General features: G+C 45.5%; 1 protein-coding gene across 1 annotated transcript; it reads right to left on the bottom strand.

Annotated features, from left to right (window-relative positions):
• Positions 1-3,951: 3,951 nt before the first annotated feature.
• Positions 3,952-58,451, bottom strand: TRIM67 (tripartite motif containing 67). Its single transcript, XM_019419025.2, is given in 12 exon segments — positions 3,952-4,407; positions 4,712-6,783; positions 7,925-8,087; positions 10,772-11,075; positions 12,407-12,545; positions 15,113-15,253; positions 15,255-15,259; positions 17,293-17,446; positions 19,023-19,133; positions 20,189-20,311; positions 21,464-21,559; positions 56,503-58,451. Coding segments are annotated over 11 exon segments (2,346 nt in total). The 5' UTR covers positions 57,547-58,451; the 3' UTR covers positions 3,952-4,407; positions 4,712-6,717.
• Between the last annotated feature and the right edge of the window lie 53,365 nt (positions 58,452-111,816).

Raw genomic sequence — 111,816 nt, 5'->3', positions numbered from 1 at the left:
CTGTGGCGCAGGGGAGTCGATGCCCGGATGTCTCCCTCAGATCCTCTTTCGGGTAGAAGAACTTACTGTTCTGAGCACTGAAGGCACAGCCTTCAGCCGTTGGCCCTCTTCAGGGATCACCTCACCTCCTTCCCGGGGTGGCCCACGTCTGTGCTGGATCGAGACGGGAGTATTGAACCCAGTGCCCCTCTCCCAACTCAGAGCGGCAGAGGCCTTTGCTGGGTCTGCGTCCCAACCCGATGTCTCCCTTGGCCGGCCCTGCTTCCTTCGCTCCCAAGGGGGTTGATCCGCAGAGCCCTTGCTCATAAATGCCCTGCTGCCTCATCTTGGAGTCTGCAACCGCCCCTCCCCAGGGAAGCCATTCAGGGATCCAGCAGCTAACCCGGCAGTGAGGCCGGGCCGAAGGGGCTGCTGGGGGAGGCGTGTTGAGATGGGTGTTTGTGAGGACCACAGTTTGAGGAAGGCTGAGAGGTTTCAGGTCGGACGCACCTGGGCTCAGACGGTGTGGTTGAAGGGGCCGGTCGGTCTCCCTGATGCTCCTAGGTTATTAGGAGGTCTCCCCCAAATCTCAGTTTCTTGTAACCCCTGACCAATGTTTTATTTACGAATGTACCTTAACCATGTGCTGTTACCAATGTCTAGCCCTGTCCCCTCTTGCGAGAATGAATTCATAAAGCCCCCCTTGTCTGAGATGCACCTTACTCAGAGCCATGGAACCGCTTCAAGATCTCGTGGGCACACGCAGCACAGCCCTATGGCGTCTCACAGGTGCAGGCCCTGTGGTGGAGAGACAGGGTGGCCTCCCTTCCGCCTCCCCTGTCCCAGCCGCCCGCCGCCACCCAGGGCCCGCGTGGCAAGAGGCGCGCCGTGCTTCTGGGCAGTAATCCAGACCGGGCCCTGCCTTTCGGTTGTTGGCAGTGTCCAAAGAATTTATTTCAAATCTGCTCAAGACTGTGATAAAACTCAGGTTTTCCAGAAGGCAATACACAAAGTTAACCAACCCCCCAAAGACCAGAAAACACAGTGTTTGCAATTCAAAAAATACAAACGCTCGTGGATACCAATACAAAAATTAGAAAAAAGTTGCTTTCCCCCCCCCTCCCCCCCTCCCCCCGTGTTTCCAGTGGAACACGAACACCAACGGGACCGAGAGCTGCCACCGTATACGGACAACTGTGACAGAAAGTGGATGCGATGGTGGGGGGGGGGGGGTGGCGCGGGGGTAAAGGAAGGCAGGGAAATGCGAGAACTGTGGACAGCCAAAACAAGGACACAGAGCTTGTTACTTTTTAAATTCCTTTGCCAACGTGAAACAAATCACTCATGCTGAATACAACAAAGTTAGTGGGAAAGCAGCACGTCTACATCATGCATTTAGTGTCTTCTGCTTGGCTCACTCCGCGCTTCCTCTTGGTGCCGAGGAAGTCAGGCTGGGGACGCCCAGCCACCGGGCGCGGGACGAGCTGGAAAGGTCTGCAGGCCCTCGCCGTGTTCCTGCTTCCACAGCCACTGGAGGCCGCTTTTCCGGATCTGAAGTCTGTGTTTGGAGTCTCCTCAGAGGCTGCCTGAGGGCCTGGCCTGGTGACTGGCGCCCACCTTGCGGGGGTCTTCCCCAGGACTAGGTTGGGCAGCCCGCGCCCTCCAGACAAGACTCCCCTGTGGGGTCTGGACTCCCAACTCCTGCCTGAAGCCAAGTCGTTCACAAGGAAAGCCGGGAACCACCCCCCACCCCCCTCCCCAACAGGTAGTGCGAGTGGAGTCCCAGGGCCGTGCAGACTCCCAGCTGCGGGGTCAGGTGCCTCTGGCCTTACTCTTAGACATTGGTTCTCAAAGCCACTCCCCTGCCGAGATCTTCGGAAACAATGGAGACACAGCATGGGTTGGGGGACACCTCAGATGTTAGAACTTAAGGTGACCGAGGAGACAGAGAGGCAGGTCAACCTCTTTCTATGTTTTATGGGGGCTTCTGCACACAGATGCCTTTGGGACTAACAATGACAATGCTGACGTGTGGCCTGCTTACAGCACGTTGCACCAAAGTACCGTTAAAACAGGCCTCGCTGGGAATGGGAACGTCTGGGGTGTTGCTTTGCATGGTCATGTGAAGCCTATTTCAAATGTCAATTTTCCCTCCTCAAGGCCAGGCAGCAGTGCTAATACATACATGCTCCTGGTCACAAGAGGCTGGGATGGAAGACACTGTCTTGTGGTGGGAGAACATTCTGGAAGGTCACCACACAGGCTTGATTCTTTGAAGGGGACCATTCGCCTAGACTCAATAGATGAGAGACTATATTCTTTTCTTTCAAAAGCATTCCCTCGGTGGGGATACCGAGGCACAGAAAGATTTAAGACGTGTGAACCAATATCAAAGCCAGGCTCAAAGACACGAGTGTCTGAGGGCTGAATGCGGTGCCTGAGCCACACATCCTACCCCACACCTACTCCTACCTATCGTACAGTCCATTTAAAGCGAAAGCCGCCAGGATCCCTTTCTCTTTAAGGAGGAACCTGCCAAGGAAAGTGATCCTTGAAAACAGCTTACTGGCTTACTTGCAAAACAAAAGTAGAGATTTCCCAGAATCAGCAGAGACCCTAAATATCTTCTAATGAGATCTGATTAGATTTTTAAAACCAGATAATAGGCCACAAATCCATTAAGTTCCTGTTGCCTCCAGGCCAAAGCGGCCAAGGAAACATTTGGTAACAAGTGTTGCCTTCTAGGAATGGGGGGGTGTCTTCTAGGAGTGGGGGGGGCGGGTGGGGGCATCTTCAGTAAATACAAAGTGAGACCTGACAGCTTGACCTCTGTTGGTGGCTCACCTCCATTTCCCCCTACCTGCCCCGGCTGGCAGAGCACTGCAGGCCTATGGAAGGACAATCCTGGTCTTGGGTAGGAAGGTCCATACATTGTGATACAGGCTTTCTGGGTAACGCTGAAGTGGATACCCCAGCATCACCCTGCATATCGACGCATGGACACATGACAAACCGTTAGTGGTTCTCAACCCAGGGTGTCCCCTAGGGGACATCTGGCAATGCCTGTAGACGCTTTGGGTCGTCACCCCTCACTTGGGGGGGTGCTACCGGCATCTAGTGTGGGGAGGCCATGGCCAGCCCACAAAAATAAGAGAACCCCGGGGGGTGCTGAGGTTGAGGAACCCTGGCATTAGCCATGGCCTGATGTGAGAGTGTTTTCCGGCACTCCTGTGCTGAGTGCCCCCCCCCGCCCCCACCTCGGAGTGTTACCTACCCTCCCTATCCTCCCCATCTCACCGCGTGTGGGTGGCCACAGGACAACTGTCTGCTCGTCTGTGCTGAAACATGCCTTCACAGGGGACCGAGCCTTTCACTTGCAACCAGAATTAAGGCTAAAATGCAAATGTCCCCGGAAGAAGGACACGTAGAACCTGCGTTGTGATCCCTTCCTGAGAATCTGTAGGCAGAGGGCACGGGCACCGCAAGGCTGGGCTTTCCCGGGCACCCAGCGCAGGAAGCACGAACCTGTTCCCAGCGTCCCTGGTGAACTCCGGTTCTTCCCAGGCTCACTCTGGAAAGCATGACCCTCCTCACTCTCGGTGGGCCACGAGGTGCCCGAGGGCGCTGTCACAACCACAGGGTTCACAGAGGGCTGAAGATTCAGCCCAGAGCTATATATAAAACTGTATACATAGTTTTTATGCCAGTTACTTTGTGGGTCAGGATTACTGATGTCCACTTTGATTAGAATCATTATTTTCCCCGACGGGGCAGAGAGGGCTGTGTGCAATGTTTTAGCTTTTGCTTTGAATTAGGAGCTAGGGTGCTTTGCGGTGAGTCGCCAGTGGACGCTTAAAAGGGATTCATTCTAAAAGGAAAGGCATATGCTTTGAGCAAACTTGCTCACGAGCAGAGCACGAACCGCGGAACGACGTCAAGGAGGCATTATTTACAATGCATTGGGACCTGACATTTAAGTTACTTTGAATTCTCTTCTCACTGAAACTGCTTGATAGACAAACACCAAGTGATTCCTCAGCAAGCCCAACAAAAGCATCATTCTGATACAATTCCAAGTACAAGAATGCCACCACATTGTAAGGGGACAGGGAATTCGATGGCCAATGAGACATTCACGACCTGTAGCCTCTGCTCCGAATCCCAGGGGCTTCCTGGGAGGGTGACGTAAGTCAGGCCACAGCCGTTGATGATTCCTTCTTTGTTTGGCCGATCCCTCGAAAACAAGTGTGGCACAGACCTGCCTTCTCTCCTAGGTTCGTTCTTGTCCCTGAAAGGTGTTTTGTGCTGAGGACAGGAGAGGTGGCTTCAGGACAGCCTGACACGGTGCTGCTGGGTTCCTGGAGGAGGAGCAAAGCCGGAAAGGTGCCTGCTGGGGACACTCACGGGGCCTCCTGGAGCTGCTGACCCCTGCAGGGAGGCGGCAAGTTCTGGCGGCTTCCCTCTGAAAAATTACCTTTTTCTTCCTAAAGAGACCCTCCCCGCCCCCGCCATTGTGGGACTGCTGCTTCTCCCTGTTCCACATTTCCCTCTGACCCCAGTGCTGGCTGTCCCGAGGGTGTCACCAAGTCCAGCTGAACTCCAGCAGCTCCTTTCCGGAGAGGCAGAGCCAGGGCTGCCTGGGGAGCCCAGCTTCGGGGATTCTGGAAGCTCCCAGCCTTTCATCCAGCCCCCACCACAGGAAGCCACTGCCACCTTCCCCAGCCACACTCACTCCTGGTGTCACTCCCGGCACGCTGGCCAGTCTTTTCCCAAAGCCGATGCATCTGGACCTGCCGGCCATGCTTCATCAGCCCCAGCAAGGCTGTGGCTCCTCTGTGTCCTCCAATCTTCAGGAAGCTTCCCCAGCTTCCAAGCTGAGTCCACCCGGAGCTATGGCTAAGGAGTGAAACGGAGAGGCAGGTGCAGGCGGGAGGACAGGCAGGAGCCTGCATCCCCCTCGGGGCTCTGGCGGGGGTCCGGGACAGGACGAGGAAGACCTCCGGGTGCCTGAGAAACCACGCCGCTGGTGGAGAACCAAGAGGCAAGACCTCAGCTCCACACGCAGGTGGTTGCCAGGACCCGAGCTCGGAGGCCGAAACAGCACCAAGCAGCTCCTGAAGACGCCGGGCAGGTGGCCTAGCCGGCCACGTCTGCCCACACGGCGGGGACGAGGCAGCCTCGAGGTCCGAGGGTGCGCGGGCTCTGAGGTAGGATTGTAGGATCTGCTGCTAGGGGGGCAGGATCTACACAGCGTTGGCCTTGGCCGCTCAGAAAACAAGGGCAGTGTCTACACAAGCAGGTAGAACCGAGTAAACACAGTTGCTGCCGGTTTATGGGCTAAGTTTTATAAAAATCCAATCCAGCAAATGGACAAGGTACTCCTCAACCTCAAAAATAAAATGCTTGATAAAATATATTCTTTTTAAAAAGGAGAAAGGTTCGCCACCAGATGGAAATGGAGGTGGCAGGTGACAAAGAGGAAGAGAAGGAGGGGACAGGAAGGTGCTCTGGGGACAGGACCGCGGCGGGCTCCGGGCTCAGACCCCCGATAGCGAGCTCTGTTTCTGAGGGATGCAAATGACTCTATGGGGACCTCCTGGGCCCATGAGGGCGCCCTGCTAGGGGGCTCGGCCTGGGCCTCTGGCACAGCCAGGCTCACCCCGGGAGGCTGGGGTGTAAGGGACATGCTGATATTGCTATTTCCTGCCTTCATTAGAGGACCTGCCCATCCCAAGGCAGAGGCACCACTGCCATGGGGGCCGTCTCCTACTTTGATGATGACAGTAGGGTAGGTCTGGAAGAAAAGGTAGGCAGACTCTAAGAGGCTTCCCCAGGGTCCCCCTGGGAGGACCAAAGCCTGAAAGAGAGCAACTCAGACAAGCTTGCAGTTCCAGAAGACAGCTGCCGGCCAGCAGACACGCTTCATGTGGTCACTCCAATTCCATTGTTTTCTTTTGTGTTTAAGGACGAAGAACTGAGTGAATGCATTTTCGCAGACGTGTGTGTGCGTGTGTGTGTGTGTGTGTGTGAGAGAGAGAGAGAGAGATGATTAATGAAGGACCAAAAGAAACCATTTTAAAGGTTCTCAATAGTTCAGTGGGAATGGTGAAGGTCAGTGGGAATGGTGAAGGTCAAGATTAATGCCCCTTTCTATTGACCTTGGATTAGGTCTGCAAGGGCATAATGTTGTGGAGACTCCAGGACCGAAAAAGCAAAAAGGAGAACCTTTCCTGGAGGAGATGTGAACCTGCAGCCTCGGGACAGAGAGGTGTCCCAGCAAAGGGTCAATCAACACTTGGGGAGTGGGATTCCGGAAGTGCCTTCCCGCCTCTGCTCTCAGGATGCCAGTCTCAAAGTCGGCCCTCCTCTTGCCCCCCCACCAGCAAAAAAGACAAGCTTTGAAAACAGATGGCAGGAAACATAATCATAAACCCCGGATGCCTTCTCCCTCCCTCGAGAAAGTTCCTTCTCTGTGAGCATTCGTAATGTCCAGGAGGAATGAGAGAAACACACACGCAGCTTCACCACCGACCAGTGGCCACTTATTAACCAGCTGCCTCAACAAGCGTGGCCTGCAGACCTATTCTCACCCCCCCAAAGAAAACACGTCTCTAAGATACTGAGCGGCTGCTGGGCTGCACCCCTCAAGGCGATCGTCCTGCCCTCGCGGGTCCTTCGACCTCAGCGAGGGATGGTGGGGCTTTTCCCAGACGCCGGTGAACAGCTGGGGCCGGGAGGCTAGTTGCCCGACAGCTTTGGCCGCCCCAGGTTTGTTGGTACTTCCAATCCTGTGTGCAGGGTGACCTGGAAAAGACGACCCAGTCAGTGAGGATGGGGGAGGCCACTACGAGAATCCTGAGTGCTCAGACAGCCCAGCGGCCGCGTGCGAGGCCCCCTGTTCACTGGGGTCGCCACAGGCAGCAGCCTGAGGGCCTCTCTGTCCTGCGGGGTATGCTGTTTATTGTCGCCCAGTCTCACTAACATAATGTCCCCGAGTTCATCCTGAGGAGCCGGTCTGGGCCTGGGTTTCCCACCTTGTCGCAGGAGCCCCGGCAAGGCTGATGCTCCATTACAGCAGGTGAACGGTTCTCATGGTTGTATATTTGTTTCTGCATTCTTCCCATGGCCTTTGTTCCTTTCTTACATCTGTTATATTTCAGGCTGCCTCAAAGCCCTTTCGTGAGTGAATGCAGGTACAAATCAATCAATCAGTGATTGATGTAGGCCTGTGAGTATTCACAGCCAGGACTCCCAGAGGGAGGAGGGCTCTGCTAGAAGCTAAGGGTAGTGCCCCCACATTTCTCTCCCACCCTCGCCCCCTCACTGAGCTCCCATTTTGTCTCTGTCCACTTGGGGCCTCCCGAGCCCTCGCCAGCCCCCCAGGACTGGCTCCAGCCCTGAGATCTAAAAGCACAACATTCCTGCCTGCTTCAGGTGGGAGCCAGAGGGGGCAGGGAGGGGTGAGAGGGGGCAGAAGGAGACTCAAAGCCCCTGGGACTGGTCTCTCCCAGCCCCCCTGTACTTCTCCTCTCTGGGGAAAGCCATACCTGAAAGGCCCCAGCGCATACCTGGCCATCGGCTCAAGCTGGGCAGGGGGCACTGACTTCCTCCTGATGGCTTAACGAATGCCTCCATCGCACCCGTCCCAGAAAATGGAACCCCCACCTGCCTCCCCCTCCATTCCCTTTTCCCCCCTCCCTCCCACTGTGGCTCCACAAGCTGGCAGCTTAGCGCCTCCACTTATCTCAAGCGAACAAGTACGAACTGATCATGCCACAGAGGACCGTCCCCGGGGAATGCCCAAGGGGAGCTGGTAGGTGGCTCTCTGCCTGGGCGGGCAGCAGTCAGCTTCTTTATAGCCCACATCGTCCAAGTGCACTTCGGAGGCCCCAGCACCCCGAGAGGAACAGCCAGAGGGGCTCCCGCCCGGAAGGGTAAGTGGTACCTGCACGTTGCGGTTGAGGCTGAGGGCTGGCATGAACACCCCATCCACATGGCTGAAGGCTGTGGGGCCCTGCTGCTGCCCGTTGATGAAGAAGGTCAGAGTGTGCTTATTCAGGTCCAGGAGCACGCCGACAGTGGCCCCCTTGCACACACCGCCTTCCGTCCTGGGAAGAGAAGCCCCAGGAAGCCCCATCACCACCACATCTAGCCTGGGATGTAGGTGGTGGTTCAGAAGATGCTAGGAATATCCTCACCTAAAACACAGCCCTCATGGAGGTGCAGGGAGCTGTTCTTCTGGGCTGTGAGACTTGCCTTGAAACGCACTCTCCAGTTAAGGGCCACACAGGAAGACCTTACCCTTCGTGTAAGTTTCCTTACCCCGGAGGGATCGGCCTGTTCAGTCCCTGGTTTCCTGGCAGTCCCTGAGACCTGGGCACCCAGGGAGTTAGGGTGTGGATGAGCGGGTCCCACCTGAACACCGGGAGCTTGGAGCCTGGGTAGGGAAGGCTCCTTTGCCCTCCAAGGGAAAGAACTAGCTTGGCACCCTTTATAGTTTTAACCAGCGAGAACGTTGAGATCCACAAAGAGGCAGAGAGCCAGCCCTTCGGGAGATCTCGAGGCCCACTTGACGTCAGCTGCTCTCCGAAACATCCCAGGGACTCTTGAACAGCCATGCGTGGCAGGGGACAGATGCTGAATCTGGAATCAAGTCCCCTGTCCCGAGTTGCCATCCCATGAGTGCCAGCGGTGGAGCCTTGAGACTAAATTGTGGAGCTCTTGATAAATGTCTGTGATCCCACATTCGGCAGTGGTGGGAATTCATATTGGCCCGCGAGAAGCATCTCTTCAGATGCTCTCCCCAGGCTCCCTGGCTGATCCACCTCCTGTCCGTGGAAGAAGAGGGTCCATCAGACTCCCTTCCCTTAGCTGAGGGCTGAGGGCTGAGGTCTCATCCTCCACCCCAGGTGCTCCGCTCTGATGAGAAAACCATTTTTAGCCTTTCCTGATGGGGCAGGTGCTGATTAGCGGGGGGGCTGATGGCCTGGCAGAGAGCACAGGAAAGTCGTGAGGAAAACTCGGTGCGCTGACGGGAAAGGCACTTCCCAGGAGGTCAAATTTCCCCAGGGCGGGAGGCGTGGGGTGGGGGTGGGGAGCGGTGTCAGGACCCCAGGACAGGATCCTGCAGGTGGGAAAAGGGAGCTACAACCGGGCTCCTGGTGCTATTCAGACACTGACCGCCGGGTGGCGGTAGAGACCGGCGTGAGGCGCAAACACGTGATTCCCACCCAAGCGCTGGCTGCCCCAGGTTCATGGGCTCCCCACCGCAGCCCCCTACCCGGGCTCCCTTGCCCCCCACCCCCCCCAGAACCGGAGGACTCTGAGCCAATTCCTGACAGCGCCGCTAAGTAGCCCTGTGACTTGGGACGCTTGTTTCACCTAAGCCCTTGGTCTAATCGGTAAAATGCCAATCATAATAGTACTTTTCGGAGGACTAAGGGAGATCATGGAAGTCAGGTGCTTCCTACAGCCTCAGGCACCAAGTAAGCTCAATAACGCTCCGTTATTACCCCCACCAGCCGTGTATCTGGGCACCATTTGGTTTAAGCAGGTAGAGATGGAGCTGGTAGGTCTAGACTCCACTCTTCTGTGGTTTGGGAATAGCGGCGGGGGGGGGGGGGGGGGGGGGGGTAGATCCAGTGCCGGGTCAGCCCGCAGCCCCTGGCAGCCTGCAACACCCAGTCAGCCTGCAGGGCCCAGGCAGAGGGGACAGAGGGACGAGGTGCTACCCTCCCGCAGGCCTCCAGAGCTAGAGGTCACTGCCAGAGAAATGGCAGGTGGGAGAGGTGCAGTCTGCTTCCCTGGGGACCCTCAGGCAAGTCCCTGCCCCAGATCAGGACTCCTGGGGCCAGTACACTGAGAGCCTCCAGGCTCACTGACATGGCCTAGAGCTGGGCCCCGTGAGGTTGGCTCCTCCTGGGGAGATGGCCCTGAGCAGGCCAGGAAGGAGATTGCGCGGGGAGAGGGCAGCTCCAGGTGACTACCATTCCTTATTTCTGGGCTCCTTGGCCAGTGCTGGCCTTAAAAGATTTTCCATCCCCCACCCCCACCCTGGACACACAGGCCGGGTGTGAACACGGAATCCCTGGGTGAGGAGAAAGTAAGCACTGAGCTATGATGGGGGGGGGGGGGGGGCACTGCCTTCTCTGAGGAGAGAGATCAAGGTGCCCACAAGTCCCTGAAGGAGCCCAGGTATCAGGGACATCTTCCCAGGGCGACCCCAAAGGGCCCATCTTCCTGTGTCCGCCCTGGTAACACCACTCCCAGGGCCGGCCTCAGAGTAAGGCAGCCCTGGCAGGGCCCTTGACAGAGTCCCCGGCAGTGAGCACCCAATAGTGCCTGCCACTCCCAGGCCTGCCCTTCTGGGGGCACTGTCTTGGGTCAAAGCCCACACAAGGCTGGGCGGGGTGGGGAGGGGGGGGTCACTGCCAGGGCAATGGCACCTGCTCCCTCTGTAGAGACATGGTCACAGCCACGAGGACACCGGCTGTGCCCCTGGCTGACAGTGTCTAAAGGGAAACGGAGCAGAAGTGGGAAGGGAGTGGCAGCCGAGGAACCTGGCAGGGCCTGGTCGTGTGGCTGGCCGGGTGACGTAAAGCCACATGCCCTGGGGCCACTCTAGTCTCTGTTGCATGCTGTCCCTTGGGCACACGCTCACTTCTCCCTGGAAATGGGACACCCAAGTGGCTGAAAGGCCTCCCCCACATTCCTGATGCCTAGCAGAAGGGATGCTGTCCCCCACAGGAGCCTCATTCCCCAACTGCCCCCCCCCCCACCACTGGCAACGCACCTGTTGGTGTGGGAGTTGCAGTGCATGAACCAGCTGCGGTTGTTGTCCACGTACATGGCCCAGGCCTTGTCGTCCTTGCCCAGCATCATGTCCTTGACCACGCTGGCCCTGGCCACCCCGAAGGCGGGGTCTGGGTGGTTGTCGTACCGGTCCACGTGCAGTTCCCAGTAGTGCACGCCCTTGGAGAACGCGGCTGTGCCCAGCACCACCCGGTCGTCATAGCTGCTGCAGGTGGCCGTCTGGTTGTCATTGGATAAGATGATGTCCCGGTGCCCAGAGTTGGGGTCAAAGGTGAACCAGGCCACTGGAAAGGAAGGAAGCAGAGGCAGGGATGGGACTCGCTAGCAGTCTCCGACCTGGGCTCGGAGACAGACTCACTCACCCACAGCTACCAGCAAGTTGGCATCCAGCATCACACACGCTCTTCCCTGTGTGATTCCCAGGCACACACAGGGACACACGCGCACACACGCGAACACACACACACGCACTCCCCGATCTCTGTTCATCCAAGCTCTCGGTCCCACGAACCCAGCCTTGCCAAGGAACGCAGACATTCGAGCCCCGGAGCCCCAAATCTAAATGCATTCTATGGAGTCTTGGTTTCTGACATCCTTCCGTTACGCTTCCTACGCCGTTGTAAGTTAAAGAGGAAGGAGGTAATCCCTGCCCCACTTTGTGGGTGTGGGATCCGAGACCCCGAGCGGTGAAGTGATATAACCAAAGTCCCCACGCTCCATCCTCCTGTTTCGCAGTCCTCCTTCTGTTCTCCGATATCCTCAGGCTGCGGGAAGTGAGGTCCTGACTCTAGAATCGTGACCACAGTGCTCAGGGCAAGAACTACTGTTCTGCAGGGCGGAGGGCACCTAAGGGCAGAAAGCTGGTGATCTTCAGAAAAGCGTCCCCAGCCGTGCCCTTGACAACAGCATCTGCCCCTGCCCTCTCTCCCCTGCGTCCTGGGGAGACAAGCCAGGCGTGTCACATCTTCCTCAGGGTGACCGCAGGATGTGCTGGGATACACGATGACAATAAACAGGATTGACACCATCCTGGGATGCCCGGGTTAGCAGGGCAGGCTCTTGTTGGGACATGTTTTTTATTTACATCATCTCTTGCTGCTAAGGACACAGATGACCAACATCCCACTGATGCTGATGTGCTCCTCTTGCCTGAAACCTGAAAGGACGCAGCTGGGTATGTGAGCCATCAGATCTGGGCTCTCGTGCCAGGTGTCCGAGGGATAGTTTCCCACTGGGGGGAAGGTCAAACCCAGGGACTAAGTGGTCTTTTCTCCAGGTCTGTCCTATGCAGTCTCAGTCCCTGGGTCTCCCTGAGCCTCTCACATCCTTGTCTCCTTTCCCACGCCAGCAAATGGGGTGAAGAAATGGCCTTTTTTTTTTTTTTTTTGTGGCTCATGAGTAGGGAGAAGTAGGCAAGGGGCCGTGGTGAGAAGGACAGGGACAGGGCTGGGAGGAGACACATACATTTCGCTGCTGCCGAATTTCCTCCATCCCTTCACTCCCCTGCCCTGCACAGCTGATAGTCTCCCCCCACCCCTCACCCCCTGCCATCCTCCTTTAGAAGCTCATCCACCCGTGGCTGAATCTGGTCCTCCCCCAGCACCCCAGTGCTCACCGTCAGATGTCTGCAGGACTACAGTTTTACTATAAGGCCCGACGCCGGAGGAGTTGAAAGCCTTGACCCTGGCATTGTAGGTACTGTTGAAGTGAAGACCATCGATGGTGCACAGGGTCTCCTTGCCCACATACACTTCCTAAAAGACGGCCAAGACTGCTCAGGAGGTGCCTCCGTTATTGGGAAAGTTTCTCTTAGCAACATGTTGACATTCAAAGTGCTAGCAGAGTTCTTGAACAAGGGACATTTGGAGGACTGGAGGCAGGGTCATAGACCGTGTCCAAGTTGGGCACAAACTCTACTCCTGGCCGGCCAGCCCCTCTGCCCGTGAGAATGTGAGGTGTGACGGGGTCTTAGGGAGGCGGGGAGGGATGGCCGGTGTGTAGCCAGCTAGGCAGCTGCCCGAGAATGTCCTACCTCTGCTGAGGCCAGCCGATCAGATAGGACCCTGGATCCCAGGGACACCCACTCCTCCAGGAGGGGTGGAGGTGCAGAAACCCCCACCTCCTTCTTGGTTGTCGGCGGGAATTTAAGCTAGCGAACATGAGCTAAAGCAGCTAAATAAACAAAATAAGCAATACTTTTAAAAGAAGGGTCATCACAGGGCGCCCGCGTGGCTCCGTCGGTTAAGCGTCCGACTTCGGCTCAGGTCATGATTTCACAGTTCGTGGGTTCGAGCCCCACGTTGGAGCCTGCGCTGACAGTGAGGCGCCTGCTTGGATTCTCTCTCCCTCTCTCTCTCTCTGCCCCTCCCCAACCTGTGCTTTCTCTCTCTCTCTCTCTCTCTCTCAATTTTAATTTATTTTTTTAAATAAATTAAAAAAAAAAAAAAAAGAAGAAGGGTCATCACCCATGATGGGAAAAAGTGGACAGAGGAAGGGCGTGACCAAGCACAGGTGGGTTCAGGTGGGTTTGGGCCAGGATCGCTTCTGGATCGAGAGGGGCGTTCCGCCCCCCTCCCCAACTTCTGCCACCACTGAGGTTGCCATCTTCCCCTCGTTGGCCCCCCTGCCCCCTGAACGGCTTTTCTCATGGCCTCCTGAGAGGTGAGACATTTCTGCAGGGGACCCCAAAGATCCGTTAGTAGGGATTGACTTTGTTCCCCACTCACTTCAAACTTACCTTTGTCCTATTAACTCCCTCAGATGCACAGCCCTGCACCCCGTCCTGTGTCACCATTTCTACTTTGTCTCAAACATCTTTCCTCTCTCGTTGTCTAGGGGGTTCACTCTTCATTTGTTATGGCAAGTCATTAATAATAACAGCTGGGTGCGAGGCATTGTGTAGGGCATTTTAATCCTCACACAACCCTTGGATGTTGTTATTGGTTTGTTGTTGTTGTTGTATTTCATACAGAAGGAGACTCGGAGAAGGTTGGAAACCTGCCCAAGATCCAGATGAACCCATTTGGAAGCCAGGGTTCAAATCCAGGCCTGCCTGCACTGAAAGCCGACACTCTTCCCACTCTAACAGGTGGTTCCTCATAAATTCTAGCCCTTGTATCCAGCTTTTGCTGGTGGCTATGTCTCGGAGGGAAGGGGCCATCAGTATGTGAGCCCTGTGGCTGCTTCTTTTAACATCCGGAAACAGTCTTCCCTTCCCGTTTCAGAAACAGGGGCTCTTTTCCTGGTTTCCAGTCCAGGAGTTCTTTCCAACCTTAGCTTCTCCGCACAGCCACAACGACTGAGGTTCTGAACCCAGTGAATGATCTGCCATTCCTCAACTCCTCTGTCCCCTAAATTGCCCATATATTCACACGGGACCCAATAATTCCCAAGGGAAGGCTGCTATTATTTCCCCAACGCTTACGTTCTTGTAGGATAGGTCTCAAACAGAAAATGAAATGGCCTATGCATAAATCCCTTTGAGAGAAACGAAAGGAATATTGATCTTCAGCAAGATTTGTTCAATGGGGCAGCCCCCCAGGAGAAGGGATGTCGGAACTGTCGTGGTTGCAATGCTTTGTTCCGGAACATCTTTATGCAGTCTCCTCGGGAATGGAAAAGGAGGAGCTCTAAGAAGACCCTGGTCAACAAAGCAACTTGACAGTGACCTGAACTTTGCTGTGTGAAAACTCAGGGAAGAGTTCTTTAGGGGGCCTGGCTTTGGGGAGGTCTCTACCGGATGGGGGAGTAGAACACCATTTTCTGGCTCACTAAGAGCCTCTCTTGTCCCCGTGACATTTCATCCCTGGAAACACGAGGGTAGAAGTTCATCTCAACCCAACGGCCATTTACCAAGTGGCTGTCCTCACCCACAGAGCACCTCGCCAGGTAGAACAGTCAGTGACCCAGGCGGGGCAAGGAGGGATAGAGCGTTGAGGGAGTGGCGGGGGCGGGGGGCGGGGCGGGGGGAGCCTGCGTGAGCGGGGATATCTGGGAAGGTGCTGAGGAATAGCCGGGACTGCACTGGTGGGGTGAAGCAGGAAGTAGATCAGGGCAGGGGATACCTTTTCCGAGCTCTTCCTCTGCCTCAGACCTGTGTCAGTCTCCGCAGAAAGGCCATCCTAAACTTTCTCTGTGGCTGTCACCTCTGCCTGCCCCAGCTGCCCAGACCTAGCCCCCGGCAGAGAAGCCCCATTTCCCAAGGTTCCAGATCCACCAGCCCTCTGTGTTTGGGCCAACGCCCTCTAGGGGCAGCAATGGAGCTGAGGGCAGTCCAGAGGCCTCCGCGTTAGGACCCCCCAGTCCAGCATCAGGGCCTCACCCGGAACTGGCCCCCGTCGCCGTCATCCAGCTCCAGGATGTAGCCGTCCACGGGGCTGTGGGTGAAGGGCGGCATCCTCCAGGCCAGTGTGACACTATTGTTGTGGGTGCAACACTTCTCCAGCTGCAGCAGGGGGCCCGGGCGGCACTGTGACAGGAACAGGAACGGCGGGTTCAGCTCACGGACCCCGACAGCATGCCAGACACCTGTGTGGACTCTCCTCCCCCATCGCAGGGCCCCCGGCCCCCAGGAGGAACGGTGGCGCCACCCTGCGGTCCCTCCCAGCCTCTCGCAGGCACACCTCAGCCCCGGGATCTCAGTCTCAAGGCTGGCAGAGGGAGGGTGGGGGCAGCGCGATCTCAGGTGACCGTGCACTTCCAGCCTGTCTTGGAATCTGGGGTGGGAGGTGGGAGAGGCATGGCCCGTGCCTCCAGGACTCTGCCTCTGGAGCCCCAAGGAGGAGCCCCACCTACCCACTGAGAATCCCTAGTTTTGAGTCTCAGACCCACAAGGAGCCCGTGAGGGTTGCCAACAGAGCTGGGTTCCAAGTGCCTCGGAGCCACTGCGGGGCCAGCGTGCAGCTGACACTAGGCTGGGAAGGTGCTGGTGGGGTGAATTCAAGGACGCATTTAAACCTTTGGCTGGAAGCACGTTAGAGGCCCAGGGAACCAGAGCCGGGAAGGAGAGGCAATCGGAGTATCCAGTGGTCAACCCTCGGAATCAGGGATTTGAATCAAATGTTATCATGGTAAGTTCTGTCACAGCAAATCCAGAGAAAGTTTTTATATTCTAGCCTTGTTCCGGCTCCGGAGATTTTAGAAATAAATACAGTCCACACTGACAGTTTTTAAAGGGAAAACTGCAACATCAGATTTGTAAAACTTCCAGATTTCCATTTGGCCCCCGTTATTAGGGGCGTCTCCCAGATTTCCCCCCATGGTTTAGCTGGGTGCAGCCCTGTCTTACTTACAGGCTTGGTCTCAGGGCTGGCTGAGCGTAGCTGACTCCCCCGGGGCCTCGGTTTACAAACAGGTAGGGGTCCCCCTCTATCCCTAGGCTCTCCCACGCCCTCTGTGAATCCCTCCCGGAGCAGCGTCCAGAGCGGCTCCCGGCCTCCACCTTTGGCACCTCAGCTTTCCCGAGCCCCCCTGTCTTCTGCCGCACCCCTGCACACTCTGCCAGGCTCCTCCTGCTCCTCAGCACCACGTCTCATTCACACCCAGGGCAGGCAGCATTTCCAACCCTGGCCCGAGGTGCAAACCGAGTATGGGAGGGAGCATGCAGATGTGCAAGACTCCTGTTTCATCTTTGGCGTAAAAATGGCCACACGTTTGGCGGGTAAGGATTTCTTGCACTCAACAGATTCTGCAGGTGTAGCACTCCATCCTTCGATATTTTGGTTTTAAAAAACCAAACAGCTTCCTTGCCTCTCCTGAATGTGGCCTCGATGCCTCTGGAGAGGCGGCCTTTGGATCAGGACTGGTTCGGGCCATCGCTTGCTACTTTGTAACCTGGTGCAAGCCACGCAACTTTATCTGACCCTTAGCCTGTGTCCCTCGTGGCTCTCTGAGCTCACCTCCCAGCCTCCTCCACCTTGTTCATTCTGCTCTCACCTCTGACCTTCTTGCTCTTCTTCTTGGAACCCAGAAAATGGATTCCTGCCTCAGGGCCTTTGCATTTGCCACTCCTCTGCCACCTGGAATGTTCTTTCCCGATACTGCATCTCTCTCCCCTCAAAACATCCCGCTTTCCCCAAAAGCCTCTTTTGGCCATGAGACGATGTATCTGTGTACTGTCTGTTTCCTTTTCTGGAATATCAGCTGAGTCTTGTGAGCGAGTGTGTTGGCTTGTTCAAAGCGGTGTCCTGCACCTAGAACAGTGCCTGGCACAGGGTGGACACTCACTAAGTGTCTGAATAAACAAAGAACCCTCTTTTACAAAGGAGAGAACTTGGACTCAGACTGGGATGCCACCCGTCCTAGGTCCTCCAGCTACCCAGGGTGACCCAGGCTGAACTGGGACTCGGGCCCCGGCCTGTGACTCGGGCAGCCTTCCCCTCCCGCTCTGCCTCACTCTGTGTGTCACCCGTCTTCTGGTGACACTAAGCTGCCCCCCTCAGAGTGGATGCCCCTTCCAAAAGAGGCACGGACAGAACTGGGCCAACCACGGCTCACCCCTACATTTCATCTGGATGAAGTCCAGCTGGTGGATGGCTTGCAGCAGTGGCTCGCTGTCCAAGGTCAGGTCAAACTCCGCAGACACTTTTGGCTCCAGGGCGCCTTTGACCCACTGCTCCTGAGACACCTGGACGCGCTTGATCAGAGCATCCGAGATCTTAAAGGGGAGCACAGAGTTTAGGGTTTCGATGTGCACAGGGAAAATCATGCAGCAAGTGATGGGTTAGGAGGAGGGGCTTGGTGTCTGTGGCTTGGGGACAGGAAGGGGCTGTGTCAGCCGTATGCTCTCAGGCCAGCCAGGGCAGGGAGTATATGATCCCTGCCGGCATGCCACCGTGCAAATAAAAGTGAACTGTATTGTTTAAATCGTATTTAAAAAAAATTTTTTTTAACGTTTATTTATTCTTGAGACAGAGAGAGACAGAGCATGAACGGGGGAGGGGCAGAGAGAGAGGGAGACAGAATCGGAAGCAGGCTCCAGGCTCTGAGCCATCAGCCCAGAGCCCGACGCGGGGCTCGAACTCACGGACCGCGAGATCGTGACCCGGGCTGAAGTCGGACGCTTAACCGACTGAGCCACCCAGGCGCCCCTAAATCGTATTTTAAAAGGGCAATAATTTAAATGTAAAGAAGAACCTGCTATCTAAAGGTATCAGGTGGGGCGCTCGGGTGGCTCAGTCGGTTGAGCGTCTGACCCTTGATTTCAGCTTAGGTCATGATCTCATGGTTGGTAGGATCGAGGCTGGTGTGACAGTGCAGAGCCTGCTTGGGATTCTCTCTCTCTTCCTGTCTCCCTACCCCTCCCCTGGCCTCTCTCTCTTTCTCTCTCTCTCAAAATAAATACACATTAAAAAATATGAAGATACCAGGCCAAACCGTTTTGTGAAGCAAATGCGCAAAAGCATTCTTCCTTATACTGCTTTTGTGAGATCCAGTACTTTGCAAAGTGAAACATACTAGCAGTTCCTCCCAGGGTCTGAAGAGAGCGCTTCCTGTATCCCCGGAATTTTGAAGCTTGCTCCCCACAGTGTGTCCTCCCCCTCCCCCCAAGTTGCTCCAAACTGTCCCTCCATTGCACTCCCAGCTCCGCTGTCTTCCGCTGGAAAGTCCTGCTCATTCAGACACTTACACGTGTCCCTGTCGAGCCATCCTGTGAACCCTTCGTGGGGACTAGTGAAGGGGGCCATCATTTCCCCATAGATGGAGGGCTGAGCCCCTGTCACTGCCCTGTCCTCTAGAGATGCTCGTGGCCCTGAGTCAGCCTGGCTGTTGGAGGGATGCCCTGGCAAGCCTGCATGGGCTCTGCAGGCAGCGGCCATCTGTCCAGGCCTGTGGCACTCTGCACATTGAGGTAATGGGCCGTGTGGATTCTGCTAACTCACTTCCTCCAAGCCTCCAGCTTGTTTGGCAAAGACTGTCCTTTCCCATTTGTGGAGAAAATGTTGAGTTGGGGTCTCTGAAAGTCAAAGCATAAATGCACGACACGTTGGCCCTAGGGATTAAGACATTTGACCTCCTTTTTTAACGAGGGCACAGAATCAGGGTCACAGCTAGTGAGAGGCAGACGAGAGACGAGAACCTGGGTCTTCTGGAATCTCTGAGCAAGGGAGAATCTACTCAATTCCAAGCCACTGGTAGGGACCGTCCTAAAACTCCGGATAGCTTGGGAAGCGGTGGTGGACTTGGAGGCAGGAAGCCAAGCCTGCCTGGGTCCTCCCAGTGCGCAGGCTCACCTGTAGGAAGCCAGAGGGGTCGTTCTCCTTGATCACCTCTAGGCAGTACTCCATCAGCCCGGTTGACTGACGCAGCTTCAGTGTGCAGTGATTGATCTGGTCCCAAACCATCTGTGATGCAAAGAACCCCTAGTAACCATCTCATCAGAGGAGGGGCAGCCAGGCTGCAGTGGAAGTTGGAGAATTAGCACAGAGAAAGCCCTAGACGCTGCAGCGCTGGTCTGCGCCACCTTGCACCCTCTCCTCTGGCTGTTCTGCTCCTGAGCTCCACGCGCCCTCTTCCTTGGGGAATAAACGGACCCACCGCCCAACAGAACAAACTCTCTGCCTGAACCCTGGGCACTAGAGAAAGTGCACGGTCTGAAACGGTCCACGTGATCAGTGACCACCTCCTGTCTTACTTTTCATCGTTGGTGGTCCTGGATAACTCCATGGGCTCGGCCTCTTCACTTGGAAACCATGGGCTATCCCCAACACGCATTCCTCCTTTCCTTGAAAGTAATATTTCCTGCTTCAGTTGGGAAATGTCTATGAAATCGGTTGAGCCGTCAAGGCAATGAAGCAGTCCTCTGTCAACGCAGAGCGTTCATGGCACCTGCCCGGAGCAGGAGCCCAACGTCCCGTGAGGGGACACCCTCCCTTCCCGTGGTGGATATTTAACAACGCAATAAATATTTAATAATGCCATAACAATATTGCATTATTATTGCTGATTATTGAATGTGTGCGATGTTAGAGAGGGCCTGAAGAAGGTGACAGAGCTGGCGACCCGAACAGAGGGCGGCCTCACTACGGTCACTGGTCACTACTGCTCTGCAAGCTGAGAACAGGCAGAGTCCCTTAGATGGAAAACAGGACTTCAGAGAAGATAGGAGAAGGGTACCCCTGACCTGAGAACAGCAGGATTCAGTGCACCTGACTGTGGCTTTGCAGGGACAGTGTGGGTGATGGCTGGCTTTGGGGAAAGTCACGTGAGTGTGAGCACGTCCAGGGCAGCTGGCTTATCCCTTCCTTGCCTCATTCATTCATTCATTCACTCACTCACTCATTCATTCATTCATTCTCTCACCCACCTAATATTGACCCAGTACCTACTGTGTGCTCCAGTCCACTCGCGGTGTGGAGGCCACGATGGGAAACGAGGGTGTCGTCACCCGGGGACGTACCTTCAGCTTGTGCTCTCTCTCTTTGGTGACCTTGGTGAGCAGCTTGGCTTTCTGCCGAGTTAAAGCATCGACCAGCGCATCACACTGAGCAACCAGGCAGGCTTCGTAGTCCAGTCCGTTTTCCTGGGGGGAGCAGAGAGCTTTAGACAGAAGACATGCTGAAACCCGGCCAGTGCTAGCCGCGAAGACGTATTTCAGAGAAGCTTTCCCCAGAGTCATCTGTAACATTACTACATTGGAAACAACGTAAATACGAATCAGGAGAGGGTACCATGAATCCTGGCACACCAGTATGGTGAAATATCCGGTAGTCGTTCAAACCTCGTCCGTTGAGAGTTTTTAACGTCTTGGAAAATGCTCATGAGGGACTGGGAAGAAAACAAAAGGGGGGCTACAAGTTGCACACAGCATAATTCTGTCCTGTGTGTGCGTGCACACGTGTGTCTACATTGCAGAAGAACGTGTCAGAATGGCGAGGTGGTCACCCAAGGTGGGGAGATATCGGTGAACCTTTCCGTGGCTCTCTCACTCTCTACTTTCCAAAATTTCTATAATACATGCTTTTGCTTTTTATAATCGGAAAGCAGGAAAACAACGGAAGACTGCAGGATCTCAGTCAGTCTCACAAAAGAATCCTTCTAGGTCTCAGAGATCAGCAGGGATCCGGACCTCGTGCTACGGCCTCTGGTGAAGCTCTCACACCCAGGAACTCAGAATGTGACCGTGTTTGGGGACAAGGCCTCTGGAGAGGTGATGACATTACAATGGAGTCATTCGTGGGGGGGCTGCTCCAAGATTAAGAAGTCGGTGCCTTTGGTCCGGTCTGTACGAATGGGCCCTCCACGCATGCACGTTCGTATAGAGCACACGCGTGTGTGTCCTCTCCCCTGCGGACAGCTCCTGAAGCCAGAGACTTCTTGATCTGTGTTGGGCTCAGTACGTGGCACAGTCAACACATTTATGCGGTAAACGATGTATCGATTCCCTGGGTACAGAAGCGCCGTGCACAGATATTACATAGGCCTCCGTGGCCGCACGGAGTGCTGGCCCCTTTCCAGCTCTCGTTCTACGATTCTCCGTAACTGGGTGCATGGGGGATCCCTTTCCAGTATCAGGTGCCACACGACTGTCGGCGGCTTGAGCGGGTGATGTCTGCAACGTCCGAGGCCGTGCAGCAGGACAGTTAAGCCTCCTGTGTTCGTCCCCCACAAGACGCTCGCCACAGGACCCTCCCTTGCTACACGCCTGCCCTCCCCGTGCTGCAGCTCTGCTCACCTGGACCTGCTGCAGGATGTTCTTCAGCTGAACCAGAAACTCCTTTGCTTCTTTTGCCTTATCGGAAACTCCATTTAAGGCCTGTGACAGTTGGGCCTAAAAAGATACCGAGCGGTGAAAAGACAAATCCGGCGTGAACGGCCCAGAGTTTGCGCCGCACCCGAAAGGCTTGTGGGTCTGTGAGGGGCTAGAACGGATCCCGCGTGCCGGAGCCGTATGGACTGGGAGCCCTAAGGCATCCTCTGGAAGTGGGACGCAGCCTCCTGTGGCGGGCCCCTTAGCCCTCCAGAGTCCTCCCCTTGCAGAGGGCAGTGTGGACAGAGGGGGCTCGGAGGGGACACCAGTTGCTGGCACCCAGAGGTGGAACCGCCAGCCCGGATGGAATCTATGGCCTTTTTAACAAAATGCATACACGTGCAATCGAATTGGTCTTCGAACCTAGCTGCTGGAGACTGATGACCTTGATTGTGGCCATATTGACCATGAGTCACATTTTGCTAATTAAAAAACCGAAGACGGGGCCAGAAAGGCCGGGGTCATATCCGGCCCGCCCTTCCCCTCTAGCTTCAGGTCTTTGTTCCAATGTCACCTGGTCAGCGAGGCCTTTCCTGATGACCCTATGAAATAGCCCTCTCCCCTCGCCCTGCTCTGTTCTTCTTTATAACATTCATCACCACCTGACACAGGTTTGTTTACTGACGGTCTTCCCTCGCCCGCACGTAAGCTCCCTAGAGCAGGGACCTTGCCTGGTTTGTTCACCTCTAGCACTGGGCATATGGTAGCACTACATGAATATTTGTGGAATGGGTGAATCCGTGAATGAGATTCTTTTTTTTTTTTTTTTAAGTTTATTTCTTTTGAGAGAGAGAGAGCGAGCATGCATGCAAGCAGGGGAGGGGCAGAGAGAGAGGGAGAGAGGGAATCCCCAGCAGGCTCCACACTGTCAGCACAGAGCCCAATGCAGGGCTCGATCCCATGACCCATGAGATCATGACCTGCGCCCAGAGTTGGACATTTAACCGAGCCACCCATGTGCCCCAGTGAAGGTGATTCTTTAGGCCGTACCAATGATTCTCAAAGTGTGGTTCCTAGACCGGCAGCATCGGAGTCACCTGTCATCTGGGACTTTGAAACGTGACTTCTCTGGCCCCACCCTCGGCCCTACTGATCAGAAACTGGGAGTGAAGGCCCAGGAGCCTGGCTTTTATGAAGCCCTCTCAGGGGATCTGATGTAGTTTGAGATCCACTGAACTGTACCAACACAGCCTGGTTGAACATCTCTGGGGAACATGGTAAACGAAGCCCTGGAGTGGAAAAGACCACTCAGGGAAAAATGAGGAGAGAGAAGGAGGGAGCCTCAGACCCAGGAAGCATCCACACTCAAGATGAGGTCAGGGTGAGGTCTGGGCTCTGTCCTGCTCCTTTCTCCACTGGCCTCCCCATCCCTACCCCCACCCCAGGTGGTTTAGGCTCCGCCCCCCACAGCTCACACAGGGGGTACCACTTTCTATTATAAGTATCTATGCACGAAGACTAGCCAATGGAACTTACGGGAATGACAGAAGGATTCCGTGTCTGCTCTGATTTGGCAGCCACCAGCCACGTGTGGCTGCTGAGCACTGAAAAGTAGCCAATGTAACCGAGGAGGTGCATTTAAAAATTTTTTTTTTTTCAACGTTTTTTATTTATTTTTGGGACAGAGAGAGACAGAGCATGAACGGGGGAGGGGCAGAGAGAGAGGGAGACACAGAATCAGAAACAGGCTCCAGGCTCCGAGCCATCAGCCCAGAGCCTGACGCGGGGCTCGAACTCACAGACCGCGAGATCGTGACCTGGCTGAAGTCGGACGCTTAACCGACTGCGCCACCCAGGCGCCCCGAGGAGGTGCATTTTAAATTGTATTTAGTTAATGCTTCACATGTGGCCAGTGGCTGCTGGTGTGGACAGGCTTGGAAGGTTACAGGTCCCAGGATAACTCAGCCCATCCCCAGAAAGCTGCACCCACAAAGAGACTGAGATGTCAGGATCGTTCATGGGCCCCAAGAGGATCTTCAACAATCGGGATTTTACTTATTTATTTTTTCAATATATATTTATTTTTTTTAATTTAATTTTTTAAAATTTACATCCAAATTAGTTAGCATAGAGGGCAGCAATGATTTCAGGAGTAGATTCCTTAATGCTCCTTACCCATTTAGCCCATCCCCCCCCCACAACCCCTCCAGTAACCCTCTGTTCGTTATCCATATTTATGAGTCTCTTCTGTTTTGTCCCCCTCCCTGTTTTTATATTATTTTTGTGTCCCTTCCCTTGTGTTCATCTGTTCTGTGTCTTAAAGTCCTCACATGAGTGAAGTCGTATGATTTTTGTCTTTCTCTGACTGCCTAATTTCCCTTAGCATTATACCCTCCAGTTCCATCCATGTAGTTGCAAATGGCAAGATTTCATTCTTTTTGATTGCCGAGTAATACTCCATTGTATATATATACCACATCTTCTTTATCTATTCATCTGTCGATGGACATTTGGGCTCTTCCCATACTTTGGCTATTGTTGATAGTGCTGCTAGAAACATGGGGGTGCATGTGTCCCTTCGAAACAGCACACCTGTATCCTGTGGATAAATGCCTAGTAGTGCAATTGCTGGGTCGTAGGGTAGTTCTATTTTTAGTTTTTTGAGGAACCTCCACACTATTTTCCAGAGTGGCTGCACCAGCTTGCATTCCCATACAATAGGGATTTTAAATGCAATTTTATCAGTGTCCAGAAAATTGTGACACCTTCCTCCCTATTACACTCTCCCAAAGCATGGGGCCCACAGTGGCTGCAACAGTTCCTTCCCCAAGTGGCGGGGAGGCATCTCCCATGAACCTATATAGTCCTTGATGCTGGGGACTTTGTCTTTTGTCTTTGCATTTCTAGCCAGTGATGCCGGCACAAAGCAGGGGCTCAGAAAAGCCTCACTGGCTGGATAAAAAAACAAAACAAAACAGATTGATTGCTTCACTGGAGGTACATGCTAACATGGGACAGATTCCAGGAGACCTATCACTGCTGCGGGCACCCTTTGCCAGCAAGAAGTTCTGAGAGGCGGCATTAGTGAGGGTCCTTCACCCTCCTCCTGGTACTTGGCGCCAACATGGCTCTGTCCCCACTCCATCCGGCCAGCACCGGCCTCCTAGCAGCCCAGCCCACCGCAGGGCCTGTCCACCTGCTTCCTGCTTGGCAAGGAGACCAAGGAGCGTGGCAAGGAGCCCAAGAACAGAGTGATTTTGAAGGACACAAGTGACCTTAGGCAAATACCCAGCTCCAAGGGGAATAATCTCACAGCTTGGTAGACACTGCTTCCAGACCCACCAGCCTTGCTGCCTGATCTTTCCAGCTCCTTCTTCTCAACGCACCCCCAGAGAGGCTGTCCAAGCACAGACCATCCCAGGGCCCAGCAGCGTGCTCATCCACGTGGGGGCTCCTATACCCTGGTCTGCTGTTTCCCCACGGAAGAGCCCCTGATGGCAGTGTGAATGCCGGGGGGCATTAATGGAAGTCCCACAAGCACAAACTTGTACTTTTCTTGACCCCCATTGCTCTGTGCATGAAATGGCCACAAGTCACCTCTACTTGCCGGGGGGACAGCATTGTAGAAGCTGGACCTGGGCATTCTAGTGGAAAAGGAGCAAAGGTTCTGGGGGCAAATGTGGAAATCACTTCTCAAGGGACAAATGGTTTATATGTTGGCTATGTATTAGGGGTTTACAGCATATTGTGTTTTGCTTCAGTTTTTCTTTTTTTTTTTAATTTTTTAAATGTTTGATTCTATTTTTGAGACAGAGAGAGGCAGAACATGAGCAGGGGAGGGGCAGAGAGAGAGGGAGACACAGAATCCAAAGCAGGCTCTAGGCTCTCAGCAGTCAGCACAGAGCCTGACGCGGGGCTCGAACCCATCAACTGTGAGATCATGACCTGAGCCGAAGCCGGACGCCCAACCGACTGAGCCATCCAGGCGCCCCGCTTCAGTTTTCCTTAAGACATGTGCTTTTTCTTTTCTACAGGGACTATTTGGAGTGCTAGCAGAGGACATGGACAATTGTCCTTTTCTTTTATTTATTTATTTTATAAAGAACATTTTTTAAAGTTTTACTTATTTATTTTGAGAGAGACAGAGACAGTGTGAGCAGGGGAGGGGCAGAGAGAGAGGGAGAGAGAGAATCCCAAGCAGGCTCCACACTGTCACTGTCACTGTCAGCCCGACTTGGGGGCTCGAACTCACATAACCATGAGATCATGATCTGAGCCAAAACAGAGAGTCGGATGCTTAACTGACTGAGCCATTTAGGTGCCCCGAGAATTGTCTCTTTCTGGTCTGAGAAATAAGGATGGATCGTGTTGTCTCTTTGGATGATGACTATACCAAACTCTTGGAAAGAAAGGAAATCTCCAGGCAGAAGGTAAAATTTTTTTCATGACTGAATGGATTTTTAAAAAATCTTTGATTCCAGGGTGGTTAACATACAGTGTTATATTAGTTTCAGGTGTACAATACAGTGATTCATGACTGAATGGATTTTAACCCGAATCAAAAAAGTTGGATTTTATGTCTCCCTATTCTTTTTTTTTAATGTTTATTTATTTTTGAGACAGAGAGAGAGGATGAGAGACAGCACGCGGGGGAGGGGCAGAGAGAGGGAGACAGAGGGTCCAAAGCAGGCTTGGCACCAAGAGCAGAGAGCCCAATGCGGGGCTGGAACTCACCAACCATGAGATCATGACCTGAGCCGAAGTCAGACGCTTGACCAACTGAGCCACCCAAGCACCCATTATGTCTCCCTATTCTTTTAAGGTTGGAATTACATTCCTGTAAAGTCTCTGAATGGAGACAGGCAGCTTGAAAATATAAGTATTTCCCAGCTGGGTCAAACCAGCTGCCTGCCTGGCCCAGCAAACTGTCTTCACCAAGAGCAGCTTCTAGGTACACAGGGCAGTCCTCTGCCTTCGTCTTCCATATTCTGGATGGCGGTGCAGAGCATTATAACGCATGGGGCACGAGAACTCTGGGCTAGTGTGGTTCAAATCCTGGCTCTGTCACCGGCTGTGTATCATTTTTATTTCTTCCTTCCATACGCCATCTCTTTGTTCTGTAGTGTCCTCTACAAGACGGGGATGATAGTAATAACCCCTCCCTCCAAAGACGTCTTACCATTATGCAAAGACCATGTGAGGATACAGTGATGGGGTGGCTGGCCATTGGTAAGGCAGGAAGAGAGGTCTTAACAGGCAGTGACTCAGTCAGCACCTTGATCTTGGACTTGCAGTCTCCAGGACAGTAAAAAATGAATCTGTTGTTGATTACCTCGGTCTGTGGTATTTTGTTAGAGGGGCTGAAAGAGACCAGGGCGTGAATTTATCTAAGTTACCCGACTGGAATCTATTATATTTTCATTGCAAATGGCCTCAGAGATCATTCTCATCCATTTGTCATGGGCTCTGTGCAGAAGGTCCTAAGCTGCCTCCGTTTAAACTCGGTCCTTGTTCTCGAACATCCTTGGCTAGACACCAGGGGTCTAGACATGGCTCAGTCCAACCTCTCATTTCATACACGAAAAAACTGAGCCCCTAGTAAAAGGTGACTGTCAAGGAGTGCACAAATGCATTAGTGTATTACCTTGATGGTAGATTGCACAAATTATACGGGTGGTATGCCTTACACACAGTAAACACTCATGAAATGTTTCTTTCGTGAAGTTGCCCAAGGTCATACAGCTTGCTAAAAGCCATTCCTGTTTGAATGTAAAAGGTCTAGAACCCCTAGGCGCCCCTCTCAAGGAAAATATTGTCCATAGGCTTGAAGGGGGTGGAGGAATGAGACCCATGTTATTACAGTGTCTATTTGTGTTCATTTAACACCAGCTACTCATGTTTGGAGAACATTTCTCCCATGAGCTGCTGAATCCTTCCTTTTAGCACTAGAGGCCCCACTGCCAAATGAGAAAAGGCAAGGCTCCCAGTAGAACTGTTAGCCCCCATCAACTGGGGAGTGAGGTAGGGCTTTGAGTTCAACGCTGCCCATATGCCCTGATGGGGGAAATGTGTGGTTACATGATGAAGATCACCACTTAAAGGTCATGCCAGGAAACTGAATCCTGCATATCCAAATTACCTTGTGACTGTTGTCTCTCAAACAGCTCTGACCATGTCATTTCCCCTCTCACCAGTGGCCTCCACTCCCCACTGAATCACGGTCCAGTCCTTACCTCAATGTCCAAGGCTCTGGACATTGTCACCCTCTCTGGCGTTACCTCCCAGGGCTCCCCACGTGGTTTCCACCCTTCAGTCAGACTGGACTCAGCAACCCCTGGGCTCCCCTCCTCCTTGCTTGGGCTCCTGAAGTTCCCTCTGCCTCATAAGCTCTCTCACTTCTGCTTTGCCTTCTGTTGCCTGTTAACATCCCATCCATATTTCCATCCATCCATCCCTCCTTCCATCCATCCATCCGTCCATCCATCCATAAAGATCCTTCCCAAATGCTACCTCCTCCTGAAGTTTTGTGACCTTCAGCAAATGGAGTGTTCCCTTTGAATTCCTCAAACAGGGCTGGCTTCTAGGACATATCTCACTGTCTTTGAGACAGGTGGCCCAGGAGAAGTGCATTAACTTTCCTGTCCTGTTGGCCAGTCCCAGCCCCTGGTGCCTGGCAAGCTTGCCCTGTGCATGTTGTGTGGGCAGCACAATGCCTTACACCTAGAATGTGCTGCATAAATATCTGTGTCAGTGAATTGATTTTGTTCTGGATTTTGTCTGACTAGCTCCCTTGAGCTATTCAAGACTCAATTCTCCCACCTGCTGGGCATAATTAAAATGGCCATGTGGCCACTCTGAACCCACCATTTCCAGGGCACAGAGCCCCATATGGTACTGGGCATTGGCAATCTGACCCTACCCTAGTGATTGAGATGATTTTCATGACTTCTGGGTGTTAACTCTTTCTAGTTAATTGCCACCACAGATCCACCCAAATGTAGCAGTACTAGGTGGGACTTCTGATGTCCTTCCACTCCTGGCTCCTGCTTGAAGACCTGAGCAAACTGCCAACAGCTGGAAAAGCCCTGTCTCATAGCAGCACCCTCCTTTCTAGCTGGCAGACAACAGCTTTGTTTTCCAGTCTTCTCCAACCTGCTAGCCACACGCTTCAAGAGCCCAGTAACTAAATGAATAAAACTGTCCTAGTTGTCAGCCTAAAGTGAGGCTCGGAAAGCCAGTGGTGGGATTTGATTGCCATTACTATTGAAGCAGATGCAGTGACAGAGCTGGAGACTGGAAAGCCTAGCACTCCAGTCCTTGGAGACAGCTCACAGGGACAGGTGGGTACATGGAGTTCCCAGGAGGGAGGAGTGGATAGACCCACGCAGGGTGCTGAGATGGGAATGAGAATACCCTCCCCACAATGAGGCAGTGGCAGCCAGGCCTCCCAGAATCCTCTAACCCATAAGACCCTTCCTTCCCAGTCGGCTCCCAGGACTCAGCCCCCACCCCCAAGGGGCCAAGTCATAGAGACTTTGATCCACAGGGTGTGAAGGACTGATGCTAAGGGGGAACATGGACAGGGCCCTTAGGTAGAAGTCTGCTTTGAGACAGATCAGACCAGTATTTGCTCTGAGGGGAGCAATGCTGAATGGCAGACTTCTTCTGGGTTTACTGTGGGTCACAGGCTAAGGGGACCCCCCCAGTAGCACAAAATATCTTTGCCGGAAGAACTAAGCAACCAGGGGTTACCCAGACAGCTTCTTTCCAGTGGATGTGGGCCAGGTTTGTGGGGAGTCCCCTGAAGCAAAACAGTTTAGAGGATCACAGCTCTGTCCCCACTGGCTCCCTGTGTTTCTGGCCACTAAGCCAGTAAGGAAGAGACATGGTGTTTGAATGGGGCTCTAGATGCTAATCCAATGCTCTGCTCTATGAGCCTGCCAACCCCAGAACCTCTAGATGGAGACTACTGCCATGGCCCTGTCAACACTGAAGAATTGTTATCTACGAAGACCCCACCCTCCCTTACTGCCCCCACACAGCGTTGATGCAAAATAAGAGAATGTTCTGAGAGGATCTGCCTTGTCTTGACTTCTCAGACTCATTCAGTTCCCCTGGTTGTGAGTTCTTAGGCTGTTATTAGTTGCCTGTTGCTGCTATGACACGTTACAATAAACTTAGTGACCCACGCCAACACTGGTTTTATTCTCTTACAGTTCTGGAGGCCAGAAGTCCAAAGTGAGACTTATGGGGCTAAAATCAAGGTAAAATCATGGCTCATTCCTTCTGGAGGTTAAAGGAGAATCTGTTTCCCTGTCTCTACCACTGTCTAGAGGCACTACCCCCATCTGGCTCTTCCTTCATCATCCAGCCTCTTGCTGTTGTCCTCATGTCTTCAACTACCAACTCTGGCCTCCTGCCTCCTCTTACAGGGACGCTTACGATGACATTGGACCCAGTTGAGTAATCCAGGACCATCTTCTTATCTCAAACTCCTTACAAAGTACTTTTTGCCATATCAGGTAACATATTCACAGGTCTGAGGATTGGGAAGGGGATGTTCTTGGGGCCATTACTCAGCCTGCTACACCTGGCAGCTGAATTTATCTTTTCCATGAACACTTTTTTTTTAATGTTTATTTTTGAGAGAGAGAGAGAGAGAGAGAGAGAGAGAGAGAGAGAGAGAGAGAGTGGGGGTGGGGCAGAAAGAGAGGGAGACACAGAATCTGAACCAGGCTCCAGTCCCGGAGTTGTGAACACAGAGCCCGACGTGGGGCTTCTGACAGACTGGCTATAGATGGGAGGTTCCCATGTTCTCCTCCTCAGGGTTTGATTAATTTGCTAGAGCAGCTCACAGAACTCAGAGAAACACTTTACTTACTAGATTATTAGTTTATTAAAATGGGATATAACTCAAGATCAGTCAGATTGAAGAGATGCTTAGGGTAAGGCCTGGGGAAAGAGTGCAGAGTGACCATGTCCTCTCTGAGCCATCACTCTCCCCAAATGTCCATGAATTCACCAGCCAGGAAGCTCTCTGAACCCTATCCTTTTGGATTTTGATGGAGGCTTCATTACAGAGGCATGATGGATTAAGTCATTGGACACTGGCAATTGATTCAACCTCTAGCCCCTCTCCCCTCCCTGGAAGTTGGGTTGGGGGTGGAGGAGAGGGTGCCAGAGTGGGGAGGGGCTGAACAGCTTAACCCTCTGGTCCCATGGCCAACTGTAGGTTACCTAGGGGCTTCCCAAAAGTCACCTCATTAATGTAAAAGAAACCTTTATTGCTCTCATCACTTAGGAAATTTCTAGGGTTTTAGGAGCTCTGTGCCAGGAACTGGGATGAAGACCACATATATATTTTATTTTTAAATCACAATATCACACTATCATCGCACTAGGAGGGTGTGAGAGGCAGACTAGAGAGGTGGGGGAGAAGCACATGGGCAGCTAAACTCTAGAAGAACAAACAGAAAAGAGGACTTGCTTTTCATCTGTAAAGGGCATTCCCAATGGCTCTCTCTGCTGTCACTAAAACTAGATGTCCTGTCCCTCAGCCTAATCAAGTGCCCACATCCAGCAAGTCTCCACAGGGAAGTACCACCAGGAGCCCTCTGCACACAGCCCGGCTCAGAGACAGTTTGCTGTCCCTCCTCCTCCTGTGCTTCTGGGGCACTTGGCTTCCTCTGGACCTGCCTTTCCTACACCTCCTCTGCAGCGTGACACCCCCTCGGGAGACACTAGAGAAGGGATACATTGGAAAAGGAGCTGGATATTCACAGAGCATCTGGCACGCTCACACAGAGGAGGAGGTGGTGAAATGGGGTTGCATGGGCCCCAGGGTATTTCTCCCACCTTTTCATCCTCTGCTAGTAGTAATGTGTTGGTTTTTAAAATTTGTGGCTGGAGACGCATGAGCAGTGTTAAGACATACCCACCCCCGCCCAAGCAGGTGGCCTCCTCAGTCTCCCAGGGTAGAATCCTACTCCCCACTTGGGGAGTCCAAGCCCACTGACGTCTTTTCCTTGCATCTTCTGAAATGTTCTCTTCTGCTGTGTAAGAGCCGGAGGACCCAGCAACTGGGACCCCAACGACTAACACAGTGGTGACCTTCCAGCTTCGACATTCCCCTGGGAGGCCTCTGAGCTTTCCGTTCGTAGATTTATCTTCTGTTCGAGATTCATGTGCCTGGTAAGACGCATGACCTTGCTGATCAGGCAGACGTAGATGCCATGGGACTATGTTAGTAAGACGGGCAGGCCTCTGACAGGGGATAGAAGCAATCCAGATGGCCAGAGCAATACCTTTCCATTATCCCAGCTTCCATCTGGAAGGCAGCAGGGAGAGGCTGACTGCCATTTTCCCGCAGTCAAGATACTTCTCAATTCAAGCCCTCACCCTTGATCAGCTTCAAGGGGATGTGTTATGGGTTTAATTGTGTCTTCCCAAAGAGATATGTTGGAGTCCTAACCCTAGTACCTCAGAATGTGAGCTTATCTGGAGATAGGGTCTTTACAGAGGTGTTCAAGATCAAATGCCGTCGTTAGGGTGGGCCCTAACCCAATACGACTGGGGTCCTTATATACAGGCACAGAGATAGACACTCGTGGAGGGAAGACACCATGTGAAGACTTGGGTTATGCAGCCACAGGCCAAGGAACTACCAGAAGCTGGGAGAGAGGCCTGGAACCAATCTTCCCCTAGAGCCTTTGAACCAAGTGGCCTTGTGTTGCCTTCATTTCAGACTTCTGGCCTCCAGAATTGCGAGAGAATAAATTTATGGCATTCCAAGTCACTCAGTTTGTGGTACTTTGGTGTTTTTTTTTTTGTTGTTGTTGTTATTTACTTAAAAAAATTTTTTTTTACATTTATTTATTTTTGAGAGATGGAGAAAGACAGAGTGTGAGCAGGGGAGGGGCAGAGAGAGAGGGAGACACAGAAGCCGAAGCAGGCTCCAGGTTCTGAGCTGTCAGCACAGAGCCCGACGCGGGGCTCGAACCCACAAACTGTGAGATCATGACATGAGCTGAAGTCAGACGCTTAACCGACTAAGCCACCCAGGTGCCCTGTTTATTTACTTTTTGAGAGAGAGAGAGAGAGAGAGTGAGAGAGAGTGAGAGAGAGTGAGAGAGAGTGAGAGAGAGCTCAAGCAGGGGAGGGGCAGAGGGAGAGAGGGAGACAGAGGATCTGAAGCAGGCTCTGTGCTGACAGGGGAGAGCCCCATGTGGGGCTCAAACTCACACACCATGAGATCATGACCTGAGCCAAAGTCGGATACTCAACTGACTGAGCCACCCAGGTGCCCCAGTTTGTGCTACTCTGTTATGGCAGCCTTGGCAAAATGCAAAAGGGTCTAAGCAGGACATTCACAGAAGTCCTGCTTAAACCATAAAGCCAGGGGTTGATCCTGATCTGTTCTGTCCTACCTTGAAATGGATTCCTCCTTCTATAAAAAATCCTGTCTCTGCCACAATATCTCTCCCTCTGACCCTTGGGGTTCAAGGTTTTCTCTTCTGCAGCTCATGCAGAACAAAGTCAGAACTTCTCCACCAGGCCGTCAAGACTTTCATCCATTCATTGGTTTACTCAGTCAACAACCATCTGTTGGCCTCCCATAGATGAGGAAGACATGTTATATGGCTGGAAGGATTAGCACCTTCTCCCTCCCTGGGCTAGCTTGAAACCCAGGCACCTACGTTCCAGAAGATCCACAACCCTGGTGTCTCCCCCACAGCTGTGAGCCCTTATCCCAGCTGTCACTTCCACTAATAATGGACTCTGCTTGCCCAAGTCTCACTCACAGTTCTCCTCTTCCATGAAGCCTTCCAAGAGTCCATGAGTTTGTGGGACCCCTTCTCCACTGTTCTACCTTGGCCTTTTGCTTTCCCCAGTGATAGTCCTTATCACTGTGTGTCTTGAGATCTAGTTCCTTGCCTACCTGCCGGTGTCACTCACTGGCTTGGGACTTTCAGAGTGAGAAGTTCTGTGCCTGCACAGAACAGGCACTCAGTAGTGTCTGTGAATTGCTCGCTAGTGAATAGTGAATTGACTGAATCTTGTGCCAGGGACTCTAGGGGCAACAGAAAAGCAGGGATAAGTCTTAGTTCCCTTGGGTGAGGTCCAGGGGAGCAGCTGTGGACTGTACTTTGTCCTATTTCTAGGGACTCTGATGCCCCGTTCCTGAGGTAGCCTCACCTCCTGGCCTGCCCCGCCTGGCTCATCCCAGCTTCATGGCCCTTTCCAGCGGTCCTACCCTGGTGGGGGTGCCTGAGCTCCACTCCTTTGGGCAATTTTAGATTCTTCCCTATTTAAGATGAGAAACATAGAGCCAGACACTTTTCTGACTCCCTTCCTTTGCTTTCCTTAGATCCCTCCAAAACAGATGGGTGGAATGGAGGGAGGTCTGGGGGGAGGGGAGGCTCCTTTCTTACAGAGAGGTTTCAGATAAAGGCTATGCCAATCCAGACAACGGTGGAGTGTGGCCAGGAATGGATGCCGTGTAGCTACATGTTGGCTGGCTTGACTCAGAATTTCCTGCAGATGGATATTTTCCCTAAGTCAGCCATTCAGGCTTTGGTAGATGGGAGACGGTGACTGAAGTGCTTCCAAGATCCCAGTTCAGCTTCACACTAACTCAGGGCCTGAGAGCACAATAAGCTGACCCTCTACCACCTGCCAGCCACGAGTTCAGATGCCCTGCCCCGCGTTCACCCAGTGACTCCTAGAAATGGACTTTGGAGTCCGGGTCTGAATGCAGACCCTAATTTTATGTGACCAAGTTTCTTCCCCTCTCTGAGCTTTTGTGTCCTTAACTGTGAAATGGGGTAATGATACATGCCCCCATAGGGCTGTGGCAGGGTATTAGTGAGAGCGTTCACGGAAAGCCCTGGGTTCAGGGACATTCCACTGGTGGTTCTGAGCATAATGAAACCCCAGAGAGGGCTTCTCCAGGCAATTGCAGGGCCATACTTTTCTTTTCTTTTCTTTTTAAACTTTATTTATTTATTTTGAGTGGGAGGGGGCAGGGAGAGAGAGGGAGAGAGAGAGAACCCCAAGCAGGCTTCACACTGTCAGGGCAGAGCTGGATGCGAGGCTCGAGCCCACGAACTGTGAGATCATGACCTGAGTGGAGATCAAGTCAGATGCTTAACCAACTGAGCCACCGAGGCACCCAGGACCATAGTTTCCCTGCTGTTGGCCATCCAGTTCTTCATAATAGTACTTTATGCTGCTTTGAGAAACTGCCTTTTCCCCCATGGGGGACAGTCTGGTGGGACTGGAATCAGCCCTGATATCATCGCCTTCACCCCTACAAGGGGCAAACGCATGCCCTGATCTAGGCCCTTAGTATACCAGCTCCTTAGAATTCAAAACTCAGCAAAGGGACAAACAGACCTGGAAAAATAAGCTTTTTTTCCATTGCTCCCTGACCAGATTCCTGCAATTAGACCATTCCTGTCGGGCTTGCTTCTCAGCATTTGGAAAAGCCTTTGGAACTGGAATGCTGGGTTCGAATCCCGGGTCGCATACTCCTGTGTCCTTGGGTGAATCATTTCATCTCTCCCTGCCCCCATTTTTCTCAACCACAGAAAGGGGATAATGGCGGTAGGTACCTTCTAGCGTGATGAAGTGTGTTCAGACGTGCGAGGAGCTGAGAACAGAGCGCGTCTCCCATGCAATGCTGTGCATGTGCTCACCACTGCTATGCCTTCAATCCCGGCCCTCAAAGCTCCCCCTGACTCTGCAAGCGCTCAGCAAAAAAGGATGATATTTCCAATAAATCCTCTTCGATTCGAGTTGCCCAGAATTGAATTCTTTTGTTTGCAACACAGAACTCTAATTTAGTGGCAAGGAGGCCAAACAAACACAGATAGCTGTGTTATGATTCATGATTCGATGAATCTGATCCTTATGGAGATGGGGAGGCGGGGAGACCTCTTTTCCTTCCTACCCACGACTCAGCTTCAGACTCCCAACTCTCCAAATGCTTACAGCTCAGGAGTTCTCCATGAGCTCTTGCCCCCAGGCATGCAAGGGTTGGGGGGCAGTCTGGCCTGTCCGCTGGGATCTTGAAGGTGCCAATATTGATATATCAGAGCCCCCAACCAAACTTCCTGGCTGGGACTTCATGCTGAGGTCAAAAATAAGAAGAGGCAGGCCTCCTGGCTGATATCACCAGGAAGTAGCTTCTAATCATTAAATATACCCATGGGCACGCGGTTGCTTCTTATTCCGAGAAGGGGGTCCATTAGAGCCAAGTGACCCTCAAGGGTGCCCATGTGCAGGAACCCAGACTCAGAATAATTGGAAATTGCCTGTCCCCCCTGGGACTCAGGCTTGTCAGTTCCTGTCGCGGTTAACAGGCAAGGGCAGCGGCTGCGGCCGCCTTCCAGACACAAACCACCTTAGCACAACCTGTTGGTCTGCGCTATACCTTTGCACCCTTGCCTTGCTGTTCACCTGCCTGATGTGTCCTCCGCTTTGCCGACGCACACAGTTGTCATTCGAAAATCGGCTCAAGTGTCCCTCCTCCAGGTTGTCCTGTCCCCTCCCTCCTTCACTCTCCCGGAGTCTATGGAGATGCCCCTTTTCTGGGCCCCCGTGTCACCCTACACCTTATTATATTATACTGTTGTCATGCGTTCATTTTCTCTTCGGCTAAGCTGAGTGGTCCTAGAGGATGGAAATTCTGTTTGCTCTACCTCTGTATGAACTACCAGGGTACAAAGTATCTGCTGAAAAAATGAATCACGTTTTTTATTAGACAACAAGACATGGAATTTCATAACGTGAACCACGGATTGGAAGCAAGGATTAGAGCTCTATTTTAGCTTTGAATTCTTTTTTTCTTAAGTCTATTTATTTATTTATTTTGAGAGAGAGAGCATGAGTGGGGGAGGGACAGAGAGAGAGAGAGAAAGGAGAGAGAGAGAATCCCCAGCAGGCTCTGTGCTGACAAGCACAGAGCCCGATGTTGGGATTAAACTCACAAACCGTGATATCATGACCTGAGCTGAAACCAAGAGGTGGACGCTTAACTGACTGAGCCCCTCAAACTGTCACTTTTAAACTTGCTCAGGAAGTATTAGATTTATGTTTCTACCATAGTAGAATACATGGATTTTAAGCAAAATGAAACCATCCAGAAAAAGGTTCAGGACAGAGAAAAGAAGTTCAAGGAAAACCAAAGTGATAAAAAAGTCACCTCTGGACAGGATGCCCTCTTCCAGGAGTCGTATGTGTGACAGGGAATATCTATCCCTTCATAGTTCAGGGGTTCATGAGAAGAAGCCCAAATTAAAAAAAAATCAGGTCTGAAAACAAATCTAAACATGGTTCTGGTAGAGGACAGTGCTAGATTTAAAAAGTGGTTCCTCATTATTATGAAATCAAATGAAAAGATAGAATTTTTTTCTTTATTTTAGAAAGAGAGAGAGAGCGAGTGTGTGTGTGACAGTGGGGGGGGGGGGGCAGAGGGTGAGACAGAGAGAGAATCCACGCTCAGTTAGGAGCCCGATGCGGGGCTCAATCCCATGACCCTGGGATCATGACCTGAGCCAAAATCCAGAGTCGGACGCTCAACTGACTGAGCAACCAGGCACCGCAAAAAGATAGAAACATTTTGACCAAGAAACAGAGCAAGGCTCAGAAGGGAGAGGCAAGATAGTGAAGTGGAAAGAGTGTGGTTGTATCAGACAGTGTGAAGCTAGTTAAGCCATCGTAACAAACACTCCCACACACAACTCAGACACTTCCAACAGCAAACATTTACTCCTTGCTCTCATTCCTTGTACGGATGGGGCAGGAAGTACAACCATCCCACAAGGAGGGCAGAAGGTGCTTTGAAGAAATAATAAAATGTAGTAACATGGGACACCTGGATGACTTGGTTGGTTAAGCATCCTGACTTTGGCTCTGCTCATGATCTCCCAGTTTGGGAGTTCGAGTCGCACATCAGGCTCTCCACTGGCCCCATGGAGACTGCTTTGGATCCACTCTGCCCCTCCCCTGCTAATTCTCTCTCTTTCTCCCTCTCTCTTTCTCTCTCTCTCAAAATAAATAAACTTAAACAAAAGGGATGTTCTTAAAAAAAATATATATATATATATAGATGGGGCACCTGGGTGGCTCAGTCTGTTAGTGTCTGACTTCAACTCAGGTCATGATCTTGTGGTTCATGAGTTCCAGCCCTGCATCAGGCTCTGTGCTGACAGCTTAGAGCCTGGAGCCTGCTTCAGATTCTGTGTCTCCCTCTCTCTCTGCACCGCCACCCCCCTCAAAAATAAATAACATTAAAAAATTTCTTTTTAATATAGCAACATGATGCCTGGAGTCAGTCCCTTTACTAGCCATGGGCTCTTGGGCAAGTCTTCGCTCTTCTATAGAATCTATATGTTGTGGATTACAGCACCTACTTCTGACTTGTGACAATTAAAATTGAAAAACATATCACACCCTGTGCCTTTTTTTTTTCTTCCTCCCCTTGGGTCATCCACCCCTCCTTCTACGATTGCCTTCTTCCTCCATCCTCTACTTTCCATGCTGTTGACTTCAATGCAATGGATCTGACAGGAGTCAGAACAGCTTAGGGCAAGGCAAGTATTCGAGTGAGGGGGACAGGAAAGGAAGACAGAGACAGTGGGAGGAATTGCTTCTTAAATACAAGTGCTGACAATTGCTTCTTAAAGACAAGATCGTGGCTTTATATATTCAGGGAGAAATAAGAAATACATCCCTAATGTGTTTTAGTATTTGTATAGGACTTTATTTTAAAGGAAATAACAGGCTAAAAAATAACATGCAAAGATATATATGAATGACCACTACATTTGTAAAATTTGTGATACAAATTTATACACAATCTAAATTTTCAGGAATAATGATTAGATAAATGGTGCTTTATCCAGGTAACTGAATACTCAGCATCCATTAAGATGCCAAATATATTTCTATTTTGACATAGAACAATCTCTGTGATAGAATGTTCAGTAGAAAGAAGAACATTACACCAAAAAACACATATAAAAAATCTCATTAAAAAATTATATATATAGGGGTGCCTGGGTGGCTCAGTTGGTTAAGCGTCCGACTTTGGCTCAGGTCATGATCTCACGGTTCGTGGGTTCGAGCCCCGCATGGGCTCTGTGCTGACAGCTCAGAGCCCGGAGCCTGTTTCAGATTCTGTGTCTCCCTCTCTCGCTCTCTGCCCCTCCCCCACTCGTGCTCTGTCTCTGTCTCAAAAATAAATAAACATTAAAAAATATTTTAAAAAATTATATATATAAATAAGTAGTGTGTGTGTATACATGGTATATACCGTGTGTGTGTGCGTGTGTGTGTGTGTGTGTGTGTGTGTGTGTATACTGTATCTATCTATCCAGCCACTATTAAGGTAACTATATACGTGTGTGTGTGTGTCACACACATTGTAAGTTGTAAAGGTACAGGTGATTTTTCACATTTTTCTTTGCATCTTTGTATTTTCTGAATGTTTTAAACAATGAGTGTTATTCTTCTTTTTCAATCAGAAAAAACAATAAAGCTATTTGTTTCAAAAAAATAACGTGACTAAGATCTCATTTGAAATCTCCACCACTAAGCAATTTTAGAACGAAAACTAACAGCCCCATGTTCTTTCCCCCAAATACCTTCTAATGCAGGATTTAAATGTGAGAACAATGTCTTGATGCAGCAATAATACATATGTATTGTTGCTGCTTTTATTTCTGTATTGTAATTCCAGAGTAGCTAACATACAGTGTTAAGCGATGATATTTCTTTGCTGTAATCCTGGATGGTTAATACTTTCAATATAGTTACTTCTGGTGATTATCGTGAGGACTCATGGGAAAATGGTAAGGCTGAAAAGGCTCCCATGAAGCCACCTTCCCCTCCATCCCTTCTCCTACTCTTTGCCCAGAGTCTTCAGACACCTGTAGATGTTCAGCACTGCCACCTAACACCCTTGGTCCCTCCCTTACCACAGGACCTTCATTACCCCTGACCCACAACTGGAGTCTAAACCCCCACGGCCTTAGTGAGCCTGGTCTCTGCAACGTCAGGAGCAAAGCCAGTCAATGTGGCTGAATATTGTCACAGGGTTTTAGGAAACAGTTGGTTTGACCTGCTTGGATTTGTAACTTCTGCCTCTCGATTGCCAGCTCTTTTTTTGTTTCGTTTCTCCGTCCAGGTTGATTTATGAATGTTATTGTGTGCCATGGGTTGAACTGTGTCCCACAAAACTTCCTATATTGAAGTCCTAATCTCCAGTATCTCAGAATGTGACTTATTTGGGCTGAGGGTCATTGCAGATGTAATTAGTTAAGTAAAAAAAAAAAAAAAAAAAAAAAAATGAAGTAACAGTGGTGTAGGGTGACCCCTTATCGGATGTGACTGATGTCTTTATAAAAAGGGGAAGTTTGGGGAGGTCTGGGTGGCTCAGTCGGTTAAGCGTCCAACTTGTGATTTTGGCTCAGGTCATGATCTTAAGGGTTCATGAGTTCGAGCACCATATAGGGCTCTTTGCTGACAGTGTGGAGCCTGTTTGGGATTCTCTCTCTCCTTCTCTCTCTCTGCAGCGCCCCCCCCCCCCCCACTTCAAAATAAGTAAATAAACTTAAAAAGCGAGGGAGGGGAGTTTGGATACTGAGACACACACACACACACACACACACACACACACACACGGAAAATGGCATGTGAAACTGGGAGTTCATGGCCACAAGCCAAGGAAACACACCGAAGTAGGAAAGAGGCCTGGGCTGCGTTCCTTCCCTAGAGCTTTCAGAGGGGGCGTGGCCCTGCTGGCACCTTGATCTCTGACTTCTGACCTCCAGTACTGGGAGAGAATAAATTGTGGTGGTTTTAAGTCACCCTTTGTGACAATTTGTTTCAGCGGCCCTAACAAGGGGCCATGATGTATACTCCTTTTACCTATCTATCTAACCATGTATTCTTTCATATGTATTCACCGCATGGGATCATATCGCACGTCCTCAGTCTCCACATCATAAATACAAGTAATGAGTTAAAGGGAAGGCAGGACAAGTTCCTCGTACCTTCAGGAAAGAAGTCAAGGACCGCAAGGAATGAGTGCCTCAAAAGTATGATAGGGACCTTTACTTACTTCATCTCATTTCATCCCACACCAGCCTTTCAAGTGGAGGGAAAGTGAGGCAGGAGAGCCATTAAACACTAACCCAAAGACACAGCTCTGAAGTGATCCTAGATCTTTTGATTTCAATTCAAATCCTTCCCATGACTTCAGCCAGCGAAGGACCAGAAGGTCAGTTCCGACGATCCTGGGATAGATCTCTCTAGATATCCATTTTATGCGATGGTGTGAAGTGGTCCCGCCAGAGGACCGACTCTGGAAGATGGACCCACTGCCGTTTCACACCACACTTGACCCTGACAATAATACCGCGACAATGATGATAATAGTGGCTTTCCTTTATTGAACACCTACCAGGGCGTGTGCACTGCCTTAGTTTCTTAAAATGCATTATCTCATTTAGTACAAGGTCATTCCCTGGCAAGTGATGGAGCTAATATTACACTGTATATTAATTACACTGGAATTAAAATTTTAAAACTTAATGACAAAAGCGATGTAGCAATGCTAACATCTAGGAAAAATCCACCAACATTTCCAGCTAGCTTCTGTCATGCCATGAGATCAGCTCACTGTTTCCGATACCACTTCCATATATAACGAGAGAAGGGAGTGCCATGCCAGCAAGTGTGGATGGCTCTTTTCAATAGGGGGACCAGAAAAATGCAAAATCCCTCCTCCCCTCATTTTCCATACCATTGGCTGGAATGCCCCTCCTTCATGAATCACTCTGTTTCGTGATTCACCACGGATTCATAAGGATTCCACTGGAATAGTCATTTGTGGCATTGCTCTTAAAACACATTTTGGTATTGTCACTATTCCTTTATTAAATAAATGTTTCTCATAGCCTACTGGGTGCCAGCGCTCTGCTGGGTACTGTGAATACAAAGATAAATAAGACAGTTCTTGCTGTCAAGATGTTCAAAGTACAGTGTTATTTATGCATGTGATGTATAAAGTTGGTTAAATAAGGACAGACACCTGGTAAGTCTCTGTTAGCTGCAAGACCCCATCGATACGTGTAAATAAGGAAAGTCTAATCGAGATGGGATTTTATTTTTAAAGCTGTCTGGAGTATTACAATGAGTATTACTTGTTATAATAAAGACTCATCTCTGTAATAAATTACTTCTCGGAGTAATAAAGACTCTGAGAGGACCCTATTGGCAGAAAAGTAAAATTGGGCACAGCCATGACCATGAAGACCGGCCAGAGAGCAGACAGTAATTCAGATCATGTGTGGGTGGTACCAAACAAGCCTGGGATAGGATGTCGGGCCCACAGACCCCACGGGACCAGAATCCTGACTTTGCCAATGCACAAAAAAACATTTACTGAGCAAAGGCAAGGGGACCTTTTTATGGCCCAGTAACCCAAACTGCTTCGTTAGGATCAGGCCAACTGTCATCACTGGTAACCATTAATAGAATTGTTTTTGTGAGAATCACGTTTGATGAGAATTGAGAGTTTTCTTTCCATGGTCAAATTATGGAAAATACCATTTGCCTTTTTGTTGGGACACCTCCTTCCTTTTCACCCCTCCAAATTCTTCCAGTTCTCTGAAACTCAACTGCACCTCCCCCTTTTCTCACAGCCCTCCCTAATGTCTCTGCTGGTATGACTCCCTACTCTGAGCCCGTTCATTCTTAGGTTGGTTCCATGCACTTTCAGCACAAGTTACTCGTGCTCTGGAGTTGTTCTTTATCTTTTGTGCCTCAGTGGAGAGATGAGCCCTCCTGTCTATCTAATGACCAATCCAAAATCACCCTATTAATCAGCCCTTGGGTCCAGTCCCTTTTATCGCCTCCTTTCTCCTGTGAATCTCTTTTCTCATCCAGCTCTCTCACTTCTTCTTTTCCTCCTCCTCTTCCTTCTTCTTTTCCTTCTCCTTCTTCTTCTCCTCTTCCTTTTCTTCTTCTTTCTTCTTCTTGTTCTTCTTCTTCTCTTTCTCCTTCTCCTCCTTCTTCTTCTCCTTCTTCTTCTCTTCCTTCTCCTCCTCCTTCTTCTCTTTCTCCTTCTTCTTCTCCTTTTGTTTCCTCTCTTCCCTCCCCTAACCCATTAACCGAGCAAAGCAAGTTGAAATGTTCACAGATTTTTGTTACCAGGTTTTACTGGCAAACAGGGTAAATATAACACCTGGGGAAATGATGAAAAATTACAAGAATCTTCTAAAGGATTATACCCAAGCTAATCCTGTTCTCCATTGAAATTGAAATAAAGCTAATGTTTAACCTTTCTTAGCCTCTCAAGCTAGATGTCCCCTTAAATGCAGCTGCTGGAATCCAATTACCCTCATTATTCTTTTACCACTCCAGATCCAGTATGTTTTCAGTAAGTCTCAGGTGCTAAAAAAATGGGTAACTGAGGATCCCTTGTTTGTTTGTTTTTTTAAAATCAGGAATGGCATCATATTTCTCAATGTCCCTTTGCTTCAAATGGATATATGTTAAGCCCTGGCTTACTCTACCATAAAACATTCTTCTTAACACCTCACACATTGCTGTACGTCTAAGTTCCTTCTTTCTTTCTTGACTGATAAAACTCACACTCATCATTCATAACATTAGCTCAAAGATCTTGTCTTCAGTCTCCCCCTTACTACTCTTTTCCCCCTCCCCGTTTGAAACTCTAGGCAGAATTAACTGCCTTTTCCTCTCTGTTCCCTCACTGGCTTATTCACATTTAAAATATGGCACTTGTTCCACTTAAAAAAAATTTATTTATTTACTTAGAGCACAAGAGAGCACAGGTGAGGGAGGGGCGGAGAGAGGGAGACCGAGAATCCCAAGGAGGCTCCTCACTGTCAGTGCAGAGCCCGATGTGGGGCTAGATCTCACCAACCGTGGGGTCATGCATGACCTGAGCTGAAATCAAGAGCTGGATGCTCAACCCACTGAGCCACCCAGGCACCCCATCTGTTCTACTGTTTAATATTAATTCTATGCACATAAGGTTGTGCATAGAACAACATTATCAAATGATCCTTCTTCTCCAGTTGGCGCTGAGCTCTCCTGTGGCCTGTTTTATGCGTATCCCCAGTCCCCAGCACAGCCTGTGAATTACAGTAGGTGCCCAACAAATGCTTATCCAATGGAATGTTTTGATTAGATAATACAGAGCCATGAAATGATGTTTGTTGTCATTCATATGCTAGAGGAAACATGAATAGACTCAGGAACGAAAGCTACCTTAACTGTGCAATGTTAACTCATAACATTATTTGGGCTCCATTACACAGATTCCATCACCACCACCATCATGATACCTGGCAAACCCTAAAGGAGCAAGAAACGTGACAGATAACAGCATGAATCCTTCCTGCTTTACCCAGGTGGCCCTGAGACCTGTGTACCTAAACTGAAAAGAAGCTTTGGGCACCAGAGGGGCCTGTGTAACTTCCCATGAAGCATATGAGGTGGAAATCACTCGAGGAACTATTTAAATTTTTTTTTTAATCCTGTTGGAATACACTTTTCTGTGGGTCTCACACATTTCTGCAAGTCTGACCATGAAGTACTGATTACTCCTTTTTTCTGGACAGTCTTTCCAAGAATGTTTGTAGAGACAACAATCTTGGAAACTAGACAGCTGTTTCTCTCTGGAGCAAAGTGCCCCATGATAACTGCCCTTTGTAAAAGATTTGGGCTCTCTAAGTTCACGCTTCCTGTCTTGTGATGCAACCTACTATGCGTGCAGGTGGATCTGGCCCTCTGCATACAACCCAGGGTGAATGGAGGCTCAGGGAATTGGCACAGATATACTGATTGATACTCTGACTACTGCTACTGCTGGGAGTGATAAATTGTTCTTCATCTCTGCCTCGAGTCTCATGTCTTCTGCCTTCATGCATGAAATTGTAGTAACTGGATTCGAGAGCTTGTACATAGGCTAAAATTTCAAACGTCTCACAGTTCCTGACACGACTACTCCCAGCAGGATCTTCTTGACTTTAATGTGCCCTGGCTTGCCCCTTTGTGCCTCTTCGTATTCCCTAAAAGCTACAGGTGTGGCCCCTGCTAGATTGGACTGTAAGGAGGACACACATTCATCAGTGATAAGCTGCAAATACTTGGAAAGGAAGCCAGTTTGAGAGGTAGTAATCACACCCTCCAAACAAGCCAATGGTATATGGTGTTGTTCCCATGAAGAATGTGAAATAGGGTGAATGATCTATTGTCTAGAGCAGGCAGTCGTTTTGGAGTCTCTTTATTACATAGGACTGAAAGGGAGCAGCCACATGTCCCAGTGACTGGGAAGATCCCTGTTCCCTGAACTGAATGTTTTCAAGCAGCATTTCTTTAGCAGTGACTGAGCACTGCTCAGAAGTAGGGTACTATCTTAATGAGGTTTCTTATTCTTTTTGGTTTGATTCAAGTAGGCCACTGTTTGCTTCTTTATTAATCTATTTCAAAAGGTTTAAGGCAGTTTGCAAGGGGCTATAGAATTCAATAGTGCATCACTTAAACGAGAGAAAAAGAAGGGTGAGGACATAAATGGAGCCAGAAATAAAGCTTGGAATCCGTAACATAATTAAATCTATTATGTATGTATCAAATATTTGTCTCTAGACATTTTAACAGCTGAAGAGAAAAGGGAACCTGATTAGTTACATAATCTAAAGTGATCATTAGATTAAAAAAAGGGAAACTTCTGCACCCCAAAAGTTGCGTTGAAGGAGGCATGTGACAATCACTACAGGAAAGTACAAAGCTCCACTGGGATCCTTCTCCCATCCAGAACAAAATCCTAAGCCACTGAGGACAGACAGCAACTCCTGTCCTTCTACCTCATTGCTCTGAATAAGGTGAAGACCTCTTATGGCTGGAGAAAGGGAAAGGGAAAAACCCTATGTTTCTGGGGCTTATGCAGAAAACAGTCATGGGTCCAGACTATTTGAAGCTTCCTACTGCTGGAGAAGGGACAAGAAACTAAGAAAATGCAGAGGAAATCTGGAAATAAGCTTATCAGTTGACAGGACACGGTCTAGGAAAGAATCAGCGAGTTTGAAGAATAGTCAATAGAAATTATTGAAACCATAACACAAAGAGACAAGAAAAACGATTAAAGAACAAAGAACAGAGCATCCAAGAACTGTGGGATGATATCAAACAATCTAACATATATGTTATTGGAACTCCTAAAGGACAAGAGAGGGGCTCCTGGGTGGCTCAGTCAGATGGGCATTCGACTTTGGCTCAGGTCATGATCTCACAGCTCATGAGTTCAAGCACCACATCAGGCTCTGTGCTGACAGCTCGGAGCTTGGAACCTGCTTTGGATTCTGTGTTCTCCTTCTCTCTCTGCCCCTCCCCTGCTTGTACTCTGTTTCTTTGTCTCTCAAAAATGAATAAATGGTAAAAAAAAAAAATTTTTAAAAAAAAGGACAAGAGAGAGAGAGCAGAGCAAAAGAATTATCTAAAGAGACAATATAAGAGAATTTCCCCAAAATAATAAAAGACATCAGACCACAACTCCAAGAAGCTCAGAGAATTCCAAGTGGGACACGAATATATAAACTTCTCTCCATCACTGCTGCCTCTCTCCCAATTAAAGTAGCCCAAACTACTGCAATCACCTCCAATTTGTCTTCCTGCCTCTATTCTTGTCCCCCTACTATGCATTTTGCAAACAGCAGTCAAAAATGATATTTAAAAAAAACATCACTTCCAAGCTTGAAGGTCTCTGGCAGTCTCCCACTGCATTCATTTACCATAAAATCCAACCTGTTTCCTGTGGCCTGCCAGGTCCTGTGTCCTCCAGACCCTGCCTATCTTTCTGCTTCTGCCACTTATTCATCTTTCTTATACTCCAAACACAGGGGCCCATTTCTGTCCTATGAACACACTGGGCACCTTCCACCTCTGGTTCTTGGTTCTTGTTTTCCCTATGAAATATGCTACTTTCAGAACTGGGCAGGGCTGGCCACATCTCATCCGGTTTTCAAGTCTTGCTTTTTCCATCTTCTCCTCAAAGAAGTCCACCAAGTTTTTTTTTTTTTTTATCACATTATTTTACTTCCATCTTAGTGGATATCAGATAGTTTCTGATATCCACTAAGAAATAATCTAATATTAGAAATTTATTGGGGCACCTGGGTGGCTCAGTCGGTTAAGCGTCCGACTTCGGCTCAGGTCATGATCTTGCGGTTCGTGAGTTCAAGCCCCGCGTCAGGCTCTGTGCTGACAGCTCAGAGCCCGGAGCCTGTTTCAGGTTCTGTGTCTCCCTCTCTCTCTCTGACCCTCCCCCGTTCATGTTCTGTCTCTCTCTGTCTCAAAAATAAATAAAAGCGTTGAAAAAAAATTAAAAAAAAAGAAAGAAATTTATTTATTTGTACACTTGTTGATCTTCCTTCTCTTGGGACTACATTTATGCTCTTTGTGAGAAGAGAGCACACCCTTCTGTAGCCTTGGTGTTTAGAATGGTGCCTGGTATGATTTAGACATTCACAATCTACTTGTTGATTGAAGAAGTAATTAGTTGAATTGAAGAATAAATACTTATTAGAGACATAAGCTCAGAAAAAGGACTTAATGGTCAAGAGGCACCCACCAGCTTTTAGTTATCCATAGTTAAGTACTAGAGATCACTTTTAGTTATGTGGGTATACCGCTCAGTTGATAGGCAAAGTCAACCATATGGCAACACATAATTCATTGAATGATGATAAGCCACAGTTTTCATTTTAAGAGGCTTCTCATTTCTGATTATTCATATTTTATTGGTTTCCAGCCTTTATTACTACCACCCAGAATCCAACAATTAATAAGAATTAAGAGATTGGACAACATTTGCTTACATTTCTTAACACAGCCTTGACCTCATTTTAAAAAACTATGTACTGTCTGTGGGTGCCTGGGTGGCTCGGTAGGTTAAGCATCTGACTCTTGGTTTCAGGTCAGGTCATGATTTTACTGTTCATGGGATGGAGCCCCCTGTTGGGCTCTGTGCTGTCAGCACAGAGCCTTCTTGGGATTCTCTGCCTCTCTCATTCTCTCTCTCTTTCTCTCTCTCCAAATAAATAAATAAATAAATAAACAACAAACATAAAAAAACCAACAACTATGTATTGTCTGGGGTGCCTGGGTGGCTCAGTTGGTTGAACATCGGACTCTTGATTTCAGCTCAGGTCATGATCCCAGCGTTGTGGGATCAAGCCCCAAGTTGGGCTCTGCACTGAGCATGAAGCCTGCTTAAAATTCTCTCTTTCTCTCTCTCACTCTCTCTCTCTCTCTCTCTTTCTCTCCCTCTGACCCTCCCCCACTTGCACTCACTCTCTAAAAAATAAAAAAATATATATATATATCTTAAAACAAACAAACAAACAAAAACAATGTCCTGTCCAAACAGATTTTTCAAATGACATGTGACCAAGGCCCAGTCTTCTGGCAGGTGCCAGTATTCCATTCTGTTATCTCTGTCACTTAGACCTCTTCTACACTCTTGAGCTCACTAGCCCCACCTCACCGTTCCTGTCCCTTCTGGACCATTCTCTACTCTCTCCTCCAAACCACTTAACCCCTCTATAGCCACCTGGAAAATAAAGAGGCGGTGCTATGTGATCTGTTACATTCCCTCCAGCCCTCAAATTCTTTCATCCTATTTATTCTAAACAGGATGCTTTGTCTCCTCCACATCCTTTTATTTCCATTTTATTTAATGCTGCCCCATTGCAGTTGAATGGAAGAGAGGCCATGCCCAATCTCTGTCCCTACTTTTTAGAATATTTCTTCCATTCACAATTACTCTCTCAGTGATGCCATACACGTGTTTTTGTTCAGATACATACACAGCATTCTGTTACATTTTTGTAGTTAATCAAAAGGTACAATGAAGAGATTGAAAGGATCATCTTTTTACGAAATCATTTCACAACTTGCTGTGCAACAATAGCAAGCCCCTGGGCCTCAAGTTCCTCATCCGCAAAATGAGGAGGCTGGAATTCACCACGTCTGCCGGAAACAGTCTATTCTAGGAATGAAAAACTTAAAATCCTGCACAGCTCTTGCTTTGCAAGAGGAAATTGCAAGCAGGGAAGGGTGAATTCATACCCTCCCCCCCATCTCTGCCTGGATTTTCCCTTGCCCCTTAGGTTCCATGGTTTTGATACTTCCAAACTCCACCATTCCCTGGGCAGGCCCTTCAAACCTGGCTAAAGAGTGGATAAAGACTCTCTTTGCTTCTTCACAGAACAACTAAGTCATCAACCCAAAGGAAATCCAGAGATACAAACAGTAAATCCATTTCTGTTCAATCCCAGGGAAGCAGCAAAGAGCATTTGTCCAGCGTTCTCTTCTCCTGTGATACCTACGCTTGAGCCCAGGAAGGCTCAGCTTTGCACACGCCTCCACCCCTCAGAGATTCCTGCCCCTCCGGGCCAGGTGTTCTTCGAACACTGAAATGTCTCCCAGCACCCAGAATTTGCTGAACCTAAAGATTCTGTTTGGTGCCAGAGTAATTAAGGCTCTCTGGTTCAATCTGCTTAGACTCCCTAGAGTCTGCTTACTGAGTATCAGCTTCAGGCTTGAGGGGGCACCCCACTTCTCAAATGACTTGCACAGTTAGAGTGATAGGCCCAGTGCCCTGAAGCCCAGAAAGCATTTCCATCAGGGTTTTTCAAACTTTGAAGTACACACAAATCAACACGGGATGTTGTTAACATTCAAATCTGGAGTCATTAAGACTGTGGCATTTCCAACAAGCTCCTGGGTATTGCCATTGCTGCTTGCTGCTCAGCAGACCACACTGTGGTCGCAGGTCCTTGTCCAGAGGTCAGCACGCTTTTTTCCACAAAGGACCAGATGGTAAATAGTTTCGGCTCTGCAAGCCACAGGTGTCTGTTGGAGCCACTCAACTCTCCCCAACAGCAACTGTAGCCAAATGCAGCCATGGGCAATATGTAAACCAACAAGCGTGGCTCAGTTCCAGTAAAAGTTTATTCACAAAAACAGATGGTGGGCTACAGTTTGTCAACCCTCTCCCTAGTCTGCCTCAGAGAGGAAGAGATAAGCTCCCCTCTGGAATATTCCACGTTGTTGACATCCACAGCTAAAGTCTCATCACCATGAATATCCACCCACCATAAATATCCATCCATACCTCCCAGTGCAGGCTAAAAAGACAACATCTCAGCCATGGAATGACTACCATAGCACACAGTATGAAATCTATTTATCACTAGCAATGTCCTTTCACATTCTTTGAGGTCTTCCTAAATTTTAAGTACTCCTATCTCTATAAACAGCCTTCAAGGAAAGCAGTTCAAGCTTATGGATTTTTGCCGTCTTCTCTGAAACCCACTTCTGTTTTCCAAATGTGTGGAGTGATGAGGAAAGCATATATTTCAAAGGTTGTTAACACAAGGGTTCTTTCGAGTAATTGTTCTGAAATCACCAACCTGCTTGGGATTAAATCCAAGAAAAGAGCAGGACTATAGCCCAGGTGTCTTTGAAGACAGTGGTGATGTGAACATGGAGGGTGGTTTGAGAGGACGTGGTGGTCTCTAGTTATCAGAGGGAACTCATGTTTCCAGAAATCTAAACAGATTAGCCATTGGTTCTTAGCCGGCCTGGGGCATATGGAACAGAAGCCAGCCTACAGTACATTTCTCAGAACTTTAGAGTTGGTGAAAGATTCAGCTTCTCGAAAATCCAGACTTTCTGGGGTGCCTGGGTGCCTCAGTTGGTTAAGTGTCTGACTTTGGCTCATGGTTCGTGAGTTCGAGCCCCGGGGGGGGCTCTGTGCTGACAGCTGGGAACCTGGAGCTTGCTTCAGATTCTGTGTCTCCCCTCTCTCTCTGCCCCTCCCCTGCTTGCGCATGCTCCTTTTTTTTTTTTTTTTAATCCAGACTTTCCCTCAGATTGCACATGTTTCCATGCCACATGCTCTGATGACACTGATGCATTTTCACTCAGTAGCAGTTGGCTTAGAACAGGCAGCTCAGCTCTTGTGCAGCAATCAGCTATAGAGTAATAGAACTCAGACCTCCCCAAAGGATTTTGCTAAGCACTTCTCTCTACTGAACTCTTTCTCCCCACCCAACCCCACCCTAAAGTGCCGTAGGTGGGCCCTCAAGGCCTGGTCCTTTCATAGGCCTTCAAGATCAAGAGGGCTATTTGGACAACAGCCATGCAGATCAAACCAAGTTTTGAGAGAAGGCAGATCCCCAACTAGTAGTTAGGGATCTAAAATTCTACATGTGGGGGCGCCTGGGTGGCTCAGTCAGTTGAGTGTCCGACTTCAGCTCAGGTCATGATCTCGCCGTCTGTGAGTTCGGCCCCACGTCGGGCTCTGTGCTGACAGCTCAGAGCCTGGAGCCTGTTTCGGATTCTGTGTCTCCCTCTCTCTCTGCCCCTCCCCCGCTCACGCTCTGTCTCTCTGTCTCTGAAAAATGAATAAACCTTAAAAAAATTTTTAAAATTCTACATATGGTAAAACCTTGGTTTGCAAGCATAATTTGTTCCAGAAATCTGCTTGTAATCCAAAGCACTCATATATCAATGTGAATTTCAAGAGCCATTGGCTCAGTTGTGATCATGTGACATTCAGCATAACGTACAACTCGTATTGCAAGATGTTGCTCTCTTATCAAGTTAAAATTTATTAAAAATGTTTGCTCATCTTGCAGAACACTCGCAGAACAAGTTACTCGCAATCCAAGATTTTACTGTATTTGTAATCTTCTTTTTAAAAATTATTCTATCAATAATGTGATGAAAATAGCAAGTAGTAATTACTAGACACAAAATAATCCACCTTTTTCCTGCCCCACCATGGTCCCTCTCTACATGACTTTTTTATTATTTACATAATTTTTTCTCTTGGGATAAAATAAGTATAACCTTTATGAAAGGTAATTTGGTAACATTAATCAAATATTTTTTTTTATATATAGGATTTCTTTAAAAAAATTTTTTTATTTGGTAACATTAATCAAATATCTTTTTTTTATATATAGGATTTCTTAAAAAAAAAATTTTTAGTGTTTATTTTTGAGAGAGACAGAGCATGAGTGGGGGAGGGGCAGAGAGAGAGGGAGACGGAATGCGAAGCAGGCTTCAGGTTCTGAGCTGTCAGCACAGAGCCTGATGTGGGGCTTGAACTCACAAGCTGTGCAATCATGACCTGAGCTGAAGTCGGACACTCAACGGACTGAGCCACCCAGGCGCCCCACATTAATCAAATATCTTAAAGCCAGGTATGTTTTCACATAGTAACTCCACGTTTAGAAATGTAACGTAAGGAAATAATTAAGAGTATAGGCATAGATTTAAATAATTAAGAGTATAGGCATAGACTGAAAACAACCTAAAGTCCAGCACTAAGGTGTGGCTCAAGTAAAATACTAAATCTTTATGCAGCAATGGCGTGCTGTATCAAAAACGATGTACATTAATTGACAGAAAAGATATTTATATTGTATGATGAATGAAAAAAGGACACAAAATAAATGTATGATAGAATTCTACAAGGAAAACCTAAAACATTAGAAATTTTTTTTTCTCTCCAAATTGGGATTTAGGGCTATTTCTTTTCTTACAATTCTAGATTTGTAATTCTAAGTCTTAACAATGAGCATTGGTCACTTGTGTTATAAAATTCTGCCGATATTCAAATAAGTGTACTAATGATCATAGTTCAGCTACAATGACATGTTCTGCCTTTGTTATTTATGTGTTATTTCTTTTAATGGAGGAAGCCTTTACACTCGGGCTTTAAAGGCTAAAAGCCTTTCCTTATCCCTTTTATAAAAATAAAATCAGGTAGGAACAGGGTGCTGAGAAGTCAAGTGCCCTCTGGCAGAACTTCAAGACATGAAAGTAACCTGAAGTCTTGTTTTCCCTGAGATTTCTAGGCCTCGTCATCCCTTCCTTTGCTCTTGTGAAGTGCTGACTCATTAGGAACAGTAATCCTGGGGTCTCAACGAGATTTTGTTTTAATACTCTCTCATTTTCCCGGGATCTTCAAAGACTTCTAAAGAAGGGTTCATCTAGCATTTTATACCTCAGTTCAGGAATCAACTTCTACCGATAATAATTTAGCGTTGACCATTGGCACCCAGTAGGAGTTACAGATGGACTTGTTGATAATCCATGACGTGTCTGTCTAGGGAAGAGACACAGCTTTCAACAATCCTGGCTTCAGGAAAATTAGAATTCCATATTCAATACGCAGAAAGACAAATCTCTCCTAGAAAGCTTCCCTTCCTTTGTCCTATCTTTCCCCACACATTGTTTCTTTACATCAACGTGTCTTTCAAAGGATGAACACTTTTCTGGAAGAATCATCTAAAAAGTGCTACAATAGCCAAGATATGGAAACAACCTAAACATTCATCAATAGATGAATGGATAAAGAAGAGGCGGTCTCTCTCTCTCTCTCTCTCTCTCTCTCTCTCTCTCTCTCTCATTACTGAGCCATAAAAAAGAACGATATCTTGCCACCTGTGACAACGTGGATGGACCTTGAGGTTATTGTGCTAAGTGAAATAAGTCAGAGAAAGAGAAATACCACATGATTTCACTTATAAGTGGAATCTAAAAAAAAAAAAAAAAAAGACAAACAAATAGACAAAACAACACTCACACTGATAGATACAGAGAACAGAGTGGTGGTGGCCAGAGGGAAAGGGGTTCAAAAGGGGGGTGGTGTGAATGGGTGAAGAAGATCAAGACACACAAACTTTCAGTTATACAAAAACCAAGTCATGGGGATGCAATGTACAGTATGGGGAATACAGTCAATAACATTGTATTAAGTTTCTACGGGGACAGGTGGAGATTAGACCTATTATGGTGGTCAGTTTTCGCAATGTATATAAATGTCCAATCACTAACTTGTACATGTGAAGCTAATAGAATATTGTATGTCAAGTATACTTCAATACATAAAAATGTGTTGAGCCAACACCTGAAGTTTTTACACTGTTTTCAAAAGGTGATAATCAATCTCGTTTTAAAATAGATCTCAGTGTCACTTACATTTCTCTTTGCTAAAGAGTCACTAATTAGATGGCAAGCTCTGGTCATGCTTGGGAGGAATTAGAGCAGGGCTTAAATGAAGGCTTCTGCAGTCACAGGAGTGTTAGGGAAATGTTTCCGTCCCAAGTCTAGTTCTGGTAGGGCAGCAAGCCTTTGTCATGGCAGCTGGGATTTTTGGATGATAACAACAACAGAGACTTTAAGTTTTACTGAAGAACTTAAACTGCCCCAGTGGGACTGTGAAATTGAGTGTTCCAGTTTCTCTTTCAAAGGTAGCTACCAGGGCACCTGGGGGGCTCAGTCGGTTGAGCGCCCAACTCTTGATATCAGCTCAGTTCGTGATCTTGAGGACAGATGTGGGATCCAGCCCTGCGATGGGCTCTGTGTTGACAGTGTGGAGCCTGCTGAGAGTCTCTCTCTCTCTCTCTCTCTCTCTCTCTCTCTCTCTCTCCCTCTCTCTCTGCACCACCCCCCCTCCCCCGCCAAATAAATAAATAAACTTAAAAAAAAGCTACTCTCACAGTGGAGGTCTACATGCCTGACCACAAAGCAAGACCAAACGTTCCAACTGTGCTTCCTCATTTATCTTTTCCTTTGATTCCATGCCCTTCAGTGAGCTGCTCATCGTAAGCACTCAATAATTTTCCTTTCTTTAGAAAACCAGTACCTGCTGAAAGAGAACAGGAGAACTTCTATTCATTCTTGGAAATGGGGTTTCACAAAAGTATCTCCCATCATTCCTTCTGGATTTGTGAAGCTGTGATTTCCCTGAAGCTGTGGCATTACATACAGCACTGACACACCAGATTCTGCATAGTTGTGTTTTCCATAGATAACTTTCCCAGTCTGTTGAGCAAATTTCACGTGTGCTTTCCGTATTTTCTCATAACTGTGCATTGTTGGTTGAGGTTAGAAATGTTATAAAAGTGCTGTGGACATCAAGGAAAGGATGACTAATGATTTTTTCTGCAAGAACCAAGAGGCTTTGGAAACCATAGCTCATTATCTAACTCACTTTTCCTGGCAAGAGTCTTAATGTCTTTTAAGACTGCACATTCATCTGGGGGAGCCTGGGTGGCTCGATCGGTTAAGCATCTGACTCTTGATTTCAATTCAGGTCATGATCTCACGGTCTGTGGGTTTGAGCCCATGTCAGGCTCTACACGGATAGTGCAGAGCCTGCTTGGGATTCTCTCTCTCTCTCCATCTCTCTCTCTCTCTGCCCCTCCCCCACTCACAGCCTCTTTCTCCCTGTCAAAATAAATAAATTTTTAAAAAAGATTTTTAAAATAAATAAATTTAAAAAAATTTTTTAAAAGATTAATTAAAAAAAAAATCTCAATTCATGTTGGTTTCCACTCTTCACTAAGTCTAAAGATTTGGGTGGCAATACCTAGAATTATTTCTAGCCTTCAAGACTGTGAAAATTTAACAACTTGTGACATCTGAATGTGAACCTATACTTCTTGTCTTGGTAACTGATCACAACCTCTTTGCAAAAGTTTTATTTGTGACATGATGTCTCTTCTGCAAATTTCCATCTCCTAGGGGGATTTCTAAAGTTTTCCCCATTCCTTTTCTAATTTTCTGATTTGAAAATGTTAAATTACAATAATAGCACACTCATTGTAGCAGATGAAATTATATAGTTAATAGTTACTTATTGTGACTATAATAAATCTATAATAGGAATAGGTTAGTCCCTTCTCTCACGTAGGCTACATTTTCTGTCCATTTCCAGTTGGATGATACAAGGTAACCATGGCAAATTGATTAATTTCCTGTGTCTTTCCTCCTCAAGCAGAATACATAATTCTGTTGGGACCTTAAGATCTCCTGCCTCTTTGTGGAGTGAGAATTTACTGGAAAGAGGATATTGAATGATAAGTGTCCAAATGTGCAGGTGTAGTTGGGGTCATCCAACAGGGACTCTAACTCTGCCAGACCAGAATCACTGACCTTCGGTGCCCCTGAGTCCAGCTGCTTGGCTTGGCCTTTGGATAGGAAATTAAGGTCAATGTTCATTAGAAGAGTTGGACCCACTCTTGCCTGGGGGCCTGAACAAGGGCATGACCTGATTTTGAGGATTCTCTTGCCCAGTGTCAGATAGGAAGACACATTGGCAACCGTGAACTGGCACTTAGAGGCTGTTCCATTTTCACTTGGGAGGTGGCACCCCCAGGCCAGTCGCAGGGGAAGAAGGTTTGCAGCAGCTTGCAGAGGGAAGGGTGGCTTGCTCTGCAGGGCCACCACACTCCCACCAGCATGAGTGACAGAGTCCCAGGAAGAGAAAGTCTCTGGGGGAAAATGATGCTCCTTTCTTAAGAGGGCGCACCGCCAAATTCTCAAAGCCCATGAGCAATTATATCTTCCCTCTTGGCTGAGATACATTCTGGGGGGTAGAAAGTGCTAGAGACTCCTTGAAACAGTAGGCAAATTTCTGTTCTGGTAGCAGAGGGGAGTTCTGCCCTGTAGGAAATAGTGTGTCCCTTCACTGAGGGCTCGGAAAGAATCCTCCCTGCCTTGCAATTTCCTGCAAGCAGGTGGGAACATCTGTACTTAAAAAATCTTTTTCCATGGAGGAAGAGGGCCCTGGATGCCATAAAACCGAAGGGGCCGTCAGGGTAATTTATTAGTCAACTTTGGGAATGAAAAAAACCCTGTTTCTGCATTATGGGTGCCCTTTGTGTAGAATCATACAGTCTCAGGGGAAGGGCACCGAGTAAGTCCTCTTTCCCTGCCTTTCCCATTCTGACACCCAATTCAGAGTACTTGGATTCATTTAAGTGTTTGTCAAATGATTGATGAGGGAATGAGGGAGTGAACAAAGTAATCCCTGCCTCTGCCAACTCTCCAGGGAAGAGACCAGGAGCCTTTCTCCTCCCACCCTCTTTGCACCCGTGATCCACGCTAGCGCACCTTGCACTCACCTTGTGCTGTTTCCACATGGCTCCCAGCGGCTTCACCTCGTGCTTGCCATGACGGCCCTCCTCCAGGCACAGATAGCACACCGGGGTTCTGCAGCTCACGCAGTACATGCTGTAGTTCTCCATTTCGTGTTCGGGGCACGTAGGGAACTTGCGGGCGGCGCTGCCCCCCGCCGCTCCAGCCCCCGTGCCCCCCGGACTCTTGCAGCCGCCACCTCCGCTGGGGGCGCCCTGGGCCGCGCCCGGGGATGCTGAGGCTGCCTCCGCCGGCGCGGGTGGCGGCGGCGGCTGCACCAGGCGATGCTTAGCGAAGGGTCCCCGGGATGGATGGCATTTGAGCTGGCAAGCAGCGCAGTAGAGGACGTCGCACTGCTCGCATAGCGTGGCAGCCGGCTCCGGCGGGGTGCGGTCGCACAACTGGCAGATGGCCACTGCAGAGGCTGCGGACGCCCCCTGTGCGGCCCCGCGGCCCTGCTGGTACCGCTGCACGATGGCCTCGAGCAGCCGGTTGCGCTGGAAGCCGCGCAGGCCTCGGTGGTCCAGGGAAGCGCTGCGGTGGCACTGCGGGCACGTGATGGAGCTTGAAGAGGACGAGGACAGCGAAGAGCAGGCGGCACCCCGGGCCGCGGCGGCCGAGGAGCCTGGCGGCGCGGGCACCATGGGCAGCACGCGAACCCCGTTGGGGGACTTGAGGCTCGGCGTGTAGGAACCATAACCGCTGTCTGTCTCACTGTACAAGCTCAGCTTGTCGGCGTGGTCCCCGCCACCGCCCGCACCGCCGCCCAGGCCGCCAGCTGCGCTCCCGCCTCCGCCGCTGCAGGCCGGGCCAGCCGCCGCGTCGTGGTCCAGAGGGGGTGCCGCGGCGGCGCCGGCGGGTAGCCCGGAGCCCCGGGAGTGCAGGAGCGGCTGGGGCAGGTGCGGCTCACCGTCCGGGGTCTGCACGGCGATGGTACGAGCGCAAGGAAGGCAGACGTTGTGGGAACAGGGCAAGATGATGGGCTCCCGAAACAGGGAGCCGCACACGGGGCACTTCAGCTCCTCCTCCATCGCGGCGCGAACAGACCGAGGTGCTCAGGGTGGGAGATGGAACGGCCCAAGCTCCAGAGACAGGCGGAGGAGGGGACCAAGCGTGGTCAGCACCGGAGAGACTGCAGGCGAGGGCATTACACAGGCATGACCACTTCACAGCCTGGGGGCACGCCCCTCTCTGTGTCCTGGCGCCACCGCCCTAGGACGACTGGGGGCAAGAGAAGGGAAGGGGTCCTCACCTCCTGCCCGCGGGGCTCCTGCGCCAGCGGCTTCAACCTGCGGCCAGAGTCCAGAGTCAGTCCGCTGCCCTCGCGATGGCCTGTGAGGAGCTCTAGGTGATGAATCAGCACTAGCGCCGCCGCCGGCTGCAGCGCGCGTCTCCTATGCACATCAGGAGCAGCGGCCAGGCTGCCGTTTCCTAGCTGTCCTGTTTCAACCCCTCGGCTCCAGTGGGCAGCTGCCCAGGGGCTCCCTTTTGCCCCTGTCCTGCCCCAATCGGAGCGATCAGTAGGCGAGAAGGCGGGTGAGCAGGCCCCTTGGCCGTGGGGCTGGGTTCAGCACCACGAGGCGACGGACAGCGCCCAGAGCTCAAAGTGCCGCCCCAGCTCCTGGAGCGCAGACTGAGAGGCGGCCACCTGCCCTGCCGGGTCGCTGCGCCAGCGACTGTCTCGGTGGGGCCCAGCAGGCTCGGAGACCTTCTCTCGCCTCCCTCCCTGGTGGCTGCTGGTGCGAACCAAATGCGCCCTGGGGTTTTTCCCCTCCGCGGCAAGGATTGACCCGCTGATCTGGTTTGCTGCTGCTGCGGCGGCGGCGGAGCCTCTGACCTTGGCCGCGCGACGCTGCAGCCGGCGGGCGGAGGGCGAGCGCCCGGCTGGCTCGGGAATCCCCTCCCCGCCTTCCTGCCGCCGCCGCCGCCGCTTCCTCCTCCCTGCGCGGCGCGCTGAGGAGTTGTAATTTCCAGAGCAGGAGTAGTGGGGGGCGGGGGGAGCCGAGGAGGCGTCAGCTCAGCGAATAAGGGCTCGCCTTTTGCTGCTAGGGGAGTCAGGGGGCAATTTTAAGGGTTTCGCGGAGAGGATCATTGTTAATAACAATCTATTATTTGGATGGAGATTGCATCTTAAATTAGTACAACGCCCTGCCCCGCCCCGCCCCTGCCATCATCTCTCTGGCCCACTACCGCGCTCCCACCCACCGCCGTAAAAGGGTAGAAAGGGACCTAAAAAGCCAGTTGTTTACAAATGAATAGGTAGCATAGTTTGACAGGCGCTTCCTAAATCTAGGATAGAGCAAAAAATGCAAGTCACAAAATGTCGGATAGCCTGAAGTCAAAGGGTGAGTGAGGTGTTATTTATGCATTGAACCCCAAGCCATTTTCTCTCTTGCTTTCAACCGAGAGCGCTCATCCGCGGTCGATGTCAGTCGTCCATACAGACTGAGCGAGGACACGAGATGGGATTTGTAAATTGGGACTTCATGGTGAAGCGCGAAAACGAGCCGCGTTAGGCCCCGTGGCCCTCGGAACCGAGCACCCGGGGCCCAGCCCTACCCTGCTGCGCGTGGGGCGGTGCGGGGCCGGCGGGAATTCAGCGAGCAGGGATGGTAGTTTTATGAATGGGGAGATCTCCACGCCAGCCACGAGCTACGCGAACAGCCTCCCACCCGCGGCCCTGGCTGTTTCGACTACTCCGCTGTTCTCTCTCAGCTGCCGAGGGAAGCGCGGTGGGGGGAGGCCGAGGGCTTGGTGGGTGGGGATAGGCAGAAGGTAGGGCTCGCCACGCGGCAGGCTCTGCCTACGGAAGTGTCAGCAGCCTTGAAACAGACACACATTGGGAAATCGTTTGTTTAAAAGCGATATGAATAGTGAAGTCACGCCTCCCCCGGTCTCAGATTTTCCCGGACTCCAAACAAAGACAAGATAGGCGCCACAGAGCAAAGCGCGGAGGCTCAGCGCCTGCGGGTCACCGGGTGAGGGGGCTGAGCTGGCTGACGGGTCACAGCAGGAAAAGGCTGCAGCCCTGCGGCTTGGTGCCTTAGGGACAGGGATTACTCGCGGGTACACCGCTGGGGCAGCGGGGTGGCGATACACTCTCTGCAGTACTCCTTGTGGCCCCGCCTGGAACTTTGGGATTGTTGGCCCTTTAACTAACTGATCAGTCGTCCTATCTTGAGCAGCTTGCTTAAGCTTTCCTAGTCTCGGATCCCACCTCTGTCAGATGGGTCAAATTATGTATTCGAGCTAAATGAAGTAATCCTAAATGCAAATTGCATAGCCTCCTTCTGCTTTGAAATCCTAGGACTTTTCAGTTCTGTTTTGTCCGCTATTGAGCAGCCTGCTTCCGGTTTGTCTTAAGGTTGAAGAGCAGTCCAACCTAGTGCCAGATAGAGCACCCCAGCAGTAAGAGACCTGACTTGACTTCCCTTCAGTGACAGGGAGCTTAGAACGATTATTTAACCAGGTATCAGTCTCCCCAGGCAGGAGATGGTGACAAGTCTGTCCTCATCTGCCTTCTGTAGATAAAGCCACAATGAGCTGGATCCTGCCTGCAACGCTTTGATAAGCCTTCAAGGAAGTTGCTACAGTATCAGGTCGTGGATGGTTGGCATGAGCATAGGTAGATCTGTGACTGAATGCACTTGAAGATGCATTTCTGGTGATTTTAGCATTGTCATTGCTCAGTCCAGCCCAGCCCAGCCCAGCCCTGCTTCCTGGTGACTACAAAGAAAGTAATAACCTCTTATGGTTCTTTTGTGAGCAGCCCCTCCTCCCCCACCAAGCAGTCATAACCCTGAGACCTAATCTACTTTGTTATTTTCAGACCCAGGTAAACTGGTTGGGGGCGGTGTGAGGATGGCTGCTGGAGGGGCATGCAAATCTTACCCTACAGAGGACCCACCATTTCAATAACTCTGTCACTCAGGTTGAGCATGAATTTGTTTCTCTTGGGAAGGAAGCTCATGTAATACATCAGGAATGTACGCCTGTGAGTGTATACCATAGGCCCCACCGACTCAATTCCATGACCTAAATCAGCCTAGCCTTCTACTGCATGTTGCTAAGGCATTGCTCACTTGGGAGATTGGTATTCTCTAGCTGCTTCAGATGAGCTCATGTGATACAACCAGTTCCAATACTTCACTCTATAGAACCATAATTACTAATAATTGTCAACAATTATCTATCAAAAGGCCTCTTTCAGCCCCAACTGTGCCATGTACATAGGTGTGTAGAAAAGTCTTTAGTATCTCTGATCCTACTTCGATTATAAAATTTAAGGATAGGATTCATTGAACTTTAAATTTCCTTTTGTTTCTAAAAGGCTCTGTATATTAGTTATTATTAATAATATATCCCATTTCATAAAAATGACTCATGAAGAAATTTGATCCCAGGATTGAATGCCCTATCCAGTTTTTCAAGTCACTAGTATATTATCAAAGGCTGGGCCACTGGGGCACCTGGGTGGCTCTATTGGTTGGGCAACCTACTCTTGTTTTCAGCTCAAGTCATGATCTCATGGTTCATGAGTTCAAGCCCCACATCGGGCTCCATAGCTGGCAGCTTGGAGCCTGCTTCGGATTCTGTCTCTTTCCCTCTCTCTCTCTGTCTCTTAGCTATTTGTGCTATCTCTGTCTCTCTCAAAATAAATTAATAAACTTAAAAAAAAAGTTCGGACCATGTAGAGGGTGAGGCAAGTAGGGCTGGGAGGTCCAAGATCAAGACACAGGCAGATTTGGTATCTGGTGATAGCTCCCATGCTCATGTGCAGACTGCAACCTTCTCTCTTTGCGTCCTTACATGTAAGTGGGGAGAGCAAGCTATCACTTCTTTTTTTTATGTTTTTATTTTTGAGAGAGACAGAGTGCGGGTGGGGGAGGGGCCGAGAGAGAGAGAGAGAGAGAGAGAGACACAGAATCCGAAGCAGGCTCCAGGCTCCGAGCTATCGGCACAGCACCTGACGTGGGCTCGAACTCACAGATTGTGATATCATGACCAGAGCCGAAGTCAGATGCTTAACCGACTAAGCCACCCAGGCACCCCTCACATCTTTTCTTATAGGGGTACTAATCCCACTCATGAGGGCTCCACCCTCACCACCAAACTACCTCCCAAAGGTCCTGCCTTCTGATACCATCACATTGGGGGTTAGGATTTCAATATATGAATTTTGAGGGGATACACACTCAGTCCATAGCACAATGTGAAAGTATATTCTCACATATAATCTCATTTAATCTTCACAAACAACTTTGGGAAGTACAGGTCACCACATTTCCTAAACTTTATGATATACATATCTTTTTTTTAGTGTCAACTTAAAAAAATTTTTTTTCAATGTTGATTTATTTTTGAGAGTGGGTGGGAGAGGCAGAGAGAGAGGGAGACAGAGGATCTGAAGCAGGCTCTGTACTGACAGCAGAGAGCCCAATGCAGGCTCGAAGTCATGAACCATGAGATCATAACCTGAGCCAAAGTTGGATGCTTAACTGACTGAGCCCCTCAGGTGTCCCTATGATGTACATATTTTTACATTTTGATGCTGCTAAAATCAGGAAGTATCCTACAATTGACAGATATTTCTCTCTCTCATTACCCTTACCTTGACAATTTCTTATTAAATTAATGTGCATCTTATAATCACCTAGAATCATGGAAATATTTTATTATTTCCAATTACAAGCAAGGAAACTGAAGTGAGGAAACTCAAGGTCCTGCAACTTGTGATGATGGACCTAGAACTGGTCTGACTTCAAGTTCAAGCATCTTCCTTTAAGCCACAGCTGTCAACTTCCCTCTGAGTTTTGAGTAACTGGTGGTTCGTAGAGGGGAGCTTAGGAACATGCAGACAAGCCAAGTTATCTGTTCTCACTCAGCACTGTTGAACATGCATTAGATATGCAATTCTCTCTGCCTGTCTAGGCTACCCCTACCCTCCAGGTTAGGTGTGCCTCTCATATGTTCCTGGAAGCACCCTATATTATTTCTCTGTAGCACTATCATCATCTGCCATTTTGTTTATGTATCTGTCTCCTCTAGACAAGAAGCTCCTCAAGGATGGGATCGTGTCTGTCTTGTTCCCTATGTTGTGTTTTTTCTACCATTGCCTGGATCCTACTAAGTATCCACCTTTGAGGACCAACCAACTGGCTGTGTGTTCAAGATTATCCATCCCTATATTATGCTGAGTGAAATAAGTCAGTCAGAGAAAGACAGATGTCATATGTTTTCACTCATACGTGGAATTGAGGAACTTAACAGAAGACCATGGGGGAAGGGAAGAGGAAAAAATAGTTTCAAATGGAGAGGGAAGCAAACCATAAGAGACTCTTAAATACAGAGAACAAACTGAGGATTGATTGGGGGGTGGGGGAGAAGAGAAAATGGGTGATGGGCATTGAGGAGGGCACTTGCTGGGATGAGCACTGGGGGTTGTATGTAAGCGATGAATCATGGGAATGTACTCCTGGAACCAACAGCACACTGTATATGCTGTAGGTTAGCTCACTTGATAGCAAATTATATAAAAAAAATATTATCCATCCCTATAATCTTCCCTGAAAAGCATAGTTCTGGGGGAAACCATTTTTTTCTGTAGAAGGTATCAACAAATCCACATGGAAATGTTCTCCTTTTAAGTCTCAGGTTCAAAAAGGTTATTTTCTTTTTGTTCTTTAGCATGAGAGAGAGAGAGAGAGAGAGAGAGAGAGAGAGAGAGAGTGTGTGTACATGTGCTGTTAAAGACAACAGGCTCAAAATAGAGTCACTTACGCTAAGCCCCACATCAACAAACTGAGATTTAATTACAGTTTCAGCTTTCCTAGAAATGGAATCTGAAACCAGTGAATCTGGAATTGCCTGATCAACACTTGTTAGGTAGTCTGCCTAGTAAGACCCTTGTCATCCCTGAGGAAAGTCACTTTCAGGTAATAACCAACCCATTTTTTTGTCTAGTATGACTTCCTTGTTCCTGCTCTTTTCTGCCTATAAAAGGCTTTCATTTTTGTATAGCTCCAAAGAGCTCCTTTCTATCTGCTAGATGGGTGCTGCCCAATTCATGAATCACTGAATAAAACTAAGAAGACCTTTAAAATGTATTCTTGTTGTTTTTTGGCAGTGTGAATGTTCTCTTAACATCCTTTACTTACTTTGGTCTTCAGTGTTTAATTATTTCTACTTGCTTCTCTTTCCTTTGGTCATCTCCATCTCTATTTTAAACTGCTTATGAATCTCAGAAAGATGGCCCCATATTTAATTCCTGGTTATGAACATAAATCCCTCTACTGTCATACTAAGCACTCCGTTTTCTATGGCACTGTTTCTTTTAAAAGGGAAGCATTTGGACACATTGGAACAGCACATTAGTAATTTAAACTCCACAATGCACTGTCATCAAGGCAGAGAAAAACACTCTGCCATGAGTTTTTATTTGTGCTTCAGATACTTTTTATGCTAAAGTGTCCCAGAAACACTCAAGAGGCAGGATAATGTTGCCTCTCCTCCCAAAAAAGTACAAATAAGTTAAATAATTCACTCCAACGAACACAGCAAGTTACAAGTAAAACAATCAATCTGCCTTGTCCTTCAAATTACAAGTATGAATTGGAATGGTATTTAAGGCTTTACCAACTAAAAATAGATGTCGTATTCTCAGGCATAAAATCTCTGAAATTTTTAAATGAAAGCTTATGATATTTTTCTTTTACGTTTTCGTTGGCTTATTTTTTACGGTATAGGAGGATTCAGGAAATGTAATCAAAATCTACAAGCCAGGAACCATATGGTCTAAAGTAGTTTGCATTTAACTAGAAAAAAGCTGCCACGACCCCCCCCCCCCCCCGCCCCCCATGCACAGTGCACCAAAGCCTTTTGTGGCAAAGTTGATGAGGAACAATTACCACTAGCAACATAAAACATCCTCTCCAGGGTACAAAATTGGTTTCTTTTCCAGAAGACAGATTCTATAGAGGAATCTTAAAACCCAGCCACTTTCTCCTTCAGACATCCTTGATCGATGCCTAACGACCTTCTATTTTAACTTTCTGAGTACCAAATAATGACTGCCTCACTCTTCCTCTAAGGCTGAGACTCTTCTCTGCAGATCAGGAAACACGGTCTTGGAAAGCCTGTTCCTCTCTCACTGCATCCTTTGCGAGCAGAAGGTCTAGAATAAAATATCAGATGAAACAAATTGACTCCAATTTACAGGGCTCTTTATATACCCAGAGTACAGTGCATGGAAACTAATACCTGTTACCATAAAAGCGATTTGGCTTCAAATATTGCTCTATGGTTACAAATTTCAGCCACGAAAATTGTAATAGTACTTTACATTTTCATGGCACCCTTTCCTGTATGTTATCTAATCTGATCCTTACAGCAAAACAGACTGGCCCGGGAGATGGTGAAATTGAAGGATGGGCTCTGGCCTACATGGTAGTTTCTCACCAGCCATGCTAATATAACTGGATCCCAAACCTAGGCACAATTGTTTAGTCCAATGGTGGTCATCTGACCAGACTGAGTCAATTCGAATCTTCTCTTCCTAGAACGTAGAATTGGAATCCAGAGAAAGAATCTGGATGGGATGGGCTTCTAACACCAAAGTTAATGAGCTGTTGTGATCTTAGAAAAAGCAAAAGAAGCAACAGTAAAGAATTAAGGAGAAATGCAGAGACAGAGAAGAAAGAGGGCCTTCTGAGGGTCCTACAACCTTGCATGTTCTGACACTGAGCTACACTCCTACCTTTAGGTTTCATGAAATATCCCTCTGCTTTTATGATATTTTTATATCCTTCTTTTCCTTTCAGAAAAGATAGGGGTTCAGAAAGGAGTTCAGAAAGACAAGATTGGGTTGACCATCTGCTTATTCAAATGATTAAGGTAACGCCCTTGATTAGTTGAATACTTTAGTCAACTGTGTCTGGATGTTGATATTTTTCTGCTCTCAACCTGTTTTTATTGAATAATAGACTTAACTTTTCTTCGTTTTTGCTCTTTTCCTTCTTAGGTGCTGTTTTCTACCCATAGCTTGTCCTTTTTCAGTCTCTTAAACTTCACCTCACCCTTTGCTCCTACCCTAATCTCCAACTCAAATGGGCCATTGACTTCCCTTTGTTGGGCTCCATGCTTCTCACTGACCACAGCAGAAGTCATGGCTCCATGATGTCCTTATCTTCTCCACTCAATATTCTCTTAGACGAGAAATCAATGGGATGTTAGAATGGGATGGTAGTGCCTCTAAGTCCAACAGTCTCCTATATTAAAACAAAGGGCCAACCCCCAAAGCTTATAAACCTGTTGGCTAATCGGTGGGAATAAGAGATCAGAGAAGAAGTGGAATATCGTGTAGAAGTGCTTTCAAACTCTGATAGCTTTTCACCCATCTCCCCTGTAAAGATATATCACCAAGGAGAGAAAACACATAGGGCACCAGACAGGGCATCTTCTTTATGGCAAAGTGCTGAAGACCACTCAAAACCACATCACTATCAAATTCACTATCCAAAAGCATTACTTTATGACAGCGAAGTCACTACAAACTTAGGTAGACTGTAGTTTTTTTTTTTTTAATTTTTAAAACTGTTTGCTTATTTTTGAGAGAGAGAGAGAGAGACAGAGACAGAGTGTGACCTCGGGAGATGCAGAGAGAGAGAGGGATGCATAGAATCTGAAGCAGGCTCCGGGCTTCAAGCTGCCAGCACAGAGCCAGATGTGAGACTCGAACCCACAAACTGTGAGGTTATGACCCAAGTCAAAGTCAGATGCTAAACCAACTGAGCCACCCAGGCACCCCAGCACTGTAGTTTCTTAACATCAGTCATATTTGACTTATTTCTACCTAAGGATTCTTCAGGTTTTAAGAGAAATATGACAAACCTTCTGGGTTCTGAGGCAGTATACAGATTAGAAGTGTGCACTTTAGAGCTAGACTACATGGGTTGGAATTCTGGATCTCGCTGGAAAAATTTTGGCAAGATGCTTAATCTCTCAGAGTTGGACTTTTCAGCTGTAAGTGGAGATAATAACAGTATATACCTTGGGCTGGGACAGCTTAGTGAAGTAACATGTATAAAACATTAAGAAAAGTGGACAGTGTGCAGCCTTCAACAAATATTAGGTATAAATACTTTTTTACTTTTCTGCCTCCCACCCCCAACATATGTTGTGTTATATTCTCAATAGATATTGGTAATAAATGAACTGAAAGTAGACTATTTGGGCTCAAATATAGGACCGCATTGGAGGATAGTAGGGAAAGTGAGCCACATGTCTTGTGTGAGTGAGAAAGATAGATGAGCTTTCAGAACCAATCTATCAGGAAATGGGTATAGTATTTAGGAAAAACAATCTCTGCTCCAGAGGAGCTTAATATCTAAGACAGATATCACAGTCAGAGCAAAGAAAACAGCAAGTAATGAACTTGCTAAAAATAGAGAACAGTGATTTTTTTTTAAAAACGAAGGAAGCAAAGAGAGACTTTTAAGCGCTTACACTATGCATTGATTAAAGTTTAACAGCATTGATTTGAAAGCTTTTAGTGAAACAATGTTAAATTAAAAAATTGTGACCAACTCATACTTGCACGTCTTTTATGTGAATGTAACTGGACGATATTTTGATGTATTAGTCAAATAGTCTCAATATTTTTTCATAATTTATTTTCAAGGATTTCTCTTTATATCAAGATCCTTTCATCGAAACTCCATACCCATCTCAAAGGGATGGTGTTCACAGTAGAACCAGAGAGAGAAAAAGAGTCAAGTCTTGGCTTGTGACTTCCAAATAAGGTTTTGAACTCATGGCAAAGACAATATTTTAAGAAAAAAGAAAGTAATTTTCAAATTTGGAGTATAGAAAAAGTTCTGAGCTTGAAATAACTCAGCACACATAATTTGTGTCATAAATAACAGTTTTTAAAAGACCGCAAGATCAGTTAGAATCAGTTTCTCCTGCTTCAGGAAGAAACAATTACCAAACAAACAAAAGTGTCCTTCAGAGAAAATGATACAGAATCAGAAAGAGAGCTGGAGAGTTGAGTGCTGGTATGTCACTAGGTGGGTGTTGCTGACCCCTGTTCCCATACTGACCCAGCAGGAAGGGATGGGGAGAGCAAACACTTCATGTAGATCAGGGGATCTGAAAGCAGAGGGAATCAGTTTTAATTTCTGGGAGTAGCCTGAGAAGCCTCAAGCTTCATGGAGGGCCCAGATGGGTGAAAAGGCAGGAGAGCTGAAATAGCTACACATTGTGTCCAGACAGGCCAAGGCAGTCCAGCTGGGTCCCTGCACTCCCCACAAGTGTTCCAGAAGCACCAGAATGTTTTTTTTTTGTATGACTTATAATGGTTCAGATCTATCCCCAGAAATCTGGCAAGCCTAAAGCAACCTTTTAGAATCTACTAGATTCTAGATTTAAATTCTAGTAGATTAAATCTACTAGATTTAGAATCTACTAGAATCTACTAGTTAATCTACCATATAACTAGAAGCAGACTGGAAACCGTATATGCCAGCTGATGCCAATGTGTGTGAAGATGATGGTTACATGAGACTAGATGCTTAGTGTCTCTTCAACGGCACATGCTCTCACAGTGGAAAGCCCTCCAGAACTCACGTTAACCCCAGGGAGGACAGAAGTGGGGAGTGTTTGCCTGGACATGACTAAGAAAACACTTAATTGGCAGATTATTATTATTATTGTTATTATATTTCCATCATCCAGCAGACTGGTGGCTGAAATAGAAACTGAATTCACTTACAAAGACAATAAAAAAGTTACATTTCTTGTTTTCCTAAGTGTTTGGCATGAGAATCATACCTGATGTGTATATTCCCCAATTTAATCATCACAAAGTCCCTGTAAAATAGGATTATGATGACTCTACTTTTTAGAAGAAAATGTAAAGGATGGAATACATTACTGCTCAGGTGTGCTTGCCCATTAAGTGGTGGGGCTGAAATTTAACCCACACTTTCTGATTTCACATCATCATCCATTTGAAGGCAATTGTGTCCCTATTATGTATCAGGGACCCTTAACAAAGAAGACAGATATGATTGCTATCTTCATAGAATTTCCAGGCCATGTAGAGGAGAGAGCAATTTTAAATGTGAGATCAAGAGTTGAATACCCACTGAGCCAGTCAGGTGCCCCAATCTTTGGAAAATTTTTAAACACTTGGAAACTAAATAACACACTTCTAGTCCCATGAATCAGAGAAAAATCAAAAGGGAAATTCATATTTTGAACAGAATGGAAATAAAAATACAACATATCAAAGGTATAGGATGCAGCTTAGAGAGAAAGCAATGACTAGAGAAAAACTTACAGCACCAAATGGCTGTATCAGAAAAGAAGAAACATCTTAATCAACAACCTAAACTTACACCTTCAGAAACTAGAAATGGTAGAGCAAATTATAACAAAAGTAAGCAGAAGATAGGAAACAATGATGATCAGAGCAGAAATCAGTGAAATAGGATACTGGAAAATAATAGAGGAAATTAAAAACCAAACATTGGTTCTTTAAGATCAGTAAAATTGATAAGCTCTTGGAAAGACTAATCTGCAAAAGAGAGAAGAAATAAATTACCAGTATCAGGAATGAGAGAGGCACCATCACTATAAATCCCTTGTCATGAAAGAGAAAAAGGGGTTATCATGAACAATTTTATGCCAATAAATTTTATAACTTAAATGAAATGGATAACTTCTTAAAAGACACAAACTACTCAAGAAGAGCTAGATAATGATTGGTCCTGTATCAAATAAGTAAAATGACTTTATAGTTGAAAACCTTCTCACAAAGAACCAGGTCCAGATGGCTTCACTGGTGAATTCTACCAAAAAAGTAAGGCATTTTACCAAAAAATTAAGAAATATGGGGAAGCTGGGTGGCTTATTTGGTTAAGCGTCTGACTCTTGATTTCAGCTCAGGTCGTGATCTAACAATCCTGAGTTTGAGCCCTATGTCAGGCTCCAAGCTGACCGTGGAGCTCTCTTAAGATTCTCTCCCCACTCCCTCTGCCCCTCCCCTGCTTGTACTCTCTTTCTCTCTTAATATACTTTCAAAAAATGAATAAATAATAGCAATTTTATATAAGCTTTTTCAGAAAATATGAGAGAAGGCAACACTTTCCGACTCATACTGTAAGACCAGCATTACCCTGATGCCAAAAACAGGCAAAGATCTTATAAGAAGAGAAAGCTATAGACCAATATCCTTCATGAACATGGTAGCAAAAATCCTTAACAAAATTTTAACAACTCAAATCCTTCCATATATAAAAGGAATATGTATAAAAAGTGCTTCATGACCAAGAAGGGCTTTTCCCCGAATGCAAATCTGTTTCAGCATTAGAAAATTAATTAATATAAATCACCCATCAATAATACTGAAAAAGAAAAAAAACCTATGATCCTCTAAATAAATGAAGAAATAGCATGAAAAAAGAAAGAAAGGTAAGGCTTACACACAATAAAAAATTCTAGGCAAATTAAGAATGGCAGGAACTTCCTTAACCTGACAGAGAACATCTATGGAAAATCTAGAATTAACAACATACTTAATGGTGAAAAACTGAATGCTTTCCCCTTAACCTCAAGAACAAGGCCAGGAATACTTTTTGCCACGTCTATTCAATATTTTACTTGTGGTCTCAGTCAATGCAATAAGCCAGGAAGATGAAATCAAAGGCCTACAGATTAGGAAGGGAAAAGTTAAACTTTTTTGGGGTGGGCTGGGGGGTAGAGGGGAAAAGGCAGAGGGGGAGAGAGAGAGGGAGGGGGAGAGAGAGAGAGCAAGCGAGAGAGAGAGAGAGAGAGAGAGAGAGAGAGAGAGAATCTCAATCAGGCTCCACGCTTAGCAGGACTCAATCCCACAGTCCTGGGATCATGACCTGAGCTGAAACCAAGAGTTGGGTGCTCAATCAACTGAGCCACGCAGGTGCCCCATAGTTAAAAATTTTTTATTTGCTTATGACATGATCATTGACAGAAAATTCCAAGGCATCTACTGAAAAGCTACTAGAACTAAGTGGGTTTAGCCATGTTGCAAAGGTCAAGATAAAAAAAAATTATATTTCTATATGTTAACAATGAATGATTGGATATTAAAAAACTGAAATAACCACTATATGAGCATCAAAAAATTAAATATTTAGGAAAAATTTTAGCAAAATATGTGCAAGACCTGTACACTGAAAACTATAACACACTGTTGACAGAAGTTAAAGAAGATCTAAATAAAGAGAGGGATATACTATGTTCATAGATTAGAAAACTCAATATTATTAAGATATAATTTCTTCCCAGATTAGTTTATAGTTTCAACGCAATCTCAGTAAAAAACCCCTGAAGGTTTTTTTCATAAAAGTTGACAAGCTGATTCTAAAATGTATGCAGAAATGCAAAAGATCTCAAACAGCCGAAAGGATTTTGAAAAAAAGAACAAAGTTGAGAGATTCACACTACATAACTTAAAAGCTTACTATAAAAGTACAGTGAGAGAATGCGTATGGCTTAAAAATAGATATATAGATAAATGGAACAGAATAGACTCACATATGTGTGGTCAACTGATTTTTTTTCAAAGATACAAAGGCAATTCAATGGAGAAAGGATACTCTTTTATAAGTGGTTCTGGAACAATCGGATATTCATATGCAGAAAACAACCCTTATAATTACCTTGAATCATATATAATAAATTGATTTTAAATTGATCATAGAAAATATAAGAGCTACTGTAATAAACTATTAGAAGAAAAGCTTTGTGATCTTTAGTTAGGCATAGAAAAAGCACAAACCATTAGAAAAATTCATAAGTTGGGCTTTATCAAAACTAAAAATTCCTGTTCTTCAAATGAAACTGTCAAGAAAATGAAAAGACAAGTCACAGACTGGAAGAAAATGTTTGCAAAATATCTGGCTGATGATAGAGGACTTGTACCTAGAACATTCCAACAAAAAATGGACAAACAATGCACATAGACTCTTCACCAGGGGAGAGACGCAGATGGCAAGTAAGTGCAGGAAAAGATGATCAACAACATTAGCCGTTAGGGAAATCCAGATGAAAATCTCATGACTTACTACTGCATACTCACATGAGTGGCTAAAATTTAAGTCTGACAATACGAAGTGTCAATGAGCGTGTGGGACAACTGAAACCCTCATATATTTCTGGTGAAAATATTCCACTTTGGAAAACAGTGTGGCAGTTTCTCCTAAGTTACATACAAATATATCATACAATCCACACTTACATATTTACTGAAAGAAATAAGAATATTGCCAACAATCCAAACCGGCACCATCAGGTGAATAAATTATGATGCACACATCTGATGGAATATTACTCAACAATAAAGAAGGAGCCCCAGATGCATGCAACAGCAGAGGAATCCCAAAAGCATTGTGTTTAGTGAAATAAATCAGACACAAAGGGTTATATTCTGTGTTTCATTCACCTGACCTTCTAGAAAGGCAAAAACATGATAGGAAACAGGTAGTTCAGGGACTGGGGATGGAAGGAGAGAATTAAATGAGTAGGGAAATTCTGGACGGATGGAAATGTTCTGTATGTTGATTATGATGGTGGTTTTAAGACTGAATAAATTGGTCAAAACCTGGGGTATCTGGGTGGCTCAGTCTGTCAAGCTTCTGATTCTTGATTTTGACTCAGGTCATGATCTCATAGTTCATGAGATCGATCCCCATGTGGGGCTCTGTGCTGACAATGAGGAGCCTGCTTAAGATTCTCTCTCTCCGTCTCTCTGACCCTCCCCTCCTCATGCACATGCATGAATGCTCTCGCTCTCTCTCTCAAAATAAATACACTTAAAAAAAACACAACTCACTGAGGGGCACCTGGGTGGTTTGGTTGGTTAGGTAACCAGCTCTGGATTTCTGCTCAGGTCATGATCTCATGGTTTATGAGATAGAGCCCAGCATGGGGCTCTGCATTTACAGTGTGGAACCTGCTTGGGATTCTCTCTCTCTCTTTCTCCCTGCCCGTCCCCGAATCACCCCCCCCCACACACACACACACACTCTCTCTCTCTCTCTTTCTTTCTCCCTCTCTCTCTCTCAAAATAAATAAACTTTTAGAAAAACTCATGGAGCTGACCACTTCAAAGTGATGAATTTATTTTATATAAGTTATATCCGTGTTGGTTTTCCACTGCAGTAGCAAATCACCATAATCCTAGCAGCTTAGAACACCCATTGGGCTCACAGTTCTGCAAGTCAGAAGTCTGGTAATCTGTGGCTGAGTTCTCGGTTCAGGGCATCCCAAGGCTGAAAACATGAGATCAGCCAGGCTGAGTTCTCGTCTGGACACTCTGCAGAAGAATCCACTTCCAAGCCTATTCTTCTTAGTGACAGAATTTCATTCCTTGTAACTATAAGCATGAGGTCCCTATTTCCTTGCTGGCTGTCAGCTGGGTCAGCTCTTGGCCCCTAGAGGCCACCCATACTCCTGGCCACACGACCCTCCACATGTTCAAGCCAGCAATGTTGAATCTCTGACTTCCTACTCTGTGACCAGCCCTGCTTTCAAGGGCTCATATAAAAAGGTCCAGCCGACGTGGATAATTTCACCATTTTAAGATCAACTGTGTCATATAACATATCCTGAGTATGAGAGTAAAATCCATATTATATCAGTCCTGGGGATTATGCAGGGCAAGAATTCCTGGAGGCCATCATAGAATTCTGCCCGCACCATACTTGAATAAATCTTTCTTCAAAAATTAAATTTCATGTAATTATACATTTAACATGTTGCCTTTTTGAAAAGGATAAAATTATTTAAATTTGGGACTGCCCCAGAAAATCTGGTATATATCGTTGCCATATGATCTAGTTATTTTCCTGGTACATATGTTAGGATAGGATAGAGGGGGACTGAGAGAACATATTTTGAGTGTCTACCATGTGCCAGACACATGCTAGACATTTTACATAAATAAAGCATCAAAGGGCCTCCGATTCAAAGGAAATGATAGGAGTGGAGATAGAGGGGAAGGGAAGGCAGGCACAACTTCCAATGCATGGACTTGAGAGCAGAAATGTCAGAAAACAAAGCTGGGTCATTCAGGGATTCTGTTTCTAACAAGAAAAAGAAGGAACATGAACAAAGGGGTGATAGAGACAAAGCTGTAAGTAGCCCCCATCCAGGTGTCTTGGGGGAGGGGTGGCAGAGTTTCTCAATGGAGTGTCTTCAATGGGCTGAGGGTATCAGGGGTCAGGGGAGGCCAGAGAAGCTTCCCCTGCCTACCCCCACAATCTACACCCACGTCCTCATTTTTGAAGTGCGCTCTCAGGGGAAAAGGTTGAGAAACGCTGGTCTGGATGTTAAGACAAGGCTCCTGCAGAAGCAAGAAACAATACCAAGGAGCTGGGCAGAACAGAATCATGCCTCGTAAAGAAGGGTTCTGGAGTGGGGTCTGTCCTTCAATCCTTCAGAAGTGTTTGGCGCATCTTTTCTAAGCTATAAAACTACAGAAATATCTGGGCTTTAGCTGTTGGAGGACCAAGAGCCATTGACACATAGGCCAGAGAGGAAGGAACCTGACAGGGACTATGAAGGACTCCAGGGACTCCAGAATGGGAAGCAGGTTTAATGGTCAGCTTCCTGCTGCTGCTGCTGCTGCCTGGCCCAACTGTTCCTAAGGCCCCTACAGGTGTCACTACTAATGCATTAGCCTACATAATGAGCCCTGTCCATCCTGAGGTAAGCTAGCCAAGGTGAGGTGCCATGATGGAAAGGGTGAATGGATGGAATTCTGGAATGAGATGCACTGGAAAACCCTTCGTGACTCCACTACTTACCAGTTCTGAGCACTTAGGCAAACTATGAAAATTCTCTGTGTCTATGTCCACATCTGTATTTCGGGACTGCTGGTAGGGCACTCCTAAGGTGGTTGTGAGCAGGACCTCACTGTTGCTGTCTGCCACAACCCCGGAAAGTGGTGGGCACTCAGTAAATGAGAGCTTGGGTACACCTGATGGAGAGTTCTGACAGTCATGTGGCCTGGGGGTGTGGCGCCCTTTGGAGACACAGGAGATGATATACCTGTCCCCTGCTGGGTTGGCTCATCTGTATGTCTGCACCTTATTCCCTACCCAGCCCTCGCCTGCCCTCTTTCCTCTTCCCTGGGGGTGGGACACCGTCCCCTGTCCTTGTGGCTGCTCACTAGTGTTCTCCTTTCAGTAAGACCATCACTCAGAACCATCAGGACACTTGCTGCACCTTGACCTCGCTCCATTGCTGGTTTATATCCCTCAGTTCCACAGCGGGAACGTTTCCATACCTGTTGGGACTTTTGGTACTCTGCTGGTGGATGTAATTTAGGAGGTCTTTTCTATACAGGATCAGCGCCCCTGGCCCTGGTTTCTCTCCCTCCTCCTCTATCTTGCCTTGCCAGATCTCAAATTGGTTTAGTCTGTCAACTACAACTACAAGAAGCAAATGAAGATGACACCAACATATCTAAGTACCAGCAGGTCCCCCATTCACCCTGGAAGGGGCATTGGGTGGTGAAGGAGAGAAGAGGCTGCCAGGGGTGGACAGGCGGGGGAAGCACATTCCAGGTGGAGCAAATCAGCCCAGGTGTGCTGGGGGGCAGGGAAGGATGGGGTGGGTGTGGGGGGATGGAAAGGCACCATCCAAGAGAGCCACCAATGACGTGGATCTCCTCCTCCCACCAACCCCTCAAAGCTGCCCTGTCCCTAGTTACTGATGGGGTTTTGGGGTGATGGGGGGTTCGGAGCTGACGGCCAAGAAAGAATTCTTGGTGATGTCTTTGGTGCCAAAAGGTGTCACAGGAATGGGACCCGTGAACCGGAAGAGCTGCCCTGGGACCATGAAGAGAGACTGGTTATATTACTACGGAGTTGGGGCAGGTAAAGTCAAGGGGAAGTTTCCAAAGGGACTTTCATATGCTAGAGAAGACTCCCAGGTTACTGGAGGCCCAGTTGTGGTCAAGCTAAGGTTGTTCTTCCCTCTAGCAAAGCATTAGCATCGAAACAGTAGGGAGTTCCTGGAGAAGTGCTACACTCTGCCGGCCTCAAATATTTGTCAATGGTTTCCTGTCTCACATTCAGGTCCTTCATCCGTTTCGAGTTTATTTTTGTGTACGGTGTAAGAAAGTGGTCTAGTTTCATTCCTCTGCGTGTTGCTGTCCAGTTCTCCCAGCACCATTTGTTAAACAGACTGTCTTTTTTCCAAAACCAATTTGACAGTAAATTATATTCAATAAAAAAAAAAAGTATTTGTCAAAGGGCTGTAGGTTATACGGAAATTTAATTTTTTTCTGCCATTTCCTTCTGCTTTTGTTTCCCACATCAGTCACTGCTTTGCCTGTCCCCAGGCTTTTCTATTTTAGAGAGTCATACCATCAACCACCCAGGTGCTCAAGCAAAAAACCCAGCACTCACCCTGGGTTCCTCACCTTCCTCTACCTTCCAATTCACCACCAAGTCCTGTTGGCTCTACTTGTGAAGTTAGTCCCTCATCAGCTGCCCCCTCTCCCCTAATTCCATCCTCACTCCTCTGGTCCAGGCTACTATTGTTGTTCCCCTGGGCTATCCCAGACTTTCCTAACTCCTCTTTCTCGCTTCGTTCTCACCTCCATAATCCATTCTTTTATTCGGCAGCTGCAGCGATTAAAACACGCACATGTTCACACACTCACACCCTGCATCACTCTTATCACTGCTTAAAATCCTTCTATGGCTTCCCCTGCTCTTCCAATATATTTCAACTTCCCTTTAGGGCCACACGTATTAGGAGGACACAGCCAGCACCGTCAGACTTCGTCTCCTGTCCCCCCACCCTTTGCTTACCGGCCTCCTTCTTGCTGTCCCAGAGCACTGCAAGGAAGCCTTTTCTTATCTCCCACCCCAGCACTGGAGGCTCCCCTACACCGCCTGGTTCCTGGAGAGCCTTCTCCCAACTATCCATATAAGGAGCACAGACCCTCCTCCCAACTGCTATTTATCCCGTGTGGGTTCTTTTTTTTTTTTTTTTTTTCCTTTTAAAGAATGTTTCACAATCTGCAATTATTTTGCTTTCTGTTTATTTACTTTTCTGTGGTTTGCTCCCTGACCAGATGCTATGGTTTGGAGGACAGATCATGCCGGTCTAATTCAGCTCTATTCACAGAGCCTGGCACATGGTGCGGCTCTTAGCAAGTCCTAAGCAATGTTTGTTAAGGAATGAATGCGTGAGTTAGGAAAGGGAAGTGAGCTAGATGAAATTGTGGACCTGGGGGCTTGTTCAGGGCATGTGAGTAGCCTACGTTCTTGAATCCAAGGATGGGGTGGGGGCACAGTCTGGGAGGAAGGAGGGCCTCTCTCAGGCTTGGGAGGGTGCCAGGGCCAAGTGCTAGGGCTGTGAATGCCCACACCTCCCATGGGGCCAGAGAACGGCACCCTCCCATGTTGTCTCTGGAGCAGGAACCAGGCAAGGGGTACCGTAGAGACAAGTATAGAGTCCGGGTCAGCCAGGCAGCCTGCAGCCCCAGAGATTAGAACTCAGCCCCACAGTACCCACCAAGCAGTTTGGCCCCAGAATCCACCTCTGTCATTTGCTAGACATTCCAAAACATTCTGCTCACCCTTCTCTGTGGCCTCCAGCAGCGGCAAACTCATAAAGGCCTCTTTCACCATACACACATGCATTGTATGTACCGGCTTCGGGCTATTTAAGCAGGGCCTGGAACTGGCTGTATTTCAAAGATGAAGGGATTCTGGTATTTATAGCTTTAGTGAGGGCTTTGGGCCCTTTGGGTGGAAAACACTACGTAAACATCGGCTCTTGGAGCTCAGTTGTCTATATGTTCCTGCATATAAAGTGCAGTTTAATAGCGTTTCTCACTGTAACCCTTGTAGTTCAAGTTGTAACTTCCTCCCTGTGGCCAGCGCACAGCTCCTTCCTCTGTGTACCCCTGTGGTCCTCACGCAGATCCCTCTTAAGCTGCACTGTGAAGGCGTTCTCAGGATTCACCCGTTGTGCTTCTAATTTCCAAGGAAATGAACAAATTCTCGTTGAGTGGAAGAGTGTGTAGCCCCGAAAGTCAGAAGTCAAATTTCTGGATTTGCCATCTCTTGTTCCTTTTCCCCATTAGCATGTTTTGGAAAAATCTCATCACCACTGTGAGCCCCAGGCACCCTGTCTGCATGCTGGGCTCAGAAATGATCTGCACGAAATTATTGTGACGAATGTGGGGGAAGCGCTCCTAAAAATGCTAGGTATCTTCGCTACCAATGCTCTGTTCACCAAGCTTGCGAAAAAAGAAAAGGAAGGGAAAGAATTTAAGACATGAGTTGAGGCTGCTCAAGAAGAGCCAAAAGAAAAGGATATTTGAAATGTCAATGGCCAAAGGTATTGGGGGGGGGGGGGGAGGCTGCCAAAAGGGGTAGATGAGTCATCTGGGGAAAGGAAACCTCCTTGTTGGCCAGAACATAAAGTCACAGGACAACTTGTTGGAGGTTTTAAGCCTTCTGGAATATTTATAGTAAAGAGAAGAGATCAGTAATTTGGCCAAAAAACCACACACGAAGCCTCTGTCTCAAGTTGGGGAACAAGCTGCATTTTGAGATGGGAAGAGTCCACCTCGGTGGCTGAGGGCCATACATGCTTCCATTAACTAAAAGCTCAGGATGTTTTAGGGTGTTACAGTCCTTATCTTATCTAAACATTGCAAACAGTGCTGGAAAATAGGGATCATCATCCCTATTTTATAGATGCACAAACTAAGGCTCAGAAATGATTGAATTTTTCTTCTTCTTATAAAGTCACAGAGCTGGTATTTGCTAGTCCACAATTTCCCTTCCCTACCCCACTGTGGAGTATTAAGAGGCAGCCTCGTATAGTGAAAATGGCATGGATTCTGGAATCAGACAGGCTTAAACTATCTCACATCTTTGGGGTTTAATTTCTTCATCTGTAAAAATTGGGATCATTTCTCAACAAAGCAGTAACAAATGAAATTCAACAACACACGGAAAGAATTAGACGCCATTACCAAATGGGATTTAGTCTTGGAATGCAGGGATCGTCCAACATATAAAAATCCATCAATGTCAAACACAACGTTCACAGAATAAACGAGGAAAAAAAGCATATCATTGTCTCAATGGATGCCAAAAAAAGCAATTGACAAAATCTAACACGCTTTTATGATAAAAGCAGTCAATACACAAGGAATAGAAGCAAACTACCTTACCTCAGTATAATAAAAGTCATATATGAAAAACCCACAGACAACATCATACTCAATAGTGAAGGACTGAAAGCTTTTCCTCCAAGATAAAGAACAAGACAAAGATGTACACTTATACCACTTCTATTTAACAGGACTGGGAGTCCTAGCCAGAGCAATTAGTCAAGAAAAATAAATAAAAAGCATACAAACTGGAAAAGAAGAAGTCAAATGATCTCTGTTTGTGGATGCCATGATCTTATATGTAGAAAGCCATAAAGATTATGCACACTCATGGACACATACAAAACTGTTAAACTAATAAATGAATACAGAAAAGTTGCAGGATACAAAATCAACACACAAAAATCAATTGCATTTCTATGCACTAACAATGAATAATCCAAAAAGGAGTTTAAAAGAACAATTCTACATACAATTGTAACAAAAGGAATAAAATACTTAGGAATTAACTTAACCAAAGAGGCGAAAGACTTGTGCACTGAAAACTACAGAATGGAGCTGAAAGAAATTAAAGAAGACATGAATAAGTGAAAAGACATCCCATATCCATAGATTGGAAGACTTAATACTATTGTTAAGATGTCTACTAGTCAAAGCCATTGAACAAAGATTCAATGCCATCCCTAGTAAAAGCTTAATGGCAGTTTTTGAAGAAATAGAAAAATTCACCTTAAAATCAATATGGAATCTTAAGGGACCATAAATAGATAAAATAATCTTGAAAGAGAACAAAGCTGGAGGAGTCACATTTCCTGATTTCAAGACTCACTACAAAGCTATAGTAATCAAAACAGTGTGGTAATGGCAGAAAGTCAGACATATGAGCGAGGCAATAGACTGAAGCATTCAGAAAGAAACTCCTACAAATATGGTCAAAGGATTTTCAACAAGGGTGCCAAGACCATTCAATGCAGAAAAAGCAATCTTTTCATTAAATGATACTGGGAAAACTGGGTATCTACAGGCAAAAAGAATGAAGTTGGATCCTTACCTTATACCATATACAAGAATTAACTCAAAATGGATCAAAGACTTAAACTTAATGGCTAAAACTGTAAAACTCTTAGAAAAATCTGAAGAAAAGCTTCATGATATTGGATTTGACAATGATTTTTTTTTGATCTGACATTAAAAGCACAAGAAACAAAATTAAAAAAATAGATAAGTTGAACTATACCAAAATTAAAAACATCATCAAATGACAAAATTAATGGAGTGAAAAGGCAGCCAGTGGAATGGGAGATGATCAGATATCATATATCTGATAAGAGATTAATATCCAGAATGTATAAAGAATTCTTTTTTTAAATGCTAATTTATTTTTGAGAGAGTCAGAAAGTGAGTGGTGGAGGGACAGAGAGAGGAGGAGACATAGAATCTGAAGCAGGCTCCAGGCTCCAAACCATCAGCACAGAGCCCGACACGGGGTTCAAACTCACAAACCATGAGATCATGACCTGAGCCGAAGTCAGACCTCAACCGACTGAGCCAGAATGTGTAAAGAATTCTTAAAACTCAACAACAAAAAACAATTTTATTCAAGAACAGGCGAAGGTCTCAGACATTTCTCCAAAGAAAATATACAAGCGGCCAATAAACACACGCAAAGATGCTCAATATTAGACATTAGGGAAATGCAAATCAAAACCATAATGAGATAGCACCATACTCCCATTTTAAAAAAGGTAATAAGGAAATAACAAGTTTTGGCAAGGATGTGAAGAAATTGGAACCTTTGTGTACTGTTGGTGGGAATATAAAATACTATATTATAGCCACAATGGAAAACAGTGCAGTGGTACATCAAAAAATTAAACAGAAAGTTAAACCCTCTGGAGTCCATCCATGGATGAATGTATAAACAAAACGTGATATATACACACAATGCAATATTATTCAGCCTTTAAGACTAGGGAATTCTGACACAGGCTACCACATGGATGGACCTCAAGGACTTCATGCCGAGCGAAATAAGCCAGTCACTAAAAGACAAATACTGTGTGATTCAGGTATCCTGAGAAGTCAAATTCACAGAGGCAAAAAATAGAATAGCTGTCGCCAGGGTCTGGGGGAAGTGGGCAATGGAAGTTAGTGTTTAATGGATGCAGAGTTTCAGTTTGGGAGGATGAGAAGAGTTCTAGCTGGATGGTTGCACAACAGCGTTAATGTACTAAATGCCACAGAGCTATAGGCTGAAAAGTGATTAAGATGGTTACGTGTTATTTTACCACAATTAAAGAATTGGGATAGTAACCTGTAATTTGCAGGGTTGTTTTGAATTCTGTGGGAAAGTCTTTCCTCATTCCCTGGCACATGATAGGTGTTCAGTATGTGCTAAATTTCTTTCCTTACTTTTTTTTTTTTAAATTGTGTGTGTGTGTGTGTGTGTATGTGTGTGTGTGTGTGTATACACACACATATATATGTATGTGTTTAGGTTTTTTTAGTTTAGTTTAGAAAGAGAGAGATAGAGTGTATGTGAGCAGGGGAGGGGCAGAGGAAGAGACAGAGAGAGAGAGAGAGAGAGAGAGAGAGAGAGAGAGAGAATCTAAGCAGGTTCCATGCTCAGCGTAGAGCCTGATGTGGGGCTTGATCCCATGACCTTGGGATCATGACCTGAGCTGAAATCAAGAGTTGGACGCTCAACTGTTGGAGCCACCCAGGCGCCCCTCATTCCTTTCTTTTAACAGTGAACATAGCCCTCATCTGGAGCTCTCCATGACATGATTTAAGAAAACTAACTGTTTTCTTTGTTATTTTTATCGGTAGTCTTCCCATGAGGTCCAGTCTGTGTCTCAAGGGAGTACCCCACATTCAAGGAGCACCAGAATGTGCAGATGACAGCCAAGCTGCTCAGACTCCGCTCATACTGCATGGGTGTTGAGTGGTACCCATTGGACTAGAAAATCTGCCACCGGAATGAGAGCCAAGCTGACAGCTGCTTAGTCCCGGGCTTCTCAGCCAAAGATGGGCTGGGATTCTAAAAATCCTCAGAGGGAACTGAGGTGAACACACCATGGGAGGCAGAGCTGCCTAGATCAAGGTTCAGGGATTTGATTGTCTGCCTTTCTCCTGGAGAGGCCGGTGATGTTGGAATACCTGAGACTGATGTCTCAACCAGCACGTACAGCCACTTTCTCTGAGGGGGAGGCTACCAAGAGGGAGGCCACTAGAAATCATTTTCCTACGAGGTTTTCTTGGGTATGTTTTCTAGGAATACTACACACACATTGCTGTACACAAACATGCTACACACATTTGATCACATTGCTTTCTTGATTTGGTGTATTAGTCAGCCTGGGCAGCTATAACAAAATCCCACACAGACTGAGAGGCTTAATCAACAGAATTAATTTCTCACTGTTCTAGAGTCTGGGAAGTCCAAGATCAAGGTTGGTTCATCTGAGGCCTCCTCTCTAGGTTTGGAGGTGGCTGCTATCTCACTGTGTGATCACATGACCTCTTCTTTGTGCTCAAGTGGGGAGGGTGGGGGAACAAGGCCTCTGGTGTTATCTTCTTAGAAGGATACAAATTCCATTGGATCAGGGCCCTGCCCTTCTGACCTCATTTAACCTTGACAACTTCCTTAGAGGTTCCAATTCCAAATACAACCACACTGGGGGTTAAAGCTTCAACATACGAATTTGGCGGGGGGGGGGGGGGGGGCACAGACATTCAGTCCATGACACTGGCAACCCCAGGAACACGTAGCAGACATTCAGTCCATGACACTGGCAACCCCAGGAACACGTAGCAAAGCCACTGCTCCAGGGAGGTGAACATAATGTCCTCATGACATTAGGAGGCCCATGCAGACCCACAGTAGCCCTTCTGGCAAATGATGTGTGTGAGGCTCTGGCTTAGGAACTCCCTTTGCACTAAGCAGAAGGTAATTAATGCTGAAAGAAGTAGCAGAAAAAGCCTGGAATTCAAGAGTCCGGAGACCTAATCCAAAATGTAATAACTCTGGACACAAAGTAAGTCTTCAGAACCTCAGCATCCTCATCTCTAGAAGGGGAAAATTATATCTGCCCTGTATTTGGTTGTTGGGAATGGGATGAGATGTCGGCACTACAAAAGGCTCCCTAAGTGTAACAACTGGTCCAAAATTTCAGGGAATTGCTTCGGATTCTATGTCTCCCTCTCTCTGTGCCCCTCCCCCACTCACACTTTCTCTCTCTAAAAATAAACAAACATTAAAAGAAAAGTGAAAAAAAAACCAACCTTGCAGGCAATCATTATCGTGGTATGCTACACATGACATGAAATTAACCATTTTAACCATTTGTAAGTGTGGAATTTAGCGGCATTAAATACATCCATATTCCGTTCCGCAGTCGTAACCTTCACTGCTAGCTGGGCACAGATCTTTTTCATCATCCCAGACTGAAACTCTGTCCGTCTTCAGCACAACACCCTCTTCCCCCTTCCTCCCAGACTCTTGAAGCAACCATACTACATTGTCTCCATGCTAAACACTACTGTAGACACTTCCTAAGTGGAATCGCTCAGCATTTGTCTTTTTATGACTGGCTTATACCACTTAGCATAATGTCTTCAAATTTCTTCCATGGTTGTAGCCCGTGTCGGAATTTCTTTCCTTCTTACAGCTGAATAATATTCCATTGTAAGGCTACGCCATGTTTCATTTATCTATGTATCTGTCAGTGGACACATGGGCTGTTTCCACCTTTTGGCTATGTTGTGACTAATGCCCCTATGAACACGAGTGTACAAATATTTGTTTCAGTTCCTGCTTTTAATTCTTTGGGGCATATATCTAGGAGTGGAATTGCTGGATCGTATGATAACTCTATGTTTAAATTTTAAGCAACTGCCATACTCTTTTCCACAGAGGCTGCCCTATTTTTACATTACCACCAGCAATTTACAAGGGTTCAAATTTCCTCCACATCCTCACCAACGCTCACGATTTTCTGTTTTGCTTGTTTGTTTGTTTGCTTTGTCGATAATGGGTGTGAGATGGTATCTCATGGTTTTGTTTGCATTTCCCTAATTAATGTCTAATAGTGTTGGGCATTTTCCCCTGTGTTTACTGATCCCTCGTGCATCTTCTTTGGAGAAACGTCTACTCAAGTCCATTTTGGGGCTGGTTGTTTCGGTGGTTGTTGGTTTGGGGCATTTTTTAAATTCAATAACTGTTTAGTTAGTATTTACCATGCAAGCCCTCAGTTCAGGGATAAATACAAAGATGAATAAGACACTGGCTCCCTAGAACTTAACGCTTAACACTGTAGTGTTACAGTATTCACACTGTGGGGAGAATGTGTGTGAACAACTTAGGACAGAGAGCGTGGAGTAAATACGGCCCTCCCACCGTAGGGGGGAAGGGAAGTCCAGGGGAACAGGGTAGGCTCCATTTGGAAGAAGGTGGCATTTGGCCTGGTGGGAAAGGGTAATTGGGATTTCAACAGGTAGAGGTGGGGCAGGGAAAGGGCACAAAGAACATGCGAGCAGAGGAAAAGTCTAGAGCAGATTTAGTTATGTTTATTTACTAGTTAAGATGTTTGACAGAGACATTTAACTCAAATAGACTTAAATAAAATGAGAGATTTATTGGCATGTGTAATGAAAATGCTAGAAGAACTGACCTCAGATGTTGGTTGCTGAATCTGGGGATATAAAAGAGATGATCAAGTCTCTGTGCTCTCTACATCTCTTGTGAATCCTGGCCTCACATTTTGTAATAACGGATAATTTTGTAATCCTCCCCCAACTTGACTGGCTGGGCCTGGCTGCCCTCCCGATTCTGCCAAACGCTGGGCCCCCAGGCTGGAGCAGTGGGTTGACTAGATAGTCCTGACTCCCATGCCTGTGCGGCTAAGTCATTCTCACGGAGAATATGGCTGCGCACATTAAAGCGAGGGCCTAGGGCAAGCAGAAGGAGGAGGGAATGCAGAGGAGATGAGAACATCAAATGTTAGCTACAGACGAGTTCTTTGGATGCGTTGTGGTGAGCTTTCTTAAGCAAGCTGAGACGAACTGTTGTCAGATTATGTAGGAAAGGGCAAGAAAGGAAAGTCTGGGAAATCTGCTTTTTCTGATATTAAGTGATGGCTAGACCATGCCCCAGTTCCCAAGACCTTCCTGTTTTCTCACTGGATATGCACACATACAGGCATGTACACATGCACACACACTCACATGTGCACGCCCCCACGCTCAGCTCACCACCACCCCCTCCCCCCATCTCCTCCATATCACACAGGAGAAGCTTAGAACAGCATTTTCCAGAATCCCCCTCCACATAGGGTTCTGGTCAGAGTTTTCTAGTAAGAGGCACTCGAGACTTAGCAGACAGAAGAGAAGAAATAATTATTGTCTGGAAGCATCTGTAGGCAGACACAGGGTTCACAGCAGTGTCTGGGCAAGTTCCTGCCAACACCGTTTTGGGGATACAGGCAGCTGAGAGAGTTTGCAGCCACTTCTGTGAATCACTCATCTGTGCTGCAGGCTAACATGGAGTGGGAGCTTCCAGAAGGTTCTTGATCGTGGAAGCATCTCCTTGGCAAACTTCTTGAGAATCTCCCTGTTGTGGATAGAGATAAATGGGAGGGTAACCCCAAAGATCTTGAGATTCTTAATGATTTTGGGGTGAGTTCTTGAAAACCACTGCTTGGCTGTGCAGGCTGAGATGACACACTTTTTTGCCTGATGGTCCATCTTCCATTCTTTCCAACGGCTGTGTGGTCCTCCTATTCCATGACATAAAACCCTGCATCCTGGCATACAGGGAAGGCTTCCATTACCCTGACAAAACGTTAACTGATGATATGGCCAGAGGGGAGCCAGTCCACTGATAGGCTGGGCCAGCAGAGTTTACTTTCCTGGGAATGTGCCCCCGGGACAAGGGCCTTCCTAGTGGTTGGTGGAGAACTTTTAGAGGACCCAATGAGTCATTTTCTTCTAGAAGTAAAGAAACTGAGTCTGTGGAGAGAATAGTCGAGTAGATGCCCAGAGGAAAGCAGAGAGGAGGCACCAAAAACTTCCAAAAAAGCACCAGAGAGGAACTTTCTGTGGCTTCCCAAGCCTGGGTTCCAGTCCCAAGTGAAGTTCACATCTTGTACTTGCACTTGGTTCCGTGAATATTCCTGGGTCATTTCACTCATTTCTGTTCATTTTGTGTAATTTTGAGAGAGTCTGCATGGTTTTCAACCCAAAGAGCCTTGACTAGGACTTGAGAAGATCTGGGATTACTCTTTCTGATTACGAATTGACCCAGCCCTGGGTAAATATTAATTATTTACTTAAGGGCCACCCTACAGTCTATTCCTGGACAAAGTACAACTACTGAAATAATTTATGTTTAGTGAGGTAATCACCTACTGTCAAATCTTAAAAGAATTTTTTTGGAGAGGAGCCAAGATGGCGGAACAGCATGGAAGTTTCTTGTGTGTCTCGAATCCATGAAATACAGCCAGACCAACATTAAACCATCCTACACACCTAGAAAACTGATTGGAGGATTAACACAACAATCTGCACAACCTGAACCATGGAATTCAGCAGGTACGCAGTGCAGAGAGGTGAATTTAGGGAGCGAGAAGCCATGAGAGGTAGGGAACTGTTTTTTCAGGCAGAGAGAGGATGGAGACTGGGGAGAGGGGGAGAATATAGGAAAAGCACCCCTCCCCAAAAGGAGCTGGAGACAAAGTGGAAAATTGGAGAACAGCCCCAGGGATTAAACTAAAAAGGGAGAAAGGAGAAAGGAGAGGGTTTAAATTCCATTAAGACTGGCAACAAGGGGAGCACAAAGGCTGCAACTCCGCAGCTCCCTACCTGGTGGTGCTCTGGTGGGAAGGGCGAATCCCCAGGAGCAGAGTGGGGTCCGGGAGGTTCTCAGGCCACACGGGGAAAAAGCGGTTCCACTGCTGGAAGGACATTTGGTGGAGACCGTGGAAGCCACCTGGTCCCAGCAGACCCCAGAAAATGGCCACATTCGCTGGTGCTGGAACAAGGTCCTTAAGGCTGAAGCCTGGTGCCAGATGTGTGTTGTGATTTTCCATAATCCCTGAAACGCTGCAGCTATACCGTCTCGCGAACTTTTTCTGGGGCGGGTGGCACCTGGCTGCAGTCTCGGGGCACTGGCAGCAGCAGGGTCCCGCAAGCGATCCTGGGTGCAGCCGACACTCGGCCATTGCTCATTCGGCCATCGCTCGGTGAGACCCTCCCGCAGAGGGGCGGAACGGGTCAAAGCCGCAGTCCTTCGGAAGTAAGGGGCTGGGGAAAACAGCCGCATCTGACACAAAACTCGGGAGAGAGGTACTGCCTGGGGCCTGGTCACGGAGATTGAGAAAGAGGGGAGTGGACGCCAAAAATGGGTGGCGCCATTTTTACCATTCCCGCGAATGCGCATACACACCTATGAGCGCAGCAACAATCCACCCCAGTAGGCTAGCAGCGCCATCTGGTGGAGAGGGGAGCCATTACACTCAACCCCGCCCAACTGGGCCAACTTCCCTCTTCAAGAACACAAGTCTCACCGCCGGCTTAGTTTATGGACTACAAAGCGCTACATACACTGACTTCTAGGGGAAAACGAAGCAATTTCAGTCCTACTTCAATCTGTTAGCAGGTTCATCTATTCAATTTTCTTTCTTTCTTTTTTTTTCTTTTTCTCTTTTACAATTCTTTTTCTTGAATACAGAAAGAAAAAAATTCATTGTTATTTTCAATTTTTATTAAAAATATTTTTATTTAATTTTTATTACTATATTTTTTACTTTTGTGTAAATCTTTTCAAATTCTATTTTACTTCCATCATTTTATTTTATTCTACTTCAGTGTATGCACCTTTTCAAATTTTCAAACAATTTGCTTTTTTTCTTTCTTTTTCTTTTTTTCTATTTTTCCTTTCTTTTCTTTTTCTTGAATGCAGAAAGAGAAAAACTTCATTTTTACTTTCAATTTCGTTTAAAATATTTTATTTAATTTTTATTACTATATTTTTTGCTTTTATGTAAATTTTTTCAAATTCTATTTTACTTCCATCATTTTATTTTAGTCTATTACAGTGTATTCTCTTTTTCAAATTTTCAAAGGATTTCTTTTCTTTCTTTTTAAATCTTTTTTCTCTTTTTCTTTTCTTTTCTTTTTTCTTAAATACAGAAAAAGAAAAATTCATATTTATTTTTAATTTTTATTAAAAATAGTTTTCTTTAATTTTATTCTACTATATTCTTTAATTTTGTGTATATTTTTTCAAATTCTATTTTACCCCCATCATCTCATTTTAGTCTACTTCAGTGATTCATTTTTTCAAATTCTCAAACGATTTCCTTTTTTTTCTCCCCCCATTTTTTTTTTCTCTAATCTGTCACACCACTTTCAACACCCAGACCAAAACACACCTAGGGCTTAGCATCATCTATTCAATGTGTGTGTGTGTGTGTGTGTGTGTGTGTGTGTGTGTGTGTAATTTTTAATTTTAATATTTTTTTAATTTTAATTTTTTTAATTTCAATTTTTCTGCCTCATTAATTCCTTTTCTCCCTTCAAAATGAAAAAAAACTAATGAATTCACCCCAAAACAAAGAGCATGAAGAAATGACAGCCAGGGATTTAACCAACACAGATACAAGCAAGGTGTCTGAACCAGAATTTAGAATCACGATAATAAGAATACTAGCTGGAGTCAAAAATAGATTAGAATCCCTTTCTGCAGAGATAAAAGAAGTAAAAAAATAGCCAGAATGAAATAAAAAATGCTATAACTGAGCTGCAATCACGGACGGATGCAGTGGCAGCAAGGATGGATGAGGCAGAACAGAGAATCAGCAATACGGAGGACAAATTTAGAGAATAACAAAGCAGAAAAAGAGGGAGATTAAGGCAAAAGAGCATGATTTAAGAATTGGAGAAATCAGTGACTCATTAAAAAGGAGCAACATCAGAATCATAGGGGTCCCAGAAGAGGAAGAGAGAGAAATAGGGGTAGAAGGATTATGTGAGCAAATCATAGCAGAAAACTTTCCTAACCTGGGGAAAGACATAGACATCAAAATCCAGGAAGCACAGAGGACCCCCATTAGATTCAACAAAAACCAACCATCAACAAAGCATATCATAGTCAAATTCACAAAATACTCAGGCAAGGAGAGAATCATGAAAGCAGCAAGGGAAAAAAAGTCCCTAACCTACAAGGGAAGACAGATGAGGTTTTCAGCAGACCTATCCACAGAAACATGGCAGGCCAGAAAGGAGTGGCGGGATATATTCAGTGTGCTGAATCAGAAAAACATGCAGCTAAGAATTCTTTATCCAGCAAGGTTGTCATTCAAAATAAAAGGAGAGATAAAAAGTTTCCCAGACAAACAAAAATTAAAGGAGTTTGTGACCACTAAACCAGCCCTGCAAGAAATTTTAAGGGGGACTCTCTGAGGGGAGAAAAGATTAAAAAAAAAACAAAACTAATAAATAAAGACCAAAAGCAACAAAGACAAAAAGGACCACAGAACACCACCAGAAACTCCAACTCTACAAACATCATAATGACAATAAATTCGTATCTTTCAGTACTCACTCTAAATGCCACTGGACTCAATGCTCCAATCAAAAGACATAGGGTAAGAGAATGGATAAGAAAACAAGATCCATCTATATGCTGTTTACAAAAGACCCACTTTAGACCTAAAGACACCTTCAGATAGAAAGTAAGGGGATGGAGAACCATCTATCATGCTAATGGTCAACAAAAGAAAGCCAGAGTAGCCATACTTATATCAGACCATCTAGACTTTAAAATAAAGACTGTATCAAGATATGCAGAAGGACATTATATCATAATCAAGGGGTCTATCTACCAAGAAGACCTAACAATTGTAAACATTTATGCACCAAATGTGGAAACACCCAAATATATAGATCAATTAATCACAAACATAAAGAAACTTATTGATAATAATGCCATAATAGTAGGAGACTTCAACACCCCACTCACAGCAATGGACAGATCATCTAATCAAAAAATCAACAAGGAAAAAATGGCTTTGAATGACACACTGGACCAGACAGACTTAACAGATATATTCAGAACATTTCATCCTAAAGCAGCAGAATATACATTCTTCTCCAGTGCATATGGAACATTCTCCAGAATAGACCATTGGGACCAAATCAGCCCTCAGAAAGTACAAAAAGATCGAGATCATACCATGCATATTTTCAGACCACAACATTATGAAACTCGAAATCAACCACCAGAAAAAATTCGGAAAGGTAACAAATACTTGGAGACTGAAGAACATCCTACTAAAGAATGAATGGGCTAACCAAGCAGTTAAAGGGGAAATTAAAAAGTATATGGAAGTCAATGAAAATGATAACACCACAACCCCAAACCTCTGGGACGCAGCAAAGGGGGTCATAAGAGGAAAGTATATAGCAATCCAGGCCTTCCTAAAGAAGGAAGAAAGATCTCAGATACACAACCTAACCTTACGCCTTAAGGAGCTGGAAACAGAACAGCAAATAAAACCCCAAACCAGCAGAAGACAGGAAATAACAAAGATTTGAGCAGAAATTAATGCTATCGAAACAAAAAAAACCCAGTAGAACAGATCAATGAAACCAGAAGCTGGTTCTTTGAAAGAATTAACAAAATTGATAAACCACTAGCCAGTTTGATCAAAAAGAAAAAGGAAAGGACCCAAATAAATAAAATCAAGAATGAAAGAGGAGAGATCACAACCAACACAACAGAAATAAAAACAATAATAAGAAAATATTATGAGCAATTATAAGCTGATAAAATGGGTAATCTGGAAGAAATGGACAAATTCCTAGAAATATGTACACTACCAAAACTGAAACAGGAAGAAATGGAAAATTTGAACAGACCCATAACCAGTAAGGAAATCAAATTACTAATAAAAAACCTGCCAAAAAACAAGAGTCCATGGCCAGATGGCTTTCCAGGGGAATTCTACCAAACATTTAAGGAAGAGTTAACACCTAATTCTCTTGAAACTGTTCCAAAAAATGGAAATGGAAGGAAAACTTCCAAACTCTTTCTATGAAGCCAGCATTACCTTGATTCCAAAACCAGAGACCACACTAAAAAGGAGAACTATAGACCAATTTCCCTGATGAACATGGATGCAAAAATCCTCAACAAGATATTAGCCAACCGGATCCAACAATACATTAAAAAAATTATTCAACACGACCAAGCGGGATTTATACCTGGGATGCAGCGCTAGTTCAATATCCGCAAAACAATTAATGTGATTCATCTCATTAATAAAAGAAAGGACAAGAACAGTATGATCCTCTCAATAGATACAGAGAAAGCATTTGACAAAATACAGCATCCTTTCTTGATAAAAAACCCTCAAGAAAGTAGGGATACAAGGAGCATACCTTGAGATCATAAAAGCCATATATGAATGACCCAACGCTAATATCATCCTCAATGGGGAAAAACTGAGAGCTTTCCTCCTAAGGTTAGGAACAATACAGGGATGTCCACTCTCGCCACTGTTATTCAACATAGTATTGGAAGTCTTAGCCTCTGCAATCAGACAACACAAAGAAATAAAAGGCATCCAAATCTGCCAGGAGGAGGTCAAACTTTCACTTTTCGCAGACGACATGATACTCTATATGGAAAACCCAAAAGATTCCACCAAAAACTGCTAGAATTGATTCATGAATTCAGCAAAGTGGCAGGATATAAAATCAATGCACAGAAATCGTTTGCATTCCTATACACCAACAATGAAGCAACAGAAAGAGATATCAAGGAATCAATCCCATTTACAGTGGCACAAAAAACAGAAAATACCTAGGAATAAGTCTAACCAAAGAGGGAAAAAAATCTATACACTGAAAACTATAGAAATCTTATGAAAGAAATTGAAGAAGACACAAAAAAAAAATGGAAAAAGATTCCGTGCTCCTGGATAGGATGTTAAAATGTCGATACTACCCAAAGCAATCTACATATTCAATGCAATCCCTATCAAAGTAACACCAGCATTCTTCACAGAGCTAGAACAAATAATCCTAAAATTTGTTTGGAACCAGAAAAGACCCCGAATAGCCAAAGCTATCTTGAAAAAGAAAACCAAAGCAGGAGGCATCACAATCCCAGACTTCAAGCTATACTACAAAGCTGTAATCATCAAGACAGTATGGTACTGGCACAGGAACAGACACTCAGATCAATGAAACAGAATAGAGAACCCAGAAATGAACCCACAAACGTATGGCCAACTAATCTTTGACAAAGCAGGAAAGAATATCCAATGGAATAAAGACAGTCTCTTCAGCAAGTGGTGCTGGGAAAACTGGACAGGGACATGCAGAAGAATGAACCTGGACCACTTTCTTACACCAGACACAAAAATAAACTCAAAATGGATAAAAGACCTCAATGTAAGACAAGAAGCCATCAAAATCCTCAAGGAGAAAGCAGGCAAAAACGTCTTTGATCTTGGCTACAGCAACTTCTTACTCAACACGTCTCGGAGGCAAGGGAAACAAAAGCAAAAATGAACTACTGGGACCTCATCAAAATAAAAAGCTTCTGCACAGCGAAGGAAACAATCAGCAAAACTAAAAGGCAACTGACAGAATGGGAGAAGATATTTGCAAATGACATATCAGATAAAGGGTTAGTATCCAAAATCTATAAAGATCTTACCAAACCCAACACCCAAAAAACAAATAATCCAGTGAAGAAATGGGCAAAAGACATGAACAGACACTTCTCCAAGGAAGACATCCAGATGACCAACCGACACATGAAAAAATGCTCAACATCACTCATCATCTGGGAAATACAAATCAAAACCACAGTGAGATACCACCTCACACCTGTCAGAATGGCTAACATTAGCAACTCAGGCAACAACAGATATTGGCAAGGATGCAGAGAAAGAGGATCTCTTTTGCACTGCTGGTGGGAATGCAAACTGGTACAGCCACTATGGAAAACACTATGGAGGTTCTTCAAAAAACTAAAGATAGAACTACCCTATGGTCCAGCAATTGCACTATTAGGTATTTATCCAAGGGATACAGGTATGCTGTTTCAAAGGGGCACATGCACCCAATGTTTATAGCAGCACCATCAACAGTAGTCAAAGTGTGGAAAGAGCCCAAATGTCCACTGATGGATGAATGGATAAAGAAGATGTGGTGTGTATATATATAGATATATATACACAATGGAGTATTAGTTGGCAATCAAAAAGAATGAATTATTGCCATTTGCAATTACGTGGGTGGAACTAGAAGGTATTATGCCAAGCGAAATTATTCAGAGAAAGACAAATATCATATGACCTCACTCACATAAAGATGTTAAGGTACAAAACAGATGAACATAAGGGAAAGGAAGCAAAAATAATATAAAAACATAAGAGACTCTTAAATATAGAGAATAAATAGAAGGTTGCTGGAGGGGTTGTGGGAGTGGGGATGGGCTAAATGGGTAAGGGGCACTAAGAAATCTACTCCTGAAATCACTGTGGCACTATATGCTAACTAATTTGGATGTAAATTTTAAAAAATAAAATTAAAAAAATTGTTTTAAATTTTTTAAAAGTTTATTTACTTATTCTGAGAGACAGAGAGAGTTGGAGGGAGGGCCAGAGAGAGAGAGAGGGAGAGAGGATCCTAAGCAGTCTCCAGGCTCTGAGTTGTCGGCACAGAGCCTGCCATGGTGCTCGAAACCATGAACCATGAGCTCTTGACCTGAGCCGCAGTCGGATGCTTAACCGACTGAGCCACCCACGTGCCCCCCACAAAAAAATTTTGTAAATGAAGATTTATTCTCACAAACGGAAGCGTCTTCAACTGCGTAATACAGCATACAGATGCACACTTGTGGGAAAAGAAGCAAGAGGCTTGGACCAGAAACAACTTGGATTAGAACTTCAACACTTGTAGTAAATAACGTCCGTGTCATGGCACAAACTGATAAAACTGTAACTAAGGTTAAGGCACCTTTCTATCTCTTTGTTCTCATGGCCTCAGAGTGGTTTGTGATTTGTTTGTTTGTTTGTTTTGTAAAGAGGAGGCAGGCTATTTGGAGAGGTTTCGTTTTCTTCCATTTTGAGTTCCTGAAGAAGGAAAGCAGCTGTCATTTCTGATTTCTTACGGACATTTACCCTTTTGTCAGGCGTCTCTTTTCAAACTCTGAGCTGCCCCTCCCATGGGACAGGTGTTTATCAGGCCCAGGATTTACCAGCCAGCCTTGGAAAGGATGTTGTTAAATGTTATACATTATTTGAGTAGCCAGCTTTTTTTTTTTTTTAATAGGCACGTCTTCATTGTATGCCAATTTCATAATAATATGTATTGTTTATTCTTCCTTTACCACTGAAGCTGGGAAGGATAAGCCTTTTTTCCCTCTGGAGGGAAAAAAAATTGATATCACCACCTCCATCCCCTGCCAACGCGTTAGTGACAAGAGGCATCCACTCTGGGGGCCACTTATATTTTACTTGTAACACAATAACGCGTCCTGGCCTTGACCAGCTTTTTCTTGAAAACAAATCAAAACAAAGCTCTTTTATCTTACAGGGTGTTTCAAGTATCTAGAATATATTTAATACATTTTAAGGGACAGATTTGCTTCGCGATATGGGCGAATCACTAATACAGAGCTAAATCTGTAGGCATGCATTCATTTTTAAAAATGTTTTCTTTAATTTTGAGAGAGCGTGAGCAGAGGAGGGGCTGAGAGAGAAGGGGACAGAGAATCTGAAGCGGGTTCTGCGCTGACAGCAGAGAGCCTGATGTAAGGCTCGAACTCAGAAAGGGGAGATCATTACCTGAGCCAGAGTCAGCGGCTCAGCCAACTGAGACACCCTGCATTCATCAGTGTTTATGGTACGAAATGTTGGGGCGCCTGCCTCACGCTCAGCAGTGCAGATATTGCAATACAAAAACAATAACTAAACAGTTTCTTTCCTTGTTTCCTTGGAGTTTGCAGTCTAAAATGAGTGGTAGATTTTAAACAAATAATCCTAGCAACAAATATTTTGGGAAAGAGTTGCAGGTTTACTCACACTGTACCCCCGTGTGGACAGATAAAAAAGGCCCCTCATTTTCCCAAACTGATCTAATTGTTTCCAAAGCCACCTGCTGGGTTCTGGAGAGCATTTTAAAATGTATTCCAGTCTGTTAAACTCAGTTCAATTCAGTTCTTCAATCAGTTCCCTTTGGAGAATCTATTTTTTCAGATTTCCTCATCTTCAAGGACTTCTTTCCAAAATGGCCACTGGGCATGAGGAGGCTTATGTGACCGCAGCCTGGAGGGAAGGGGTGACAGACTGTCACTATCTGGGGTGTGATCAGCGAGGTCATCTTTGGCTGAGGGATCCTTCTGACGGGTGCTTGTTCTGTGTCTAAACTGTGGTGGTGCTTATGTGAGTCTGTACACGTGAAAAATTGTATAGGACTAAACACAGACACACACACACACACAAACACACACCCACACTTGAGGGCATGTAAATTGGTGAGACCTTGCTGCTGATGAGTTGCAGTCCTGTCCATTTGCAGATTGTGATACTGTGCTGTAGATCCGCAGGTTATTACCATTGATGAAACTGGGTAAAGGGCCCAGGGGAGCTCTCCACACTGTTACAACTGCGTGTGAATCTAGAATTAGCTCCAAATTAAAAGTTTGTTTCCTAAAAAAAAAAAAAAAAAAAAGGAAGAAAGTTAAGAGTTAGCCATATGAGGAATATTCCAGGCAAAGGAAGACAAAGGAAACTGCTTATTATAGAAAGGCCTGGAGGGGGAAAGGGCTGCCAAGTTGAGGGAACTAAAAGAGAGTGGCCAGAGCTCTGGGAGCAAGGGGAGGGCGGGTGATGAGTCTGCCCACTGGAGGCTCTACAGTTACCACAGCTATTTTAGATTCTATCTTTTTTAGGGGGGTGCAGGGGAGGGAGGGTAGTGAGGAGGAAGGGGGAGAGAGAGAGATTCTTAAGCAGGCTCCATGCTCAGCACGGAGCCCTATGCAGGGTTGGATCCTATGACCCTGGGATCATGACCCCAGCTGAAATCAAGAGTCCAACACTCAACCCACGGAGCCACCCAGGAGCCCCTGGATTTTATCTTAAGTGCCACTGCGGGATTTGAAGCGGGACAGTGACGTGAGCAGATCTGTCTTTTGAAACATCCCTGGCCATGTGGAGAATGTCGGGGCGGGGCGGGGCGGGGGGCGGGTAAGTCATAAGTGGGGAAGGAAGATTTCTGCAGAGATCCAGGTACCAGAAGATTCTGACCTGGATTGGTTGGCTCAGTAACTTGGAGAGTTATGGCCGATTTTTAGAGGTATTTTGCACATAGAATTTGCATCATATAGTATGAAATGTACCCCGAGGGGTAAAGAACAAGGAAGTGTCAAAGAAGACCTCTTTCTTTCTATCTTTAATTTTTAAAAATGTTTATTTACTTTTGAGAGAAGAGAGAGAGAGAGAGAGAGGCATGAGCTGGGGGAGGGGCAGAGAGAGGGAGACACAGAATCTGAGGCAGGCTCCAGGCTCCCAGCTGTCAGCACAGGGCTTGACCTCACCAACTGCAAGATCATGACCTGAGCCGAAGTCAGAGGCTCAACGGACGGAGCCACCCAGGCCCCCAGAAGACTTCTGTATTTCTGAAGTGGTGAACTGGGTGGAGAGAGGTGATTTACTGAAATGGGAGAATGGGGGAGAAGCACGTTTGCAGGGACATCAGGATGGGTTTATTTGTATCCCCAAACCACACTGTTCTACATACAGAGCTTCTAAGTACATTTAATATCGCTGGGACAACTTCACTTTTCTTTCTCAGACTTTTCCTGGCTTTCCATACCTTTTTTACGTTACCCTATGATTAGACTTAGTTTACCTAGTTAAAAAAAAAATTCATGCCGGCAGGGGCACTTGGTTGGTCAGTCGGTTAAGCGTCTGACTCTTGATTTTGGCTCTTGATTTGGCTTCAACTGATTGAAGAAGTGAATTGAACTGAGTTTAACAGACTGGAATACATTTTGGGCTCTGCCCTGACAGCGTGGAGCCTGCCTGGGATTCTCTGTCTCTTCCTCTCTCTCTCTCTGCTCCTCCCCTGCTCGATCTCTGTCTCTTTCTTTCTCTCATAAATAAACATTAAAAATTTTTTTTTAATAAATAAAAATTTTTTTAAATTCATGCTGGCATTTTTATTGGGATCACAATAAATATGTAAGTTAACTTAGAGATAATTGATACCTTTATAAGGTTAACTCCCTTCTACAGAAGATAATATATCTCTCCATAGTTCAAGTCTCCTTTGGGGGGGGGACCTCAATAGTATTTTTTTTCTCAATAGTATTTTTAAGTTTTCTCTAATTCTTGTACATTTCCTCTTAAGCTTATTTTTAGTTCATTCATCTCTTGTTGCTATTGTAAATGAGGTCCTTTTTCCCCAGTATATCTTAAAACTGCGTATTGTTTGTACATTTGAAGGGAATTGATTTATTTTGCAGTTTTCTATCTACTTTACTGATTTCTCTAACTGAACTAGTTTTTTCGATTATTTTGAGGTATCCTAGATATACAACAATATCACTTGCAAATAATGATGATTTTACCTTTTCCTTTCTTAATTTTTATACCTCTTATTTTTTTCTGCTAGTAGCCTGGCCTTGGCTAGTATCTCAAAGCATTGTCAAATAATGGTGAGCGTAATGGACGTTTTTGTCTTGTTCCTGACTTTAAGGGGACTGTTTTAGGGTTTTTTCCATAAGCATTATGGTAGTTTGGGCGAGATAAATACATTTTTTTATCATGCTAACAAATTACCTTCTAATGATTTATCTATTCAGAATCCTCAAGAGTGGATGTTTATCAAATGGATTATCTATGAAGATAATGATAATATTTTTTCTTTTAAGGGGGAATTGCTTTAATACTGAATATCTTTATTCAACTATGCCTGCATTCCCAAACTAAACTTCACTTGGTTGAAAGAGTGCCTTTTTGAGGCACCTGGGTGGCTCAGTCAGTTAAGTGTCCGGCTCTTGGTTTTGGCTCAGGTCACGATCTCATGGTTTGTGAGTTTGAGGCCTGTGTCAGGCTCTGTGCGGAAGGTGCAGAGTCTGCTTGGGATTCTCTTTCTCTTCGCCTTTCTCTCTCACAAAATAAATAAGTTAAAAAAAAAGAATGAAAGAACGCTCTTTTAATATCTGCTGGATTCTGTTTGTGAATATTTTATTTAGGATTTTTGCATCAGTGTTTACAAGTAAATTTGGTCTGTGGTTTCCTTTTTGTGCTATTGTCGTCAGGATTTGGTTTGCTAGCTTTATACAAAGAACTTAAAGATATCCTTCTCTTTCTCTGCATTGGAACAGTTTGAAATTGCACTGGAGCATCTGTTCCATAAAGGTTTGGTGGAAATTCTATGAAAGCTTTGAGCCCGGTTCTTTGCAGGGGCCGGGGGTGGGGGTGGGGTGGGGGGTGGGGGCGGCTAGGAGTGTTAAAAACAAGACAACGGGCTCAAAATGGAGTCATTTGTGCAAAGTCCCATGTCACTAACCAAGACTTTGCTTAATTATGATTTCAGCTCTCCCAGAAATGGAATCTAAAACCAGTCAATCAGGAGTCATCTGATCCCCACTCATTAGGTTATCTGCCTGATAGACCTATGCCATCCCCTAGAGGAAAGTCACCTTGCCATACCCAATGTGATTTTTATAATTAGAATTCCCATGTTCCTGCTCCCTTTTGCCTATAACAGTCTTTCATTTTATACAGCATCTTGGAGCCCCTTTCTATCTGCTACAGGGGATGCTGCCTGATACATGGATCATTGAATAAAGTCAATAAGATCTTTAATATTTATTCAGTTCAGTTTTTTTTTTAATGGGGGAGTGTCCATGAGAGTTAATAAATAGCCCTTGCACAAATTTATGTTTCTTCTATGGTAAACGTTCTGCTCAGATTTCCTGGGGGCACCTGGGTGGCTCAGTGGGTTGAGTGTCCAACTTTGGCTTGGGTCACGATCTCGTGGTTTGTGGGTTTGAGCCCTGCATCCAGCTCTGTGCTGACAGCATGAAGCCTGGAGCTACTTCAGATTCTGTGACTCCCTCTCTCTCTCTCTGCCCCTCCCTGCTTGTGCTCTGTCTCTCCCTGCCTCTCAAAAAATGAATAAATGTTAAAAAATTAATAAATAAAATAAAAAAATAGATTTCCTGTCTCTCCTCAAATCAGTTTCATAAAATTACATTTTCCTGGAATTTCCCTTCATTTAGGAATTCAGATTTATATGCATATACTTAAGAAAAGTAGTCTCTCATGATTGTTTTCATTTCTTCTGTAACTGTGATTATTTCCCCCTTTGCATTTTTTTATTTTGTGAATTTGTGCTTTTGTCTCTTATGATTAGGTAGCTAATTATTTATTTTATTTATTTTTATTTTTATTTTTTTATTTTTTGATGTTTATTTATTTTTGAGAGAGAGAGAGAGAGACAGAGCATGAGAAGTGGAAGGGCAGAGAGAGGGAGACACAGAATCCAAAGCAGGCTCCAGGCTCTGAGCTGCAAGCACAGAGCCTGACACGGGGCTCGAACCCACAAACTGCCAGATCATGACCTGAGCCAAAGTCGGACACTTAACCGACTGAGTCACCCAGGAGCCCCAATTTTATTGATTTTTTTAAAAAAAGAACCTGCTTTTTATCTGTTTTACCATTTAAAAATTTCTACTCTTCAACCAGCAAAACTAAAAGGCAACCGACAGAATGGGAGAAGATATTTGCAAACGACATATCAGATAAAGGGTTAGTATCCAAAATCTACAGGGAACTTATCAAACTCAACACCAGAAAAACAAATAATCCAGTGAAGAAATAGGCAAAAGACATGAATAGACATATCTCCAAAGAAGACATCCAGATGGCAACCGACATATGAAAAAATGCTCAACATCACTCATCATCCAGGAAATACAAATCAAAACCACATTGAGCTACCACCTCACACCTGTCAGAATGGCTAACATTAGCAACTCGGGCAACAACAGATATTGGCAAGGATGCAGAGAAAGAGGATCTCTTTTGCACTGCTGGTGGGAATGCAAACTGGTACAGCCACTATGGAAAACAGTATGGAGGTTCCTCAAAAAACTAAAGATAGAACTACCCTATGGTCCAGCAATTGCACTATTAGGTATTTATCCAAGGGATACAGGTATGCTGTTTCAAAGGGGCACATGCACCCAATGTTTATAGCAGCACTATCAACAGTAGTCAAAGTATGGAAAGAGCCCAAATGTCCACTGATGGATGAATGCATAAAGAAGATGTGGTGTGTGTATATATATATATATATATATATATATATATATATATATATATATATATACAATGGACTATTAGTTGGCAATCAAAAAGAATGAATTATTGCCATTTGCAATTACATGGGTGGAACTAGAAGGTATTATGCCAAGCGAAATTATTCAGAGAAAGACAAATATCATATGACCTCACTCACATAAAGATGTTAAGGTACAAAACAGATGGACATAAGGGAAGGGAAGCAAAAATAATATAAAAACATAAGAGACTCTTAAATATAGAGAATAAATAGAAGGTTGCTGGAGGGGTTGTGGGAGTGGGGATGGGATAAATGGGTAAGGGGCATTAAGGAATCTACTCCTGAAATCGTTGTTGCACTATGTGCTAACTAACTTGGGTATAAATTATAAAAAATAAATAAATTACAGAAAGTTAAAAAAATTCTACTGTTTATTCATTTCTTCTTTCTTTGGCTTTATTTTATTGTTCTTTTTCTAGCTTATTGAAACAGATACTGTATTCATTAGCTTTTATTTTTTAAGATTAAGATAAATATTTCAGTCTATAAATTTTGGTTCTACAATAATATATTTTTACTATGATTATTTTTTCAATTTCTGTTTTAATTTTCTTTTTTACATAAGAATTGTTTGAAAAAAGTTTTAAAATTTCCAAGAGGAAGGATACTTTGTTTTGCTTATTTTTGTTATCTAGTTTTACAGTTAATTTCTAGTTTACTTTGTATTGTGACTAGAGATTGTACTAGTTCAGTTTTTTGGAATTTATTGAGATTTTCCTGGTAGTCAATTTATATGAATGCTCTGTGGGTATTTGAAAAAGAAAATGAATTGTCTCTTTCCAGGGTGGACTTATTTACATATTTTTAATTCACTTGATCTGTTTGAGTCAGGAGGGATGAGGGAAAGGTTCCTACTTCTAATGTGTTTCTATTAATTTTTGTAATTCCTGTAGTTCTTCCTTAATGAATATTGAGAAAATTATTTGTCATATAGATATTTTGAATTATTACATTTTTACTGTGGATTGGAGCACCTATCATTAAAAAGGAGCCTTCTTTTATTCTTTTGTTCTTTTTGCTCTAAATTCGAACTTGCATGATATTTGAGATAATTCCCTTATTTTTAAAAATATTTATTTATTTTTGGGAGACCGCAAGTGAGGGAGGGGCAGAGAGAGGGGGACAGAGGATCCAAAGCAGGCTCTGCGCTGACAGGCTGACAGCAGTGAGCCCAATGTGGGGCTCAAACTCACAACCTGCGAGATCACAACCTGAGCAGAAGTTTGGCACTTAACTGACTGAGCCACCCAGATGTCCCTATAATTCCTTTCTTTTAATTTACCTGATATTCTTTCATCAATCTCTTATTTTAAAAGTCACCTTCAAGTAAATTCTGAGTCACTTTTTTTGGGTATATCTTTTTGATCCAGAAAATATTAAATTTTGCCTTGTGATACAATATACTTGTCTTTTTTAATAGGTGAGTTTAACCCATTTACATTTATTGATATTACAGGTAATGTTAGATCTAATCTTGGCATCTCAATTTCATGCTGTGTTTTCTGTCATCATTATCTTTAAAGTATCTTCTACTACATGATCTGTCTTTGCTTGTTTTAGGGAGAAGTTTTATCTGACAATTTGAAAATTAAAATTTTTTTCTAGTGATTTCCTTTATAATTATAACTTTATAGAATATTTTTAATCCACTTGGTCACTAGACAGTATATTCTGTCTCCCAGTTGTGAGAAACATGAAAGTAATATATGTGCACATTTCTTCCTTCCACTTTACCAGCCAATTTTATTTGATTATATTTTTCTTATTCTTTTAACCTTTGTATTTTTATGTATATGATGTGTCACCTTTACATTGTTTCTTTTGATCGTCTGCTAAGAAATCATCTAACTGACACACTCTCTACTTTCTATGGGCTACATAGAAATGTCTCTCTTTGTTGATAATAGTACCTCTGATCTGGAAATCATTTTTGTGTGCTATTAATATAGCCATTTCAGATTTCTTTTTATTAGAATTTGTATGGAATGTCTTTTTCCATCATTTTACCTTCATTCTTTTCATGTCTTCATGTTTTAAAGTTTTACAAGACCCATAGCATACAGTTGAGTCTTGTTTTGTTGTTTTCTATTTTTTAATCCAATCTCTACTTTTTGGTTGGAGTGCTTAGTCCATTTATATTTAATATAATTATTGATAAAGTTGGATTTGAACTGCCATTTTGCTCCTTGTTTCTATTTGTCTCAGCATATTTTTGTTCCTTGGTTTCTCCTTTTGTGCCTTCTTTTGTTTTAATCAGATATTTCTTAGTCCAAAATTTAATCTCCCTATTGGCTATTTAACTATGTCACTTTGCATTATTATCTAGGTTTTTCTCTAGATATTATCCATATACTGATCACATAACAGTATATTTAACATTGAATTATTTCAAGTACAATACAGGAATTTTGAAACCATAGTGTTCTATTTATCCAGTCCTTTGTGTGGTTGTTTCACATACACACACACATTTTGATGCTCTATTATTAGATTCATACACATTTAGGATTGTTATGTCTGCTTGGAGAATTGACCTCTTTATCATTACACAACACTTGTCTCTATCCTCGATAATTTTCCTTGTTCTGAGGTCTGCTTTTCATGAAGTTAATATGCTACTCAAGCTTTTTGTTAGTGTTAGCATGGTATATCTTTCTCCATCCCTTTACTTTAAACTACCTGAATCTTTATATTAATTTTTTTTATAGAACACGTATAGTTGTGTCTTGGTTTTTTTTACCCACTCTGACAATCTCTCTTAATTAGTGTATTTAGATCATCCACATAGCTGGATTAATATCTACCATATTTGTGACTGTTTTCTATTATTGCACTTGTTCTTTGTTTCTTTTCTCATCCCTCTTATTCTTATTTCTCTAATTTTAATTTTTTAAAGTTTATTTATTTATTTATTTTGAGAGGGCAGGGAAGGGGAAGGGGCAGAGAGACAGAGGGAGAGAGAGAGAGAATCCCAAGTAGGCTCCATCACAGAGCCTGATGCAGGGTTCAAACCCATGAACCACGAGATCATAAACTGAGCTGAAAACAAGAGTTGGGTGCTTAACCAACTGAGACACTGAGTCAGGCACTGACACCGTGTCAGTGACACTGACACTGGGTCAGGCACTCTCTGACTTCTCTGATTTTAACTGAGTATTTTGTTTGATTCCATTATATCTCTTCTCTTAGCATATCAATAATACTTCTTTTTAAAAAATATTTTAGTTGTTGCCCTAGAGTTTGCAATATACATTTTTAATTGATCTAAATCAGTTAAAACTGATTTATACTGCTTTGCATGTAATGTAAGAACTTTATAATAGAGTATTTCCAATCCTTCTCTCTGGCCCATGTGACATTCATTTCACTAATCTGTGTGCTATAATTACCCAAAACTTTGTTACTGTTATTTAACAGTAACAGTTATCTTTTAGATCGGTTATGAAAAAGAAAAATAAAAGATTTTATCTTACCTTCATTTATTCCTTCTCCTACCCTCTTCCTTTATTTATGTAGATTTGTGTTTCTGAATTATACCATTTATCTTATCCCTCAAGAACTTCTTCTGTCAATAATTTCTTACAAAATAGGTCTTCTGGTGACTTCCCTCAGTTTTAGTTTGTCTCAGAAAACCTGTATCTCTCTTTCACTTTTGAAGGATAGTTTTTTTGGATATAGACTTCCATGTTGGTGATTTTTTTCTTTTAATACCTTAAATATTATATTCAACTCTCTTCTTGATAGTATTTTTTTTTAAGCATCTCTCTCTTTTTTTTTAGTTTATTTATTTATTTGAGAGAGAGAGAGAGGAACAGAGGGAGGGAGAGAGAGAAACCCAAGCAGGTTCCAAGCTCAGTGCAGAGCCCGACACAGGGCTTGATCTCATGAACCGTGAAATCATGACCTAAGCCCAAGAGTGGGATGCCACCTGAGCCACCCAGGAGTCCCTTTATGGCATGGTTTCTGATAAGAAGTTCACTATAATTCCTTCTCTTGTTGTATAGGCAAGTTGTTTTATTTCTCTAGCTTCTTTCAAAATTTTCTTGTTGTCTTTCTTATTTTGGGTTTTGAACATGATATGCATAGATAGGCTCTTTAGGTATTGGCATTTATTCTTGCTTAGTGTTTTCTGAGATTCCTGGATCTCTGTTTTGGTGTCTGCCATTAATTTTGGAAAGGCTTTGGCCATTATTTAAAATATTTTTCTTACTCTGTTCTCTTTTCTTCTGGTAGTCTAATTACATGTATGTTACAGCTTTTGAAATTGTCTTACAGTTCTTGAATATTCTGGGTTTGTTTTTTTTTTCATTATTTTTTCTCTTTGTATTTCAGTTTGGGAAATTTTCTATTGACCCATCTTCAGACTCACTGATTCTTTGCTTGGATGTGTGCAGTCTACTGAAGAACACAAGAAAGGCATTCTGCATTTCTATTACAGTGTTCCCAATTTCTAGTTTTCCTTTTGTTTTTGTTTTTTTCTTAGAGTTTCCTTCTCTCTGCTTATATTACCATCTGTTTTTTTGCATGATGTCTAATTTTTCTCAAACATCATCAACCCAGTAATCATAGGTATTTTAATTTCCCTGACAACTTCATAATCTTTGTCATATGGGTCTGATGGTGATGCTTATTTTGTCTTTCAGACTGCGTGTGTTTGTTTGTAATTCTGCTATATTTCACAATGTTTGTTCCTTCCCTGCCTCTGCCAGAGCCATGAGGGGATATTTCTTGGCTTTCCACCATGAAAGCCTGATGAGTTTTCTGGAGATAAAAACCATGAGAAGGTAGAGTCTCCTTGCCCCCCAAGACTGTATCCTTCATGGGGCGCCTGGGTGACTCAGTTGGTTAAGTGTCCAACTTCGGCTCAGGTCGTGATCTCGCGGTCCGTGAGTTCGAGCCCCGCGTCGGGCTCTGTGCTGACAGCTCAGAGCCTGGAGCCTGCTTCAGACTCTGTGTCTCCCTCTCTCTGACCCTCCCCGTTCATGCTCTGTCTCTCTCTGTCTCAAAAATAAATAAACGTTAAAAAAAAAAAAAGCATTTCTTAAAAAAAAAAGACTGTATCCTTCAAGAGTTTCTCACTCTCATGCAACTCTACATTCAGCCTCTAGCAGTTTGTCAAAATTCTTATTTAAGTGTCTCTACCAGTTTATGGCTTCACTGGCTTCAGCTCAGGATAAACAGATTTCCTTGTGACTCTCTGGATTCCCCTGTCTCTCCAGATTTTGGGGTGGCAGGTTGCTCTACAATCTCAGTGCTCTGATGCATCCAACAGAAATCATTAATTTTTACTTTGTTTAGCTTTTCATTGTTGTAAAGTTGGAAGAGATAACTTCTAAGCTCTTCCTATGTCTAAGCTGACACTGAAAGTCAATTACCCTCTATATAATGTCTTATTTTCTCTTGCTGATTTCAAGATTTTCTCTTTATCATTGGCTTTTTGTAGTGCGGAAGTCTGTGCCAGAATGTGGTTTTCCTTGTATTTATCCAACTTGGGGTTTGTAGAGTTGTATCAGATACTTAACCAGATATTATTCATATTTTACCAGATGTGGGGACTTAGTAATTTTTATTTTCATATTCTCTCTCTCTCTTTCTCTCAACTCTCTCTTGCTCTCCTCTTTTTGGGATCCCAAGCAAACATTATGTTGGATGTTTGATATTGTTTTATAGGCCTCTGAGGTTCTGGCTTTTTCTTCACTTGCTTTTCTTTCTTCTCTTTGGGTTGGATAGTGTTTATTTGTCTTCCTTCCGCTCAGGTCATGATCTCGTGGTTTATGGGTTCAAGCGCCGTGTCAGGCTCTGTGCTGATGGCTCAGAGCCTGGAGCCTGCTTCAGATTCTGTGTCTCCCTCTCTCTCTGTCCCTCCCCCCATTCGTGCTCTGTCTCTCTCCCTCCCTCAAAAATAAATAAACATTTAAAATATTTTTTTTAATTAAAAAAAACCATTGTCTGCTGAATTTAACACCCAGGTCCAGTTTCAGAAAGGGTCCATAAACGGTCTTTTACCCTGAATATAAGCCATCCTTTCCTGTTTCTTTGTGTGTCTGTTAGTTTTTGGTTGAAAACTGAATGTTATTGGTGATGTGTTGTGGAGACTCTGCATTCTGTTACATTCTTCTAATGATTGTTGGATTTTGTTCTATTAAGGAGTCAACTTGCCTTAATTCTAAGTATAAGTTTTGTCTCCCTTATATAGTGCAGCAGCTGATATCTCTGCTCAGGATTTTTCAGCTTCCAGCTGCTGCTTTCACAGCCTTGCCTCTGAGAGTGTTCACCTTTGTAGTATGAAGTTGGCCAAGTTCGGAAAGAGTTTATTCTCAGATTCTGGATCTTGTTCTCTCTGAGGTTTCCTTGCTTCCAGCTAATCTGCCAGCCCCAGCTCTGTCCTGTGAAACCACAGGCCTTATGGCTTCCACCTTTATACCGTATTGGGCTGTGCATGAGTTGGAAACACATATAGTCAAAAAAGCAGCAAATACACATAATGCATCTGGGGCAATTCTGGCTTTTGAGAACACATTCCTCTCTCTCATCTGCCTCTTATTTCTTTGAGCCCCTCAGAGTCTCTGTTACATATGCCTATCTTATTTGTCAGCCAAAGATTTGGGTAGAATTTATACTCCTATATGGGCACCTACACTGTCTGTGGTTCTTCTGCTTCCAGCATTTCCTCCTATATTTCCAGGTGTTCTGAAATCCTTAGCTCTATCTTTTAACTCCTTAGGCCAGTAAAACTTCAGCATTCTCCCGTCTAAGCCAAATTCAAGTTGGAAAAATATACAGTCAAAATATACAGCAAATACAAATCTTATCCAGTGCAGTTCTTTTTCGAATGCAGATTCCTCTGTTGTTTCTACCTCCCATATTTTACTAGGACTGTCCCCACCTGCCCAGCAGAATCTCCCCCGTGCATATAGTTTAGCAGTTATCCAGGGATGTGAGCAATGTTCACATTCATATTTTGGGGTTTATTCCTTCTGGAAGTTTCCTGACTTCAAGATATCACCCCTAAATAGTCTTCTCTTCTGCCAACATTGAACTCCATCTTCTACCACCTTTAGCCATGAAGGCTGTGATTTTTAGCAGTAGGATTTTCAATTGGGGCAGAAATTCAAAATAAGCCACAAACGTGCAATTCTTACTCTTACAGTCCTCTTTCAGTAGTAAATTCCCCTGCAATTACTACCTGCTTTAGTCACTTTCCAATATCTTCAGAAGGTTAAGAAAAAAAAGTTGGGTGGGGGCGGCAGGTCACCTGGGTGGCTCAGTCGGTTAAGTGTCCAACTTCAGTTCAGGTCATGATCTCAGGGTTCGTGAGTTTGAGCCCCTCCTCAGTTTCTGTGCTGATAACTCAGAGCCTGGAGTCTGCTTCAGATTCTGAGTCTCCCTCTGTCTCTGTCTCTCCCCTGCTCATAATCTGTCTCCTTTTGTCTCTCAAAAAATGAATAAATGTTAAAAAAAAAAAAAAAGAGGGGCACCTAGGTGGCTCACTTGGTTAAGGGACCGACTTTGGCTCAGGTCATGATCTCACGGTTCTTGAGTTTGAGCCCCGCATCGGGCTCTGTGATGACAGCTCAGAGCCTGGAGCCTCCTTCAGATTCTGTGACTCCCTCTCTCTCTGCCCCTTCCCTGCTCATGCTGTGTCTCTCTTTCTCTCTCAAAAATAAGTAAACATTAAAAAAAAGTTTTTTTTAAAAAGAAAAAATTTTGACAGTTTTTTTTTAAGTTTATTTATTTATTTTGAGAGAAACAGAGACAGCACAAGTGGGGGAGGGACAGCGAGAGGGAGACACAGAATCCCAAGCAGGCTCCACATTGTCGGCATGGAGCCCAATGTGGGGATCGAACCCACAAAACCATGAGATCATGACCTGAGTCGAAACCAAGAATCAGTCTCCTAACTGACTGAGCCACCCAGGTGCCCCTTGACAGTTTTTATAAAACTTTGTGGGAGAAGCTTGCTGGAAAACTTTATGCTCTAAGCATTATGGGAAATCCCAAAGACGTGTTTTGTTTTGTTTGCTATTTGCTTTTAACTTTTCTTTCCCTTTTTTTACATTCTGGTATCTTGATATCAATTGTGTAAGTTTTCTTTGTGAATACCTATCTTTGAATGACACAAGACCTTCCCAGACCAGTTCCTTAAAAGAGATTCATCTGGGAGAGGAGCCAGAGTAATTTTTCTTATCCTACAGGATTGAGTATGTGAGTGATTTCTTCGGTGATTTACTTTTTCCTCGACAACTGAGAGGGGAGGCTGAGGTCTGTTCACGATGCTATCTTTCTCCTTCATTCTGTCACACTGACAGAAAGCTCTCTAAAAATGTGGTTTGTCGATACGATCCCTTGTTCAGCCTCCATTTCCTCTGCTTTGCTTTGGAATCAAACTGATTGAAACTGTTGGCTCCCCATTGTTGCACTTCTTAAAAGTCTGCGTATGTTTTTTTACTCAAGTATAGTAGACATACACTATCATATTGGTTCCAGGCGTACAACACGGTGAATCACCATTTATATACATTACAAAGTGATCACCACGATGAATTTTGGGCATGCTCTGCATTTTTTTTTTTTTTTTTTTTCAATCCTAGTTGGCCTTCATTATTAGACAGCCCCTCCTGCTATTTTTTGATTTGGGCTTTCTAATGTTGCCCAGTTTTGTCAAGGATGATGTTGGCATGTCTGTTTCTTGCTCCTTTCGCTCCTTTCGGTTGGTTTCTCAGAGGAACTGACAGAAACACTGAACTAACTTTACCACCTACAACTAGAAGCAATCTAGTTGTACGTTTTTCAAACTTTCCACTTTAAAATAATTGTAGACGCGCGTAAAGTTGTAAGAGATAGTGCAGAGAGATCCTGTGAACCAGCGTCTCCAATGATAACATCTTGCAAAACTGTAACACAATACGTAACCAAGGCACTGACATTGAAACAGTCAAGATACAGAACATTTCCATCACCACAGGGGTCCCTCCTGTTTCCCTTTGATAGACACACCCACTTCCCTCCACTACATCCCCCTCCTTAACCCCAGGCAGCCACTAATCTGTTCCCCATTTCTATGATTTCAAGAATGTCATAGTCTCTGGCCATACCACACTGAATGCTCCAATCTTGATCTCATCTGATCTCACAAGCTTCGCAGGATCAGGCCTGGTTAGTATTTGGATGGGGACTGCCCAGAAATACCAGGTGCTGTAGGCTTAAAAAAAAAAAAAAAAGTTACATAAATTGCACAGTACATACCTTTTTGCATTGGCTTTTGTTACTCAGCAAACTTCTCTGGAGATTCATCTAGGTCGTTGTCTTTATCAATTGTTTATTCCTTTTTGTTGTTGAGTAGTATTATATTACAATATGTGCGGATGGGGGTGCCTGGGTGGCTCAGTCGGTTAAGCATCCGACATGGGCTCAGGTCATGATCTTGTGGTTCGTGAGTTCGAGCCCCGCATCGGGCTCTGTGCTGACAGCTCAGAGCCTGGAGCCTGCTTCGGATTCTGTGTCCTCCTCTCTCTCCGCCCCACCCCTGCTTGTGTTCTCTCTCTGTTCTTCAGAAATGAATAAACATTAAAAAAAATTACAAAAAAGTAATATGTGCAGATGTTAATCATATGTTAATAATACGTTAATAAGTATGGATATGCCAGTTTGTTTAACGATATACCTATTGAAGAATATCTGGCTTGTTTCCAGTTTGGGGCTTTAATGAATGACATTGCTATAAACATTCATATACAGGTTTTTGCATCAGCCTAAGTTTTCATATTTGTAGGATAAAGACCCAGGAGTAAAATTGCCGGATTGTATGGTAAAGGTATGTTTGATTTTTTTAAATTTTTTTTTTTTTAACGTTTATTTATTTTTGAGACAGAGAGACAGAGCATGAACAGGGGAGGGGCAGAGAGAGAGGGAGATACAGAATCTGAAACGGGCTCCAGGCTCTGAGCTGTCAGCACAGAGCCCGACGCGGGGCTCGAACTCACAGACCGTGAGATCATGACCTGAGCCGAAGTCGGATGCTTAACCGACGGAGCCACCCAGGCGCCCCAAGGTATGTTTGATTTTTAAAGAAACTGCCAAAATGTTTTCCAAAGTGCTTACATCATTTTACATTACCATCAGTAATTTATGATCTCTCTCTCTCTTTTGTCTTATGATAGCATAAGACAAAAGGGTCTTGTGAGTTTTACTATTTTTATTTTAGCCATTCTGACAGGTATGTTGTGATAGCTCATTGTGGTTTTAATTTGCACTTCCGTAGTAGCTAATAACGCTGAACACATTTTCATATGCTCGTTTGCCATCTGTATTTCCTCTTTGGTGAAATGTGTCTTTGTGTCTTTTGCTCATTTCCTAACTGTTGGGATTTTATTGTTGAATTTTGAGATTCTTTATTCCTTTTTCAGATATGTGGTTTGCAAATATTTCTCCTGGTTTGCACGTTATCTTTTCCTCTTAGCACGGTCTTTTGCAGAGCAAGGTTTTTTTATTTTGATGAAGTTCATTTTATTAATTTTTAATTTTGTGGAGCATGCTTTGGTGTCAAGTCTAAGGAACTTTTTGCCTAGCCCTGTATCCTGAAGGTTTTCTCCTTTTTTTTTTTTTTTGCTGAAAGTTTTATAAGATTTACATTTTACATTTAAGTCTGTGATCCATTTTGAGTTAACTTTTGTATAAGATGTGAAACTTATGTTGAGGTTTTTCTGTTTTGTTTTGTTTTTGCCTATGAATGTCCAGGTGGAAAGGTGATCTTCACTTCATTGAATTGTTTTTGCATTTCTATAAAAAATCAGGTGAGTATATGGGGCGGGTGGCTCAGTCTGTTAAGCGTCCAACTTCAGCTCAGGTCATGATCTCACGGTTCATGGGTTTGAGCCCCGCATCCGGCTCTGTGCTGACAGCTTGGAGCCTGGAGCCTGCTTCAGATTCTGTGTCTTCCTCTCTCTCTGCCCCTCCTCCACTCGTGGTCTGTCTCTCTCTGTCTCAGAAATAGACATTTAAAAAAGAATTTAAAAATATCAGTTGGGTATATTGTATGGGTCTGCTTGTGGGCTTTCCGTCTTTCTTATTGATTTACATGCCTATCCCTTTGCTAACACCACAGGGCTGTGATTACTGCAGATGAATAACAAGGCTTAAAAATGGGTTGACTGATTCCTCCCATTTTATTCACCTTTTTCAAAATGATCTTACTCATTCTAGTTCCTTTGCCTCTAGTTCCTTAGCCTCTAAGCTTTATAGTTTAGAATAATCTTGTCCACCCCTCCCCAGCTCATGCTCTCTCTCAAAAATAAATAAACATTAAAAAAAAATTTTAAAACAGCAACAACAAAAAACCAAAATAGAATAATCTTGTCCACATTAAAACAAAGCTTGCTAAGATTTTGTTAGAAAATTGCATTAAACCTGTATATCAATTTGGGGAGAATTGATGTTTTTTACCATGTTGTGTCTTTCAATCTACAAACAGGATCTATCTTGCCACTTCTGTCTTTTATCAGTGTTTGGGTGGCTTTCAGCATCCAAGTGTTATCCCTATTTTGTTAGATTTATAACCTAAGTATTTCATTTTATTCTGAGTGATTGTAAATCGTATTACATTTTTAATCCTGGTGTCCACATGTTCGTTGTAAGTATATAGAAATACGTTACATTTTTGTTTGTTTATCTTCCATTCTGTGAC

Source organism: Panthera pardus, unplaced genomic scaffold, assembly GCF_024362965.1.
Source record: "Panthera pardus isolate Hobbes unplaced genomic scaffold, ASM2436296v1 HiC_scaffold_22, whole genome shotgun sequence".
NCBI classification, from domain to species: Eukaryota; Metazoa; Chordata; class Mammalia; order Carnivora; family Felidae; genus Panthera; species Panthera pardus.
This window is presented reverse-complemented; position numbering and strand designations above follow the sequence as displayed.